The following is a 128,109-nucleotide window of genomic DNA, read 5'->3' on the forward strand; positions in this document are numbered from 1 at the left end:
CTCGAGCACAACACAGTTACAACAAACTGTGAACATGGAGGAGTCTGCTCTGATAACAGTTAAATAGTAGTTGCTGGATCTGCTTGGTTTTTCCCGTAACACTACAGGGGAGAGCACGAGGTGCGATACTGATGACAATCTGTTTTCAACTGATATTCTTATAACTAGCTGACTGTGTTGTGTGACCGCTGGAGGAAAAATATTTATCCCACTCACAATATGTGCAAATATAACAGCTCTTTCTCATTTTAAAGAACAATGCAAAACAATTCAGCATCTTCAGATTGTGATAAATGTTCTTCAATACATAAGAGGAGTCAAGTAACACTAATAGTGGAAGCATTCAGTGTCTGTAAAAGCAGTTAGGTCACTTAAAAGATGAGAAATGTTCAGGAAATTAGAAGATTAGAATTAAACTCTCAGAAACTGCTGTCATTCTGTCAAACAACTAAACAATGAGACGCCCAGATTTGCACAGTGTCAGAGAAGTTTGTCATTTTGATGAATATGACTCTCTCTCTCTACATATATATATATATATATATATATATATATATATATATATATATATATATATATATATATATATATATATATATCCAGCATATGCAGCTGGATAGCGTAGTGGTTAGACTACACTTTGGAGCAGAAGATCGCAAGTTCGATTCCTGCCTGGGCGTCTGTATCCAGTAAGGGTCCTAAGGCTAGACCCCTATGCTAAAGTGAGCCTACCGCAGACATGAGCGAGACAGATAAATATGAAGGCATGCCGGCTCGGACGTCGCCCGGATCAACAAGGTCCGCGTCAGGTGTTGAGGAACCAGGGCACCCTGACGACAAGTGGGCTACTGGAACAAGAAGGCATCGGTGGGCAAGAGATGAAAACAGGCGTTGTTGGAATGCTACTACGCAAGTAACCCTGGCGGAAGGGGTTACATGAATAGGATGAGGGACCTATGGATTCTTGATACCCAACATCCACAATGACGGCGAAACAACTAGTAGCTCAGTGTTCCAACATTCAAAAGAAGGGACTGCTCTCACAGCTAGAGATTGACGAGGTACAACATAAAAAATGCTACGGCAAGGAGGTCAGGACGCCAGGTCAGGGGAGATATCGTCACCCCCACCCGAGATTGGGTACATAGCCCCAAGTGCGATAGGAGAAGGATCGTTGAGTGCGAGAGGAACTGACCTGAAAGATAGGATCATGGCCAAGCTTGAAACCTGGACCCCCCTAGCCGGTTACCAAGATTACGTGAAGTACCCTCAGAAGGTCTGCTAGATGATGTTAATGCAGCACTACGGATGATACCTACAACCACGATTACCGACACTAACAAGCTGATCTACACTACGGCAGCAGTGATCAGTGAGATGCTTGGCTACAAGTTGAACAGCCACAAGGGGCAGTACCCTCCATGGAGAAGGAGGCTAGAGGGCAAGATCAAAGTAGCACGAAGGAGGTTAGCCAACTAATGGAGTTGCAGAAAGGCGCGACAAAGAAGGTGCATAAGAAATACAGCAAGCTGTCCATACCTGAGGCCTTGGAAACTGCCAAGCAAAGACTCACAGCCTTGCACCCGCTTGAGGAGGTACACCAGAGAGATAGAAGGCAGGAGAAAAAACCAGCTGTTCTCCACAGAACCAGCAAAGGTGTACTCTCAGTGGCAAGGGAACAATAACAGAACAGCACCACCTAGGCTGGAGGCGGAGCAATACTGGAAGAGCATATGGGAGAAGGACGCAACCCATAACGGCAATGCTCAGTGGCTAGTGGATCTGAGGGCAGACCATAGCGACCTCCTGAACAGGGTCCAGTAACCATCACAGTGGCAGACATCCAAGAAAGGGTCTCCAGTATGAAGAGTTGGACAGCACCAGGGCCCGACATGGTTCACGCCTACTGGCTGAAGAAGCTGACTGCACTCCACGAGCGTCTGGCAGCACAAATGAACCGCAGCACAAATGAACCAGCTGCTAGTTAACGAGAGACACCCGGAATGGCTAACCATTCCCCAAGAAGGGACCGGTCCCATCCAACTACCGACCAATAACCTGCCTCAGTACTACATGGAAGCTCCTGTCAGGCATCATATCGGCTAAGATGAACAGGCACATGGGTCAATACATGAGCGGGGCACAGAAAGGGATTGGCAAGAATACCAGAGGCGCAAAACACCAGCTACTGGTAGACAGAACAGTCAGCCGAGACTGCAAGACCAGACTGACCAACCTGTGCACAGCCTGGATTGATTACAAGAAGGCCTATGACTCAATGCCCCACAGCTGGATACTGGAATGCCTAGAACTGTACAAGATCAACAGGACCCTAAGAGCCTTCATCAGTAACTCAATGGGAATGTGGCACACAACACTAGAGGCCAACTCCAAGCCCATAGCACAAGTCACCATCAAGTGCGGGATCTACCAAGGAGATGCTCTGTCCCCACTGCTCAGTGAGATCATTAACAAGACTGGCTACGGATACCGACTACGGAACGGAGCGGTTGTCAGCCACCTCCTGTACATGGATGACATCAAGCTGTATGCCAAGAGTGAACGAGACATCGATTCACTGATACACACTACCAGGCTATACAGCAATGACATTGGAATGTCATTCGGGCTGGAGAAGTGTAGTCGGATGGTAACAAAGAGAGGGAAGGTAGTCAGAACTGAGGGGATTGAACTACCAGAAGGCAACATTGCAGACATAGAGGACAGTTACAAGTACCTGGGGATCCCACAGGCGAATGGGAACGATGAAGAGGCCGCTAGGAAAGCTGCAACCACCAAGTACCTGCAGAGGGTCAGGCAAGTCCTGAGGAGTCAGCTGAACAGTAAGAACAAGATCCGGGCCATCAACACCCACGCCCTGCCCGTGATCAGGTACCCTGCTGGGGTAATAGGCTGGCCAAAGGAGGAGATAGAAGCCACTGACATAAAGACAAGAAAGCTCCTTACCATGCATGGCAGCACAAGAACAAGCTCTGAGTACAAGATCCATAGAGGCTGGGGTCTATCACACCAGGCAAGACCCCAGGTGCAGGCTGTGTAAAGATGCCCCAGAGACAATCCAGCACATAACAGCAGGGTGCAAGATGCTAGCAGGCAAGGCATACATGGAACGCCATAACCAAGTGGCCGGCATAGTGTACAGGAACATCTGTGCCGAGTATAACCTGGAAGTCCCGAGGTCAAAATGGGAGATGCCCCAAGGGTGATGGAGAATGACCGAGCTAAGATCCTGTGGGACTTCCAGATGCAGACGGACAAAATGGTGGTGGCTAACCAACCGGACATAGTGGTGGTAGACAAACAGAAGAAGACGGCTGTAGTGATCGATGTAGCGGTTCGAATGACAGCAACATCAGGAAGAAGGAACACGAGAAGCTGGAGAAATACCAAGGGCTCAGAGAAGAGCTCGAGAGGATGTGGAGGGTGAAGGTAACGGTGGTCCCGTGGTAATCGGAGCACTAGGTGCGGTGACTCCCAAGCTAGGCGAGTGGCTCCAGCAGATCCCGGGAACAACATCGGAGATCTCTGTCCAGAAGAGCGCAGTCCTGGGAACAGCTAAGATACTTGAGGACCCTCAAGCTCCCAGGCCTCTGGTAGAGGACCCGAGCTTGAAGGATAAACCGCCTGCAGGGGCGTGCTGGGTGTTTTATATTTTATGTAAAACATCTTTTTTGACAAATAATTTAAAGGTCCTGCCTGTTTTTTTGTTTGTTTTGTTTGCCTAGGTTGTTCTGTATGCTTGAGCTGTTCTAAGAAATGTATCCGCTGATAACTTAAAAAGTGTAATAAAACAAAAAAATGTTCCAGAACAACAGAGAAAATCTGTAAACCACTGTAAAAATATTCATTAATAAAAGGAAAATAAATATTTTCTCAAAGCTCTGAGTGACAGCAGGGCAGAGCACATCGTCTACAAGGGCTCCCAGTTTGGTTGCTCTGACCTCAAATCCATGAATTTCAATTATCCACAAAAACACAAAACAGCACGACTGTAGCCTGTTTGCCATGATAATTATGACTTTGTAATTATAATGAATAATTACAGCACTGAACATGTGTATAGTTACTTCTAGTTTTTTTCATGGAAATTATGTTACTTCATTCAGTGTTACTTTCTTTTATCATTGGCTAACTGGAAGCTGTTTCAGACTCTTTAGATAATTAATCAAGTAGTTTTGTTTTGTTTTTTTGTTTTTTCAAGCTAAACCTTGACTTTTGGACATCTTTTGTAAAAGTGGGGTTTTGCCATTTATGCCACATAATTGTATCTCTGCTCTATATCTGCATAAATAGCATTCATTAGTAGCCAGCTGGCTACGTACCTGATACCAACCAGCTAATCCGAGCTAAACTTATGTGTTTGTCCTAACCCTGTGTATAACTTCTCACCTAGTTATTATTGATACTAAACCACTGGAAACAACTCCATGCCACTGGGTGGGTAGAAGATTTGCCAGACATCCCAGTTACACATACCAAACACAAACACACAACTTGAAACTTAGGACAGTAAAAATAATAATTTAGAAAAAGATTCAGTGATTGGTGTGTGTGTGAGCGCTTCTAAATCCAAGATTAAATGGGCTGGATACAATTCAAACAACAGCAAAGAAATTAAGCAAGCAACATTTCAGTTTGAAATATACATTTTCATATGTATGATTTTAATGCAGTGTGAACAGAGGTTCCAGCGGTGCTGCAGGTGAGTAGATCAAGTATTCTTAAGCTTCATGTTCAACTCGACTGCTAAACCTTTAAAAACATGTGACACGGTATTAAATGCAAAGAAACATAATCAGTCTCACCAGTCTTACTTAGTAAAAAAGTTCATGAACAAGTGCACAAAGCAGTCAAAATCTAACACTGCAGAGGGTTTGAGACACAACCAAAGGGGCCTAACAAGCAACAGTCATTATAGCTGTCAAGATTTTATGCATATAAAACGTACATGCCACACAAAACATAACAAAAGGCAGCACTCAGACCAAAGCTGATAACAGAAATAGCTTTGTTTACACTTTGAAGCGAGTGATGGTGAGCTGCACTGAAGTTTCCCAGGGGTGCGTGGCTCATCCGGGAAAGTACGTGGCAGGTGAAAGGCGGACTGGCAGGCGGTTGGCAGAGCAGGTTCACTGACGAGAGAGTTGTAGCAGGCCAAGAAAGCTGAACTTCTGGCTGAAAGGTGAAGTTGGAGAAGTTCTAGACAAGACTCGCTTACAGGCAATATGGGAGGCACCTTAAAGACAGAGGCTCGAGGTTAGGCAAGGTGAAAACAACACCAAGGACTGACTGGACAAAGCTCTACAGTGAAAGAACTGTATGCATAATTATAGCCTGGATAGTCAATGGATTTGCACAAAAAGGTTATACATGTGAATGTACTGTGTATGATCCAGCTTCAAAGATGAACTAGACCCTGGTCAAAAATCCGTTACCTGCTACATCTATAGTGGTCATCAGCTAAACATGATCCTGGTTAAATAGTATGTTGAATTTACTACTTTAGAAAAAAGAATTAGAAGGTGAGCCTAGTATTAAAATGTAGGCAAAAAGAAGACCTTTCAGGTGCTATAAGTCATTTTGACCAATGATCTTTCCCCAATCCTTAATTCTGTTACTCCAAGTCATAGACATATGTACTGAAACTGTGATACATCTCATTATGATGATGCCCAGTGTCAGTGAGAGAAAAAAAAAAGTGGTTCTGGGAAAAGAAAAACAAAACTACAACAACAAAAAAACAAGATAGTGGCTTTAGTTTGTGACTGATGGAGTGGGTGTAAAATTAATTTGTTTTGCTGTTTTTAACCAAACTCAATGTTTTTTTCCAGCCCTGAAAATATCATGTGGCTAAATCCTGTGGTTAAGAGGTTGTTAGGGAATAAACAAGCCAGAGAATATATTAAGGACTAACCCATGCAGTATTTTCAGCAGTGTGTAGCGCAGCATTTTAAAATGAACAAGTTAAAAGTGTTGAGACACTAATGATGGCTCTCCTCCATTTAATTGTCCCATTTCAGTAAGCGTGCATGCACAGCAACAGGGCTCTGAAACGGGGCCATCTAATTGGGCTACATCCCTCATTTAAATGTAATTATTTACACCAATTCTTCTCAACTGCATTAATTGATTTTTGAAAAGCCCTATTTGCATATTTGTGATCGGATGTTTAAAAGAACCATTTCATCTCTGGGGCATCGTTGGGGCACTATTTTGTCTCCACCTTACACCTTACCTGAGGTGGCATATGGTGCAAGAGCACTTTATTCTTACCTGTTTGTCCACAACAGCAAGAACATTCACAACAACCTTTTGTGTTTTGTCAAATTAATTAACCCCGACATATTCAGTCCACGCAGCCACGAATATAGTGTTAATTTTTATTCTTACTTTTAGTGATCTTGACATTGCTCTAAGCAGCACTACAGACGTGGTCTCTTTCTGGCCTGTGGATTGTTGCCTGACTCAAATGATGCTCCCGTCATTGTTTTAGGAGCTCGTTTTAAGTAAAGAAAGAAACAGACAGATATGCAGAGACAGTGTATTCATTCTTGCACAAAGTGAATGTTCCTGTCACTTCGTCTTCTTTCTGATTGTCACTGTGATGTCTTGGGGCTGTCTATCAAGAGAACATGGGAGACCACACAAGGGACATATTCCTTAGTAATGCCTAAGATGACTGAGGTGCCAAAGGCTTTGGCACAATATTGCCCTTTTATTTTCCTTTGTCTTACATATCGTATCTCCAATAGAATCTTAACATTAGTGTTAAAATCTTATGCAAACAAACACATTTGGGGAAAATGTGCCTGGCTGCAGATGTTCCACTCTTTCCTACATATGTATTTGTCCTTTCACCTCTGGCACATGAGAAAGGGCAAAGGGTCGTCAAATACAAGACCCACTGGGGCATAATAAGGGTCTGTGAATTCTTTATGTGATGCCCTCTCTTCTCTTTCTCCATGCTGATTCCCACGGTATCTGCATGGAGAAAAACAATAAAATATACTTTGGATACAGACTTTTTTAAACATAGGAGCACACAGCAACTTAAGTTTGGCATCCTTTTTAAAAATAGCACTATGTCTGCAAATAATGAATAATTCAATAACATATTTTAAAAAGCACACATGCATGTTTTTAGCAATTGAGGTCTATTGCAAGATCTCATTCTCCATGCTGTGGTTTAGCATGTTACTCGTTGGGAGTACTAGCACTAGTGTTCTGCAGGAGTAATCACAGGCTCTGGACACATGCAGTGAATAATTATGATGTCAAATGATAATGACTCTATAGAATTCATACATGTAAGGAAGTTTATGTTTTTTATGTATTTACAACACATGGAAAACATGCAGATACATGCGTCTACCTTTCCCCAATCCCAACCAACCCCCCCAAATGTAATTGTTTGTCCTTTGTCTGTGCCAAGCACAGAAACCCAATGTAGACATCTGCTGTGAGGCTGACAGAGGTGCTTTGTCCTCCAAACTGCTGCGCGGGTTAGCGGGAGATGTTTGTGCTTTCCTGTCAGGGCCCTGAACCACACTCCGTCTGTCAGGATGTCTCTCCTGCTGTAAAGAGCTGTTTTGCAAGGAGCACTTTTGTAAGGAAGGCTCAGTATGAAGTGTCTGTACCTGTTAAAGTGTCACACTTGTGCTCTTTGACAGGTGTGAAGGTGTCGAGTTGATCTGGGCTTTTAGGTTACACGTCTTCCTTTGTCTTAACATTTGAACTTCGGCAGTCGCCAGCTCTGAATCCATCCCTTTTGTATTCAGCGCAGCTTGGATCACACACACTTTGAGCTAAATGTCGAGTGAAGTGCAAAACACAAAACTTGCACATTTGCTTTGAACCTCTTCTGTAATGATATGCTGCAGGGTATATATGTCGCCAATCACTTCATGAGTTCTTCAAATAATGTGATATCCCATGGTGGGTCATACTGGCTCATACTGTGCCAGGCTGAAAAACATGCAGAAACGTAAGGACAAAGGAGATTACATCTCAGGCTCAGTGACAAATGATTGTTCAGAGAAACAAGCCTGCTGAGCTTGACATTGGTATTTTTAACCCCCAGCTCATCTCATCCAGTGACATATTCTGCATCCTTTTATTCTTTAAGAAGATCGAGATGGCTCCATTGTTCTGCCCCTCCTCTTTCAGATAGAAGTGACCTCAAAGCCAGCACCATTTGGTGTATGACCATCAGAGCAATTTGTAACCATAGAAAGCATTGAAAGCAATACAAGTTCTTCATCTCCTGGTGACAGTTGCCTCAGGTGAGCCCCACAGTCATACAGGAAAAGTCTGTCCTTGGGCCTGGAGCAGATATATACTGAAATACATTTTTCTTGTCCTTGCATCTGCCCCTTGGTGTGTGAAACCCACAAAAGCGTCATAACTTGCTCAAAGGCAAAATGCAGGTCATGCTGATCAAGTATAATATGGTCTAAGGCCGGAGAGATAACAGTGCTCAGGTGGCTTGTCGTTGTTTGCTTTGCTGTGTATGTGCCATTTGAAGCAGTACCCGCTCCTGGACAGCTGTCTGTGCTTCTTACATCTGAATGGTTTCCTGCAGAGAATGCATCTGTTCATATTGGCTGAGCTGATTCACACTGGCCATGAGTGAAATGTGTTAGGATACATGCAGCCATTTATTTGTTTAACTAACAGATTCAGATGTATGCTCTGCAGGAGTCCCCACTAAGCAATCCTCAGGCTTTTAAAGCTTGGCAGTTATGTATCAGCAGGTGATTATGTAACTTTTTCCTTTATGTATTTTAAAAAACATAAAACGTTTTTTTGGGCAGTAATCATAGTCAGATTGATTAGGCTCCCAACAAGCTCTCTGTAAGAAAGTACTGGAGCAATTTAAAATGGCAAGAAGCACAAGAAGCAGTGCAGAAGTGCTCAAGCAGAAGAAGTCAAAATTAAATCAGGTATGTTTTCATGTTTGTTCTTACTTTTAAGGAGCTGAATCATCCCTACATCTCAGTTTTTGTTTACATTTCTGAAACAGCTACTCAGTTGGAATGAACTGCTGTCTTGTTACATGTTAAAGTCTATTGATTTATTAATTTATCATCCTACAACAAAGACTCTGTCACTCTGTGTAACAATGGGCGAGAGGCTCTAATCTCCTAGGGCTACTACTTCTAGCCAATATTCAGGTTCTATGCTTAACGGTGTTTCTTTTCCTCCTCGCTCTGCTCTTCCAGAAGGAAATCAGTCATGGATCACTGCCCTAAAGAACGTTGTCACTGACCCAAATGGAATAAAGACAAGACAAGCAGTTCAGTATCTGAAGCTCTGGTCTGAAGAGAACATGCACACCTATCCACCTTCAAAAGTCCTCTAATAGACCAAAAAACCTGTCACTTTAAACTTTTTAGTGAACCTGGTTTTTTGGTGTTTAACTCAAGGGTGATGACACCTTTTTGGCTATCTAGCTAAAAGTAATGACTTGAATTATGTCAAGAAAGGAGACAAGAAAAGCACACTTTCTCACATGCATGCACACACACAGACATGCAAACAAGCACACATGTATAGCAATGCACGTGGGGTGTGAAGGCTAACTTTTGTGCTCTGATCCAACTGATGAGCTACTGTGATCACATTGCTGTAAAGGGTTATGCTGGTTCTGATAGAAAGGTGTCAGAATACACAATTCATTGCATTTTGTTGCAGTGTTGAACCCTGACTGACAGACCAATCAAGGTGCACATGCGGACCCCTGTCCACTGCCAAAGCACAAACAGTGAGCATCAAAACTGGATCATGCAGTGATGGAAACGGGGACCTGGTCTGATGTTCTTTTATGGCACACAGATGGCCGGCTTCTTCTTACCTGAGGAACACATGGCACCAGGATGCACTGTGGAAAGAAGACAAGCCAGTAGAGGCAGTGTGACACTTTTGGCAATTTTCTGCTGGGAAACCACCATCCATGTGGACTATTTGTTACTTTGACATGTATCACCTACCTGAGTATTGTTGCAGAAATGTTACACTATTTCCTTAAACGGTGTAAAATTTCAGCAGGCTGGCAGCCAGAAAGCAAAAATGGTTCAGGAAGTAATGATTCCAACCCAACTGAGCATCTGTGGGACATGCTGGACAAACGAGTCAGATCTATGGATGCCCCACCTCCGGCTTACTGGACTTAAAGGATCTGTTGCTATTGTAACATCCTGGTGCGAGATACCCAGGCGCACCTTCAGGGGTCTAGTAGAGTTTATGCCTCGACAAGTCAGGGCTGTGTTGGCAGCAAAAAGGAGGCCAACACGATATTAGGCGTAAGGTTATGCCTTGCTGTACAAGGGCCTGATATCCACTTAAGAGGACATTATACGGCCACCATTCTATCGAAATTTAAAGCAAATGTCCTCATTTGTGGATCTCATTTTTCTCAGAAGCAAAAATCACGTTAAAAAAAATCTGCTTTGTTTTTACATTCATCAGGTCCCAATCAGCCCAAATAGCAAAGAGAAATTAAAAATACATGCCATGAAAGAGTTCGGGTCTTAGGAGGATAAAAGAAAATGTCAGGATCCCCTTCTCTTTCTCTCAGACTGACATGGCCCCAGAGAATGTACTGTTGAGAGACATTCAGTGGTATTTGTGGGGAAATGATAGGGAGAAGGGAGCAGCTGAGAGGAGTTACAGGAGAAGGGTAAGCTCTGCAAATCAAAGTCTAAATGATTTTGTATAGAGCAATCCGAAGAGAAGCAATCAACCTTTAGATCAGGCTTCTACAGTGACTGAAGCAGGAATGGGAATTTTCACGCTGGTGATTTTTTTAATGCAAAGTCTGGAAGTTTTGTCACAATTCTGCATCATTCATTAAATATATTAAAAGCTTAGCAAAAAGCACAGAAGCTGCATCGTCGTGCTAATGATGCATTTTATCCTCACATAAATTTTTCACATGTCTGCTGTGTGAAAGACTCGACATTCATTTAATGTGTGTGACAAATGGGATACTTGTAACGAAACACCTCATTAATAAATTAATTTTATTCACTTCAGACAAACCTCACTTGTCCTTATAATAAAAATATTAAATAAAATGACTTGCATATCCCCTGTCAGGAAGATTTTATGGATCATAGGCATTGCCGTTCTGTCCAGTTTATGCACTTTTGTTTTTTTACTTGAGGCACAGTCTGTCTCAGTGGAAACAACAGTCACTGCCTTGGTTATTTTAACCCAAGTCTTATCTTTTGATCAATACACCTGGGTTTGAATCTGGAAAATCTGGCATAAAAAATAAGCCATTCCGTGTGATCCACTACGGTGACCCCTTTTGAATAAGGGAGCAAATGAAAGTAGCTTATATTCCCAAGGAAACACTGTGGAAAAATATGCCTTTTCATGCTTCTTCAGACACTATTGTTTCTTTAGCTGGAAATTTCCCTGCTTTTTTCCATCTTAGCAGACAGATTTTTCTATAGAACTCCTGAAGCTAAAAATGCGTCCTTATATAGATGCGAACACTCGTCTATTAAGAATAATTATAATCCACTGACATATAAATGACAGTAAGAACAAAATTAGCTGATATACATGAATGACAATGTTTTTGCATGTGCAGTAAGTATTCATATTTTAGTCGCACATATTAAAGGCTATTCATGTTTTTCATGTGATGTCACGTGATCTTTGCCCATTAATTATTCATGGAAGCTGGAATGAACAGCTGTCTGGCCCTTTCAGTTAAGGAGTTATGAAATGCGATGAGCAGGTTAATACAAAATAATGTCAAGCCAGTTTATTGTTCAGTCTGGTGGTGCTTTCAGCTAATGCCATGGAAACCATTAAGTCACCTCATCCTTTTTTCAATCTCGTCCCTGTCATGCATTCATAGTTGAAATATCAATAAAGCTGTGTTCAATTCACTTAAGCATCTAGCTAGTGCTAAACAAGTGATGCAAGCCAGAGTAACTTTTTCTTTTCAAACATTTCAAGCATTTCAACAAATATGACAAACTGTTTCTGTGCATTCTGGATCACAATCTGTCAGCTACTAAAGGTCCAGTGGCTGTCACAGGGAAGAAAAAAATGTTAATATGTGATAATTTTACTCTCAGACAAAGAGAAAGATGTAAATGAGAAAATAGACGTCCCTCACATTGAGTCCAGTGACGGTGTGCTTTACACCACAGCCTCTGATTTATGTGGCCTACCACTTAGTGGCTGAGTTGCTTTGATCCCCAATCACTTTCACTTTGTTATAATACCACTAACAATTGACTGTAGAATATTTAGTATATTTTAGTAGACATTTCACACCTAGACTTGCTGCACAGGTGGCATCCTATCACGGTACCACGCTTGGAATTCACTGAGCTCCTGAGAGCGACCCATTCTTTCACAAAGCAGTCTGCTTGATTTCATACACCTTTGGCCATGGAAGTGATTGGAACACCTGAATTTGATGATTTGGATGATTGAGTGAATACTTTTGGCAATATAGTGGACTGGTAGCAGGCAGACTGACTTTATTTATGTGATTTTATTGGATATTTTATACATGCAGTTTTATGTCTCATCAACCAATGAAATTAAAGTTAATTAGGGTAATGCTTCAACATGATTGCACATGTAAGAGCTCAGATGCTTTTCAATATGGCCACTGAGCAAGATGACTTGCTTCTAGAAAAAGTAATTTATTTAAATTTTAGCTGGTGATGTTTCTTCACTAATGCATGCCAAATTTCACCTTTATAAGGTGTTGGCATCTGGCTAAGGGCTGGATAGCAGCCATAATGACTTATGTAACATCTGAGTATACAATGTAGAATACATTGTAGAATGTACAGTTAGGGTCATATATATTTGGACACTAACACAAGTTTTGTTTTTTACCTGCTAACTGAAACATATTCCAGTTATTTAATTTGCATATGCATGAGCACAATGTGTAGACCCTCAGCTTTCATTTGAGGGTATCCACGTTCAAATTGGCCCTTGAAGAGTTTAGGAGTTTCAGCTCCTTGACATGTGCCACCCTCTTTGTAAAGGGACAGAAAGTAATTGGACAACTGCCTTGAAGGCTATTTCATGGGCAGGTGTGGCCAATTCCTTCGTTATGTCGGTATCAATTAAACAAATAAAAGGTCTGGATGTCATGGTTCTGGGCCACGTTGGCCCAGTATTCTTAGTTTTCATGTGTTTTGTACTTTGTTCTTTCAATATGCCACGGTTCCTAGGTTCTGCCAAGATGTTCCTTATTTGATTACCCCCCTGTGTGCCCCTCTGTGTATCTCTGAGCCCTCGTTTCCCCTCCTTGTGTTTCATTCAATGTTTTCCCCAGCCCGTTATGTCTGTCCTCTCTCTCTCTCCGCCTGTTTGAACCTCTGTGCACTTCCTGTTTTACTTTGACAGTCCCTCGTCAGTATGCGTCATGTTGTGTTCACTCCTGCCCTGTCTCGTTATGATGATCAGTGTCACCTGTGTTCCCCATGTGCTCCCACTCCCCTCGTTAACCCTCTGTGTATTTAGGTCCGCGTCTCCCTCAGTCCGGTGTCGCGTTCTCCCTCATTCATGGCCGTGTGTTTCTCCGTGTACCAGTGTATTGTTTCCCAGTTTAGTTTCATGTCAGTTTGCTTCGCCGTTTTCCTGTCCAGCAATAAAGCTGTGTTTTGAGTTTATTCCTGCCTCCGCGAGCTTGCGTTTGGGTCCACTTCCTGCCTGCCACACAGCCGAATCATGACACTGGAGTTGATTTGAGGTGTAGTGCTTGCATTTGGAATTTTGCTGGGAACAGACAACATGAGGTCAAAGGAGCTCTTTATGCAGGTGAAACAAGCCATCCTTAAACTGTGAAAACAGGAAAAAAAGAATGGCTACAATATTAGGAGTGACAGAATCTACACTTTAGCACATCCTGAGAAACAAAGAAAGAGCTGGTGAACTCAGAAATGCAAAAAGGCCTGGATATCCACGGTAGATAATCACAGAATCATTTCCATGGTGAAGAGAAAGCCCTTCACAACAGCCAACCAAGTGAACAACACTCTCCAGGAGGCAGGCGTATCGATATCTAAGTCTACATAAAGAGAAGCCTGCATGAAGCTAAATACAGAGGATTCACCGCAGTCGTCGTTGGATGGCTGTGCAACTTCAGTCAGAGTGGCCCTGACTCTTTCAAGTTTATCGTGCTTTCCTTTGTCGTGTTCTGTGGATCTCTAACCTGTGTTATCTCCCTGTGTACAGACCTTCCTGGACCTTTCCCTGGATTCCCCGGAACCCCATTTCCCCACACTATTATATATCTCTCCTGGTACCTCTGTAAATAAACTCTCTTGAATCGAAACTTTTTCCGAGTCCTGCGCTTGAGTCTGCTTGTTCACCTTGACACACAGACGGATGGATGAAACCAAGATCAGCCGCTACCAGAATGATGGCAAGAAAAAAGCATGGAGAAGGCGCGAACAGCTCATGATCCCAGTGCCAATCGCTGCTATTGGCACTGGGACACTAGTGTTTCATGATGGTGTAACACAGGACCAAAGCAGCTGAATGAATTCTGAGGTGTTCAGAGACAAACTGTCTGCTCAAATCCAGCTAAATGCAGTCAAATTCGGTGGTGTTTCATACAATGACCCAAAACATACAGCCAAAGCAACCCAGGAGTTTATTTAAGCAAAAAAGTGGAATATTGTTGAATGGCCAAGTCAGTCACTTGATCTTAACCCAGCTGAGCATTTCACTTGTTGAAGACTAAACTTCAGACAGAAAGGCCCACAAACAAACAGCAACTGAATGCCGCTGCAGTAAAGGCCTGGCAGAGCATTAAATAGCAGGATGTCCATGAGTTCATGACTTTAGGCTGCCATTGCCAGCAAAGTGTTTTCAACCAAGTATTAAAAATGAACATTTTATTTTCAGTTATTTAATTTGTCCAATTACCTATAAGTCCCTGAAATGAAGGGACTGTGTGGAAAAAATTACTTTAGTTCCTTTACTTTAGTTTTTATGCAATCTTTTTGTTCAATCCACCAAATTAAACCTCAAAGTCTGCACTTTAACTGCATCTGATTTGTTCATTTAAAATTCATTGTTATAATGTTCAGAACCAACATTAGAAAAAAAGTTGTCTCTGTCCAAATATTTACGGACTTAACTGTAATTGGCTTAATCCAAAAAGCGCAGGAAACAATCTCAGAACCAATAGGAGTACGAGACAGCTGATCACAGCCTGTCTGCAAAGAAAATCAAGAAGCCCGGAACATAACAGAAAATATTGTGTGATTTATTTCTAAGAGATTTCTCCCTTCTACCCTGCTATACGGTGACTTACTGTAACAGCTGTCTGTGGTCAACCATTTTTCAAGACTATTACTTTATCAGACTCATACTATTCTAGTTAGATGGCCATCTACAGTAAGGCTTGTTCTTCTTTGATCATATCATTGTCTCTAACTTGATTTCTACATATTTTATATGAATGTGAGAAAATTCAGAACATTTAACCTTTAGTTAATCAGGCAGGAGGAAATCAGCATCTCCTGCGTCCTTCACAACAATAACTGTTGGGTGGTGGGGGGTTGCAAATAAGTGAATGTGAAGTATCAAGGTGCACTTCGTGTTGGATCATCCATGAAAAAAGCAGATGATTAGTCAGTTTGCATTAATGCATGCAAATTATCAATGTACCAACAATTTTTTGAATTGCTAATCAGTATGGACTTTAAAAGAATCACTCAAGATATTTATTATGATCTATGGTAAAATATTAAGCATCAAGATAGAAAACAGAAGAGACATTTGCAGTATGCACATATTACCAAATGGAAATGGCTGTTCTTTTGCATTGCATTATTCATAATGCTTTCCCAGTTGCAACTGCAGTGTCATCCCAATTGATGCGTGTGTCACCTTGTGTCCACAATTTGTGCCTCATGCTGAGTTAGGTCTTTGTCTCCCGCTGTGGCCGCCCATGTAGGTAACGGCATGGAGCCAGAGATGTGCGGGCACTCAGGGCAAGAACAGACACTCTGGAAATGAGTGAAAAAAATGCAGATCCTTTGTTTTATCGCCCTTCAAATTACCCATTGACAGAAACGTTGTGTTTCCAGCTGATGAATGAGCTTTAGTAGACATCTGTAATCAGTGCAAGATTTGTGCCAGCACTATGTGTGTCTGTCCTTAGTGGCCTACATTAGTGAGTGAGCAGGGGAATAAAAATTAGTGGATTTAAGGTTCTTTTTTTGGGATCAGATTAGGAGCTAAACCCCACTGTGGCTGACAGCAAAGAAAAGCCCCAAAGATTCAAAAACTGTAATCACAATACAGTAGTTTTCCCCTCCCTTTAGCACAAACAGATTTCTTGGCTGTTCTGTTAAATTTATACAGAATGCAATGATTTGCAAGTCTTATAAACCCGTATTTTATTTACAGTAGCACATATAAAATATATCCCAGGTTTAAACTGAGACATTTCAGCATTTCATGAATAATTTTAGCTCAACACATATCAAAAAAATTAGGAGAGGGTAACAAAAGGGTGAAAAAATAACTGGTACTAAAAAGAAACAGCTGGAGGAACGTTTTGCAACTGAGTAGGTTAACTGGCAACAGATCAGTGACATGGTGAGGCAGAGTTTCTCAGAAGTAAAGATTGGCAGAGGTTCACTAATCTGAAAAAAAAGACAAAAAACAAAAATGGCCTCAACAAGTTGTGCAACAACCTTGAGTAGCTCGTCATCTACAGTAGATGCTATTATGAAAATATTCAGAGAATCTGTAGAAATCTCTGTGCAGAAAGGACAACAATGAAAATCATTATTGCACGCCTATTTCAAAAGAGACCATTTACAATATTAACATAAATTGTTATACATTGTAACAGAGTTAGCTTAAAGTTAATTTGATCTCCAGTCTTTTGGCAAGTTACATGCAGAAGAAATGTCACATAAAAAGTAAATCACAAAACATCCACATGCCAACAAGTACCAAACAGGAAAAAAATAGATGTCAGTGTTTACAAGTCTGTGAGTTGTTCAGTAAATAGTTCTGTTTTTAATAAATGTCTGTGAATACAGTTCACTGAGCCTTGCACAGATGCAAGTTAAGGCTTTGTCGTGCAAAGAAGAAGCAGCCACGTGTGAACGTGATACAAAAAGGCCGCCATCTTATAGGGAAAACTTTTCTGTGATAAGATGAATTGAAAATTGAAGTTTGGAAATCAGACACCACATCGGGATGAAGAGAAGAGAAGACCAACTGGCTTCTTATCAGCACTCATTTCAAAAGCTTAAATTTCTGATGGCATGGGGGTGAATTAGTGCCTGGAATTGGCTTGCCCATCTGGGAAGGCACTATCAATGCTGAAAGGTATGCACAGGTTTTAGAGCAACATATGCTCCCATTCAGATAATTTCTTTTTCAGGGAAGTGCTTGCATATGTCATCAAGACAACGGTAAACCTCATACAACAAAGATGACCCAAGACTGTTGAGCAGCTAGAATGCTATATTGGACAAGAATGGGACAATATTCCTTCCCAAATCTCCAAGAACTGTTTCCAGACATTTAGAGGATGTTTTTAAATGAAGAAGAGATGAACGGTGGTAAACACAGACCTGTCCCAGCTATTTTGAGACATCGATGCCATCAAAATCAAAGCAATCTAAGCAAAGTTCACTTGTCATTCCAGGGATACGATTATGTTTCCGCAGTCTTAGTAAGTGCAAAATTGTGAAATGGAAAGCCAGTTTCATATTACATACATTGCATAGATTCAGAAGTAGCTTTATTTATATATGATTTCATATTCTCTATTCAGCCACACCATCCCCCAACCATAGACCACCACCACCCCAACACACCCTCCTGTTTTTATCCCCTGTCAGTCTTATCACTGTGCCCTTGGCTTTCATTTCTCCGGGGTATTGATGGGTGCTGCGATGGCACGATGATTGACAGGTCAAGCTGATTTCCACACACTAATCATGACATCACCGCTCAGTCAATTTGATTTCATTTCACATCACATCATATCATATCAGAGCAGTCTGACTAGAAGGCGAAAAATGGCCAAAAGACATTTCACTCCTTATCTTATAGGAAAATAATGTATATTGTCAGTGTCATTTAAAGCACAAACGATCTGCTTACACTTGGGTGTATTATCAGCTGTTTGAGCAAAAAAGAAGTCCCTAAACAACAACAGCGCATTCTTTTTATGTATTTATCCACTGATTTATTTAAAATTTCACTGCCATGTGAAACATGAAGTACACTGGAATTATTGCAATAAGTAAGTAAAGTCTTCCTTCTCTATAGCTGCCACTCTGTGATTTCCATGACACTTGGTGACAAGATGGATACATTCAGTTTCTCAGTTTTTTTATACGGATGAGTCAGGGGGGCTGGAGACTATCCTGGGGGCATTGTACACACTGAGCAGGTCCCTGGTCTCTCGCAGAGTTAACACAAATGATCATTCACACTCAAAACAAATTTAGAATTGCCAATTAAATTATTTCATGCATGTCTTTGGATCTAGTGAGAAGCATGAGGAGAACAAGCAAACTCCACAGAGGAAGGCTCCAGCCAGGTGCTGTGAAGCAGCAGTGTTAACCACTACACCACCATGCTGTGCCTTTATAGTCACTACCCCAATAAGCACAAAGTTTGATGCAATTTGATGTTCTACTGGGTAAAGTAACATGCAAGGTATAGCAGAAAAAACTGGCAAACAATACAAAAAAAAAAGCTTGAAAGACATCAAAAAGGACAGAATGGCATAATGGGCAGAAACAAACTACGGGGACATACTGTGCTTCACTGCTACTGTATACAGAGAAACTATTAAGGTGAGTCAGCTCAGGTGAGTGATGAGGTGGGAGTGGCTGAATATGAATATAAATAGAAAGTTAGTAAATGGTGAAAGACAAGCAACAGATGTGTAAAAAACAGCTAGTGCTGGATTTTGACTTCAGGGCAATTTTTGTGACTTTCAACGTCAACAATTTTCAGTCAAAACTAGATAAATTACAAATATTGAATTACTAAATTCATTTTAGCACTAGTAAGACTCAGGTCATAAAACATCCAAAACAACATATTTCAATATTCAGAGCCTAATAATGTCTATAAATGGATTTAATTTCTCTCTGAATCATTGAACAGGGATGTACGAAAATGTGGCAAAATCCAATGTCACTTAATTTTATTGTCCCATGTTTAAAATAGAGTATTTTTTAGAAATATCACGAGTATGGTTCACTAGAGGAATATGATGTTTATGTGTCTAAAAATGGATTTACCATCATGTATTCTAGTTTTAGCTCAACAGGGGACATGATTAAATATTGTTACACCATTTTTAGGTCACAAATTTCACTAATTTATAGAAATCCAACATTGACGACACCTATTTGAACATTTAGAATAACAACTGAACTATATAACGCATGAGATTCACCAACTTACCACTGTTAATTGTGATGGTCACAAGCGTGGGAGTAGGTAGGTAGGGGTGAATAACCCAATTTCCTGAATCCTGGAAACAGTGAATTTTGAAAATCCAGACATTTACTGACTGATCAGTTGCAACAATGTTACAATATCTTTCGCTAACCTGATCTTTGCTGATTGGCTAGGAGAAATCTATGTTGTTGTTTAACCTCACAATGTGTCAGAGGGAGGGCAATTTTGGTGTTGATTTAAGTTATCAAATATGGTTCCTCGCCCAATAAAGAGTTATAGCAAGTACCCCCGTCAGAACTCAGGGAAACCTGATATACAGGTAAGTAAAATGCAATTTGAACCTCTATTGGGTAAAGCTGCTTATAAGGTAGAGCACCAAAAATACCAAACAATGCAATAAAAGGCTTGAAAGAGATTTTTTTTTAAAAGAAAATGAAACGACCAGCAGACAAAATCCAAGGCCTGAAAACTACCAGGAACACACACTGTGCTCCATTGGTACATACTGTACACCGAGAAGCTAATGAGGTGAGTCAGATCAGGCGAGTGAGGAGGTGGGAGTGGCTGCGCAGGAAATGAAAGGAAAGTTAGTGAATAGCAAAACACAAGCAACATGAATGAATAGAGAAAAGAAAGTTGAACTTTGTCTTCACTGAGACATTATGAGAGAGACACACGTGGGATTCACAGCGTGCCAAAATAATGTGAGAATTCAGCAACACCAAAGATAGATGTAAAGTAAGACTTCTGGGGGCGAATCGAGCTTTTTAAACCCTTATTTTGACGAGCCAACGTTAGCAACTCTTTTTACGATGGTGTTTTTGAACTTGCAGATTAACATCTCTGAAACCGTTTCAAGTTTAGTATATTTATGTAAATGGTTAAAAGTAACTGCCCAAATAAACGCCTACAGACATTTCAAGATGGCTGCCAAGATAGGAGACTTCCTTTTATATGAACTTTGATCTCCCATTTGGTGATAGCTAATGGGTTTATCAAAGCATGCTTGATTTAAACCAAACTGCTAAACACTGCTGTGGGTTTTCAGGGCTGCTAAGTAAGGGACGAGTGATTTTTTTTCTTTGTAATCTTTTTTGCAAACTTCCTTTCCATATCTTAAGGAGGTCATCTTTTTTATAAGAAGGCTCTGGAGGGAGTAGAACATGGCTGGGTTGAAACTGAGCCCTACTCCTCCACAATTAACTTAGCTACAACTATCATAGTTTCACATCTATTTAAGGCATTCCTATACCCCCCCCCCCTCCTTATTTTCTTAATGATTCACTCTGTCTTTCTCACTGCTTCTGTCTCTCTCCTTTTATCTCTTCCTTTATTCCACACGTGCCTATACTGTACTATAAATAACAGCAGCATTCCCCCAAAACATCTTCCCACTGAGTGAAAAGAAGCATTAAACCTAAATAAGCATGCCTTTGCCTGACAGGCAAAAGGCCAATGTTTCACCTCTAAGCCTGACGCTAATCATGGTGACAATATTTAGAAAAAATGCGCACAGATACTCACAGCAGCTCTGTCATCTCTGACATTTCCCATTTTCCATCTTGTTATCTGCAGCCTTTTGTTGACATTCCCAAAGCCTCACGTGCGGAGCCAGAAACAGTCGAAGGAGGGTCTAAAAATAGCAGCAGCGCATGGCTCAGTGTGCCCAATATGAGTGAGCACGTTTTTAATATCTCCTCATAAATATGCATGAGATTAAGTACTCCAGACTCCACTGTTTATTGAGTGACAAGCATTGTTTTGAAATTCATCCACTCCCTGTGCCCGTGCTGCAAATTAGTTGTTTTTCATCCAGTTTGTTGCGAACAATGCCTCACTGAATGACATGTGAATGGAACCAGAACAGATATAATAGAGGATACTGTTCCTATTACTGTAATCATTACACAAAAGGGAAGTCATTAACATTCCCAGTGAGGAGTTACTCTGTTTTTAAGTAAATATGTACCTTCTAATTTACCTTTGTTTTGTTGTTGAAACGCCTGTTTAGGCAGTCACATGACCAAACTGAGAGAATATCACTTGATCTCCTAAATATACAAGAGAAGAGCCAACCTCTGTTCAGTGTTTTAAGTCCTTTAAATGTCAGAGTTTACATAGTTACCCTGCAGGGTAACAACACATTATGTTCTTTATGCAAATCTGTGTGTTACAGAGCTTTGTTTGTGGGTCTCGCGGGGGAAAATGCTGATGTCTACCTTTTCCCAATGCGCTATGCTTCTAATGATCTATGCAGGTGCCAATAATTAAACCAAGGGTCATCCCTCATGACCTCACAGCCAGGACAGCATATGCCACAGTAGACGCTGACAGATCTGGCCGCAACTTCATACGTGTATTTCACAAAGACCACCTGTCTGCAGCAGATTTTCTTCGTCAATTTTCATGCCACATCTGTGGTAAAGTAGGCGCAACTGTTACCCCGGTTAAAATCCCCTCTGCTGAATTGGCTCCTGTGACAGCCTCCATAATCTGAGGGGACAGGTGTTGCTATGACAACAGCTTGCCCTGAGCTGAGTTGGCAGAGCTTACAAACAAATGATTACAAGAGTTTAAAAAAAAAAAAAAACTCTGTCTGTGCCAAATATACCTGTAAAGAGTGCACAAGGCGTTCTGCTTCCTCTGCTGTTCTCTATGAAGAAAGTGTAAAATGCATCTAAGGCGTCGAAGGCAAGCACATTCAGAAGGGATTTTGAGACACAAAGTAGATACCACACAGTCGGCATGAACTGACCTTGAATCGAGCAGCAGATAACTTAGTAGAGGAATTGAAAACTGACAGCGCATGGTAGTCTCATCGCTCTGCTGGCTGAAGATAAAGCTAATAATAGAGATACTGAATCTTAGAAGTTAAAAGCAGCAACAAAGCAGCAGAAAAGCTCTGCTTACAAAGTTCTCCCGCTGAATCCACGAGGAACAGCCGTGTGACCGATGACCAGCAGTTCTAGTAACTTCTGGCCTTTTAAAATTTCCATCATTAAGGTTCCTGATGAGTTATATGTTCAGGCTGAAGGCCTGGATCCATATCAGTTAAGTCCAGCTGACAGCTACAGTGAGCTATGCTTTTATAGATAGAGCAAAGTTACACAACCTTTATTTGCTTTTTTGTTATCAACTACCAGTGTGGGTGCTAATCTTTAAAAAAATGATGAAAAGAAGTGCAGAACTGTCAGTGTTTATTTCTGCTGGAAAATTCTCAGGAAAGACACATTTAGCTTAAAGTCATTCAATGTTCTGGGAAGCAATCATTAAATCAGAATGCAAAAATATGATTATAAGCAGCTGATTAGACTTTAACTGGAATCAAATTTGGTTTTTGCCGTAAATGAACAAAAAGAACCATTTTAAAATGTTCCATTATGGCATTGCAAGCATTGTCTTGAGTGGGTGTGATCAGCTCTAGTGGGACAAAAATGCAACATAGCCCTAACCCGGTGGATGTTCAGGCACAGAAGTAGTTTACTGTTTACTGTTGAGACTTTAAAACTCTGAACATGCTAGGAAGTGACAGAACCTTCATGTTACACTGAGGTGAACTTGTATTTGGTCAGAAACAGGGTTTTTCTCACAGAGAAATTTCTTACTGGAGATACTCTGTATTTCCCCAGACCGCTCCCCTTTTTTTTATAAAAATATAGTAAAGTCAACAGTTGTTATCAGAATCAGAATACTTTGATTCCACAGGAAATATGTAGTTATAAATATAAATATAAAGGTATATCAGCTATGTCATGTGTCAGTTTGTCTAATTTTTTCGACATCTGATAAAAAAAAATAGTGGAATTTATTCAGGTTATTCAAAAAACAAGAAAAGATACTACAATTTATGTATTATACACTTGACTAAACAGTGCAGGTGTGAAAAAAACTGATTGGTATTACCTAGTCAATATTTTGGTGCGCAAAAAAACAAAAAAAATCCTAATCTGTAAAAAAATAATAAACCTCATGTGTAATTTAGTTATTTAATGTTGTAAAATATGACAATTTAAATTCACCTTTAAAACAATTAGAACAATAACAACAACAAAAGAACACAGAGGAACAGCAAGAAACACAAGAAAACATGTTAATGAAATAAACAAGAACTAAAACAGTCTGTTTTGGGCTGCTTGCAGAAAACATTACATTACCATAGTTACAGGATTTTTTTATTGCTGCCAAGGAGATTATCTTTTCAGTAGTATTTGCGTATGAGTCATTCTGTCTGTAATGACAGCTTAAAAGGTTTTTATTATTTCATTATTAATAATCCAATAAAATTTGACTTACATCCACCGAGGTCTTCAAGGTCAACTTAATGATTTATTTGTTGAAAACTTTCAAGAACGACTTAAAAACTATGATTCTTAGTGTGGTGTGTATTGTCAACATATAGAAAGTGCCATATAAAGATTTTAAATATCTCGTCACATTTGACCTCTAATCAATAGATTGATCTTGAAGGTCAAAGTCATACTAATGCTATATAGCTATTTAAATTAACAACAGATTTTCAGACTAGACCATATTGGCATGGGGTACCCGACTAATCGTTCCCACAGACGATGCCATATCACACCTGCTTCACACATCACAGACGAGTTCCTAGGAGGGAATCATGTTAGTATGCTCTATGGGACTACAGTTCAGCATCCAACACAGTAATTGGGGTGGGAAAACATGTCTCCTCCTCCATCTCACTCAGCACTGGAGTGCCTCAGGGCTGTGTTTTAAGTCCCCTGCTCTACTCACTGTATACTTACAACTGTGTAGCCACATCAGATACCACCTCAAACCTGGAGAACTGGTGCCAGGAGAACAACCTCCTCCTAAATGTCTGCAAGACAAAGGAGCTGATCGTGGACTTCACTACAAAGCAGGCGAGGAATTACAAGCCTCTGATCATCAGTGGTGCCTGAGTGGCGAGCACGGCCAGATTCCGGTACCTGGGTGTCCACATCACTCAGGACCTGTCATGGTCATGTCACATCAACACCCTGGTCAAGAAAGCCCATCAGCGTCTCTTCTTCCTCAGAAGACTTAGAGACTTCCACCTGCTGCTGAGGGTGCTTAAGAACTTCTATTCCTGCAACATCGAAAGCATCCTGATGTGAAACATCTGCTCCTGGTATGGGAACAGCACCACTTTCAGCTGAACGCATCATTCACTCTGAACTTCCTGACCTGCTGTCTGTCTACACTAAGCGGTGCAAGACCAAAGCCATCCCAACAATGGACTCTTCTCACTGTCGAGCTCTTGGAAGTGCTTCCACTCCCTTAAGGCCAAAACAGAGAGAATAAGAAGGAGCTTTTTCCCTCAGGCTATTCGGGCCCTGAATCAGGGGTCGTCTGGACTGCTAGACCTTTTTTATTTTACTGTAAACTTTTAAAATTTAAAATTTGCAAATTTTGTAAATTTCTTTACTGTAGTTTAATGGTCCTGCATTGCACAGCAATAAGCATTTCACTATATGTCGTACTGTGTAAGATTGTGTGTGTGTGTGTGTGACGAAAAAAAAATGAAATGAATGCTGCACATGCAGTAGATCTACATAAATAAAATAAGATTATAAATAATATTATAGTATAAATAACAATAATTATTTCCAATAATAACGATACTATAAATTAGGTTTCAACAAATATTAGAAGCTTGTTTCCTTATTTCCACCACACTATAAACTTATCAAAGTATGTATAAAAAGAACAAAGAAGACAGAATGAGTAATTGCAAAAAGCAATACTATTTGACTTTAAAGCCGACACTACACACACAACAAGATTTTTGTTAATTAAAAAAATCTACGTAAAGTATGGTTATAATGGTGAAATGTGTAAGGGCTAACATGACCATGACTGTTGCATTGTGGGTCAGAACCAGCAGGGACGCATGGAGTCGCAAAATAATCTTATTCTGCACATGATCCAAGAGCTGGTAATGGTTTTCTGCCTTTCCATGGACAATGAGAGACATTATCAGTTACTTTGTTTGATTTTGACTTGTTTCTGTTTTAGGATTTTTTGACGGTAGCATGAGGGACACTGAAAAAGTGCTGTAAACCTTAATGTCTTCTCTGACAAAGAGTACGGGAAGGATAAAAATAAATATTCAAAGACATCTGATTGATGCACAGCCAATATTCAATTTGGAACAGTATAAATACACATAATTCTGTCAGAATTTTAACATCAAGCTACCATTTTGGTTTCTTTATTCTTGCAAACAAAACATTAAACTGACATCAATTCAGACTGAGACATTTCATCAGTGAGAAACATGGGACAGAGAAGAGTAGGTGTAATACAGGCTTTAAACTGTAAATAATTTAAACTGTACTTTGGGAAAATTGCATGTATACACAAATAACAGAAGATAAGTCTTGGGGTTAGTTGACGCTTGGTGAGAAAAAAACTGCACTGCCTGCAAATACACTGTTATTACTCGTGTTTTGGGGAGTGAACAGACCTCCCACCATAGTGACATTTTTAAAAGCTCTCATCCTTTTTATTACTTTGACATTTTGAAGATCCTGTGGACTGCCTGTGCTGTGTTACCAGCACCTTCAGTGTTTTTGAGAAAGGCCTGTTACAAGAGAGTCTGAAGTCCAAGTGCAGTTGCTTTAAGTGGTATCTCTGTCCTACACACATAATATTAGTCTATTACATAATCTGAATTGGGGTTTTTTTTGTTTGTTTTTTTTAAACAGTGCCTATAACATGACGGCTGTTTAAATATGTATTTAGTGTCTTCACTCGTGACATTACTGATGACATTTACACAAGCATAAAAGCAGGAACTGTTTTGTTTCCAGACCCTTTAACACCCAGTAAAGCGCAAATTAACATCTCATTCATCTATTTCCTAATCACTTATTTAATTCCAGCCTGATATCACAACAAAGCATGTAACAGACATGCCGGCCCACTGTGTCCGTTTCACGCTTTGCCTCTCCAAAACGTGAAATGTACACACTGCAGAATTTGCAGTAACAGCAGAGGAAGATATTTTATTCCAAGCCAACATGAAAATAATCACAGGAAAGCCATTAAGTACACATTATTAACACATTTACATGTATATAAATATTAGCCGCCTAGCTTAAACATTTCTGATGATTAAGGATGCTGTAATGTACTCAATATGATTTTTGCTCACTATAGACTTTGTGGCTTTACATACATTTTCTCCTCCTGCTGCTAATGCAATTTCTGCGTGCGTGTCCATTTCACGTTTTGGAGAGGCAAAGCGTGAAATGGACACAGTGGACCAGCTTTTGTCACAGATATACATATTTAATTTTATTGTATTTTAAAGAACCTGATTAATTTCAAACTGTTTTACATTAAAAGAGTATGGCAGATTGACAAGAACATCCTGTTTTAGAACAGCATGACTCCAAATATCTTTCCACAATCTCTTGTGAAATAATGAAGGGAGGGGAAAATCAATCATACCATCCACTGAAACACCCACGGAAGCCTCTGTTCCACTTGAGACAAGGAAAAACAAGGCAGATAAAAACATCAGGGGCCTGAAGTATAAAGAGTGTGTACACCTTTCCACAGACATAAACTGCTACTTATGAAAGGAACAGTGTGTAGTGGACTGTAAAGACTTCTCCTAACCCCATGCCTGAGTGACTCAAGCCTAATATGGTGAAGTGAAGATGAAGAATAAGTTGGAAGATAGAATTTGAAATGAAGCAAAACAGCTTTAACATTTTTTTTTTCACGGAACAAAGCAAATAATTATGTCTGTAATGAATCTTTTCAGCCTAGTTTTGCTTCTGAAGTTTTATCTTCTGTTTCTTTTGCCAAAAGTGAGATCATCAAATAAAACACAACACTGTTCTTTGTCTCCTTTGAGGATCTTGTTTTCACATTAGGTACACACAGTGAGTGGCTGTGGTGTTCATGGTCAGAATTAGGTTACATGACGATGCTTAGATTCACCTACCTACCAACTTTATACTGTCTAATATAAAGAATTATAAAAAGTATCCTGTCAATGCAGGAAATGGAAATAAGCCAAGACAGCCTGTGAAACATTGCTAACATTTTACTCTATGAAACAAATTGTATTCCACAACAGAAAAGCCAGCTGTTTCCAACAAAACTGTAAAGTGTATTTTAGTATAAAGAGAGAGAGAAAGTACTTCTACACCCGAGTCCTACTGCCTTTTTTTTCAGTAAATGGTTGAAGAGCTTTCACAGCAGCCACACTAGTTGCCATTCTCCATGTGTGTTTTCTAACGTGCGTTTGAATGTCCTCCTTCTTTTGGTGAATTCCATTTGAAGTCATGAAATCAGAATTTCTGAGTTCCCAATCTGAATTTTCAATTGGAAGGCCCACTCAAGGTAGACGTCCAGCAGGGAAAGTTGGAGCAGCCCCAATAACCCAGACTTAACAAGCCAAGATAGCCACAACATTAGCAGAACTCTAAATCTTGTCATCTGTATCGCAACAGTTGTGTATTTGTAACTGGCTAAATAAGCCCTGTATTGCTACTGATACACAGATGGTTCTACCTTCCTAAGGAGCAAAAGAAAAAAAGAAAAGTCCTGCCATCTCTTCATCTTGGGAGTGACATCACTCCCAAGTTTGTCATCTGGTGCAATGCTACGTTTTTCTTCTTCTTCAGCATCTAAAGACGGTCAAGAGCTCTTTTTGGTTTTTCAGAATCTGAAATATTGAATTTAACTAAACACAGTTATGTCTTTGTGCATAAACACAGTGTTAGCTTGCGTTAGTAGGAGGACGCATAAGGACATTGTACAACTGGCAAATTAACACACCGGACAAAGATGAATGTTGTATTTGCTCGACTGCCTCTTTTGTGGTCATTGCTGTAATGTCTCTTCTGCACTGGCACCCAACTGGAAAATAAGCTCCACCTGCTGTTTTCCTCAGTCCAAGTAAATCAGATTTTAGGGAACAAGGGGAAAAAAAGGAAAAAAATAACCCTCTGAGTTTGGCAACTACTGGGTACCTATAGGGTACAGTGCTAGAGAGAACCTAAAATCAGCATGAACTGGCGCTAACAAGTTTTAAAGAATAAAAATAACTACTTCATATTTGGCTGTAGAACACTTTTGTTCTACACTGGAACAAACCGGAATCACACAAGCATCAGTGACTCAATGAAAAAAGAAAATGATCACCTAAAGCTGCGACTTTGTGAACCACGTGGTGATCTGGATTTCTGTCTTTAACATCTTATTGCATTATTTACAGTGAAGTGCAGTCACATTTAATTAAATGTAAGCATCTATTTTTAGACCTTATGAAAGATGTGTAGGCATGCAAGGTTATCTGGGACACGTAATTTTGTGCACGTGAATTTGTGTGTTTTACAATGATTTTCTGAAGCAGCAAAAAGCAAACAGTGTATCTGCATACAGTTTTTACACGTTAATATAGGGCAATACAGAGAACATATACAGGGAGTGCAGAATTATTAGGCAAATGAGTATTTTGTCCACATCATCCTCTTCATGCATGTTGTCTTACTCCAAGCTGTATAGGCTCGAAAGCCTACTACCAATTAAGCATATTAGGTGATGTGCATCTCTGTAATGAGAAGGGGTGTGGTCTAATGACATCAACACCCTATATCAGGTGTGCATAATTATTAGGCAACTTCTTTTCCTTTGGCAAAATGGGTCAAAAGAAGGACTTGACAGGCTCAGAAAAGTCAAAAATAGTGAGATATCTTGCAGAGGGATGCAGCAGTCTTAAAATTGCAAAGCTTCTGAAGCGTGATCATCGAACAATCAAGCGTTTCATTCAAAATAGTCAACAGGGTCGCAAGAAGCGTGTGGAAAAACCAAGGCGCAAAATAACTGCCCATGAACTGAGAAAAGTCAAGCGTGCAGCTGCCAAGATGCCACTTGCCACCAGTTTGGCCATATTTCAGAGCTGCAACATCACTGGAGTGCCCAAAAGCACAAGGTGTGCAATACTCAGAGACATGGCCAAGGTAAGAAAGGCTGAAAGAGGCGACCACCACTGAACAAGACACACAAGCTGAAACGTCAAGACTGGGCCAAGAAATATCTCAAGACTGATTTTTCTAAGGTTTTATGGACTGATGAAATGAGAGTGAGTCTTGATGGGCCAGATGGATGGGCCCGTGGCTGGATTGGTAAAGGGCAGAGAGCTCCAGTCCGACTCAGACGCCAGCAAGGTGGAGGTGGAGTACTGGTTTGGGCTGGTATCATCAAAGATGAGCTTGTGGGGCCTTTTCGGGTTGAGGATGGAGTCAAGCTCAACTCCCAGTCCTACTGCCAGTTTCTGGAAGACACCTTCTTCAAGCAGTGGTACAGGAAGAAGTCTGCATCCTTCAAGAAAAACATGATTTTCATGCACGACAATGCTCCATCACGCAGCGTCCAAGTACTCCACAGCGTGGCTGGCAAGAAAGGGTATAAAAGAAGAAAAACTAATGACATGGCCTCCTTGTTCACCTGATCTGAACCCCATTGAGAACCTGTGGTCCATCATCAAATGTGAGATATACAAGGAGGGAAAACAGTACACCTCTCTGAACAGTGTCTGGGAGGCTGTGGTTGCTGCTGCACGCAATGTTGATGGTGAACAGATCAAAACACTGACAGAATCCATGGATGGCAGGCTTTTGAGTGTCCTTGCAAAGAAAGGTGGCTATATTGGTCGCTGATTTGTTTTGTTTTGTTTTTGAATGTCAGAAATGTATATTTGTGAATGTGGAGATGTTATATTGGTTTCACTGGTAAAAATAAATAATTGAAATGGGTATATATTTGTTTTTGCTAAGTTGCCTAATAATTATGCACAGTAATAGTCACCTGCACACACAGATATCCCCTAAAATAGCTCAAACTAAAACAAACTAAAACTACTTCCAAAAACATTCAGCTTTGATATTAATGAGTTTTTTGGGTTCATTGAGAACATGGTTGTTGTTCAATAATAAAATTATTCCCCAAAAATACAACTTGCCTAATAATTCTGCACTCCCTGTATATATAATGTAAAAACTTAACTTTTGGTGAATGTTGTAGCCTTCTTATTTAGATGGATAAGATACTAACTGAGGCTTGAACTAGCAGGTTTCTTTAGTGTCATATAATTTACAGTGCACATATCCATTTTCTTTAAGTGGAAGGTGACAGGAATGGGTTTTTTTTGTAACACCATCATTTTGACATATTTTATCCAATTCATGTGGACATCAGTTGCTGGTAAATGTGAACCAGACACCGCAGACACTAAGGATGGTTGTATAGATACAGTAAATTATTATAGCAGATTTGATTAGTTGTGCAATATTTGTTAAAGTGAAATGCATTTGAGTTCAGGTGGCATCTCTCTGTATCAGCTGTTCTTACTGAATGTGTCTAAACTTGCAGTTCACTAGCGTGCACTTCAGGCATGATGCTTGTACATTTTATCGGCTGCATCCGGGAGTGTATTTTTGTAATGGTTGGTTGGAGCTGACAGTATCTTACCACAGCCAAATCAATGAATGAGATACTACAGTTGCTCTGATTAAACAGGTCAGTGATCATCGGCTGAGGGACTCACAGACTAAAATGAAAACTAACAAACATATTGGAATACCAAACCTACAAATAGTAGAAATTAGCAAAACCAGTGATTAATTGGGTGGTTGATTTTTGAGGGACTTCAGAATCAGGAAAAAACTCATAAAGCCTAAATGTTTATGCAGGATTTAGCAGTGCAGCTAATATACTCAAAGATGGCTTTTGTGTTTGAAAAAAAGACAAAATCTGGAAAATCCCGTCAATAGACAAAATAACATATTAAGCACATATAAATATTGATGTTCTCTTCACTATCAACACCAAAATTCTTATTACATGGATATAAAGCAACTTTACATAAGATAATTTAACTTCATCAGAAAATTGAACATTTGAACATAATACTACTACCATCTACATTCAACCTGGTTACTGCATCACAAGCTGGCATTGCATGTTTTCATAATTCACTGATGCAAACTCTATAGGATAAACCAGTATGGATTATGGATGAACGCATGAACTGTCCTTGACATGCTAATTTACTTCACCATCCATCCCAGTGCACACGAACTAGATATATAAAGTACAGGAAATGTGGGTCCATATTACAGTAAATTAAATTATAGCCATGCAACATGTATAGGAACTGTAGGGTGATCGAAACATGTTTTTTAAATTGATCCAAATGCTTGAAGTGTGTGGCCTGAAATCAATTTTCTAATTTATGTTATTTCATAATAAACAGTTTTATTTCCTCAAAATGACAAAGTGCTACAGCTGCTTATATAAATACAGTTTCTACATTTTGCCATGTACATCACTGTAGCTAAGCTCTGTAAACTACTGTTTGGCTCTTCTTCTTCTTCTTCTTCTTCTTCTTCTTCTTCTCACACCACCCACTTTATTAGGTACACCTTTTTAATTTGGACTCCTTTTCGCCTTCAGAGCTGCCAAAGCTCACATTCAACATGGTGGTGGAAACGGTGGGATGCTGGTCCATACTGACATGATAGCATCACACAGTTGCTGTAGGTTTGTCGGCTGCACATCCATGATGTGAATCTCACACATCCCAAAGGTGCTCTGTCTGATTGAGATCTGGTGACTGTGGAGGCAATGTGAGTACGGTGAATACACCATCCTGTTTGAGAAACCATTTAGGATGATTGGTGCGCTGTGTGACATGGGGTGTTATCCTGCTTAAACAGTTACCATCAAAAAATGGCTCCATTAAGGGGCCCAAAATGTGCCAAAAAAATCCCCCACACTGTTACACCACCAGCAGCAGCCTCAACAACTGATACAAGACGGGATGGATTAGTGCTTTTGTGTTGTTTATGCCAAATTCTAACCCTAACATCTGAAATTAAGACTCATCAGATCAGACAGTCTTTCTTATATTCTGTTGCCCAATTTACGTGAGCCCATGTGAACTGTTGCCACAGTTTCCTGTTCTTAGCTGACAAGAGTGGCGCTTGGTGTGGCTGCTACGTTTGTAGGGTATCTCCCGGTTTGATGTGTTGTGTGTTCATGTAGGAAGTGCTTTTTGCTGTTGCCTTCCTATCAGCTTGAAGCAGTCTCCATATTCCTCTGACAGTTCTCAGAGAACTGCCACTCCCTGGATTTTTCTTTTTCAGATCATTATCTAAACCCTAGAGATGGATGTATGTGAAAATGCCAGTGGATCAGCAGGTTCTAAAACAATCAGACCAGCATTCAAGTTCAGTTTGAGCTTCAGCAGGTTCATCTGGCGCCAACAATTACGTCATGTTCAAAGTCACCTAAATTACCTTTCTTCTATATCCTGATGCTCTATTTGAACTTTAGCAGGTCATCTTCACCACGTCTACATGCCTACACACATTAAGTTGCCAACATGCAAATAGCTGATTAGATTTTTGCATGAATGAGCTGTTGAAAAGATTTATTTAACTGCTGTCTTTGTGAGAGCCTAATTTTTTTTATGAATGCTCTATTTACCTCTTTATTAACTGAAACAGGATCTTTATTTTTCAGAGCTTTGAATCAGTGATGTTGCAAGAAAACTATAGCCATAGCACACAATTCATGCTTCTATACAATTATGACACAAACAAATTTACCATCTATACAGATAGGTCAAAGCAATAAAGATATAAACCAGTCATAACTCATACCTTTGAGTGCGCTTGGAACTTTTCTGTCCTTTCTGGTTTGCAGGTGTACAAAAACAGGTTGTTTGGTATCTAAAATAATATTGTAACGCTTGATAAGATGTTGGTGAGTTATTGAGTTGTAACACAGCAACAGATTGGACACAGGCAAACTATATATATATATATATGTATATGTGTTTTGTTTTTGCTTTCTATTAATTACATCAGTAATAATGACAGCACTGTCTCTCTCCATGTGTCGACAGTCCACACTTTAAACAGACAGAAACTGCACAAATGCATTGGCGTCTCAGAGTAATTAAGGAAGTCTTGATGGTTTTTCAAAAGGATAAATCACTGTAATAAAAATGTGTGGACAGCTATTTTTAGCTCCTCATTACAACATGGCATATTCAGACCATCCAATCTATCCCTTTGACAGACAGATGATGCCTTCTGAATGTGGAATTAGTGAGTGCCTCCACTACGTCTTTGTGAGATTTTTTTTCTCTTTTACTTTTAATGACAGTTCCAATTAGGAAGTCCTCTTCGGGTCGTGGATAAAACAGAAAAAAGTAATGATGGATGGGTTTAGAGACAAAGAAAGAGAGGGAGCCCAGAAAGAGACACGCAAAGGCAGCCCCAGTAGGAGATGGCTGTCTGCTCTCTGTTTCACTTCACCGTAGGGGTCCCTTTTAGCAATGGACCGGGCACTGACACTTTCTCCTAATGAGGGAGCAAGACGTCTTTTGGACAAGCTAGGAAGCCATTAATAGTGTTAACTGGGCTTGCTGGAGGAGAATATATCCTCCATGACTTGGCGTGTCTCTCTTTGTGGCGAACGTACGCATACAAGCATGCACTTATACCTGTTGTACTTTAAGGAGCACATTTTTTACTTCTCTTTCAGAGCTGCGTTATTTTTGCACCTGCAAAGATAAAATGAACAGATGTGCAGTTATCTTCTCGCTTTGACTTAATGTCAAAAAGGCCCGACACTTGAAAATGACTGAACAGAAGCTGGCATGAATGTGGAATAACAATTTGCAGCAGCTGAATTCAATATAACCAATTAAAAGTCATTATGTCTTCATTGTCAGCCATCATGGTATCCGTGGGAAGGATGTAGCTGTTCACTTCAGAAAGAATACAATTGTAAGTGTATTTTATTTACATTTAAATATTCCTTATACACATAAATGTATTATTATTATTACTGCTGTTGTTTTTTTCTTGTATGCTGGAGGACTTTAACGCTCTCTGTGTAACTTTTATCATTCATGGCATGACGTCTATTGAGTGGTGTGACTTCAGGATATTATAATAATATAATAATTTTAACATTGACATTATTGTTTTATAATTAGCAATAGCTGCTAGCCACTACTTTAATAAAACTTTTTCTTACTTTTTGGATATTTGCCACTTTATTCCAAATAACATTAAATGTTGTTGTTGGTGCCCTCATAAAGACCAGGCTGTCTGTCTTTAAAAGGCTTCACCAAGTTTGTTGTGCTGCTAGTCAGGAGAGGGGCAGTGTGCCTGCTGGAACTGGTGCTGTGTGAGGTTGTGTCATCTGGATGAGGCAAAGAAAGCAGTGTTGTTTCAAATGAGGATCTAATCCCACAGTAATATTTAGTATTGATTAGTATCTGGGTATCACTTTTTGACAACCCTGCTCAGTACATGTGCTGCCTATGGTATCTACGGCAGCGGTCCCCAACCCCCGGGCCATGGACTGGTACCGGTCCGTGAGTCGTTTGGTACCGGGCCGCGAGTGTTGAGGTTCGGGTTTTTATTTATTTTTTGGTAGCGGTACTGGTTTTATTTTGTTGTATTTATCCACGACACCTTAAAGGCCGGTCCGTGGCGCAAAAAAGTTTGGGGACCGCGGATCTACGGTACTGAACAACAACGACAATTAATCATGTTTCTATTATTTTGATACCAAAAGTTGATAAATATCAGTTTTGGTGACATCCCCATCTGGGTTTTAATCCATGAGCCAGCTGTAGCCTTTCTGTGTGTCCTCTTTTCTTCCTGTGGGTTCTCTCCAGCTGCTCTGACAGTTGTTCTATGATGTAAACTCTCTTTCAGTAATATCAGATCACAGGCTAAATTCATAACAAATGAAATTAAAAAGTGTACGACATCAACCCATGTTCACACGGGGCATGATGATCTTCTATGATCAATTACAGGACAACTCAGGGAAGTGACACAAACCATGTTAGGCAAAGACAAATGACTGAAAACGTCAAGGAAATGTATTAGAGGGTTGTAGCCCTGCCAGGCTCACATACTGCACACTCTTGCACAAGAGTCATTTCCCATGAGAGCAAAGCTGCCAAACACCAAGTCACCTTGTCTCAACTTGGCTAAGGGTTAGGTGATAGACTGCTGTGTGATGGGCCTTCTATAGCTTGAGCACCACATTGTTTCTGTCATGTCTGCTACTAGCCAGTTATCTGCCATGCTCAAGAATAAAATGACTTCACTGTATGCTGTCTCTTCCAGTCGCACCATTACCTGATAGAGATCTGAGTATAAAGAATATGCCTTAAACAGTTCATCTTCAAGTTCGTTCCAAAGCTGAGCAAGCACATCAGTCACTTGAATTTCTTCTCAGGTCTCTCTGTTCACCCCTCACACATCACTAAGCCATTTCATCTCACTTAACTTGTCAGGATTTTAACAACTTTATCTTTTAAGCAATGTTAATCTTATTTCCCCAAATCCCATTTTGCTGAACAGGCAGTTTAAGATCCCTGAATATAATAATGGAACAGACGCTTGTCACTTTAGTAAAAAAGTCACAAGTGCAAATAAATAATAAATAAACTTGATTCCAATAAAGACTTATTTGGTTTATTTTACAGATACAAATAAAGAAAGGTCCCATTTAATGTGGGAGCAGAGTAAGATGCTTTCCCACCAAGTTTATTCATTATATGTTAAAAAAAAGAGAGAGTGTGTGATTTTAGAGAGTTCGGACTTTTTTATGTGTATTTAAAACAAATTATTAGTGATTACCCTGCTGAAGAAAGCAGATGTATGGCTGTTGATAAAATTATTAGACACTATTTGTGACAGTGGATTTAATATAAGGGCACCGCTGCTATAATTGCAGGGACAGTTCGTACGATCTGTATAGGTGTTCTTCTGTTTCCTTCCTTTTATCTACCTTCAAGACCTCTGATTATGAAGATTATTATTTACTGCTTGAGCAGCTGTAAGATGTTAAACTTGTTAAAGACTGTTCTTTTAATCACCACAGTGACCATTTTAAACCATTTTAAATCACTACTTTATTATCTAAGGGATATTGTAAAATGACATATTTAAATGGGAATCAGTATACAGTGATCTTAATAAGTAATTGTCATTTTTCACATGATTATCTCAAAATATCTGTTTGGACTGAGCCGTCTTCCGCCACCACATTTCTAACACCTTATAAAAGTGAGTCACATAAAAGCAGCATGTTTATTTGGCACGGACATGAATTTACTATTCTCCTGCACTGCACATTGCTAGTATGCGATGTAGTGTGCCAAGGGTAACATATGGGGTTAATGAACTGTGCTGTACAGGACATATGTCTACTTCCTGGTAGAGAAAAGATCTTCCTTTTTGCAGTTGGCTATGTCTACAACGATACCCCGCTGTTAACGGTGACGCTCTCAAGGTCATTGTGTTGTGCTTTCATTCGTGCCTCTTTCCCTTTGTGGAAATGTGATGGTGATTAGTACTGTACTGTTTTTTAGCCTTCAGTGGCCTTCAGGACAAAAACAGTTCCCTTGTTTTCCCTCGGTAGCCACATGAGTTCAATACACAGCAACATAAGAAAACACAAATACAAGCAAGCTATGAAAACTACTTCAGCAATTTCAAGAAAATGAATTCTGCATCGTGACAACACACAAACACTGAACTAGTAAATGCTGCTTTTCATTCTCTTTATTTATTCATTTATTATTATTATTATTATGTAATATTGTTTTGGTATAAATCATGCACTTTACATAAATATGAATGATATCTTTCCACTCTCTCCTGTGAACTCTGCATCAGATTGCAAGATGACTTCACCGGCTAAAGGCTAGCGATGCTCATATCAGGTATATTCTGACATTCATTTTGTTAAGCTTTCATAACATCAGTCTTTTATGTATTCAATGATTAAAACATTCTTATAGAATAATTCAGATTGTGGATTTTTTTTCCTCAGGTGGAGTTACAGAGGTCACTTACATGTGGAGCAGAGAACTTCAGAGCCTCGCTTGTTAAATGTTATACTAATGCAATTCAGCGATTGCCTGAAGACACCATGGACCTAAGCTCAACTTTTCAAAGCATAGGAGTAGGTTAGTATGCGGTCTACTTTTGTGCAAATACTTTCAGGGTGGTTTGGGGCTTTAAATGTGATAATCTGTATTGCTAAATTGTCTGTGACTCTCCTTAAGGTTCTTCCTCTGTGATGTATCTGTATTCACATAATCTAATGCTTATGGCTTCCTCCTTATTTAACATTTAGGTTTCTATACAGTGAACAAGTACACTTTCTAAATAGAAGATGTACCAGTAGACGTCCAGTGGCTTTCATGCATGCTTGCATGTGATAGTGTGAGACACACAGCAAATTAACCTGATATTATAGCTTACTATTTAGCCCTGGGGTGAGCTAATTAATGCTTGAGATTGCACTTTAATTGTGCAGTGGGGGTAAAAAATACTTGGGATGACCGTAAAAACAAGATAAGTTTACAATAATAGGATGCTTGCTAATAATGCATGCTAATTATTCTCCAAGATAACTGTTCCGCTATTTTTGGGAGCGTGTCAGCAATTCCACCTAACTGCTGATTAAGTTATTATGGGAGACGGTACAATCAGAGGTGTAGGCTTTTCCAGAAAAATTCTCATTGTCTCTCAGACAATTTTGACATGTGTACACGTTTTTGTGCTGAGAGGTGATGTCCTACAGAAACCTGTCAATGAGTGTCTGCAGAAAGACAAAACTGAGTATGCTTATATAATGTAATGTAAAGATTTTAAATAATCTTCATCTTCAATTATTTCTGCTAATGCTGGTGTACATAAAATGCTGCTCTTTGAACACTTAAAGCTTTCAGTGACAGAGAAATCATCTGTCTTTCTTTTGCCCTTTGTGTTTATTTGTTGTTCAAAATCATAATTATTCTTATGGTCTGCAGGAGCTGCATGTGCACTGTGAAGTTTTTAGCGTACAAGAAAAACACAGAACTGCTTATAAAAACGCTGGTCTGCTGTGTTGCGACTCTTCATGTACACGCACTGGCTACTTTATTAGGTACAGCTGTTAACTGCTTATTAATGCACATATTTATTCAGCTAATCACATTTCAGTAACTTAGTGCATTTAGGCGTGTATAAATAGTCAAGGCCACCTGCTAAAGTTCAAACTGAACTTGAATGCTGGTCTGAGGCTTTCAGAAGCTCCTGATCTGCTGGTGTTTTCCCACACAACCAGGATTTACAAAGAATGGTCCAAAAAAGAGAAGAGTGAGCAGACTGCTTCAAGCAGTCAGGAAGACAATGGTTAAAGCCAAGGTATGCAGAAGAGAATCTCTGAATGAACAACACGACAGTCAGTGAAGCAGTTTGGTTAAAGCAGCAGAAGACCACAGTGGGTGTCACTCCTGTCAGCTAAGAAGAGTTAACTGAGGCTACACTCCATGTGGGTTAACCATAATTGGACAATGGAAGTCTTATGTTGCCTAGTCAGATGAGGCTCGGTTTCTGCTGCAGCATTCAGTTGGTAGAATCAGTGTAAGTTTGCCGGAGGTGGTGTTCTTGGCACACTTCAGGCCACTTTGTACCAATTAAGCATTGTTTAAATGTCACAGCTTACTTGAGTATTGTTGGTAACAATGCTCGTCCCATTATTACCACAGTGTACCCATCTTTTGAAGGCAGCTTTGAGTAGGAAGCTGTGTAACAAAGCTTAAACCAGGGGTGTCCAACTCCAGGCCTCAAGGGCCGGTGTCCTGCAGGTTTTAGACGTGTCCTTGATCCAACACAGCTGATTTAAATGGCTTATTGACCTCCTCAACATGTCTTGAAGTTCTCCAGAGGCCTGGTAATGAAGTAATCAGTTGATTCAGGTGTGTTGACCCAGGGTGATATCTAAAACCTGCAGGACAGCTTATTCAAGCATGATGTGATCCCAAACCATCTCAATTGGATTTAAGTCCAGATGTTGACCACTCCAGAACATTTATTTATTTTGAGCCATTGCTGTGTGTGTTCTGGAATATTGTCCTGCTGCATAACCGAAGTGCTCTTGAACTTCAGGGCATGAGCTGGTGGCTGAACATGAAGCAGCAAAGCAGGCCCAGACCACAACACTACCACATCCATCTTTGTTGGTATGATGCTGTTTTTATGACATGCTGTGTTAGTTTTATGCAGATGTAGCAGGACTCAACACTTCCAAAGAGTTCAGCTTTTGTCTCATTAGCAGATTTTTGTCCCCCCCAAAAAGTGTTGGAGGTCATCAAATTGTTTTTTGGCAAATGCGACACAAACCTTTGTGTTTTTGGTCACCAATGAGCTTTAAAGCCCATTTAAGTGTATTATGTAATGTTTTCTATTTCAGTTAATACAGTAAACCTTTGCTCAGTGGGGGAAAAGGATGAAATGATTAGTTACTCATTCTCTACAATGACATCGTATGTGGTGAAAATAACAGAAAAGCAGTTTTACAGTTTACAGTACAATTTTAACCATATATGTTTCATTTGTCTTACATACTGGGATATTTATAATTGAGCTATTTGTATATATTAGACCTATTTGTTACATATTGTAACTTTGTAATATATTATGTATTATTTAATTTAGTTTGGTCAGTTACTGTTCTTACTGTCTTGGAGCAACGGTAACCACATAATTTCCTCAGGAATTATTAAACTATTCTGAGAATTCAATCTCACACAACCATTCTTAGTTTTTTTATTTTTATTCAACACACGCCATTTCTTCTTTGTTAAAACATGGTGCCTACACCAGTCATAATGAAATTCGAATGATGAAAGTTTGACTCGAGACCAAAGTGTGTTTCTGCTAGAATATAAGTGACTAACCATAAATTACTTCTTGCCACTTTTTCCAACTCAACATATCTGTGCTTTTTTTGTAAACTTACAATTTTCAATGTGCTCATGTGCAGTAGGACCCTCTCTTCAGCCATAAAACTTTAAGTCCCTTTTGCACAAATTAGTACACTTTGATGACTAAAAGTGACACGTGTTGTGGAAATCATATTGATACCAGGTTATTCTCATGCAGAAATAGTACAGATGTGCAAATCAAATACTTAACACACATACAAACAGAATGATCATAACTAGTCTCATCTAGTTTTGCATGCCCCCATTTACCTTTACTATTCAGATAGGTGAACGTAGAGCATCTGCACTGTTAACAAAGAGCTAGATTCTCCATCGGGCCTTAATAGTGATGAAAAAAGAGAAAAGAATCAGAAAAAGCAGAACGCAAGTCATTAGGGTCCTCCAGGAGCTCCACTTTTCCTAGTCCAAACGAGCAAGACCTCACCATATAAAGTGGTTATCCTATATTGTTTACATAATATAATTTGAAAAACAATATTATGTAAAATTGTTTTGTAACCAGAAAAGTCAGCCCCCTGCTGATCATTGCAGGAAAGAATGCAGGTTTAAGGCACATCTGCAGTTGCATCACATTTTAGACCTAGAAGCTACATCAATCTTTCAGAGTATAAGGTTGCAATATATGTGATATAAAATAATATGTATGATATGATAATAATGACCGACTTTTGCATTGCCTTGCTAAAATAAACAGACTATACTGTAAAATTGCGGAAAAATGTAAGGTAGTATATTTTGTGTATTTTGGTCCAAATCAAGCATGATTGCTGCATTGCAAGTTATCTCTGCCAAGTACACTTTCTGTCCTTTGCCTGCATGAAAACTAGTGAGACACTTGGCCCCTCTCTTGTTCTTCTCCAAGGATACATAACTTTAAAAAAATCAAGCTTTGATTTGCCCTTCAACAGGATGGTTTTCCATTCTGCTTCAGTCCATCTTCAATTAGGTTTGTCCAAGAGGTGAAAGAATTGCTGGACCTTTTTTAATAAATATGTTTTTCTTTGCATAGTGGAGTTTTAAATTGCATTTGTGGACGCTGAAATTAACTGTGTTCACTGACAATGGTTTTCAGAGCCCATGGACTGCTTTCAATTACAGAGCTGTCTGTTTTTAATGAAGCACCACCAGATGATCCGAGCATTTCAGTATTGTTCTTTGACCTTGTTGCATCAATATAGAAATCTGTACCGATTTCTATAAATGATGTCTAAATAGATCATCAAAATCTCACATTTTCTTGCATTTTTAATTTTAGAAAAATCAAATTAGAGTACCATTTACCCATGCAGTCTTGCACACAGCGGCAAACGTCTCACCATCACAAATCCTGAAAAACTTGGCTTCTCTGAGATTCTTTCTCTCCCTCTCTCTTGCTCGCTCTCTTTTTTAATAAACAGAGGTGGGAAGTAATAAAGTACAAATACTTAGTTATTGTACTTAAGTAGAATTTTCAGGTACATTTTCACACAAATATATGTACTCTCTATTCCTTACATTTCTACATAACTGATTCAGCTTAAATGAGTTATGTAGAACATGAGCATAGCATCAAGGGAACACTTCACCTGGTGCCATGCTCCTGCCCTGGAGCCTGACCTGGGGAGGATGCCCAAGGGTGAGCGTCTGGTGGCTAGGCCTTTGCCCATGGGACCACGCTCCTCCTGGGTCAGGTGCATTGTGTACCTGACAGCAGCACCCTGGCAGGCAGATACCTGGCTACCAAGGCTAGCGATGGGGACATGGGACGCCACCTGGGTGGGTAAGGAGCTTGAGCTAGTGTGTGAGGTTGAAAGGCACTGGTTAGATAAAGTTCACCTCCATGCAAGCTGGGAATGCCTAGCAGAGGACCCGGTCCACGAGAACTTCAACTCTTGGGGAGACTGGAGACACTGAGTCTGAATGGACCATGTGCAGCACCTCTATTGCTAAGGCTGCTGCAATGAGATGTGGCTGCTGGTCAGTGTCTGCCGTGGTGGTAACCCCCAAACTATCTGGTGGACACCAGAGGTGAAAGGAGCCATCAGACTGAAGAAGGAGTCCTATAAGGTTTGGTTAACCTGTGGGACTTCAGAGGCAGTCAATGGGTGCCGGTAGGCCAAGCGGAATGCATCTTGGGCAGTGGGTGAAGCAAAAGCCTCTCCCGTAGATAGGGTGAGGAGCTCGGCCATTTGGGAGGGGCTTAGAGTAAAGCCGCTACTCCTTCACATAGAAAGCAGTCAGTTGAGGTCGTTCGGGCATATGACAAGGATGCCTCCTGGTTGAGGTGTTCCAGACATGTCCCACCAGGGAGGAGGCTGCTGCCCTTACGATCTGGCCTCGGGTAAGTGGAAGAAAAACGATGGATTGAAGAAGTATCTGTACTTCTACTTATGGTCTCCCCAAGTGATTTGGCTTTCTCCCACATCCAAAGACTTGCATGGGGTTAGGTTAATTATGTACTTCTACTTCAGAATGTATGAACTTTTGCCACCTGCATTTATAACTAATCATTAGTTAAGATCTTCCACTTGGTGTTTCTTTCTACACAACAGTCTGCTGTTACCCCAGCCCAAATTTGTAAATGTGTCGTGCACTTTACACCACAAATGACATGAATAAATGTCATTGTGAACAGATGGTGAACAGTTTTCCTAGTCCAAATCTGTAAATGTGTCATGCGTGTTAAATTACAAACAAAATGAATAAATGTCATATAATAATAACAATGCCAGTTCTTCTCAGTTTCAACACTTCATATTCTTTTTGATACACTTGATACTCACTTCATAGTCCTTGTACTATTTCCAGTGCAACAGGATATAAGGGTTTAAGTAATATGAAAAATCTTTTATTTTATTTACACAATACCTGGTGTTCTTGAAATAGGGTTATACCCAAAAATCTCTCTGTAAGTTAGAGATGGAAATTATTACTAAATCTAAGCCATGAAAAAACTGCAGAAAAAGAAATGAAGACCTAGAAAAGCAGTGGATTTTGTCACATGAACTTGTAAGAGTAATCAAGTGGAAGCCCTTGTTTATTTACAAATGAAGTCAAGTGAGAGTGATCTTACAGTTTATTAAAAAAAGAAAGATCATCTCACATGAGAGATAAGGGCAGACTGATAAAAAGTGTGTGACTGTGCCTGCGTGCGTGTGTGCGTGCAGTTGGCTTGCTTGCTGCTTGGTTGGCATATTCTCAGTTGGATGAGAGGACATTTATGTGATGTCAGCAAGCATTAACCTCGCTGAAAATACATCGGAAACAAACAGGGACACATGTGCCCAGATCCCACCAGCTCTAAGTAACAAGCCTCTGGAAGGAAAGGCTATGCTGGTCAACACAGAAGTAATCCAAAAATAGAAATAGAAAGATGAAAGTGGCTTCTTGGTTAAAGAGGAAACACAGGCTCTCTCTTGCATTGATAAATAAATGTAGTGAACTTAGAGCTAAGGCTAATTGAAGGAATTGTTGTGCAAAAGCAATTAGCAACTATACATGCCAACTATACTAGATGCAATGGCAAGTTACTTGGCCATTGGCTAAAAGAAGAATTTGTTGGCTCTAAGTACATAAATGATCAGTCATGTGTTAAACTAAGCATGCAACTCAAAGCAAAGAAGGAAATACAGTATTAACAGCAACAGGTCTACTTGTTTACACATATACATATATATACTAAATCTTGATCCACCAAGAAGAACTGGAAAATGTCCTTGGATAAGCAGAGGACAACTTACACTGGTCAAAAAAGCATAAAAACAAGTCACTTCTGGGATACTGATCTGGTCAGAGTGTTTTTTAATCAGTTTCAGCTGTTTGGGTGTTAATTAAATTAAAAACAGGTGCACTAGAGGGGCAACAATGAGACAACAGTCCAAACAGGAATGACTTTGCAGGTAGAGGACACTGACATTTTCCCCTCCCCATATTTTCTGACTAGCTCTGCATTTGATTATGGCCAGTGGTAATACTGGTAGTATGAGATGATACCTGGACCCTACAGAGGCTGCACAGGTGATCCAGCTCCTCCAGGATGACACATCAAAACTATGCTGGGAGACACTGCAAACCTTCGAACAATGACATGTATTAAGAGCATGGAGGCGATTCCAGGAGACAGGCAGTTACTCCTGGAGAGTTGGACAGGGCTGTAGAAGGTCCAGTTTGATTCCAGTTTGGGGCCTTTCTGTGTGGAGCTTGCATATTTTCACCATGTCTGTGTGGGTTCTCTCCAGGTCTCCCACATCCAAAGACTTGCATGCGGTTAGGTTAATTATGCACTTCCATTTAAGTACCAAAGAGAAGTCGTTCAGCTTTACTTCCAGTGTTTAATAAAAGAATTGCATTAATTTTTAGTATATAAATTAATAAAGACATTCTCATACAACAAAGGAAAAATCACAGTACTATCACAGCTGCAATGAAAGTGGTAAATGATATTACTGTTGCACTTGATAAGAAACAACACTGTGCATCCCTTTTTATTGATTTGTCAAAAGCATTTGACACTGTTGATCATTGTTTTTTAAAACTCCAGTCAGGACTCTTTGAGAGCACAGTGGCATGGTTCTCAAATTACCTCAGTAATAGGTCTCAGTGCATTAAATCTGATGGTCTATATTCTGAATTTGTTTCAGTGCACAACGGAGTGCCACAGGACTCTGTATTAGGTCCCCTTCTATTTTTCATTTACATAAACAATCTTGGTCTAAATGTGCCAAATGCAAACTTGCACTTCTATGCTGATGACACAGTTATTTACAGCTGTGGTTCAACTCTTGTCCAAGCCACTGACTCCTTGCAGAAAGCCTTTTTTTGCTCTCCAGCACTCATTACTTCAGCTAAACCCACACATGTGCAATAAGACTGCTATACGTGCAATTCTTCTTCTGACGAAGTTGTGTTTTTGTATTTTCCTACTCAGTTGTATATAGTATTTGTATTTCTATTTTATTCTATTGTATATATTATTCTATTCTATTTTATTCTATTGTATATAGTATTTTATTTTATTTTATTGTATTTTATTGCATTCCAGTGTTTTCTAATTTCTGCTACATAACTTTGCGCTTTTGCTGTAACAAAACAAATTTCCCACCTGTGGGACTAATAAAGGCCATCTTATCTTATCTTATCTTATCTTAAACTTGTCCTCAATGCAGACAAAACAAAGCTCATGTTGTTTTCTAAATCAAGGAAATGGGCCCAAACAATCCTATCAGTAACCACTCTTGAAGGTAATAAAATAGAGTTGGTTCACACGTATAAATATCTGGCTATCTTGACTGATGACTCGCTCACCTTCAAACCACATGTAGAGAATCTTGTGAAAAATCTGAAGTTAAAACTGAGATTTTATTTTCAAAATAAGTTGTGCTTTTCTTTTAATACAAACAAGCGGCTTGTTGCTGCAACATTTTTACCTGGGCTGGATTATGGAGATATTCTATATATGAATGCTTCTGTCTTCGAATGGTTGATACTGTGTATCATACTTCTCTGAGGTTCATCACAAACTGTAAATCTCAGACTCACCACTGTGAGTTATACTCTCAGGTAGGATGGCCCGCTTTGGCAAGTCGGAGGAACTCTTATATATAAAACTGTATAGATGAGAGTGTGCTTGCACTGAAACATGCTGGTTGGTATTCTCTTCGTCCGCATGTTCACGTCTTGCTTTCAGTTCCATTTGCCCGAACTGAATTTGGCAAAAGAGCTTTTGTCCATTTAGCATCCATGTTGGCAAAAAACTGGAAAATGACTGAATTCATTTCATTAAGTGCTTTTAAATCTAAACTAAGAATCCTTGAGGCCAAGTCCATAACATGCAACTGTTTCAATTAGATTGGTTGTCATTTTAATAGAATTTTTATTTGAATTTTATCTTTATTTTATTTTTATTTTTTCATTTATTTTTGCATGTGTGTTGTTGCTGCCTGTGTTTAATTGAGTAATTCTTTGTAACTGTGAGACACTTGCTGCTGCCTATCTTGGCCAAGCCTCCCTTGAAAAAGAGGTTTTTAATCTCAACGGGATCTTCCTGGTTAAATAAAGGTTAAATTAAAAAAAAATGTCTACAAGTGGCCAGCCATCTTTTAAAGTGACTCATGCACAGTGAATCACTCCCTGTGTGGACACAGCAAAATCATTAATAAATATTAAATATTAAATTCCTCTTCTCGATCAGTTTTTAACTACATGCCTTGTAGCAAATGTGTTAGTTTGAATGTTATGTGTGCTTTTTCTCACATTAAGTAATCTACTAAACTTTACTCTTCTTTAATTGTTGCCACCACATTCCAGAACTTTTTAGAACACCCTGGTTTGATTCTTTCTTCAAAGTGATTAAACTATCCACCTACTCTATCTCTCCTACTCATGCTCTAAAATCTTGAACCAAAGGCAGTAAGGGCCTCTCTGTCCCTCTGGGCTTTGTCAGCCAGCTCCTGGCTCCCACGTTACAGACAGTCCAGTGTTTTCCGAGAACTGCCCCGTGGGCAGAGATGCTAATTTGAAGTGTTCCTGGATGAGACAGCTCTGCAAGAATATGAGCCGGAGTCCACAGAGAAGCACCTCCATGCTTTAAATGCTTTACTATCCCAAGCACAAGTGTGAGAGCTGATGTTAGATACTAAAAATACCCTGGTACCTACAAAAAGGTAGCTTTCTGAAAACACCTTCCCAAGGAATTGGGTTGATACATTTTTAATTCCTGTGTGTTCTACGATGAGAAAGCTGAATAAACAAGTTTGTAAATCTAACATTAGTCAAATTGTCATGTAACAAACTGTTATTTGAGAAATTCACAGAAGACCTTTAAGTCTGTTGACAACATCCAGGCGAATTTAGAGGTGAGCTAACTATATCTAAATATAATCTATTTTTATAGCATAAATAAATAGAACTGGAATTTGGTTTCTTGGGCTGAGCTTTTTAACCAGCTGCTTAAAGCCCATGTAACCACAGCAGTAATTTCCATCCACATTTGATCTTCATGTCATATGGAGTGCTGCATCGAGGCTTGGTGGAGTCATACCTTTACATTTGGGTCACACGTCACCGCTTGTATCTCCTTCTTCGTACTCTGGTTGTTTGTCACGGTGTATTTAACTCATTTGTTTTTTCCACCTAACTGGGAACAGTTTTCCTACATATTTTGCAAAGTGCTGTGTTGGAGGTTGATGAAGTAGCTCCTCATTGGAGGAGCCGACATGCCTTGTGGCTCTCTCAGACATGCCTGGATTTATTTCGTTTATGCACTAGGGAATGTAAACACATGGTATTGTAGTAGTATCATGATATGTATTATAGCTGATACATGATATAAGGCAGTCCAAAACTCAACATGTAGAACATGACTTTTGTCAATGAGTTCTTTTCCAAATTGCTTCAAGATTTATTTTAAATTGTCTTTCTGCAGCACAAAGATAAATCAAAAGTTAAGTAGTTAATTTATTCTATTCATAAAAAATACATACTTAAAAATTCTAAATATTTACAAAACTTCCTGTGGCTGGTTCGGGTATTTTGTTTTCAAACAGTCCTTAAACACATCTTATGAAGAGTCTCTCATAAATTTATGACCTTAGAATTTTAATATTAGAACAGTTTATCATTTTAACTTGTGAGTTTCTTCTTCCAGGAGTTGAAGCTGTATCGTGACATGCCTATTTCAGGGCGTCAGTTGGGCAGTTTGAACTGTTGTTGGCAGAGTTGGGACCACATCTGAGGAGGCAGAAAAATCATTTCAGAGAGCCGATTGACCCGGAAAGGCGTCAAGCTGTGTTTCTGAGGTACCATTTCTATATCGTTGTATATTCAGTTCTGGTGCACGTTTTGCGCTATGAGTGCACCTGTTCCAAATGCAGTGGGGTGATTGGTCAGATCTGTTTATTTACATGTGACAACTTTTAAAAATTGAGCCTGATCCAAAAGGTAAATGTCAAAAAATCATCTTCTGAAAGAATTGCTGAGTTCAAGAAATATTTCTAACGCACAAAATATTTGTAAGAGCTTTATGTATCCAGTTTGTAAAGGCAGAAAGAAAAAGATTAGATGTTTGACTATTTGAAATCAGTTTTTGTCTTCAAATATCTTTGGTGCATCAAAACAGCGATAAAACATCAAGTTTGCTATACACTTGGTTCATTGGCAATTATTGGCAAATATTCACCAGTCTGTCTGAGAATCATTGTAGTCAATCTGAGTCAGACTACAATTATTTGGTGACAGGTTGTCTCCCATCAAGCAACCTGTGTAATCACTGTGTGATTGAATGAGCGACCAGTTGGTCAATGCAACTTCTTGCAGTTAGAAAAAAAATGCAATTGATGGGAAACCATAAATTTTTCCAAGTCACAAGGAGGTTTCTTCTATTGTACTCTTGTGACTGAGGCGTAAGAGGAAAAATAATACAAAGCACCGTTTCATTTCACTTTCTCGTACGAAACTGAGATAAAGGCAATGATTTTACAATTTATTTAGAAAAGTCCAACTTTACTTAATTACTTTAAACAGGTCAAGCTGCAATCTAAGCATAAACATTTTTTGTATACGAGAACTATATTCAAGCAACACTCTCTCCATCTCAAATTGCATGTCTGAGCAACTGAAAATGTTCAGCTAAATGCTAATAACAGAAACACATACCTCTGTTCTTGAACATAAAAATAAATTCCTAAAAATCTAAAACGTAATTGTATTTTTCAACCATACCAACAGAAACACAGAAAGTTGTGGTTTTAATAAAGGCAAATGGGTGGATTGCTTCTTGGCTGGTGCAGCAGCTTACCATAGTGTTATCTATACTGGTCTTCACAAGTCAACTAGCATAGTGTCCTTGGAGAGTGACGCTGACCTGCCATTAATGGACATGGTAAATGGACAGATATGAGAGTGGTATTGATTTTCTCATGTAACTCCTAGCAAAAATGTGTAGCTGCATGAAACTGGGATACAGATACGTACAGATATGTCCTAGCGTGTTCTCCTGGTTACCAGCATTTCCTCTTAACATTGCTGAAGAGCACTGTAGTGTGCACGGACACCACTGTATTCACTACACTTTCTCTCCTATCTGGAAAAAATGCTGCACTTTAAACACAACAGGGAAAAAGGGACCCAACTTTACTCATAATAAAAGGGGATCAGGAAGTAGTAAATGGCATGTCAATAATAATATATATGAAAGGGTTGCATGTGTTTTAACGATTACATTATGTGCAGGAAAACAAGGCACACAGCAGCAGATATGACACATTCTGTAACACATCAATGTAGTCACATCCTCAGGCTTTTCCCCCACGTGATGATTTGATGTAGCATGACTGGGAAAGGATGTGAACATTCTATAGTAATACATCTTGAATGTACTGGTGGCGTTGTCCTCATTACTCCAGAGTACTCTACAGGGGACGGTGACGACAGTATGTGACTTCACTATTTTGTTGAAAATCTAATTACTTCACATCGTGTCCCTCTAAGGAAAACACTTTTGACTAATAATAGAAAAGGGAATGAGATAATCCAGGCTATCAATAAAGATAAATATCATTGCAGGGAAAAACAAGAAGCGTTGTGAGAGCACAAACCACCAAGGCAGCTCTCTCTTACTTTAAAACTGCAGCCAGGATTGGAGAAAACAGCAACTGAAATAAAGTGTCTAAAGTGCGAGTATGTGGTTGGGTCCATCAATCCCGTGACAAATTTAAAAGTAATTTTTTATTTAATTTTTCAAACTTTTATTTAATGCAAATGAATCATTTTTAAAGACTATGTGAACTCACACATGAATTTGTGATGGAAATGTGTAATTTCACTTTTTGATTACCTCTCAGGCACATTTTTGATGATAAGGACAATTATCTACCATGTAATTCACCCTAATTGGATACACCCAGACACATAGGTATTTGAACAATGGCATTTTTTAAAACTATTTTACACACTACCACAGTGGATAATAAATCAGCTACATCTGAGCCTATGAAAATGAAGCACTACACATAAAAATGGCTGTAATTCCTAAACGTTGGATTCACAGCTGAAAGCCTGCCCCTTAATAATATATTGATTTTTTTGATTTAAAATCCACAGCAGTGGTGAACAGAGGCAAAAATATGTTCAAACATATACAGACCTAGTACCAATAATGCTGATAAATGCATGGTTGCATCCACAGTCATCAAAAATCAAAAGTTAGGAGTTCATATTGGTTTGAGATAAACAGTGTCTCTTTGTTTTTCCAGCATGCCACTGCAAACCACTGCAGAACAAGGTCATGTAATAAAAAGACCTTCAGCAAACCCTCAAACAAGAAAAGAGAATGCAAACATGTAATTCACCCTTTGTTTCATGTATTCATTTCTGTAACTTCACAGTCACCTTATCTTCCTGCACAGATGGATGCTTTTGTCTGCTGCTGTTTTTCCTCTCACTTATGGAGCAGAAGCTTCAGCAGACATTTGGGTCACATGCTTCTTATATATCATTGATTTGCCAAGTCTCTTTTTATTGCCCTTCATTGGATTTTTAAGGAGGCGCTGAGAGCTCGACACAGAGAAAATGCATGCAAATAGACAAACACCTTCACATGTGACAACACAGTTTCCACATTTTTTAAAAAATTGGGGGTTTTTTGCTTTCTTGAAGTGCATGAACATTCACTTTGAAGTAAATGTTCATATTTTCCAACACCGTTGACTGAACTGACTTTCGTGAGTCATGAACTCTTGCAGGAGCAAGCGCGTTCCAGCTGTGTCCGTGTGTCACTTGTGCAGCAAGAGCAGAAAAGTGGGCCAGTGTCTCACAGGCAGGTTGGCAAGTAATCAGGTAACAGAAGATCGAAACAATTAAGAACTGGAACAGCAATGTGGAAACAAGATCGCTCGTGAATGTTTGAGTGACATTCTGCCAAGAAACAACAGATAGACAGCAGGTATGATACACTGGGCCTGATCGAAATGGGGAACGGGAAAGGTGGGTGTGGCTGTCAGATGACTTGGAACAGAGAGAAAGTTTTCCAGTGGGTGGGTGGATCTCTTTCACTCACGTGACAAGAGACGCAAGTGAAAGAGAGACAAAGGCGAGCTACAATAGATGACAGCATGTATTATGTTCTATTTCACTTAACTTCAGCATTTGTTTGTGCTGTATATTTGCAGCTTTTTCAAGCTCACTAAAGGTAAAATCTTCTGAATAAAATGAGGACTTTTATCAAATGTAAGAGTCCTGCAGCTCTTAAATTGACCAGGTACATAATCCAGCTTAGTGAAGCAGACCTCAGGTATAGCTTTTTCTCAGGTTTTTAAGCCTTCTCTTCCTCTCAGCAGTTGATGTCCTGGAGTCATAACCATTGAATCTCAACACATCAATCATTGCCCAAAGTTGCCACCAATAAAAAGTGTTATAAAATGCATAAATAAACTATTAAAAGGCGTCCACTGTTGGATGGCATCTACTATTGAACAGCACCAAAATCATCCATCCCTCAATCCATCTATTTTTTTCTGCAATTATCCAATTCAGCCTATCCCAGCAGTCATATGGCAAGAGGCAAGGCACACCCTGGACAGGCCGCCAGCCCGTCCCAGGGCCATGACAGAGCGGCAGACCACCATTCTCACTCACACTCAGCACCAGTTAAGCTATCGTTCAATTTGCTGGACTGTGGGAGGAAGCCGGAGTGCAGCCAGAGTGAGAGAACCCACGCAGCCACAATGGTGGGGTGGTTAGCACCATCACCTCAGAGCAAGAAGGGCCTGAGCGTGAATCCACTGGCCATCTGGAGGGCTTCTGTGTGGAGTTTGTATGTTCTCCCTGTGTTCTCCCTGCCTCCTCCCACAGCCCAAAAACATGCACATCAGGTTAGTTGGTGTAAAAATGTTGTGCATAAAAAACCCCAGCTATATCTATGATGCAAATTTATGCAAAAGAAGTACTTCACTATGCCAAGAATGTCTGATTAATCCTTGCATTGTTTGTTGAAAAGCTCTTTCGCTTCATCTGTACAGTCACAAAACAATCCATCTGTCCATTTTCTTAACCACTTCTCCAACCAAGATAAGTGGCCCAAATAATCAGCTAGCACTGAGAATAACACAAACAGCAACCAGCTGAGGATGCTGCTGAAGAGCTGTTTAGAAATGACAAGATATCCAGAATGTTTTGTTTTTGTGGTAACCCTGAGAAAACAAATGAAGTCAAACAAAGCAGAAGCGAATCAGGAAAGCATCTTTATTAATTTGGCAACACATTTACTAAAGAAATAAAAAATACTGCAAAACACAGGCCACTACCAAAACAAGCTGCATACACATAATCACATATTTAAGTGGCAAATAACACAGAATAAAGTATGTTTTCTTAATTTTGCCTGCACTCTTTCGTCTGTTTGCATGTGTTTTCTGAAACTGGTCTCAGTGCTTTCATAATCATAAAGAGTACAGTAGGTAGGGAAGGACTGCATCTTGTGTTTAATGTCCGTCGCAACAATATGCAACAACTTCACAATTTAATTTTATGGAAGAAAAAACTTCATGTGAAAGAGGCTGGCTCAAACTGCTGAAAGCCTGTGCTGGAAAGTGTTCCACTACATTAGTACTACAAAGTGATGAAGAACAGAAGGAACATATGCATCACCATTATGGCCAAGATGCATAATGCTTGTCTTTCGTGTTTTTTTTTCCCCTAGGATTTCAGGAAAAAAAAGAGAAGCTGATGTCCACATTATGTTACAGGTTCTGACATCTTCTCCAGCATGCATCCCAACTTTCTGTTATTATTCTCGGTTCATCCCCCCCCTCTCTCTCTCTTCGCTCTGATGAGGTCCATATCATTCTTGTGCTCGAGCAGAAACCAGAGCTGACATGCCCTTCTGGGAAATGGGGTAAAAGGTATGTGAAAATGACTTCCATTAGTGGATGAAAGCCGGGAGATCTGAGAAAAAAACTGAGAGAAAATGAGTGAATGAAGCAAGAAACAGAGTGGAATATGAAGCGAAAGGGCTTCCTTATAGTTTTTCAAAGAAGACAAACGCCTTTTAAGTGGGTCATTGTAATGCTGCTCGACATATTTAACTCTTTGCCAATGTTGGAGGACTGATGCATGGTCATGGTCATGTTTTGTAGAACTTTTGTGACACTTTTGCATGAAGTTTTTGCATCATCCAAGGCCCTCTAACAGCCTTTTCTTACAACATGGCATTGTCATGGCAGTTTATGCAAGTCAGAATCAGGTGTGATCTACATAACCATCATCATCATTATCATCATCTTCATATGGCAATGATGATCACAGCGAATATATGTCTGTAGGTTTGTTCCCAGACTCCTCCTGGAAAATTGGTTTAAATCTTGCTGAACCTTAGCCTAGAAACTACCTAAGGTACCAAGATTTGTAACATTTATATTGTGACTGATTAAAATATTTATTTCAAATAAAAAGTATAAAAAGTTTCTATTTATTTATATATAGTAATCATGTGACTGAGGCCAGTTTGTGAGCGGGTGTGGAGACCCATTCCTTTGAGGAAAAGTATTGCCTTAAATTGCTGATGATGACATGAGCCATACCACATACAGGATGGGGCTGTTGCCAAGTTACCCATTCCTATTGCATTTCTATATTCCATATTGTTAGTAATTCAATGTTTTCTTTAAAATTCTCAACTGTGCCGTACCAAGTTTAATGGAGGTTTTTGCTAGTAATGATAATAATAATGATCCTTGGTTCAAATCCTGGCTGACTGGAGCCTTTCTGTGTTTGGAGACTGCATGTTTTTTGTGCTTGCATGGATTTCTCCCACAGTCCAAAGATGTGCTTGTTTGATTAACTGGTGTTGTGTTGTGAGTGTGGATGTCTGTCTGGCACATGGCGAGAGACGGGGTACAATCTGGGCAGGCCGCCTGTGTGTCGCAGGTTAACGCAGGGCTATTCCCACTAACATTGACACCTACAGGCAATGTAGAATCACCAAATAACCTAATCCTACTGACTGCATGTCTTTGGACCTTCTTGCTGTAAGGCAACAGTGCTAACCACCGTGCCAACAGATTGCTTGTGAAAATTATTATTATTTATTTTTAAGCTGTAATTTTGTAAAGTAATGCAATATAATTGAGTATAAGGCCAAAAAGGTGTATATGACGTAGAAGCAACGATGTACCATACAGTGTTATTATCTCATAAGCTGTGGAATTACCAGAATGCAGAGTGGATTGTTTTTATATACCAGGCTTCAGCAGCAGCTCCACAGAATATTCAGGCCACAGAGAAAAAGAAGCAAAAGCAGAAGAACTAAATGTACACGTGCAATCCAAACATTCTGCTACTCCTCTGATGAACAGAAATAACAATACCTGATTAAAAATAAGTTTGATGCTCCGTTGAAGGTCATCTCCTCGTGGACCTCTGGAGCTCTACCAATGCTGCTGCTATTTTTAGCTGTGTTGAAGTCCTGTTCTGACCACTTGCATGTGTGCATCTACAGTTTCACTGAGCAAACATCCACTTCTGTGTTATTGGGTTCTCTTCATTGGCTCCCTGCTTAATCCTGGATTGGATTTAAAGTCAGATACAATGTCCTTAATTATCAGGCCCCAACATATCTTAACCACCTTATAGCACCATTTTATCCTAGTAGAGAACAATACTCGCAGAGTGCAGGGTTAAAGTTTGACTCCAATTCTATTTTTGGAGAGTCTGCAGCTATCAGCTCCCACTCTTGCTGAACCAGCAACCAGTCTGGGTTCAAGGAACAGTCACCCTCTGGTTCTGCTGGAGGGCTCCTGTGAAAAGAGAGTCCTCAATCTTCAATCTGACTGCCAATAGGTTGATCATAGCGCAGGGATGTCAAACTCATTTTACATCATAGGCCAGACACAACCCACTTTGATCTTAGGCCAAACTTTCTAAAAGAAAAAAAGTTGAACTACAAAAGTATATATTGTAGGTAGTGGGGAAAAACCCAACTTTCTGTCATCTAATTGTTGATTTACCGCTGAATTACTTTGGTGTAGGATGAATAGACATGGGGGAGGTCTTTATCAAAAGGAAAGGTTATAAACCTTATAAAGTCAAAGTTATAAACGAAAATACAGTAAAGTCAAAAGTTTATGCCTTCCTTCACATTTTCCAATGCGATCCAGTGGGCTGTATTGAAATCTCGCCTGGCCCCTGGGCCTTGTGTTTGACACCCCTGGCATCGATCAGGGAATCGTCTAATATTTGAGGCTTTTTTTCATTGAATTTCTCAGTATTTTTTGTATTATTGGTTTTTAACTCAAAATAAGCACCTCAAAGCAACTTTGATTTGGTGATATAAAACTGTAATTCAATTTAAGTTAAATTGACCAAACTTTCATGTCAAAGACCATGATTGTTGATGACTTCTGGTTCTGGGTGTCCATCTGCAATCCAGCGACCAAATAGCGCCTGCAGGCTCTACTACAGACAGCACCTAAGCCTGAGGATGCTGCATCGGGTCATGAGTGTGACCAGCGCCACGCTTCCTTTTTATATACATGAATGCTTTTTTTATTAGCTGTTTTTAACCTTCACAGAGTTGTGCACCTTAAATACGGGGGCAGACTGTCAGTGCAGAGTTCTAATATAACATCTTGAGGTAAAGGTAAAAGTTCAGTGCAAAGAAATCCTCAGCTGTGACACACGACATTGTGCCATCATGAACATGCTCACAGTAGATTAAAACTGCCCAAGTTTTTGGCCACACTAACAACCTTTACTTACCCATATACACAACTCCACAAAGCCACATTTAGCTTATTGCAACTTTGCCCTACAGACAAAAATGAAATCCAATCTTTGCAGTTTTGACTGAGTGAAGGAGACTGAGTGTGCACATTTCTCCAAATGTTTCCTAAAAACATAAATCCTTTGGACACTTTTAGAAGTGCCAAGCAGTAGATGATAAAGAGTCAAATATTCTGCTGTTTGAAAAAAAGACATTTTAAACAATAAATCCACTGAAGTAACAAAACAATGAAAAGAAAGGAAAAACATTCATTTCCCTTACCTGCTTTCCTGGAGCCTCCAACTAATATAGCATCCACTCTTCATCAAATATCTCATGTGCTGGTTTCCCTGCATAGCTTACAAACCTTTGAAATGTTTAGACAAGCCTTTTTTATACAGAGCCTACTGGTGCCGCGCTTGGACGTGACTCGTCCGTAAACTTTAAATGCTCCTTTTGGTGGATTTGCTAGTCTGCCAGGGATCATTGTTTTATGAATGTCTTACTTCATCTGAGGCTGCCCCTGAGACCGTGAAGCAACAGCATACCATAACATTTCCACCACCGTGCCTCACAGTGTGAAGTTCTTTTCTAGTCTTTGGTCTGAATCAAACTGTTTCTGTGGCCGAACGGGTCTGTCCAGAGCACGTTCTTCTAAAAGTCCAAGTCTTTGCTTATATGTTCGTTTGTAAACTGTCATTTTGCTCTCTGGACTGTGACAGCTTTTGACAGGAATGCCACTTTGGCACACACAGCTGCAAGAGCTACCTGCTGGTGATATAACAAATCTGTGATTGTTGTCGATTTCTGCTCTTGGTGTGAATAATACTAGAATACACAGCTGTTTGAAATTTAAGCCACTTGTATATGATTAAATTTACAAAGGAGGGATTTATTTCTGCAGAATTTGGAGAGCTCTTCAACATAATAACCAAACCTTTCAATAACAAGGAAAATACAGGACTTCGGGTTTTAGAGGCTTTAGGTTGCACCCTTCAGTCTGTATGGAGGGTCTAATTATTGGGATTGAGACTTACTGACCAGTAGCAGTGGGTTGGGCCCCTCTTTTTCCTTCAAAACTGCTTAAATTCTTTGTGGCACAGATTCAGTAAAGTGTAGTAAACATTCCTCACAGATTTTGATCCATGTCAACAGGATAGCAATGCACAGTTGCTGGAAATTTGTCAGTTGTAAATCCACAATGCAAACCTCTTGTTCCACCGCATCCTAAAGGTGCTCTGTTGGATCAAGATCTGGTGACTGTGGAGGCCATTTGAGTACAGTGAACTCATTGTCATGTTCAAGAAACCAGTTCGAGATGATTTGAGCTTTTTTGACATGGTTTGTTATTCTGCTTGAAGCAGTCACCATCAGAAAATGGATACACTTTGGTCCTAAAAAGATGAACATGGTCAGCAACAATACTCATGCAAGATGTGGCGTTTAAATGATTCAGTCGGTACAAAGAGGCCCAAAGTGCGCCAAGAAAATATCCCCCACACCATTACACCACCAGCAGCCCGAACCACTGATACAAGGAAGGTTAGAGTCATGCTTTTGTGTTGTCTATGCCAAATTCTAACCCAACCATCCAAAATTCCCAGCAGAAATCAAAACTCATCAGTCCAGGCAGCATTTTTCTAATCTTTTGTTATCCAGTTTACATTAGCCTGTATGCCAATTTCCTATTCTTAGCTGTCCAAAGTGGCAACTGGTGCAGCCTTCTACCGTTGTAGGGTATCTCCAGGTTTGATGTTCAGAGATGCTCTTCTGCATACCTTGGTTGCAGGAAGTTGCCGTCCCATCAGCTTGAAGCAGCTGCCATTGCCTTCTGACAGTTCTCAGAGAACTGCCACTCACAAGATATTTTTTCTTCCTCAGATCATTTTCTAAACCCCAGAGATGGTTGTGGTATTTAAATGATACTCAGCTGGTACTAAGGGGCCCGAAATGTGCCAATAACATCCCCCCCACACCTTTTCCCCAAATGCCAGCGTGAACCATTGACACAAATTCCGTCTCTACCATCCAAATGTGAGAAATTGAGACTCATCAAGACTTTGTATTTCATTTTTGTCCATTTTTCCCTCAGTTTCCTGCTCTTAGCTGACAGGAATGGCACCTATTGTGCTCTTCAGCTGCTGTTGCTCATTTACTTTAAGGTTCAACATCTTATGGGTTCAGAAATCCTCTTCTGCATACCTAAATCAATTTTCTTCTCCATTCTGAAGCTTTGAACTTCAGCAGGTTGTCTTGACATGTCTAAATGCACTGAGTTGCTACCATGTGAATAGCTAATTAGGTAAATATGTTAATGAGCAGTTAAACAACTGTACCTAAGAACTGGTGCCAGCAAGTGTCACACCACATTGCTTATATTATCTTGAAGCTCAATAAATGTAGGTTTATTTGCTTTTTTTCCCATCAAATGTCCCTTTGCATTTTGTTTTGTTGAATTTTATTTGTTGAGTATCTTACATACTTTTAGGCTGTTTTAAATGTTTGCTCATCCAAGTATATCAAACAAGTCAACAGTTTACCTGGGATGTTGGGATATTTCTTTACAAGGCTTAACTATTATTTTGTTTTAATCACACTTACAACAGTAAACATTTTTGGAAAACCGGTTTGACTTTCAACGTTTTTTCAAGGTGGGCTTGAATCCAGATGTGCAGAGACTGACATTTAGAACATATGTTGGTTTTTTGGGGTTTTTTGGTGTATTTTTGGATGAACTGTTTTCTCTCTAATTTGATTTATTCTCTTTTGTTCCTGTCTTTTTTAAGATACATGTTCAGTGTATTCATATTTTTTCCCCAAACAACATCAATTTGCAGTGATTTACATTTTTTTTTTCCATCTAAAGTTTGGACAGACCGCGAACTTTGTGTGCTTTGTTTGAGCTTTCCATGGCCTCGCCATAGTAAACACCACATTTTATGGCCTTTTTTTGGACATTGAATCAGTAAATAAAGACAAGCCTAAATCAGTGACATGAAACACCTGACTTTCCTCTTCCATTTTATTGCATCCTTTGCTATAAAAATCACTGGCCTCAGATTACTGTATGACTCTGTTTGGGGGCAGTGTAAATCCCTGGGATTTTTACATTTGCTCATCCCCAACCCATTCATTCCTTCCTACCGCACACAGCTCTTGGGATTAAACGGATTGAGAAGGGGGCAGGGAGTCCTGTGGGTGCTGGCTCTTTTAGCTCTTGCTTTGAGGATGATGGTCAGCTGCTGTTATGTAAGCCAAGTGGATTTCAAATGCATGGTTGGGCCACTCTCCTCTGCGGTGCATTATTTCTTTGTGCTCCACTAACCGGGTAGCCCACGCACACTATGCAACACGCATGCAAGTGCTGATGCATAGTAGCCTAAACTGTCCCTGCCTCTTACGCATTGCAGAATTCTTCACATTGTGAAGGGCACAAGTGCCTACCAACAATTTTCATATGTTCACCTTGAAATTTGTTTGCAGACAGAACCTTATGTACTTATGCGTTTAACCGCCACTCATATCAGTCAGACAATGCAGAAGAAACTAGGCACTTGTTATATAACCTTGCCATATCATATCCATTGGATGCTTTTACAGGTAATGATGACTGTGTTCCACTGTGTGTGAAATCCCATTACCCAGGCAGATTTGTAGCAGAGCTGTCACACTGGCAAAAAAAAAAAAATATGAATAGAGGACAAACCAAACAACATCATTTACAGGCCAATGCAGTGTCCTGAAACAAACTGGTCTGGGCAAAATTCATTTGAGAGTTTATTAGGCCCACCAGGCTAAGACTGCAGCAAATGAAGTTACTGTTTATAGCCATTTATAACTGTAAAGGAAAGAAGAAAACACCCCCAATAAACCAGAATTGTAGTAAAACCAGCATCTATAAGTACACTGAACACAGGGCTAATGCAAAAACTCCGTCAATATCAGATTTTATTTTGCATATGAATAATTTCCGATATCCATGCATACAGTATAATGAGCGCACAATGTGGTAGAGACAGAGAGAGAGAGCGAGAGATATTGTCTTTACTAAAGAATATATTCCACCTAATGTAATGGACGGTACTGTAGGTTACACTAACACAGCAGCAAGCCACACTGCTTGCACTCAGTTAGTGTTACAGTGTCACGAATGAGGTTATTGAAATTGGTTAACTCCATTTACAAACTTGCGAGTATCTTTTCAACCAAGCTTTGTAGAAATCTTATTTTAGTGGCCTCATAAAATGTTCTTTTTATTCTTTTGAAACCGGAACCTGATATATTGTATATTTACATGGCATTTCATACAAAATAAATACTTATATATTTAATGATACATTTATATCATCATTGTAAACATGAAAACAAAACAGACATCATATATTGTTTTGTACTACAGGGACTGCGGAGTCAAACAAATGTGTTCGATAAGAGACAAAGATATTACGCACCCCTGTTCTTGCTGTGATTGTTCAGAGATCAGATAGCACCGTATGAGTCCCGACAGAAGCTGTTTGTGGTTTATATTTGGTATTTTTCTTACTCAGCTTTTTTTCCTTTTCTTTCTCATACTCTCAGTAACCGCCTACTGGTTTTATGTCTCTGAGTTCTGTTTCAGACAGAGTCCACTTTGACCTGGTTGTTGTTGGTCATGAGTGGTGACGGTTTACTCTTGAGCCGCTCCCCTGCGTCATTCGAGCTGTCCTGGAAGAAGATGCGAGCCGTGCACACTGACACTACAATACGCTTGTACTCGCGCCGGAAGTTCTGGTTCAGCACGCCATACACAATGGCATTAAGGCAGCTGTTGAAGTAGGCCATGAAGTAGCTGGCCACGAACAACCACTCAGGGATGAGGGGAATCACAACCTCCGGTTTGATCGCTACAGCCAGTCCGATGAAGTTTAGCGGTGCCCAGCACACGGCAAAGAGCACAAACACCACAAACATGGTAACAAAGTTCCTAACGTCATGTGGCGTCAGCTTGGGTCGATTGTCTGGCTTGACCCGTCTCCTTACCTGTATGACCAATATCCAAATGCGCAGGTAGCAGTAGGTGACAATCATGATGGGTAAAATGAAGTGGAAGAAGACCACGGCGATGGTGTACGCGGAGCTGGCCGACTGAACAAATGTGCAGGAATAAACCCGCGGGTCGTACTGAAGCGAGCCCACAAACAGGTTGGGCACGATGGCAACAACAGTCAGCGCCCAGATTAACAACACATAGCAGACGGAGTTTTTGTCGCTGTACAGTTTATCGTATTTGAGGCTGTGGCAGATGTAACAGTATCGGTTGATGGCGATACCGGTGATGTTGAAGATGGAGCCAATGACGCTGACACCCATGAGGAAGCCGCTGATTTGGCAGTGGACGTAACCCAAGTTCCAGCCATTGTGGAAGATGGACGTGAGGACCAGAGGGTATGGGTAGATGGCCACCACAAGGTCTGCCACTGCCAGGCTCACCACAAAGATGTTCCCTATTGAAAACACAAACAGCAGAGACATGGATGACCAACTGAGAACAGACTGAACATTCAATTAATTCAACATTCAATTGCTTTAACATATTTACTTTTCCCCACCTTTCTGGGAGCCTCTTTACTTATTATGAAGAAAGATAATGAGTACAGAACAAATATGACGGCATGAAAACCGCATCATTAATAAAGTATTTGTGATGTCACCCCTGTGGTCTTTGGATTAGATCATTTAAGACATGGATAAAGCTCTGCTGCTAATTCCCATCTTTCCCCTGAGTCAGAATCTTTTAAATTGAGCAAGAACACAGAATTACAATTTGATTATTTCACATTACGAGTATAAATATCACTGAGAAGATCTTCTATGTGATCATCTGACTCAAGATGCAAGGCTCCTCATTTCTTACAGCATTAAAGGCAAAGTGGAAATGACAATCCTTTTGAAAATCTGAGCCCATACCGTGCTCGCTAAGATAGCTGGCCATAATTAAAATAGATGTAATCAAATGTGCTAAAACAAAGAAGAAAACCCCCCACTAACACAATACTTTAATTTGTTTCTCTTGCAATTTTGTAACTTAAGCCGGAGGAAAAGTGCCTCAAGGCTGGATGTTGAGAGGGAATGCAGCTGCACTTTGGTATTGTATGCGTGCGTATGCACATGTGCGCTTGTGTGAATGCATAAACACATTTGGTAGTTTCCCTCGACGATTTGGCATGTGTGAACATCAGCGTACATTCAGCTGTTCTTTTGATGTTGGTGAATAATGAAGGACGGGGAGGTCCCTCTTGCTAAATAATGCATATTTCTAATTGTCAGGAAGGACTCCACAGTGCGCATGGAAGGTAAGCATGATCTAAAGTGGGGATTATAAAGATACAGTCTGCAGGAAACACCAAGCCACCAAAGGATCAAGTCTGTCCCACTGGATGGCTTTGAGAGTGTCAAAATTGCAAATAATAAGGGCATAATTTTGCATCAGGAAGAATTGTGGAAGTTGGTATGATGATGTTGCCATGAGAGTGGTTATCTAAAATGTCTCATTCTGTGGAGGCCTGAACAGTCAATTGCGCTGTAACTTAAGAAAACACCAGTAAAACACCAATGGTATGAATTTAAAAATCCCAGGTGACCTCCTTCTCAAGTACTGCATTCACAAACTTAGATGCCCACGCCGCCCGCCTGGTGAGGTGACAACAATATCAGTCTTTGACAGCTAAGGGGTGAAAAAACAGCAAAGTGAATAAAACACAGCGGAAGGAGAAAAAAATAATATCTCCCAAAACACAACGGAAGTGTATTTTGGGAGACGTTAACGTGACAGAACAGCTGTGAGAGGACTGCACAGGAAGACACTCTTAAAACAAGGAGGAGTCATCGCTTTTGTGAGGGAGAGAAAGATACTAGGTAATTATATGAATCACATGATTCATATAACACTGTAGATACATGTTTGCTATTAGCTATGCAGCTGTTAAGTTGTGACTTCTGCAGCTGTTCCATCACGTTATTGTCTCCCTAAAAATCCTCTTTTGTGAGATCTTTCTCCTCATTCTGTTGAGCTGTATATCATTTCTATTGTGTTTTGTGTGCTTTTGAAGCATTTTTCTATTTGCTAGTGGTTCTTTTGTAAGGTGCAGTGTATTTGACATATCAGGGCCACATACAGTATATATCTTAGTTTCGGAGCATCTGTGGTTCCAGTGGTAGAGAGGGTCATCTATGAATCGAAATGTGGGTGGATCGAGCCCCACTTCATACACAGAATTGTATTACCAGAGTTCTGAAGGATGCTGGGCACAATACTGAACCCCAAGATGCCCCTGATACATTCATCAGAGAGTGTGTGTGTGAGATAAAACAAAAAAGATACAGATAAAATCACTGTATGTGTGATTGGGTGAATGAGAATTAATACAAAGTGCTTTGAGTGCTCAAAATTAACTATAAAGTGGTGCCAGCCCATTTCCTATTACCATAGGAAAGTTGTATGGCAAGTCAGTACCGATGGCCTGTCATACCACACCAAGGTAAAGTGTTAGAACCCAGCAGTAATAAAAGGAAGGGAAATATTTGGAGGTGTATATGGCCCATGGACTAAAGTAAGTTTGACACCCCTGATCAGCAGACTGGGTAGTAATCAACGGGATGCAAATGTTTTCTTTGCCCCAGAACTGACGGGAAAATTATATACCCTGTTAAAGAGGGACACACTTTCGCACAATGACAGCTGACAGAAAATTACTGTAATTCTCAGCCTCTTTCCAATGATGAGCAAAAGAGACAAAAGCATAAATATCTGATCACACCTTGCAGGAACACACTCACTTGTGTGTGCAGACACACACCTCTGGATTTTGGCTTGAACCCTGTGTGATGACGATGTTGGAGGACCCTAAGATCAAGCCACGCGTCATTCTCCCTAGCTTTCACTCGTCTCAGTGGAATGCGTTCCGCATATGAACGTAGGACGAGCCCAGATTTGCAGATGTATTGACAGCTTGTCACAGCTAAGGTGCATCATATATATCACTGCAATCACTGCAGTGCACAAAACAATTAAATGTTTGCACGGACATTTGTGCAGCCAGTTTCAGACACACTCCCTAAACCTGTAGACAGACCTGTCAGTCTCACCTAAGCATTAGAAGCACATTGGTGCTCAGTGGCACTGTTATCTCCGATAAACCACGCTATTCTACTGCCAGGAATCACATGTGGCTATTAATTAAGTTTTGTCCTTTTGTATTTCTCATTGGGCTGCCCTCTATACAGAATTAAATGCACCTGCTGTTGTCACAGGATCCCATGGCTGAAAGAGAGCTTTACTATATATGTATGCGTGTGTGGTGTGCTTTTTGTTCATCTATCTTTGTGAGGACCTTGAGAAAAAAGTTTTTTTCTTTTTTCCCCCCGAGGCACCTGTAGACTTTCGTGTAGTATTTTTCTGTACATGTGTAACAACATGGGTGAGTGTGGTGAGCAATATACAAATAATTCATGATTAAAACCCTCCATATTGTACATTTAAGTAATCAAACAGTCCACCAGAGAAAATGTGTTTACCATTATTGGAAGGTCTGGTTAGACTGTTTTACAGAGTGACAAATATAGATTATCACAGTGATGAAATTAAATCCATCTGACTGGGTTTTTTTTTTGTTTTTTAACAGTGACAACTAATTTGCTTCGTACACAGTTGTGAACAAACGGCCCCACAACATCTTCCCTGTGTACACAGACTTGTATTACCAGAGTTTTGACCTGTTCAACGAGTTAAAGAAGTATTTTGAACCAATTTCATGGTAACACACGCAACTTTTTTTGTTGAGAAGTTGCCACAAAAAAGTACAAATAAACAGCTATCACAAATACGAGCAGTGGTCAGGGTTTTGGCACAAGTAGCTAAAATTGTTGAAGTCTAATTCAGCTAAAAATTGACTTACAGAAATGTAGAATCAATCACGTAATGTTTTATAGAGTCCAGATTTGTATTATTATTAAACTTTATTGTGTTATATTGTCTAGTGTATCTATTGTTTTGTCTCTTTCATATGGTTCAACAGCATTTCACATTTTACTTCATCCGCTAAACCAATAAAAAAGGTCATGCAAAACAAACAGCACTTTAATTGCATTTTTTATATGTTTGTCACACTTAATGGTTTCAGATCATCAAACAAATTTAAATATGAGACAAAGATAACAGAAGTAAACACAAAATCCAGTTTCTAAATGAAAGTGTTTATTACTAAACCTTCATGGCCCTATCTGAAAAAAATGGTTTCCTCTTTACACTTAACACATCCAGCACTCACTATTATTATCAGCAGTCATGTTTATGTGATAAATATATGTCCAATATTCACCCTCCCCTTAGCCATGTTTCAGCCTCCACCCACTCCTCAGGGAAATATGTGCCTTTTTAGCAGCTTAATGCTTCATAGTGCTCACCAGCTGGCAGCTAACTTTGTCTGTCTACCTCTTAGTGCCGGACAGGATAGCATCCAAATAACACCGAGTGTTAAACTGAACAGAATCAGAACAGAAAGATGAAAAAAAACAGAGTGAGATTGTAATTTTGTGGGTTGACTAAAAAGTGACCCCTTTCACTTTATTAAAAAAACCAGAACAACAAACAAAACACTTGATCAGTTCATATTTATTCTACTGCCTTGAAGTACAAACACATGAATGTGTGTCACAGCTAGCACTGGGTGTGTGTGTGTGTGTGTGTGTGTGTGTGTGTGTGTGTGTGTGTGTGTGTGTGTGTGTGTGTGTGTGTGTGTGTGTGTGTGTGTGTGTGTGTGTAGGAAAGGGTGCAGTTAGTAAAACTGTATGTACTACCAAATGAAAACATGTTTCCACGTTCAGAGAAAGTGTCAAGACAACGTGCTAACCGTCAACTTTAGTGGCCTCCTCTCTCTTCTACGGCTATTCTTTACTGTAACAACCCTGTTACAGGGTTTTAAAGTCAAGTCACTCAGTATTAACAGCCTTGACCTTGACAAGGTGAAATGCTTACAGGCAGGTGGCTCTTTTGGCTGTTGGACTCTCTCACTCACTGACTCTGTCACTGTGACTAGTCCTGTGATTGACGCATCACTCTGAGTTTTCATTTGGCTCGAGGAGAGATATGGCCTGGTGCTGTGTCCCTTTTCCATTTCTGCAATCCCACACTTTAAACCAGTTTCTATTAGGACTTAGGCACAAGTGAAGCCCATCTGAGCATTTTTTTTTTTTTTGCCAATGTAGCTTGCAATGAATTTTGGCACAGTCTGCTAAGCTGAGAAGATACACAGTTCATTTAATGTCAGCTTGACTTTTCCCACCTTTTACGGTGTTGCAGCATAATCTCAGAAACGAATATGTTGATTTTTGAACTGTTCCCCAGACATGGCATACCATCTAAATTACTTTTTCAATAATCTAAGTCAATGCTAATTTTCGTAGTAATGACTCCCTTACCCTGAAACATCTGAATTTGGATTTTATCCAATTTTTCTGAGCAGTTAGTTTAGTTCAGTCAGGCTGAATGCGAAGTGTTTATTTTCCAAAGGGATTGAAGAGCTGGATTCTAATGGGTCATACAAGGGCGGTCACTTTTTTCTCCTGAAGCCATTGCAGTGATATGAAAGATTTACCCTCCTATCAGCTCAAATTATCCATCCTAGTTGACGTTATTAATTCAAACAGGCCTCAAACCTTAGACTCATTATAACTATGTACTAATCAGTATGTGGATTGTTTACCCTAATCAGCTACTAGGGCATTACAGTGGGTCCTACCACACAATGATGAACTCTCTGGCAGACACCAACATAAACTCTGGCCAAGTCAGAGGGAAGACCAATTACACGGTTATTGCCCATAATTGGGCATTAGCACTGAATTAAGTCTAAGCCAAGAACTCATCAACTTTTAATCAACTGGACTTTTTCACAAGCATCACTTCTCTTGAGTGAGCTGACTCTGTGTCCCGTCTGCTAGCGAACAGCACAACATAAGGCTTCATATTTGGGTGCTTGTAGACGCTGTGTAAAATTCTAATTAAAAGTTTTATATAATAGAACATTGAAAACATACCAGTTGTTTAAACTGGGCTAAATGTTTTCAGTTTGTGAAAGTTCTGGACTGCAGGCAGGCCAGTTCAGCACCTGGACTCGTCTGCTATGAAGCCATGTTATTGTAATTTCATGACATGTAATTTCATACTTTGATTCTACTGACCTTAGTTTTTGCCTCAGTCTTTCTTAAATGAGCTTCGCCCCAGAAGAAATGGTTGGGTTTCTGGATCATGTTCATAAAAGAGCTTTAACTAGCATTTGAGGAAGGCTCAGCGATCTGTGTTCACAGACATCGATTTCTGGAAGTGTTCCTGAGCACACGCAGTGATTTTCATTACAGAGTTATGTCTGTTTGTAATGCACTGCTGCCTGAGGGCCTGAACATCACAGTCGTTCACTATTGATTTCTGGCCTGGTAGGTTGCACACAGAGATTTCTCCTGACTATTCAGAGAATTTGCCCATCTTTGATGATATGTAATGTAGATGATGAGATATTCACAGTCTTCACAACTGTACACTGAAGAAAATTATTCTGAAACTGTTTCACAATTTGTAGTTTTTCCCCCCAAAACTTTACTCCTGAGAAACTTCGCCTCTCCAAGATGCTGTTTTTATATCCAGTCATGTGACTGACCTGTTGCCAGTGAACCAAATAAGCTGCGAAATGTTCCTCCAGCTGTTTATTTGTAGTAGCAGTTACTTTACCGGCCTGTTGCAATGTTTTTGAGATTTGTTGCTGCCAACAAATTCAAAATGCAAATAGTCTTAATGAAACAGTAAAAATCCCATTTTAAACACTAGACATGTTTTCTACATTTTATTTTCAATTAAATATCTGTTTAAGAAAATTGTGTTTTTATTTACATTTTATACATTTTTTTTTTTTTTTATTGGGGTTTTATTCAGAGAGCAGGGGCCTGTTTTCAGCATTAAAACTGCTTTGTTCCAATAGAACACTGTGTTACCTAAGGCATGTTTGTTATATAAAAAGGCTTACTGATCAGTAGAATACCCTTTTACCATTATGCTAGAAAGCTAAAAACTGTTATGCAAATGAAAGAAGCAATAAATTTGGCTGTCTTAATAATGATAACAAATAAAACAGCAGCTTGTTTTCCCTCTGTTTGGAGCTTGTTTGCCCATCTTTATCTTCAACTAAAAGAAAAACATTTTAGTATTCAACAAAGAGAGCAATGAATAACAGACCAAAAGAAGAATTAACTTTAGCCCTATAATAACATGATGGAAGAAGACTGAATTTTTGTTAATTAAAGTGACATTTCTCTCCAGATTTTTTTCCTCTGGCCTGAAGTTTTATTTATCCATCTAAATTGTTTAGGAAGGAGCTGCTCAGCATTGAAGACATCAGTCACAGAGATGTCTGCCTTTTTCCTGATCCAGAAGTTTCTCGAGAAAACCACGAGCAGTGTCATTCATATATTCAGAAATCATGATCAAGTTACTATAAACATAAAAAAAATCCACAAACCTTGTTTTGAGTAACTTCATCTAGTATTTCATTTCTAAGCATTAAAGGACCTTCAGCTGAGCTGTAATGTTAGCTACATAGCTGTCATAAAAAACTCACTAAAACAATCTAGATGGAGAAATAGCTTTAGACCTAGAAAATCAGGGCTCCACATAAGAAGAAAAATGTGTAAATTTAGTTTGGAGGTGAGTTTCCACTTTAAACATGTCATGCACTATTGCCATAGATAGTTATGTGCTTCTTTGTCATACATACTACAGCCATGGTCACTACAAGCCATGTCCCAGTTACAGGTTTTGCTATAGAGTGCAGCGACTTTACTCCCATAAGAGCCTCCTTATAAAATAATGTGTATGTGCTGAAGGTCAGCAGCAGGGGGAGTCGGTCTGAATATGCAAGCTGTATATTATGTGTCACTCTGTCCAAACTGCACAACCAAACCAGGCATTTCAATGACTGATGTTGTAACTGAGGTCAGAATAAATGAGCTGAGAATCATAACTTATTTGTTAATGTATCATGTTAGTATAGAAATATGCATATATTTTATGTAAACCACATATAAATATAAACACATCTTGTACTATGAATTTCAATTATAAATGACTGTATTTTCACGACAGTGCAACGTGTGAAAGATTTTTTATTTGTATAACAAAGTAGTTTTTCCTGACCAACAAAATACACAAAAGATTTCAATCTCACAAAAAGTGCGAAAACAGGAATGGCAGTTCCTGAGAACACGGGGCAGCACAGTGTATGATGTATTTTTATTTGGCTGAAAACTGAGTCCGGTTTAGTGCAGCCTCACTTAGTTCTTAATAATGTGCATCTCCCAGCAGACAAACTTAATACTTCTGTAGTAGAAATAAAAAGCAATTATGAAACAGTGGCAAAAGGGGTAATAAACTCTTCATTTCACACTCGGTGACCACAGAATCTCCACAGCGATACAAAAGCTTATTTGTAGTGTTACGTAAATACATCTCGCCACATTGAGATTTTTAAGAGTGAAAAAGGCTCCAGTTACACTTATCCATTTGTGCAACAATGTAACTAACACAGCAGGCAAAATGGTATGAGATAAGGACTGTGATTATCTCAAAGTATAACAGCACAAATACCCATTCGACTTGCAGAGTCAGATTAGTATGTGCACTGCAGCACTGTGTAGATTACACGCAGTATTGCGCAGTAATAGAATACCTGCAACAGGCTGTTACAGCTGGTTAGCTCAGAGTTATTCAGTTAATCAACTCTTTGATGCAAATTTGTTTAAATGATTTTCACAGCTCCAAGAAAAAAAAGGCTTGTATAGATATCTACAAATTAGACATTGCATTAAAAACACACACAGGCAGGGACAGTATCTAAAGGAATCCAACTCATATTGAGACTCATTTGATACATGCATCCCAACTTGTAACAATAAAGCAAATCAATTATCTCATATTTACAAATTGTTAATGACAGACACATCAAGTAAACACCTTACGTGTTACAGGTCAGTGGGAAATGAGAGCATGTTACTAATATACAACTATACACTTGGACATCCAAACACTAGGATGTTACAGGGGGGTTGGGAGCCAGCCATGAAAAGAATTGACTGGAAAGTAAAAATGAGGTTCTTCAGGGCTCCTCCAAAGACAAGCATTGTTAAAAATATGGGTAATAACAATTGCTGATCATAGCCACATGCCCTGGAAATGCAAACATTATAAAACTGCAAACTTTACCATATATATGTGCTATATTTTACATGTTTTATTTATGATTGCAAGAAAAACTGATTACCATTAACTGGGTGAAGCCTAACTCTCCTACAATAGCTCAGTGGTTACAAAAGTTAAACATGTTGAAACGATGGACAACATGACTGCTGTCTTACATCTTAAACTGCCTCTGTTTATAATAGGATGGACACCTGCTATGATCTACCTGGATAAAGATGTAGTTTGATGTATTTTGCAAACATCTGTAATAACAGGTTTGTTAGTTCATCTGTATGTAGCAAACCTATATGTTGAATAAAACCATAAATTTGACTTGGTTTTTAGTTTCTGTCCTCTCTTTGTTTGCTCTTTTCTCCTTTTTTGCCCCTTTTTGTTTTGTATTGTTAAAAATGCCTACTGTTGTTACTAGCAATTAAGTTCAGTAAAAAAGAAGAACAATGCATTTGAGCACTTCTCTGATCTCTTGATGATTAAAAAACCTGAAGTGAAGTGCCGGCTGACGTCAGATCAGCTGGTTGCTAGTTTTTTAAAGAAATGCAGCTCACAAAAACAATCGACATTTATAAGAATCTAAATGAGAGGTCAACGAAAAAAATTGTGCCATCATCCTTTAGTCTACTTTAGGTAATACTGTGTGAAAAACGTATTCGTACAATAAATACGTGTGAGGGTGTTGAAGTGGCACAGAGGTGGGGTGGTGGCACTGTTGGCTCACAGCAAGAATGTGGGGGACTTGTGTGCGGAGTCTGCATGTTCTTCAATTCAAAGTATGCCAAACACTTACTTTTAGCACAATTATGGAATATGGTACAATGCAAATTAACGAGAATGCATTCTGTAACCTGTAGTGAAATAGCCAATCCCAATGCTGGATTGCTAGCTCTTATATAAAGATGATACCTAGATGAAAGAAAGGACCCCATGTGTTTTGTTGTGTGCGCGTGTACATGTGTGTTAGCTTAAAACTTCTTGCATCTATCACTACGGCAGGGTAAAAAAAGAAATGGATTATCATGGTACTCTGTCCTGGCAGATTTAGAGTGGCAGCTCCTGGGTTTGCTGGCAGAAATGTGACGAAATGCACACAAAAACAACAACTTTGATGTTGGAAAATTACTTGAATTGCATTACAAATAACGCAAGAGGAAAAAGATGTTGAAAAAAAAAACTGTAGAAACAGAGAAGAGATGGAGGCCCTCCTCTAAAGAAGCAGAGTAATTATGTCTCAGGGTCACTATTGGATTTGTGAATATTGTATTTATGAATGAAGCCGCTGACAGCCGTGGATGATGAGACTCGCAGCCGTTTTAATCCCCTCGCATCTCTTACAATGCTATTTCAAGACTCTAGGATTGGTTCAGAAACACACAAAAAAGCAAAGCGCATTAATAATGAAATAGATAAGACAAAACAGTCAGTAGTCCATCAGTTGTCTTCTCCTTTGCTGTGATAAAGTATTTGCTTTCAGCTGCTGTGAGAAAAGTAGAAAAAAAGAAGCCCTTTTGACATGGTTTTTAGGTAGAAGAGGTTTATTCCTACCCTGGTGTGGCAAAGGAAAGAAGGGATTTGCAAAGTGACCTCAAGTGCCCTCGCTGCTAAAGGAGTACCAAACAGAAAGTGCAGAGTGGAAAGCAGCGTGATGCACTGCCAACCTGATTTCTGTTTTGCATCCAGCACCAGGGCTGTTTTTATAAAGCAGTAGCCTGAGGATTATTTTTAAATGTCAGAATAAAAGTGTTAATCACTGCAGTTAACACTGACACACAGGCAGTGCAAGTTCAAAAATTTCCTCAATGACCATGGCAACACATTTTTCCTTGGTTTTATCAGACTGTTTTTAATTCAAGGTTATTTCCTGACTCACGGCATTCGAGAATGTTTATCTTAGCTTTCCCACAGGGTAGGAAATTCCTTAGCGATATTCTCGAGTAAGTAGACAATGTCCTTTGTCCAGGAAAAATTTAAAACAGCAGACCTTTCTTCCTCTCTCGACAGCAACACATAATACATGTCAATGTTTTTTTGTCTTTTGCTGTTTTTAAGGAATGATTGATGAGTTCCCTTTCTCCCGTGGCACAATTAGGATGTCCGCTCGGTCTCAGTGGTGCGATGCGGCTTAAGTGACACTTTAGCAACATCGCAGATCTAGTGAGAACTGCCCAATCAACTCAAAACCTCAAACATCTAACTAAGCAGTCTCAATCTCAAATTGCTGGGCCTCTTTCCCACAGCGACCACTACAATTTTGAGGCTCATGTGTTGTGAAAATACCTGTCTGCCACACTTACTTTCCCTGTTCAGGGAGCAGAGATGACAAAACACCACGGGTGGTGTCACACTGGATGTCAGCCAGGGCCCCACAGCTGGTGGCCTGACACAGCCTGACAGGTCCAGTCACGTCTTCCAGATAAAGCCTCCAAGACAAGTTGTCCAATGTCATGTTGTCAATCTGATTACATAGTCTTCATGTGTCATGAACTAGTGGCAAATCCAGAATATAAAAAAAAATTAACCTGTTTGCCAGACTGGGCATGAAAATGAACTAAATTTGCAACACTTGTATCTGTGTGAACCAACATGCTGTCATCCTTAGTCACAGATGTGCTAGTATTTATTATTCCACAACTATGATCTTGATGAATATCAGGTCACTGTGAACAAGATACTGTACTTGGAAAACCCCCCAAGGAGCTGTAGGTTGGGTGGACCATGTGGCCACAGCTCTTGTAGCTTCTGGTGCTGCTAAGATTTACAGTAGTCCAGCTGCTCCCTAGTGAGCAAGACTTTTAGATACAACATCATATCTGTATTTGGTTGACTTTTCATCCCACAATTCCAAAAAGAAAACAAAGTAGGGCAATGTTAGAGTAGCTTACAGAAGATCATTTTTCAGACACTTCCAGTGTGACTGAAATCCCTTTTAACCTAATTAATACAAATTTAAACTTGGTGACATCTCGATTGCTACATTTCTTATAAATTCAGGTTCTTTACAAAGGCAAAACAAAGATAGTGTCATGTAGTGAGGGGCGAGTGGCAGGCAGGAAGTGGACCTGGAATGCAGGACTCAATAGACAGAAATTAAACTCAAAACTACAGTGACAGAAGTCACACACACATAAAGTAAAAAATGCAACACTGAACAGAAGGAGACGCAGACAATATGTACACAAGAGGTTGATTAAGTGGAGACACATGGGCACACAGCTGAACTAAATCATAACTAATGTGAATGGGCAAGCAGAAACGAACATTACACACACAAAACACAGGACTATCAAAATAAAACAGGAAATAACACACGCACACACACACTGAGGCTCAGACACGTGAACGTGGCATTGGGACTGGGGCTAAACAGACATGGAGACTTGAGAGACTGGGGAGACAAAGGGATGAAAGTCAAGGAGATGAACATGGAAACAGGAAGGGAGAAAACAACAGGACAGGACAACAAACATACTCACGGAGACAGAACACAGACAGACCAGACAGACACGGGGACATGATGGGGAGAAAGGAGGTAAACAAACACGGCAAAACTAATGACAGGATACCGATACAAGACAGAGACAGACTGGACACGACGGGAAACAAAGATGAAACTAGAAAGCGAAAATTTCAGAAGAAATTTTATGTGTGCCTATGCCGCTGCTAATCACTGTAGTTTGCCATTCATACGGCTACAGAGAGCAAAACTCAGAAGAGCAGCCATTCTCCACCATGAACTATGGTAAAAACAAACACCGCTCACGCTTCACAGATGACAGCTTACAGTTTTGTGTAAAGATGAAGTTACTTTATACAGCGCCGATTTGCAGGCGCTGTGCACACAGGTTCATGAGCAGAAGTCCCATTGTACCACGGCAGACCCGACAATGTTTGCATGAACACACTTTGAAGCATTACATTATAGACCACTTTTCACACATGCATTCACTTTTTGTTTTTTGTTATTTTTACACAGTGTTCTGAATTATGAACAATGGTCTACAGCCAATCCTGTGTATTATTATACAAACTTTGGTTGTGAGATTCAGATAACTATTTAATAAAAGCTAAATATTTTATATGAGAGTAAGAAAGAAAAGTATATCTTTGTGTCCACCTTTCTCTGTTAATGCCCTAGCTCCCCCAAAAGCTTTGCTAGATCCGCCCCTGCACAGTTACCAGCTGTCAGCTACACAAAAAGGAGCTTGGTCTTTGTCTCTCAGAAACAACTCATAACTTCCCTTCAACTCATTCATGTCACCTAAAGTGTAAACCTGTTTCTCCATCACCAGTTCAGCTCTGATGATTCAGTAAGGACATCTCCTGATTTCATCTTCATGCTCCAGCAAACATCAGCTGATACTAGAAATTAAAATCAAAAGAATTCTAACAACAGCTGATCAAGCTTAAACGTGCTGCTGTTGTTTAGCGCGATAAATAAGAGCGAACAGCCGATCATTGATCAGTTTCATGATTGACGTTTCAAACGCGAGAGAATGACAGGGGAGGCTTCAGAACGACAGAATAAATCATAATGTTTTCTCTGAATGTGGGGCGATTCCGTTTATGCGGCACGGCAACTCTATGAACTAACCCTAATGAATAAAATAAAGTCCAACGTCAGTAACTTAGTGCGCACACAGCTGTATATAAACACCCGTGGCATTACGATTGTAAAGGTCAACGAAAATAAATTACACCTAAACTCGGTTTATATCTGACCCAAATAGAGAGCGACCGGTGCTGACACGAGTTTCACCCGCCTCAATATAAGCCAAGCCTGGGTGCTTTTTTCACGAAGGGTTGCTAGCGGCTTGAGCTAACTATGCTAGCGGCGCTAGCTAGCTAGCCGGCTATCAGCAACACATAAGAGAACTGCTGCTAAATAAACTACACCTAAACTCGGTTTATATCTGACCCAAATAGAGAGCGACCGGTGCTGACACGAGTTTCACCCGCTTCAATATAAGCCAAGACTGGGTGCTTTTTCACGAAGGGTTGCTAGCGGCGCGAGCTAACTATGCTAGCGCGCGCTAGCTAGCTAGCCGGCTATCAGCAACACATAAGAGAACTGCTGCTAAATAAACTACACCTAAACTCGGTTTATATCTGACCCAAATAGAGTGCAGTTCATAACTTCTTACCTGAAATTCAGTTCACCTCACGCTCCTGCCTTCGCTTTCCCTGATCCATGATTGACCACCGCGTTAGCAATCGCCTGCCCGGCCTCATATGTCTCGTTGGCGGCATGTCCTTTCTGTCACACACCGGTGGGTAGCTGCCCTCTGTTGTAGCTCCACCACCAAACAACTCAGTTATTTTTTCCACATCCAGCTGTAACTCCGATTCTATGCGAGCATTTGCGAGAGACCGGGAGGTGAAAGGAGAGAGAGAGAGTCCCCTCGCTATCCATTTGCAGCCAAGTGCGGCAGCTAGCTAGGTAGCCGGCTAGCTGTCAGGCAGGACCGACGTAGTCAGAGCACTGTCGCTAAATATGGGATGTCTTGATAAAACAAGCAGATATTTGAAGTTTACACACCTACATTCTCGCCTGAAAATATCTTAAAAGCTTATTTTGTGACCTAGAAACACAAATAAAAGACATATAAAACGAAGTGGTGGCCGCCATTGTTCACTCTGTAGAGGCGTGCTATGAATTGTGGGATATTGAGTTTTCCACCAAGCATTACCGTAACTTTTGAATGATTTGCGCAACCTTAAAAATTCCAATGGCTCCTGAAAGCAGCGACGCTGTGCGCACCGTTGAAATTGTCATCATTACGGTAATCCAAATAAGGGTAGACAGGCTGTACCACTCCCGGCATACCACTAGAGAGAGCCAACACACCACAAATGAAGTCTGTTTATTTGGCGCCAAAAGATGAATTGGCCTAAATTTGCACTAAAATATTAATATTTAAAAACTATAAAAGTCATGAACACCAAAAGTCATGACATAATAGTCCAGCTCCAGCCGCACAAAATGATCTAACATATGTAACCCTAATGTCAAAACTGTTTGGCAGAGGAGCTGGGAAAATTTTCACTAAAATATTAATATTTAAAAACTATAAAATTCATAAAGACCAAAAGTCATAGCACACCATTCCAGATCCGGCCGCACAAAATGAGGTAACATATATGAAGCTTGTCTCAAAACTGCGGGCGAGATTCGCTGCAAAATTTCAGGCGGAAACTGGAGAATAATAATAATAATAATAAGAAAGCGAAAATTTCAGAAGAAATTTTATGTGTGCCTATGCCGCTGCTATTCAGTGTAGTTTGCCATTCATATAGCTACAGAGAGCAAAACTCAGAAGAGCACCCATTCTCCACCATGAACTATGGTAAAACAAACACCGCTCACGCTTCACAGATAACAGCTTACAGTTTTGTGTAAAGATGAAGTTACTTCAGTACAGCGCCGATTTGCAGGCGCTGTGCACACAGGTTCATGAGCAGAAGTCCCATTGTACCACGGCAGATCCGACAATGTTTGCATGAACACGCTTTGAAGCATTACGTTATGGACCACTTTTCACACATGGTTGGTGTACCCAAACAGCCGGCTGTAGCTTTTCAACTCACAGCCCGACACACACCCAAAAACAGCCGAGAGAGCACAGACTACGCCCGAGAGGCGTGATTGCAGGTGCCGCTCAGGTGGGTCCACCTCCCTGCAGCGGCACTGCAGACCACGCCCGCCACACACATCAAACACGTAAAATAAATATTTATGCACTTTTGCATTCACTTTTGTTTTTGTTATTTTTACACAGTGTTCTGAATGATGAACAATGGTCTACAGCCAATCTTGTGTATTATTATACAAACTTTGGTTGTAAGATTCAGATAACTATTTAATAAAAGCTAAATATTTTATATGAGAGTAAGAAAGAAAAGTATATCTTTGTGTCCACCTTTCTCTGTTAATGCCCTACCTGGCCCCTGGCAAAAGCTTTGCTAGATCCGCCCCTGCACAGTTACCAGCTGTCAGCTACACAAAAAAGGAGCTTGGTGTATATTTGTCTGTCAGAAACAGTTCATAACTTCCTTCAACTCATTCATGTCACCTAAGGGTAAACCTGTTTCTCCATCACCAGTTCAGCTCTGATGATTCAGTAAGGACATCTCCTGATTTCATCTTCATGCTCCAGCAAACATCAGCTGATACTAGAAATTAAAATCAAAAGAATTCTAACAACAGCTGATCAAGCTTAAACGTGCTGCTGTTGTTTAGCGTGATAAACAAACAAGAGAGAAAAGCCGATCATTGATCAGTTTCATGACTGAAGTTTCAACAGGCGAGAGAATGACAGGGAGGCTGTCATAAACTCCATCGTGCTAGCTACCACGCAGTACGAGTTATTATAACTGATTGTAAAAAGTCAGCACAACGAAAATAAACTACACCTAAACTCGGTTTATATCTGACCCAAATAGAGTGCAGGTCATAACTTCTTACCTGAAATTCAGTTCACCTCACGCTCCGACCGGCAGCCGCCTGCTTCTCCTGCCTTCGGTTTCCTGATCCACGATCTACCACCGGTCGATCGGCGGTCATCTCGCCGCCTCGTTCCCCGCATGTTCTTTCTGACACACACCGTGGATAGCTGCCCTCGGTTGTAGCTCGCGTCAGCGACTCACCAAACAACTCAGTTATTTTTTCCACATCGACCAGCATCTGGACAATCCACCGCCTTTCACTGTTTGTACCGTTACTAAAAAAAAAACCCTCATCGGCTCATAAAAACGAAAAATAAGTCCAGCTATGACCCTGAGTCAAAAGACAGCCAGCTCGGGTTAGCTAGCTACCTGTCTAGCTCTTTGCAGGCACCGAAAACATCAGAGCTAATATGGGATGTCTTGGTAACACGAGCAGATATTTGAAGTTTACATCTGGCCAATCCACCACCTTTCACTGTTTATACCGTTACTAAAATGAATAAATAAATAAATCATCGGTCCATATGAAGGAAAAATAAGTCCAGCTGTGACCACGAGACATTGCGAAGGACCGGGGTGAAACCATAGTAAGCCGCCCTCACTGTCATCCAGGCCGGCTGTAGCTTGTTAGCAAAAGGCGCTAGCTAGCTAGCCAGCTAGCCTCAGGCAGAAACGACATCGTCAGAACAGTGTCGCTAATATGGGATGTTTTGACAAAACGAGCAGATATTTGAAGTTTACACAACTACATTCTCGCCTGAAAATATCTTAAAAGTTTATTTTGTGACCTAGAAACAGTATTAAGAGGAAAATAAAAACTAAGTGATGGCCGCCATTGTTTGACTCGGCAGAGGCCTGCTATGAATTGTGGGATATTGAGTTTTCCACCAAGCATTACCGTAACTTTTGAATGATTTGCGCAACCTTAAAAATTCCAATGGCTCCTGAAAGCAGCGACGCTGTGCGCACCGTTGAAATTGTCATCATTACGGTAATCCAAATAAGGGTAGACAGGCTGTACCACTCCCGGCATACCACTAGAGAGAGCCAACACACCACAAATGAAGTTTGAAATTTGTTTCAATGGGACCAAAAGATGGAGCCAACACACCACAAATGAAGTCTGTTTATTTGGCGCCAAAAGATGAATTGGCCTAAATTTGCACTAAAATATTAATATTTAAAAACTATAAAAGTCATGAACACCAAAAGTCATGACATAATAGTCCAGCTCCAGCCGCACAAAATGATCTAACATATGTAACCCTAAAGTCAAAACTGTTTGGCAGAGGAGCGCGGGAAAATTTTCACTAAAATATTAATATTTAAAAACTATAAAATTCATAAAGACCAAAAGTCATAGCACACCATTCCAGATCCAGCCGCACAAAATGAGGTAACATATATGAAGCTTGTCTCAAAACTGCGGGCGAGATTCGCTGCAAAATTTCAGGCGGAAACTGGAGAATAATAATAACTAGAAAGCGAAAATTTCAGAAGAAATTTTATGTGTGCCTATGTCGCTGCTAATCTGTGTAGTTTTCCATTCATACGGCTACAGACAGCAAAACTCAGAAGAGCAGCCATTTTCCACCATGAATTATGGTAAAACAAACACCGCTCGCGCCTCACAGATGACAGCTTACAGTTTTGGGTAAAGATGAGGTCACTTTGTACAGCCCCGATTTGCAGACGCTGTGCACACAGGTTCATAAGCAGAAGTCCCTCTGTACCACGGCAGACCCGACAATGTTTGCACGAACACACTTTGAACCAGTACGTTATGGACCACTTTTCACACATGGTTGGTGTACCCTCCCAGCCAGCTGTAGCTTTTCAACTCACAGCCCGACACACACCCAAAAACAGCCGAGAGCACAGACTACGCCCGAGAGGTGTGATTGCAGATGCCCCTCAGGTGGGTCCACCTCCCTGCAGCGGCACTGCAGACCACGCCCGCCACACATATCAAACACGTAAAATAAATATTTATGCACTTTTGCATTCACTTTTTGTTTTTGTTATTTTTACACAGTGTTCTGAATGATGAACAATGGTCTACAGCCAATCTTGTGTATTATTATACAAACTTTGGTTGTAAGATTCAGATAACTATTTAATAAAAGCTAAATATTTTATACAGGGAGTGCAGAATTATTAGGCAAATGAGTATTTTGTCCACATCATCCCCTTCATGCATGTTGTCTTACTCCAAGCTGTATAGGCTCGAAAGCCTACTACCAATTAAGCATATTAGGTGATGTGCATCTCTGTAATGAGAAGGGGTATGGTCTAATGACATCAACACCCTATATCAGGTGTGCATAATTATTAGGCAACTTCCTTTGGCAAAATGGGTCAAAAGAAGGACTTGACAGGCTCAGAAAAGTCAAAAATAGTGAGATATCTTGCAGAGGCATGCAGCAGTCTTAAAATTGCAAAGCTTCTGAAGCGTGATCATCGAACAATCAAGCGTTTCATTCAAAATAGTCAACAGGGTCGCAAGAAGCGTGTGGAAAAACCAAGGCGCAAAATAACTGCCCATGAACTGAGAAAAGTCAAGCGTGCAGCTGCCAAGATGCCACTTGCCACCAGTTTGGCCATATTTCAGAGCTGCAACATCACTGAGTGCCCAAAAGCACAAGGTGTGCAATACTCAGAGACATGGCCAAGGTAAGAAAGGCTGAAAGACGACCACCACTGAACAAGACACACAAGCTGAAACGTCAAGACTGGGCCAAGAAATATCTCAAGACTGATTTTTCTAAGGTTTTATGGACTGATGAAATGAGAGTGAGTCTTGATGGGCCAGATGGATGGGCCCGTGGCTGGATTGGTAAAGGGCAGAGAGCTCCAGTCCCACTCAGACGCCAGCAAGGTGGAGGTGGAGTACTGGTTTGGGCTGGTATCATCAAAGATGAGCTTGTGGGGCCTTTTCGGGTTGAGGATGGAGTCAAGCTCAACTCCCAGTCCTACTGCCAGTTTCTGGAAGACACCTTCTTCAAGCAGTGGTACAGGAAGAAGTCTGCATCCTTCAAGAAAAACATGATTTTCATGCAGGACAATGCTCCATCACACGCGCGTCCAAGTACTCCACAGCGTGGCTGGCAAGAAAGGGTTTAAAAGAAGAAAAACTAATGAAATGGCCTCCTTGTTCACCTGATCTGAACCCCATTGAGAACCTGTGGTCCATCATCAAATGTGAGATTTACAAGGAGGGAAAACAGTACACCTCTCTGAACAGTGTCTGGGAGGCTGTGGTTGCTGCTGCACGCAATGTTGATGGTGAACAGATCAAAACACTGACAGAATCCATGGATGGCAGGCTTTTGAGTGTCCTTGCAAAGAAAGGTGGCTATATTGGTCGCTGATTTGTTTTTGTTTTGTTTTTGAATGTCAGAAATGTATATTTGTGAATGTGGAGATGTTATATTGGTTTCACTGGTAAAAATAAATAATTGAAATGGGTATATATTTGTTTTTGTTAAGTTGCCTAATAATTATGCACAGTAATAGTCACCTGCACACACAGATATCCCCTAAAATAGCTAAAACTAAACACAAACTAAAAAAAACTACTTCCAAAAACATTCAGCTTTGATATTAATGTGTTTTTGGGTTCATTGAGAACATGGTTGTTGTTCAATAATAAAATTATTCCTCAAAAATACAACTTGCCTAATAATTCTGCACTCCCTGTATGAGAGTAAGAAAGAAAAGTATATCTTTGTGTCCACCTTTCTCTGTTAATGCCCTACCTGGCCCCCTGGCAAAAGCTTTGCTAGATCCGCCCCTGCACAGTTACCAGCTGTCAGCTAAATAAAAAAAAGGAGCTTGGTGTTTATTTCTCTCAGAAACAGTTCATAACTTCCTTCAACTCATTCATGTCACTAAAAAAAAAAGGTAAACCTGTTTCTCCATCACCAGTTCAGCTCTGATGATTCAGTAAGGTCATCTCCTGGTTTCGACCAGCCGCTTCTACAGCTGTGGCTCCAGCAAACATCAGCTGATACTAGAAATTAAAATCAAATGAATTCTAACAACAGCTGATCAAGCTTAAACGCGTGCTGCTGTTGTTTAGCGCGATAAACAAACAAGAGAGAGAAAAGCCGATCATTGATCAGTTTCATGACTGAAGTTTGAACAGGCGAGAGAATGACAGGGAGGCTGTCATAAACTCCATCGTGCTAGCTACCACGCAGTACGAGTTATTATAACTGATTGTAAAAAGTCAGCACAACAAAAATAAACTACACCTAAACTCGGTTTATATCTGACCCAAATAGAGTGCAGGTCATAACTTCTTACCTGAAATTCAGTTCACCTCACGCTCCGACCGGCAGCCGCCTGCTTCTCCTGCCTTCGGTTTCCTGATCCACGATCTACCACCGGTCGATCGGCGGTCGCTCGCCGCCTGCTCCCCGCATGTTCTTTCTGACACACACCGTGGATAGCTGCCCTCGGTTGTAGCTCCGTCAGCGACTCACCAAACAACTCAGTTATTTTTTCCACATCGACCAGCATCTGGACAATCCACAGCCTTTCACTGTTTGTACCGTTACTAAAAAAAACCCTCATCGGCTCATAAAAACGAAAAATAAGTCCAGCTATGACCCTGAGTCAAAAAGACAGCCAGCTCGGGTTAGCTAGCTACCTGTCTAGCTCTTTGCAGGCACCGAAAACATCAGAGCTAATATGGGATGTCTTGGTAACACGAGCAGATATTTGAAGTTTACATCTGGCCAATCCACCACCTTTCACTGTTTATACCGTTACTAAAATGAATAAATAAATAAATCATCGGTCCATATAAACGAAAAATAAGTCCAGCTAAAACACATACTGTCGGCGAGCGACCGGGTGCTGACACGAGTTTCACCCGCCTCAATATAAGCCAAGCCTGGGTGCTTTTTCACGAAGGGTCGCTAGCGGTGCTAGCTAACTATGCTAGCGGCACTAGCTAGCTAGCCGGCTATCAGCAACACATAAGAGAACTGCTGCTAAATAAACTACACCTAAACTCGGTTTATATCTGACCCAAATAGAGTGCAGTTCATAACTTCTTACCTGAAATTCAGTTCACCTCACGCTCCTGCCTTCGCTTTCCCTGATCCACGATTGACCTCCGCGTTAGCAATCGCCTGCCCGGCCTCATATGTCTCGTTGGCGGCATGTCCTTTCTGTCACACACCGGTGGGTAGCTGCCCTCTGTTGTAGCTCCACCACCAAACAACTCAGTTATTTTTTCCACATCCAGCTGTAACTCCGATTCTATGCGAGCATTTGCGAGAGACCAGGGAGGTGAAACGACAGAGAGAGTCCCCTCGCTATCCATTTGCAGCCAAGTGCGGCAGCTAGCTAGGTAGCCAGCTAGGTAGCCGGCTAGCTGTCAGGCAGGACCGACGTAGTCAGAGCACTGTCGCTAAATATGGGATGTCTTGATAAAACAAGCAGATATTTGAAGTTTACACACCTACATTCTCGCCTGAAAATATCTTAAAAGCTTATTTTGTGACCTAGAAACACGAATAAAAGACATATAAAACGAAGTGGTGGCCGCCATTGTTCACTCTGTAGAGGCGTGCTATGAATTGTGGGATATTGAGTTTTCCACCAAGCATTACCGTAACTTTTGAATGATTTGCGCAACCTTAAAAATTCCAATGGCTCCTGAAAGCAGCGACGCTGTGCGCACCGTTGAAATTGTCATCATTACGGTAATCCAAATAAGGGTACACAGGCTGTACCACTCCCGGCATACCACTAGAGAGAGCCAACACACCACAAATGAAGTCTGTTTATTTGGCGCCAAAAGATGAATTGGCCTAAATTTGCACTAAAATATTAATATTAAAAACTATAAAAGTCATGAACACCAAAAGTCATGACATAATAGTCCAGCTCCAGCCGCACAAAATGATCTAACATATGTAACCCTAATGTCAAAACTGTTCGGCAGAGGAGCGCGGGAAAATTTTCACTAAAATATTAATATTTAAAAACTATAACATTCACAAAGACCAAAAGTCATAGCACACCATTCCAGATCCGGCCGCACAAAATGAGGTAACATATATGAAGCTTGTCTCAAAACTGCGGGGCGAGATTCGCTGCAAAATTTCAGGCGGAAACTGGAGAATAATAATAATAATAACTAGAAAGCGAAAATTTCAGAAGAAATTTTATGTGTGCCTATGCCGCTGCTAATCACTGTAGTTTGCCATTCATACGGCTACAGAGAGCAAAACTCAGAAGAGCAGCCATTCTCCACCATGAACTATGGTAAAACAAACACCGCTCACGCTTCACAGATGACAGCTTACAGTTTTGTGTAAAGATGAAGTTACTTTGTACAGCGCCGATTTGCAGGCGCTGTGCACACAGGTTCATGAGCAGAAGTCCCATTGTACCACGGCAGACCCGACAATGTTTGCATGAACACACTTTGAAGCATTACATTATAGACCACTTTTCACACATGCATTCACTTTTTTGTTTTTGTTATTTTTACACAGTGTTCTGAATTATGAACAATGGTCTACAGCCAATCTTGTGTATTATTATACAAACTTTGGTTGTGAGATTCAGATAACTATTTAATAAAAGCTAAATATTTTATATGAGAGTAAGAAAGAAAAGTATATCTTTGTGTCCACCTTTCTCTGTTAATGCCCTAGCTCCCCCCCCAAAAGCTTTGCTAGATCCGCCCCTGCACAGTTACCAGCTGTCAGCTACACAAAAAAGGAGCTTGGTCTTTGTCTCTCAGAAACAACTCATAACTTCCCTTCAACTCATTCATGTCACCTAAAGTGTAAACCTGTTTCTCCATCACCAGTTCAGCTCTGATGATTCAGTAAGGACATCTCCTGATTTCATCTTCATGCTCCAGCAAACATCAGCTGATACTAGAAATTAAAATCAAAAGAATTCTAACAACAGCTGATCAAGCTTAAACGTGCTGCTGTTGTTTAGCGCGATAAATAAGAGCGAACAGCCGATCATTGATCAGTTTCATGATTGACGTTTCAACACGCGAGAGAATGACAGGGAGGCTTCGTGAACGACAGAATAAATCATAATGTTTTCTCTGAATGTGGGACGATTCCGTTTGTACGGCACGGCAACTCTATGAACTAACCCTAATGAATAAAATAAAGTCCAACGTCAGTAACTTAGTGCGCACACAGCTGTATATAAACACCCGTGGCATTACGATTGTAAAAGGTCAACGAAAATAAATTACACCTAAACTCGGTTTATATCTGACCCAAATAGAGAGCGACCGGGTGCTGACACGAGTTTCACCCGCCTCAATATAAGCCAAGCCTGGGTGCTTTTTCACGAAGGGTTGCTAGCGGCGCGAGCTAACTATGCTAGCGGCGCTAGCTAGCTAGCCGGCTATCAGCAACACATAAGAGAACTGCTGATAGCGGCGCTAGCTAGCTAGCCGGCTATCAGCAACACATAAGAGAACTGCTGCTAAATAAACTACACCTAAACTCGGTTTATATCTGACCCAAATAGAGAGCGACCGGGTGCTGACACGAGTTTCACCCGCTCAATATAAGCCAAGACTGGGTGCTTTTTCACGAAGGGTTGCTAGCGGCGAGCTAACTATGCTAGCGGCGCTAGCTAGCTAGCCGGCTATCAGCAACACATAAGAGAACTGCTGCTAAATAAACTACACCTAAACTCTGTTTATATCTGACCCAAATAGAGTGCAGTTCATAACTTCTTACCTGAAATTCAGTTCACCTCACGCTCCTGCCTTCGCTTTCCCTGATCCATGATTGACCACCGCGTTAGCAATCGCCTGCCCGGCCTCATATGTCTCGTTGGCGGCATGTCCTTTCTGTCACACACCGGTGGGTAGCTGCCCTCTGTTGTAGCTCCACCACCAAACAACTCAGTTATTTTTTCCACATCCAGCTGTAACTCCGATTCTATGCGAGCATTTGCGAGAGACCGGGAGGTGAAAGGAGAGAGAGAGAGTCCCTCGCTATCCATTTGCAGCCAAGCGCGGCAGCTAGCTAGGTAGCCGGCTAGCTGTCAGGCAGGACCGACATAGTCAGAGCACTGTCGCTAAATATGGGATGTCTTGATAAAACAAGCAGATATTTGAAGTTTACACACCTACATTCTCGCCTGAAAATATCTTAAAAGCTTATTTTGTGACCTAGAAACACGAATAAAAGACATATAAAACGAAGTGGTGGCCGCCATTGTTCACTCTGTAGAGGCGTGCTATGAATTGTGGGATATTGAGTTTTCCACCAAGCATTACCGTAACTTTTGAATGATTTGCGCAACCTTAAAAATTCCAATGGCTCCTGAAAGCAGCGACGCTGCCAGCGCACCGCTGAAATTGTCATCATTACGGTAATCCAAATAAGGGTACACAGGCTGTACCACTCCCGGCATACCACTAGAGAGAGCCAACACACCACAAATGAAGTCTGTTTATTTGGCGCCAAAAGATGAATTGGCCTAAATTTGCACTAAAATATTAATATTTAAAAACTATAAAAGTTATAAACACCAAAAGTCATAACATAATAGTCCAGCTCCAGCCGCACAAAATGATCTAACATATGTAACCCTAATGTCAAAACTGTTCGGCAGAGGAGCGCGGGAAAATTTTCACTAAAATATTAATATTTAAAAACTATAAAATTCACAAAGACCAAAAGTCATAGCACACCATTCCAGATCCGCCGCACAAAATGAGGTAACATATATGAAGCTTGTCTCAAAACTGCGGGGCGAGATTCGCTGCAAAATTTCAGGCGGAAACTGGAGAATAATAATAATAACTAGAAAGCGAAAATTTCAGAAGAAATTTTATGTGTGCCTATGCCGCTGCTAATAAGTGTAGTTTGCCGTTCATACGGCTACAGAGAGCAAAACTCAGCAGAGCAGCCATTCTCCACCATGAATTATGATAAAAACAAACACCGCTCGCGCCTCACAGATGACAGCTACAGTTTTGGGTAAAGATGAGGTGACTTCATTACAGCCCCGATTTGCAGACGCTGTGCACACAGGTTCATGAGCAGAAGTCCCATTGTATCAGGGCAGACCCGACAATGTTTGCATGAACATGCTTTGAAGCATTACGTTATGGACCACTTTTCACACATGGTTGGTGTACCCACACAGGCAGCCGTAGCTTTTCAACTCATAGCCCAACACACACCCAAAAAGCACAGACTTTACACCCGTGGGTCCACCTCCCCTGCAGCGGAACTGCAGACCACGCCCCGACACACATCAAACACATAAAATAAATATGTATGCACTTTCGCATTCACTTTTTGTTTTTGTTATTTTTACACAGTGTTCTGAATGATGAACAATGGTCTACAGCCAATCTTGTGTATTATTATACAAACTTTGGTTGTAAGATTCAGATAACTATTTAATAAAAGCTAAATATTTTATACAGGAGTGCAGAATTATTAGGCAAATGAGTATTTTGTCCACATCATCCTCTTCATGCATGTTGTCTTACTCCAAGCTGTATAGGCTCGAAAGTCTACTACCAATTAAGCATATTAGGTGATGTGCATCTCTGTAATGAGAAGGGGTATGGTCTAATGACATCAACACCCTATATCAGGTGTGCATAATTATTAGGCAACTTCCTTTCCTTTGGCAAAATGGGTCAAAAGAAGGACTTGACAGGCTCAGAAAAGTCAAAAATAGTGAGATATCTTGCAGAGGCATGCAGCAGTCTTAAAATCGCAAAGCTTCTGAAGCGTGATCATCGAACAATCAAGCGTTTCATTCAAAATAGTCAACAGGGTCGCAAGAAGCGTGTGGAAAAACCAAGGCGCAAAATAACTGCCCATGAACTGAGAAAAGTCAAGCGTGCAGCTGCCAAGATGCCACTTGCCACCAGTTTGGCCATATTTCAGAGCTGCAACATCACTGGAGTGCCCAAAAGCACAAGGTGTGCAATACTCAGAGACATGGCCAAGGTGGTAAGAAAGGCTGAAAGACGACCACCACTGAACAAGACACACAAGCTGAAACGTCAAGACTGGGCCAAGAAATATCTCAAGACTGATTTTTCTAAGGTTTTATGGACTGATGAAATGAGAGTGAGTCTTGATGGGCCAGATGGATGGGCCCGTGGCTGGATTGGTAAAGGGCAGAGAGCTCCAGTCCCACTCAGACGCCAGCAAGGTGGAGGTGGAGTACTGGTTTGGGCTGGTATCATCAAAGGTGAGCTTGTGGGGCCTTTTCGGGTTGAGGATGGCGTCAAGCTCAACTCCCAGTCCTACTGCAAGTTTCTGGAAGACACCTTCTTCAAGCAGTGGTACAGGAAAAAGTCTGCATCCTTCAAGAAAAACATGATTTTCATGCAGGACAATGCTCCATCACACGCGTCCAAGTACTCCACAGCGTGGCTGGCAAGAAAGGGTTTAAAAGAAGAAAAACTAATGACATGGCCTCCTTGTTCACCTGATCTGAACCCCATTGAGAACCTGTGGTCCATCATCAAATGTGAGATTTACAAGGAGGGAAAACAGTACACCTCTCTGAACAGTGTCTGGGAGGCTGTGGTTGCTGCTGCACGCAATGTTGATGGTGAACAGATCAAAACACTGACAGAATCCATGGATGGCAGGCTTTTGAGTGTCCTTGCAAAGAAAGGTGGCTATATTGGTCGCTGATTTGTTTTTGTTTTGTTTTTGAATGTCAGAAATGTATATTTGTGAATGTGGAGATGTTATATTGGTTTCACTGGTAAAAATAAATAATTGAAATGGGTATATATTTGTTTTTGTTAAGTTGCCTAATAATTATGCACAGTAATAGTCACCTGCACACACAGATATCCCCCTAAAATAGCTAAAACTAAACACAAACTAAAAACTACTTCCGAAAACATTCAGCTTTGATATTAATGTGTTTTTGGGTTCATTGAGAACATGGTTGTTGTTCAATAATAAAATTATTCCTCAAAAATACAACTTGCCTAATAATTCTGCACTCCTGTATGAGAGTAAGAAAGAAAAGTATATCTTTGTGTCCACCTTTCTCTGTTAATGCCCTACCTGGCCCCTGGCAAAAGCTTTGCTAGATCCACCCCTGCACAGTTACCAGCTGTCAGCTAAATAAAAAGGAGCTTGGTGTTTATTTCTCTCAGAAACAGTTCATAACTTCCCTTCAACTCATTCATGTCACCTAAAAAAAGGTAAACCTGTTTCTCCATCACCAGTTCAGCTCTGATGATTCAGTAAGGTCATCTCCTGGTTTCGACCAGTCGCTTCTACAGCTGTGGCTCCAGCAAACATCAGCTGATACTAGAAATTAAAATCAAATGAATTCTAACAACAGCTGATCAAGCTTAAACGTGCTGCTGTTGTTTAGCGCGATAAACAAACAAGAGAGAAAAGCCGATCATTGATCAGTTTCATGACTGAAGTTTGAACAGGCGAGAGAATGACAGGGGAGGCTGTCATAAACTCCATCGTGCTAGCTACCACGCAGTACGAGTTATTATAACTGATTGTAAAAGTCAGCACAAGAAAAATAAACTACACCTAAACTCGGTTTATATCTGACCCAAATAGAGTGCAGGTCATAACTTAACTGAAATTCAGTTCACCTCACGCTCCGACCGGCAGCCGCCTGCTTCTCCTGCCTTCGGTTTCCCTGATCCACGATCTACCACCGGTCGATCGGCGGTCGCTCGCCGCCTCGTTCCCGCATGTTCTTTCTGACACACACCGGTGGATAGCTGCCCTCGGTTGTAGCTCCGCGTCAGCGACTACCAAACAACTCAGTTATTTTTTCCACATCGACCAGCATCTGGACAATCCACCGCCTTTCACTGTTTGTACCGTTACTAAAAAAAACCCTCATCGGCTCATAAAACGAAAAATAAGTCCAGCTATGACCCTGAGTCAAAAGACAGCCAGCTCGGGTTAGCTAGCTACCTGTCTAGCTCTTTGCAGGCACCGAAAACATCAGAGCTAATATGGGATGTCTTGGTAACACGAGCAGATATTTGAAGTTTACATCTGGCCAATCCACCACCTTTCACTGTTTATACCGTTACTAAAATGAATAAATAAATAAATCATCGGTCAATATAAACGAAAAATAAGTCCAGCTAAAACACATACTGTCGGCGAGCGACCGGGTGCTGACACGAGTTTCACCCGCCTCAATATAAGCCAAGCCTGGGTGCTTTTTCACGAAGGGTCGCTAGCGGTGCTAGCTAACTATGCTAGCGGCACTAGCTAGCTAGCCGGCTATCAGCAACACGTAAGAGAACTGCTGCTAAATAAACTACACCTAAACTCGGTTTATATCTGACCCAAATAGAGTGCAGGTCATAACTTCTTACCTGAAATTCAGTTCACCTCACGCTCCTGCCTTCGCTTTCCCTGATCCACGATTGACCTCCGCGTTAGCAATCGCCTGCCCGGCCTCATATGTCTCGTTCGCGGCATGTCCTTTCTGTCACACACCGGTGGGTAGCTGCCCTCTGTTGTAGCTCCACCACCAAACAACTCAGTTATTTTTCCACATCGACCAGCATCATCAGCCCATATAAGCGAAAAATAAGTCCAGCTAAGACACAGACCCTTGCCGGCGATCGGGCGATTAAACAAATTTTAGCCACCTCACTATCAGCCAAGCCTGGGTGGTTTTTCACGAAGGGTCGCTAGCCGCGCTAGCTAGCTAAGCTAGCGGCGCTAGCTAGCTAGCTAACCGGACTATCAGCAACACGTAAGAGAACTGTTGCTAAATAAACTACACCTAAACTCGGTTTATATCTGACCCAAATAGAGTGCAGGTCATAACTTCTTACCTGAAATTCAGTTCACCTCACGCTCCTGCCTTCGCTTTCCCTGATCCACGATTGACCTCCGCGTTAGCAAACTTGCGGACGATCGGCGGTAGCCTCACCGCCTTTGTATGTCTCGTTCGCGGCATGTCCTTTCTGTCACACACGGTGGATAGCTGCCCTCTGTTGTAGCTCCACCACCAAACAACTCAGTTATTTTTTCCACATCGACCAGCATCATCGGCCCATATAAGCGAAAAATAAGTCCAGCTAAGACACAGACCCTTGCCGAGCGATCGGGCGATTAAACAAATTTTAGCCACCTCACTATCAGCCAAGCCTGGGTGGTTTTTCACGAAAGGCGCTAGCTAGCTAAGCTAGCGGCTTAGCTAACTAACCGGCTATCAGCAACACTTAAGAGAATTGTCGCTAATATGGGATGTCTTGATAAAACGAGCAGATATTTGAAGTTTACACACCTACATTCTCGCCTGAAAATATCTTAAAAGTGTATTTTGTGACCTAGAAACACGAATAAAAGACATAAAACGAAGTGGTGTCCGCCATTGTTTAACTTCGGCAGAGGGTGCTATGAATTATGGGATATGGAGTTTTGTAACAAGCATACAGATTTTCAGCCGTACTACTCCCGGTATACCACTAGAGAGAGCCAACCCACCACAAATAAAGTCTGTTTCTATGGAAATTGGCCTAAATTTGCACTAAAATCTAAATATTTCAAAAACTATAAAAGTCATAAACACCAAAAGTGTATACCATACTAGTCCAGCTCCAGCCGCACAAAATGATCTAACATATGTAACCCTATTTTCAAAACTGTTTGGCAGAGAAAGCGGGAAAATTTTCACTAAAATATTAATATTTAAAAACTATAATAGTTATAAACACCAAAAGTCATAGCACACCATTCCTGATCCAGCCGCACAAAATGAGGTAACATATATGAAGCTTGTCTCAAAACTGCGAGGCGAGTTTCGCTGCAAAATTTCAGGCGGAAACTGAAGAATAATAATAATAATAATAAATCCGACGAATAGTAATATGTGTGCCTCTTGTCATAGGCACACATAATAATAATAATAAATCCGACGAATAGTAATATGTGTGCCTCTTTCCATAGGCACACATAATAATAATAATAATAACTAGAAAAATTTGCATTTCCTGCGAAAATGCAGTGTGGATGCTGTAATGCTGAAGCTGTCTGCTGAAACTAGCAGAAAAAGCTGAAAAGTTGCAGAAATTGTAAAAACTTTGCAGAAGCAAAGGAACTTTGCTAAAATGTAGTAACTTAGCAGAAATGCAATATCTTCGAGGAAACATAATACTTGGCAGAAATACAATAGCATAGCAGAACTTAGCAGAAATATTGTAACTTACCAGAAACACGATAACTTCTCAAAAATACAAGAATTTAGGAGAAATAGTATAAGATAACAGAAAGAATATATTTAGCCAAACATTCTTAAACATTACAGAAATACTATGATTTAGAAAAACAGTACAACATAGCAGAAATGCTGCGATTTACCAGAGACACTGTAATTTACTATTAATATTGAAATTTTAAAAAAAAATACTATGTTTTAGCACAAATACTGTAATTTGACAGAAATACTATCATTCGGCAGAATACTATGTTTCAGCAGAAATACTCTGGTTTAGCACAAATATTATAACATAGCAGTAATACAATTATATAGCAGAAATGCTATATTTAGAAAGAAAAATATAATATAGTAGAAATACTATGATTTAGCAGAAATACTGTAATCAGCACATATACTGTAACATGACAGAAATTCCTCCACTTAGTAGTAATACTGTAACATAAAACAAATGTTATGATTTGGCACAAAAACCATAATTTGGCAAAATACTATGATTGAGCAGAAGTACTAAGATGTAGTAAAAGTACTTTGATTTAACAGAAATACAATTATGGAGGAGTAATACTTTAAAATGGGAGAAATATTGATACACACACACATACACAGAGCCTAAAGGGAAGAGTATTTGTGCCATGGAGTGTTAACAAGAATCTGAGGTCCATATTAGAAAAGCTGCTAAAATCATAAAAGTTTGCAGAATTGTAATAAATGATGAATATGAATTAGTGGTCTGTGATAGTGTATTAATTTGTAGGGAAAAAAACATGTTGCCCAAGGTGTAATTGAACCCACGACCTTTGGGTTGCAGACCTGTGTCATTACCAACTGCGCCACTGGGAAAGAGAGCGGCGTCTGGAAAACAGGGTGTTGAGCAGTCAGAATTAGATTGCGGTGAGTGGCGACTACTAGTGTACTTTGACTGTGATTTGCATTGCTCTTTGTACATCTGTCGCTGAGATATGACGAGAGAAGAAAGGGCAGACCTCAGATATGATTGGCTGGCTGGGAAGCCGTGCAGGCCCTGATATGTATTTGTATGTATCAGTCCTCACAGAGGATTAGCTGCCTGGGGACCTGGCAGAAATATATACAAATAGTATGATTAAGCATAAATACTACATTTAGTAGAAATACTATGTTTTAGCACAAATACTATAAAATGGCAGAAATACTATAATTAAGCAGAAATACTATATTTGGCAGAAACACTATATTTAGCACAAATCTTATGAAATAGCAGAAAGAGTATGATTTAGCAGAAATGCTGTATTTAGCACAAATACTGAAAAGCAGCAGAAATGCTATGACTCAACAGAATAGTAATAACTTAAATAGAAAAATTGGAAAAGCAAAATGGACAGCTGAAAAAATCCTGAACATGCTAAGGGTCCCTCAAATGTAATTGTTAAATGAAAAAAAAAATCAGCAAAAAAAAAGTATAACAGTGACACAATCACAAATATGGACACATATGGAAACACACATGCACAGAGAGAGACACACACAGGATCAAATTCAGTCAACCAGTCTAAATATATTGAATTTAAATCATATAATAAGATGCTCCCATAAAAAACTCTCTCTCGCCCTCTCTTTCTGTCTCTCTCTGTCACACACACACACACACACACACACACGGAGAGAAAATCAAGTTTCTAGGTCAGTCAAGCAGCCTGGGAGCTGCTAAATTTGAATCCACCAATCAGAGAGGCTGTATACTTTTTCCCGCCAAAACAGGTGCACCAGCTTACACACACACCACAGAGAGAGACAGGATTTGTGCAGTCTATTTTCCATAGTGAGGACTCCCCTCAAACAAATGACCATAATTTCCTAACCGTAGGGGCTAGAACGGTCATTCTTACACCGTTTTGTTCAGAAGAGATAGGGGAATCTTAAAGTGTTGACAATTTATCATTAAAATATGAGTTATTGAATATATTTGACTTCTAATGCACCATAACTGAGTAGAGGCGAAGCGAAAACTGCCTTGACTTGCCCTCAAACAACGCTTTCTAACTCTAAATCTATTTGGAGTATCGATATCATTCTTTCACCGTAAGAGACAGCAGGCTTTGGTGAACAGTCATGGAAATTTTCAGGTCTCTGTGGAAATCCAAAAAAAGATATGACGAGAGAAAAAGTGGTTCATTTCCAGAGTTTGAAATCTGAAGAAATCTAAGCGAAGGACTAATTTCCTACCCTCAAACAAGTCTAACTCATTTCAGAACGGTAATAGGTGAGAAAAAAATTCTTGAATTGTGAGCGTCAGGAGTGTCTGAAGATATACGGGACAAGCCTCATGTTTTAACCGCTTCGTTAAGGAGATATGGACGATTCGAATATGCCTGTCATTACAGAAATCAAGCGATGATTTTGAACAAACTCTCCATTGACTTTCTATGGAGAGTTTTCCGACTTTTGTGTTGGTCTGAGGAGATTTGCCAAAATTCTATGAATCTCACAACAATGATGGTGACATTTTCTGAAAGCCAGCAAAAATACCTACGTTTTGATGTATAATTTGTGGAAGTTGAGTGAAAATTGAGCAAGTAGCAAGAAGTTGTTCGGACATGAAGAGAAGACTGCGAAACCTACAGTGGCACACTGGAAGCCAAGTGCATAGCAACCATAACAACGCATGTATTTTCTGAAAAATCACAAAATGAAACTCAAAACTTAAAGAGGATAAGATGAAAACGGTAACAGATATGAAAAAGCTGAATCATTAATGAATAGCCCAATAATTTGTGAACATTTTAAAGTTTGAATGGTTGTTCTAGGCGAAAGTATGAGAATGTAGTTAAGTTTCAAAAACAAGCAAGTTTTAGCAGAATTGTGGAAGTTTCCCATTCATTTCAATGGGACAAATTAAAGGAAAAAAAGCTTAATATTTTAAAAAGTATAATAGCATAAAATACCAAAAGTCATAGCCATCATTAGCAGAAATAGCAGAATAGTTTAAAATTTGAACGGTGAAAATCGGCTGAAAATTGTTAAAGTAGTTAAGTGCCAAAAAACGTACAAAAAGTGGCAACTAGAATAATAAAGTATAAAGAATAAAGAGAAACAGGAACTCAATAGTGTGGATGCATAAAGCATCCACACAATAATAATAATAAATCCGAGGAATAGTAATATGTGTGCCTCTTGTCATAGGCACACATAATAAATCCGACGAATAGTAATATGTGTGCCTCTTGGCATAGGCACACATAATAATAAATCCGACGAATAGTAATATGTGTGCCTCTTGGCATAGGCACACATAATAAATCCGAGGAATAGTAATATGTGTGCCTCTTGGCATAGGCACACATAATAATAATAAATCCGAGGAATAGTAATATGTGTGCCTCTTGTCATAGGCACACATAATAACAACTAAGAACACTAATGCAATAGAGAACTCAAGACTAACCGATACTGTACGAAAATTGAATATAAAAATTTAATAATTAAAGAGTCAAGAGTCCAGAACAAACTCTAAAACTGTGTCCAAGAGCAGGAATTGAGCTTTGCCAGATTATACTGTCCACAACAGGAATTGGCAGTTGGACTGGGCAATATTAACAGCTGAGGTTTAACAGCTGGTTCTATAATAGCACATTTCGTTTTGATGGGTTAAGATGCTCTAGGAAGCCATCATGGTGGCCTGGTGGTTGCCTCACTGTAACAAGGTCCTGGAAGTCCAACATCCGAATGGTGGATTTCCACCCTTTCTGTGTGGAGGTTGTATGGTTTCCTCGTATCTGCATGGGTTCTCTCCAGCTCTCTTCCTCCCACAGTCCAAAGACATGCAATTTGTGAGGTTAGGTTAATTGGTGAATCTAAATTGCCCATAGGTGTGAAAGTGAGAGCGAATGGTCATCTGTGCTAGCTCTGTGTGAGGCTGGTGATCTGTCCAGGGTGTACCTCACCTCTCACCCTGTGACAGCTGGAATAGACTCCAGCCACTCTGCAAAGAAAATGGATGGATGCAAGATGCTGTAGAAGCAACAAGCGTCTACTTACTAGCAAAGTGAGTTTCTGAGGGCTTCTAAAGCCAATAATTCCTTCTTTGTCTTCCACTTTATGAATCCAAAACATCCATCCATCCACTCTCTTATTCCAGCCATCCAAAATATAGCCAGTAATTTCAAGCTTCCATTTCAGCAAACGCCCTCCCTCTTTTGCACTCTGCAGGTAAAGTTGACTGCATGCAGCCAGTTTAAGTCACTCTGTATTGCTGAATATAACAATAAGGTGGTGCTTTGTTCTATTTTGATGGGTTAAGATACTGTTTGAACCCTGACAAAAAATGACTGGTTAATAAAGCTTAGATTACAAATGGACTACAAACAGAAACAAGAATGCTACCAAAACTCTTGTCCAGTGCATAGAGTTTCTGCAGGCTACAAAAATGCAGACAAGAGCTGTGCCACATTATACTGTCCACAACAACACCAATAAAACTTTTTGCATGATAAAAAGTGTCTTTCAATATCAGTGATACAGCAACATCATGTATTTATGTTTCCTAGCACACACAATGGTGCTAAATCACCTCTGATTATGACTTAAAACCCATAAAAGGAGCTACATAAATAATGTGGAAGCAGTTAGGCTACAAGAGATCACGCCTCCACCAAAGTGCAACACTTTGCAAATTATTCAAGAAAACTGTTATTTTCACTACTTGAGAAAAACACTCCAAAAGTGAAAAAATGACTCCCCCAAACATCGCTAGAGCATTTGCTAGTTGGTTCCACATGACAGGAAGAGCAAACAGTGGATGGAAGTCACTGATGCAGTCAGTGGAAAAGCAGAACTGTGAGTAACTGGTTAAAAAAACTCAACCCAGGTACAAGATACTTCATTTTGTGACACTATTGTGAATGTCCCAAAGAGTTACGAGGTTTAATTACTAATAAGGTTAAAGTGTAAAGCAAACATGTTATACTTTTACTTAAAATTTCCAGGGAAAATAGTGCTTTTGAGCTTACATTTGACTTATGCTGTGTCACTATATTACTGGCACCTTGTGGCAATAGCTCGCACTTTGAACTCGGTAGTTGGTCATCAATGAAATTAGATGACTGCAAAAGAAGAACGTGACGTACCCTTCATTTTGTTTAAATGATGCCACCTTTGAGCTGTAATTTTGCAACAACAAAATGTTCAGTGTTGCTTTTTCCATAACATACTAAATATGATTATCACAGATTTCGATTACATGATATAGTCTTGCAGAAGACAGTGATATTGATGCACATTCACATATGCACACACCTCTGCAAACTGCCAGTTCAGCGATTTAAGGCGCTCAGTTGGAAAATTCTAAGAACTCGTTAAACTTGTTGGACAATTTCTAAATGAAATCTACCATTCAAACAGTCCGGTAGGTGACTGTTATCATTACAAATCCAAAAAGAAGATTGTTCACTAAAAGGAAAATCATCATCATCAATCCATCTGAAAGGTAATGCAGGGAGTCCTTTTGGATTCAGAGCTACGGTTGAAAATAACCCTGATGAAGATAAAGCTGTTTGCTGACTTTGTAAAAATGCATGCAGCCACCAAGCACCATTTCTAAAAATGAAAAATAAAATATTACAGTCAAGGTTTAAAAAAAAAAAACCCTTTTTGCACAACAGACCCAACCAACATGCAACACAGCATTACAACCATCAAAATAAAGACTAGCTGTTATTCAGATGAACAAAGAACACTGCCACATATGTGAACACACAATGAAGACAAATTATCTGGCGGAAAGTGATTTTTCAAACTGTTCTCACTTATCCCATCCACATAAAACCTTTTAACCCCCCCTCAGTCATTCCTCAGTATTTCACAGGTGATTTCAGTCTAATAGAGTAGCTGTCTGAAAGGCAGACCGGTGTAGAGCACGGTGGGGGGCTGATGGGTTGACCCAGATAGAGGGAAACAGACATAAAGTTCAACCAGGACACACGGGAAAGATTTGAATACAGTGCAACAGTGGCTGCTGCTTAACTGACCCTGAATCTTTCTCAGACACTCACTCACTCACAGCGAAATCCAAAAACCAGTTAAGTGCCCACCTCTCCTAAAAAAAAAAAAATCTGCAGTCTTTCATATGCTCATCACCTGCAACGCAACTGGGAGCAGAAACAGAATGTAATCCATCTATCACTTTCCAGATAAAGCTCTACTTCCTCAAAATCAACATTTGTTTTAAAAAAAAAGGAGAACAGAAGTCCTGTCACTTATGTAAGGAGTGTACACATCCAGCTCTGCAGACAGAAGGCTACTGTATAGATGAACAGAAGTACTGTCTGCAGATGGTCACATGGAGGGTGCTGAAACATTCGACTCTCCTCCTAAACTCTTCCGAGTCAAGAGGTGATGAAAAGAGCCTCAGAGCTTTAGACTATCAGATGGCAGATAGCTAAAATGAAGAACTGAAGCCTAACGTTCTTATTGTATGTTACATTTGATTCAGTCGTTATCCTCATGGGACCTGACATCTAATTTCAAGGGCGCTGTGAATGGAGAATGTTGAAGCAGAGAATAGCTATAAAGCAATGTATGCATTGATGTTAAAATGCATATACGCAGGTGCGTGTGCTCTTCGAACATGTTGCTATAAATGTGACCACGTGTCACCATCCACGCAGCCAGCACAGGTACAAATGCTGGCAATAGCATTGGCCACTTGTCCCAAGCTTAATAGATAGACATAATTCAGCCATTAACGAAAACGAGTAATGCATTATGTTTCTCTGTACAACGTATACTATCGCATACAATACCAGCTGACAATGTCAACACAAGGATACAGTGCCACAAACTAACACAAATTCTTAATAGACATATACACAAGGTTTATTTTAGCTCTGTGTTAAGTACAAACACAAAGCTGGGAAGTTGAAAGTTGAAAACCACCCCATAGAGAAGCAGAAACAGGTGGGGGTAGAAATTTCGGCTACAAGCTCGACTGCTCATCACTGCTTTTGTTGCCTTTTGAAGATTAGACTGAGGGCTCAACCAGGGTCAGCATATAATTAGCTTTAAGATCACTCTGGGTCCTTTGCTGCTAACTTTGTGTTAGAATGTTGTCTTTGCTAATGTTTGCATCGTGTCGATGATCTGTTACCTGTGCACCTGGGTGCAGTTTGCAGTTTAGCTGAGCTTTTCTTGTCATTTTGTGCAATAAAAATTTAAATAATGTTCATACCCTAACTGCTCAAAAGTTAAAGACTGCTCCACTATTGATTGTAGTGCAAGTGCACATTTTTCTGTCCGCCCATGAAGATCATTGAAGAGCTTTTGTAAGTGACAACAAAGTTGGCACTTTAGTGTGATTACTTTATTTAGTATGATGTGTTATATTACTGTGGGATGCTAAAGTTAATGCAGTTACACTAATATCTTAGTCTATAACATCCTAGGGTCTATTCTAGGTGTAAGAGGTGAGAAGTGGGGAAGAACCTGGACAGATAGGCAGTCTATCACAGGGCCAACACCTAGAGACAATCGTTCATACTCATATTCACACCAATCTTTGGATTTTGGCATGAAGCCGGAGTCTTACCAGAAAATGTAAAGGAAATTTTAAGCAAATTTTGCTTCACAATCAATCTGTCTATGAGGTAGACCTTGCTTTGGTCTTGACGTGACTTCAGGCCTTTGCAAAACTCCTACCAATAGCAAGCTAATTGCTTTTTGTAGGAGAGAATTCTTAAATAGAGGTTTTCCAGACACGTGACAGCTTACCATGTGATATTAATGCAGATGAGATAAACTACTATGAGTAAACAAACAAGTGTATATTCTCCCTCTGAGGAAGTAAAACACTTTCATGGCAAGCATCTTTCTTCTTATGTGGGGAAACTGGGCTGAAGATGGATGTTAACTGTGTTTACTGGTTCTGTGAAGTGCAACCCTGGCACTCCTCTAATGTAGCAATGACAGTGTCCTGTCACAATCAATTGGGAAGCTTTAATTAACCAATTTGTATTTTGTAGATTACCACAAGCCTAGAAAAAATCATCTTACTTGTAAGAAAAAGTTAGGATGTTATTGTTTTTAGTTTGGAATATGGCACACATAATCAGTATTAGAGTTGTTATAAGGTGGGCTTTCTTGTCTAGAGGCAGGTGTAACATCCTTTTAAGAGTTTAGTACTTTTCAGTCCCTTTTATAGAGGGCTACTTGACATAATTTTATATTCAGTTTTGGAGAAATGACGTTATGACTGAACAGGCTCTGATATACATAGTGGAGTTCATTTAACCCTACAAGGAGGAAAAAAAGCTTTAAGAAATGGCTAACATCAATTAAGACGACTTCACCCTCTGCCTATGCCTTTCGACTTCTGCCTCAAAAGTATCTGCAAACACGCCACTTTGTGAAGCAGCTTATACTCCAAAAACTATATGGTGCAACCATAAGAACTGAAAAACTTAAGTGTCAGAAGTCTGCACAAAATCTCTTACCTAGTTACACACACACACACATACACATGCACACAAGCAATTACAGGGTGCCTTGGATTCCCATTTGCAATTTTCGAGCAGCTTGATCCTGTCAGAAGATTGGATTGATCCCATTTATGTCATTTAGGTCCCTAGAAAGCAAGTATTTAATGAGGAGTTACTGCCACCCATTATGAAATGAGCACACTCATCAGGCTTCAAGGTTATTGGGGTCATGCACAACTTCAGGTAAATCTGCATAGTTACTGTTTTAAAGTTTCACAGGGATATAAAGATTCAAAATAAGCTGTAAACAAAATCACAAATACTGAAAAGATTTACAACTGAGTAGGTGCACTGCCAAGTGTCATACATAAACCAGGGGTTTTAAACAAAGGGAATATTTTTCAGTTGTAGTTTATACTTCAAGGAAACAATTAAGGAAAGTAGAAAAACCTATACTTACATCCAAGGACACACATTTGTATGAACGCTGTAAAATTCGGGAAAGCTGCGTACAAAGTAGGAAGCATGACCTGCAGTTGCAGTGAATCACTTTATGTTTCTTATATTATAACTGTAGTAATTCTAACCACTATAATCTTTTTTTCCCTGTGTGATTAAATAAAGTACAGTACGAGTCTGTGGTAAATATTTATGCCTGGGGATGAAGTTATTTTTAGCTCCCTATTAAATACATTTTACAGTTGTTGTGAAGGCAGTTTCATACATGGTGGAAGTTCAGAGCTTATCATCCTGAACAGCTGATGCTGGGCTGCGTTTGTGCTTGTGTGTGTTTGTCTCTGCGTGTATGTGCTGTTTGCTCCACTTTCTCACAGCTGCTGCTGAACGATTTCAGGATCTCGTCTCTTGGTAGCCTATTAGAAACCATGAATCTAGTGGGGGTTTTTTTTTTAAACCAGTACTTCAAAGGCTGTTTCCACAACCTTGATGCAACCATACAGCACTGACTTGTCTGATGACTTTCATGTTCAGCTTCCCTGATCAATATCAGTAAAGCAAGTCATTTGCAGTTGTGAGCGCACAGAAAACGATCACTCGTGTTAAAAACTTCAGCTCTTACATTTGGTATTTTGACTGTATGAAAGCGCTCACACTGGCTTGTTTGGTGTTTGTGGGAGTTATAAAAAGATGTTTGTTCAGATGCTCAACAAGCTGTAAATGTCAAGGTCAAACTTCAGATAAGTATACAGCTTACTGTACAGCTTTAAACTGAGGCAGTGATACCCTGTTAAAATTAAGGCTTTATGCTCGTCGGTATATGGCAAACATGATGTACTACATGGCAGTGCACTAATGGCACCAGAGTCCAAACTGAGAAACACTACAAGTCTGCAGTTAGTTTAGCTTCTTAGCTCATTATTTTGGTTTTGTCAGGATGCACTGCCGTTTTATCTGTCCACTTTTCTAGCAGCTCTTTTCAGCAAAAAGCTCTAATAAGCCCTGTTTGCAGCACCAAAAACATAGCATTTAAAGCCTCAGAGATTCAAAGAAGATTACACTGACTGCTTTCTGTTAACCCATTGCTGAAAGTACTTTATAAAAACAGCACTGGATAAAAGGCAAGAAGTTAAAACCGTGAAAAGTGAAAATCCAAAGCACGCACTCCTTGTCTTATGTTATGCCTCCCATCAGAAAAATATGCAGGAAACAAGACTGTATGACAGCTTTAGGTGATGAAATGGTAGCGTAATGAGTTATGTAACTGTCCTACAGCAAAAAAAATCGTTTGTATATTTTGATATATCATGCCTGTTCCCATGGAAAATCGAGGTCAGACCAGAGCTTCAGCATCTGTTGAGCTTTATTATATATGATTAGTTTGTGCAGCAGTTATTTCCATCATTCCATCTCACCCCAATTGACCTGAAACTGCGTAACGTAATCTCCTTATGCCATTCTTCCTGCATTTTATGAACCCCATCTTTTGACCTTGTTTGCAGACTTGCATACCACGAAGTTTAAAGGCTTTGAAAAGATTAACTATGTTATTGCTACGGTTAATAACTTTTAATAGCCTTAGTAATACTTACTTAATGTAAAAGTTAAGACATATAAAGAGCAGCCAAAAGGTCATCTTCTCAATAATCCCAGTATCAAAAGCCACTGTCTTTTTTAAAGTCACTATTATTTTTCATATTCAAGTGTCCCACAACCTTTTGTCCTGTTCAGCCTTTCCCATCATACTTAGCAATGTCTGTGTGTGGGTCTATGTGTGTATACAATCGCAGGAGCATATGCACACAGAAACTGTATCTGTGTGTGGAAGGATGCTGTGCGAACCAACAGTAAATACATAAGAAAAATAAGCATTGTGTTTAAACACACAGAGCAGCTGGGAGACAAACATCAATCACTCACCCATGCTTGTCATCTAAACCCTCTCTCATCCAGTCTGTGTGTTTCACACACACACAATTATTCAGCCACAATGACATCAACAAGCTGGTGATAGAAAGACACAAACACAATTAGTACCATCAGAACACATCATTCCTTTAAAATAGTTGAAAAAAAATGGCCCTAGTGCTTTTGACAATAAATAAGCAAATGAATAATATAATCTCTCAATTATTTTTTCAAGAAAGGAAATAATTATTTAGTCTATAAGGTTAAAATGGTTTTAAAAAGTTATTTGGTTTTTACAGTGTTTACAGCTGCACCATTCACTGTCTTTTCTGGTAACAACTGCTAAGATAATGTGTAATGTAAAAGCATTTGAGTGGAAAGAGAAATCCACAAAGAGTCATCACATGATTCTGCAGTTCCCTTGAGCCTCCTTGTTGTAGCATCATTCAGCTTACAGTTATAGAGAGCTGAAAAAGAGCAAACATCGTACTTACATCAGCTTGAAACACTGCATAACATCTAGTTTTGCAGTCCCTAAGTGGGTAAAATATTTATTTTAAAAAATGCATGCATGTAAATATATGTATGCAGTCGTAACATATGTATGTTGACTACACAACATTACAGGCCCTCAATAATGAACATGTGCAGATCAGACCTCAGTGAGTGAGAAATCTATGCATAGACACAGATGTTTAATTCCTAATGTTCACCTCAACTTTCAGGACTACAGTTTGAACCACATCAGCAAAATTATACGTGGAATTAATCAACAAAGATAATAAATGAATGATCAGTTACTCATTTAGGATCTGATGCTACTGCGTTCGACGCTAAGCACAGGACAACTAACTCCTGCACGTGAAAGCTGATTAGAAAAGACGAGGAAAACTGAGTCTAATATTCTGCTTTTACAACAATTTGATGGACAACTCTCTAAATATCTTTTCATCCTCAGCGGGAAAGCAGCTCATCATCATCTCTGGCAACATTATCACCCTGCCTTTATTGATGTATTACCAACTATGCATCTCAAGTTTGTGTAACTTTCCCATCAGAGAAGAAAAGTATGTGCCAAAATCCATATGGCAAAAATCTCTTTTCCATCAAATGTAGTTTTTTAAACATTTCCTAAATGACCCTAAAACCAGGAATAATGTCATGGTCCATTGTTAAGTCGTCCACACGTTCAAATTCAAACATGAATTCAACACGAGAGAGCTGAGCTGAGACAAAACTCTAATTAGATTAGATGTTGTGTTTGTTTTATATCGTTTAGTCTAAATATACATTTCACTTCTTATAAAACAAAAAGAATCATCACTTACTTTTATGTTCCACATTTCAAACAATGAATCTGTTATTAAGACAAGAATCTACCTCTGCTTCCCTTCAGTGTGGTATCACTGTATGAATTATTTGTCGGTCTCCAGTAACTGGCACAAAGTGCATGCTCAGAGCGAAGTCCTTTGAGGAATGGCTTTCACAGAGTGCCATGAGATGACTCATATTGTGATTTACTGCCATATAAAAGCAACAAAATAAAGTTGCTTAACAAATACAAAGGATTGCAAATTTTGTTGTTTACTATAAGTTTGTGAACTCTTAATTTCAGCTCAGTGTGAGAGTATCTCCTCCTCTGCTCTCTGTCTCAGTGCTGAATAGTTAATACTGCATGTGTGGCGCATAAGACTAATCTACAATCAATTAAAAAGAATGAATCTGTTATGCCAGCTACAGTGATACAAGACTATAGTTCCACAGTGTTTCTTTAGTCCAGTCTCAAGAGATGGCTGCCACTCCCTGAGCCTGGAGCTTTCTTCCTGTTAAAAGAGAGTTTTTCCTTCCCACTGTCAACAAGTGATTGCTCATAGGGTGTCGTCTTAATTATTAGGGTTTTCTCTGTGTTGTTGCAAGCTCTCTACCTTCCAATATATACCTTATATTTCTCACAATAATCAAGAGACAAACTACTCCTGAATAATGTGAAAAAAAAGATGTTAGTTCTTGCAAGTCCACTATGACTTAACAAAGTCATAGTCAGATAAATAGTAAGATAAATTTTCATCTTTGGCTTTTTGGGTCTGGTCTGTTGCTAGGCTGCCTTCCAGTGACACATGGCAAAAAACCAAACAAACAAACAAACAAAAAAACCCTCAAATCAACTGGCTGCTATATAAAGCAGCGGTCCCCAACCTTTTTTGCGCCACGGACTGGTTTAATGTCAGGCAATACTTTCACAAACCTGCATTTAAGGTGTCGCGGATAAATACAACAAAATAAAATGATACGACCGAGACAAAAACTGTGGTATTTTGTAAATATAATAATAAACGTGTAGCTTTATTAGCAGCGTCCTCCTGAAATGCACCAACAACGTTGAGAGTAACATCCTCCTCTCTGCCTCTTAATGCTCTCTGGTTGCTATGGTAACGTGTAAATGTTTCTTTCAAAAAAAGACACAACTACAACACGGGAAAAGACAGAGTTAACCATAAAAACCCTGAAAACCATAAATTTCACACCTCAACTCTCGCGGCCCGGTACCAAACGACTCACGGACCGGTCCGTGCCCCGGGGGTTGGGGACCGCTGGTATAAAGTCAAGAAACTAACAACCTAACAGACAAGTGATCTTTGAATCTCAATTCACTGGGTGTCCGGAAATAGGATTTTGGACTGGATATTGCTTTTTGCCTGCCGCATGCTTAAGTGAGACATTGTTTTCCAACACAATTATCTCTGGGACCGTGTTTCTGCTTCTCCTGTTTTGAAGTCTCGCCCACAAGTGAACCAAAATCCCTCATTTCGCACAGGCCTTGACAGAGGAGCCGATAACACTCAGAGCTAAACGATTCTCAGGAACAAGACAACTTGGCGCTAGCTCTAAATGGAACCAAATTCTCAAATCACAACCTTAATGACCTCATCATTACCATGCTCTCGTTGTGCACAGCTATAGTAGCAGCAAAAACACCATCCTCTCATTAGCGCTTAGTCCAGATAAACAGGGTGATCCTGGCTGCACAGTATAATGGGAGGACCACAGGTTAATCTCTATAACTGTCCGAATGTCATTCGTTATTAACACCTAAACACAAACAGAGAAAATCAAATCTGTAATACACTTTCTACGTGCCATATTTGCGTGGCCACTGAGCCTCCTCTCTACCTTCCTCGTCTCCTTCAGCTGTAATTGGTGAACAGCTTCCACAGCAAAAGTAAACTTTCTAATCTGGCACTGAATTGCTTCTACGTGAAATTACAACTCATAAGATATTATGTTGACTGCAAAGCCAGCAAATACCCCCTTAATAAACATAACCCGCTATTATATCGCACACATCTATTTGCATTCTCAATTTCATTGCTGCGCAACGTTTTCCATAAAATGTATTAGATTATTTCTTCATACCTCAACATGCCATATGAGTTCATTCTCATATTCCCAGAGAAAGTGAGGTTTAGATTGGGTCACCGAGCACTAGCAGTGTGAACATCCAACTTCCTACTGCGTAATTCCCTATTGCTTTTGGACAACACCCAAAGTACGCTGGAATGAACCCAAGCAATGTGTGAACATGTCTGAAAGTGTGACAAAATACACTAATTTAGATAATAATCACAGAGAGCATGTTTATGGGTCATTAAAGGAAAGCATACTGTGACCAAGAAATCTCACACACTAAGCTCCTGCTCATTAGAGGGAAGCGGACGACTCAACTAATTACTCTGTGAACGTGACGGGCCACAAAGAATGTGTCATAATCTGTCTCTTGAGAATTAGCGTCCACCTCTGCTATAATTATCAGAACAGGGCCATTTCAAAATCACTCGTAATTCTGTAGGCAAAACAAGGTATAGGTGTCACTGAGCTGGATTCAAGTCCTCCGTGTCAGTTATATAAAGAGAATAGAGAAACTAAGTTCAACTCTGGTTTCATTACAAAGGTCCATTATAGTGCTAGAGATCTAAAAACAGTAATATTCATTGGTGAATATAATTAATTAAATCCCTTGAGTGGGTACTTACTCAGACAATGACAGCAATGGTATTTGGATAGCAAAATATGATTACGCAACCTCAAGTATTAAATAAGTGGATCATTGAGCTAACAGAGCATGTGTTTCTGGTAACCTTAACGGATATATGAACAGACAGTCTCAGCTTATGCTCATATATAGTTAGGTCCATAAGACTTTGGAAGAGGACATATATTTAAAACCCGTGAACACTGCCGAATATTGTTTCCTGCCTTGAGATATTTTGCAAGGCCGTTACTTGCAGCCAATTTCAGTCGCTGCTTGTTTTTGAGTCTTTCTCCCTTCAGTTTATTGTTCAGTAACTGAAAAGCATGATCTGTTGACCTAAAATCAGGTGACTGACTTCCTCATTGCAGAATATCTCTTTTCCTTGCCTTGAGAAACTCTTGGGTTGCTTTTGCAGTTTGCTTTGGGTCATTATCCTTTTGCACCGTCTGATCGGTTTTGCAGCGTTTGGCTGAATCTGAGCAGAGAGTATCACCCTGCACACTGCACAATTCGCCCTGGTGTTTCTATCAGCAGTCACATCACACCTGTGACCTGGGACAGCCATGCATTCCCCGTGCCATAACATTGCCTCCACCATGTTTGACAGATAATGTGACATGCTTTGTATGATGAGCTGTTCCTTACTTTCACCAAAGTTTTCTGGAAAAATCTAACTTTCTTGTTTTTAAGTATAACCAATGGTTTGCACCTTGTTGTAAGCAGTCTGTATTTACTTGACTGTAGACTCTGACAGCAGTAATCCTACCTCCGAGTGTTCTTGGAGGTAAGACGTTGCAAAGTTATTTTCCTTGACGATGGAAGTCAGTCATCGTGCACTTCAGTTGTCACTTCTGACCCTAACCACTTCTATGGTCTTTCATGCATTTTGGTGTTACTGAGCTGGTCAGTATATTTATTTTTTTAAGACTGTACTAGATTGTTGTTTGGCAACTCCTAATTTTTTTTGCTGTCTCTCTGGTAGGTTAACGTTGGTTTTTCAGCCAAATTATGGCCTCCTTCAGTTTTTCCTTCCTTCGTGTTTTCCGGACCTTATATTGAGAGTTCCAGTGACAAGCTTCAACACTCAGAATCAACTCCCAGTCTTTTATGAGCTTCATTTGTCATGAAATAACAAGGGAACAGGACTCACTCTGCAATTAAACTGCTTGTCATTCAGTTGCCTAATTCCTCCTGAGCCTCTGAAACTGGGCAACGATGTATAAAATGGCTGTAATTGCTGAAGAGTTGATGCACGACTTTTGTTAAACCACTTCATTTAAAACTGAAAGTCAGAAACTCAATCACATCTTGACTGTTTGATTTAAACTCCACTGTGGTGGTGTACAGAAGCAAAAGTACAAAGATTATGTCACTGTGCAAAAACCTATGGAGCTAACAGTACGTTTGACCATGCGCTACATGATGGCTGACAGGTCATGACAAACTGCAGCAAAGAAATCCAAATGCCAAAGAACTTGCATTACATTTTCAAAGTCTTCTATCTCTATGTACGTTAATGTGTAAAAAAAAACAAGAGTGAACTAAACCAAACAAACTGGTTTAAAACAGAACAAAGTGGTTTCATATGTTCAATACAGCTGGGGCGATCTGCTGAGTTGGGTTATGAATCTCTGTGGCTATTTTTCCACTTTTTACACACAGTCATTTGACCCATTATTAAGATAATGATCAGCAGGGAGTCAAAAATGATGGTTTCTCAGTCTAAATACCAATACTGATGTTGAAAAATGGAGTGATTAAAATCATTAAGCTCTTTATGCTGGTATCTCTAAGTATTTATGTTGTCGATAACTAATATTACACATGAGCAGGGCCATCGATACACTGGTGCATTACTACAGCTTTAATAACTTCATTTATGAGATTCCTGTAAGTTTATAGCATCCAGTATCCGATGGGCTGTGAGCTTCGAGGGACTTTACTGTGACCTACATCTATATAAGTCACATCTCATTCTTTGTTTTGTTTTTTTAGGATTGAGAAAGAGTCCCTTTCTTGGAAACATTAATACTGCTACTATGTTTGTGTCTGTCAGGCAAATGTTCTCAGAGTGCTTCTGAGAACATTCGGGATGAATCTCCTCTTCTTCAGAATAAAAAAGAACAAACGGCCGTCTTCATGAATGTCTTAGAAAACACAGATTCCAGCAGTCATAAAAGCGACTCTGTTCCTGTGTGGCTTACAAGAAAATCTTCTTGAACTGTCTTCCAAGTAGCACACACTTTCCACCAGTTTCTACGTGCTCTGTAAACAGTGGCACTTCTACTTTAAAATTAAGTGAAAATATCAAACCGAAGACCCGTTTTTTTGTTTTTTTTTTCTATTTTAGACGAGGCTTTGTTTGAACGGTGTTACTAATTTAATCTGACAGCATGCACCCGCTAACCTCAGGATTGTTTTTAGAAACTAACTCTGTCACTTCTTTGTTTTGTTGTTACTAAAATTATATATATGTGTGTGTGTGTGTGTGTGTGTGTGTGTGTGTGTGTGTGTGTGTGTGTGTGTGTGTGTGTGTGTGTGTGTGTTCACTGCTGAACTCTTTATCTGCACTGTGCGTGCAAGAAGATGCTATCATCTGAGTGATAAACCAGGCTGCTGAACCAGGACACTGTGGTCTGATACATCTGAATGGGACAGTGTTCACAGGGCTGCATCAAATGGCATTCATGTGTCTGCCATAATAATCCTCATAACATGTCATTCAAGTGAATCACTCAGTCTCTGTTGGCTCAGAGAGACTGATGAGGCTTTTTGATTGAGCTGTTTTGCTTGTTACTCCAGTGGGTAAACTGCGCCCTTAATGATAAAAGGGAGAGAGACGAGAGAGTGGCAATACGGATGATAATGGGGTCAGTTTCTGCATTTGTCCTTTTTTTTAAAACATTTTATGCGAGGAAAGCTGAGCTTGCAGATTTCTTCTTTTTTTTTCTGTTTCAATGGTCATACAGTCTGACGCATTCACAGCTGGAAGCTGCTGAGTTCAACCACAGTCCTCCACTGTCGTCCACTGACTAGTAACGTTCGACCAAGTGCTTCATTCAAGGGCACCTTGAGCACAGATAAGAGTGCCTCTCGAGTCCCTGTTCCGCCTCTTCTGATTCTCTCAGCTGGGATTCAAACTGGCACCCTTCCTGATACCAGCTTGCATCTCTAACCTGCTGGACCTCAAATGTGTGTGTGTAATCAAACAGTTAACGCTCTACTGTAGGCACTCTACAGTATGGCATGTGTTATGCAGAGTTCCCGTTGGATGAGCATTAGATTTTACTTCTTTCTCACTGCCCCGAGCTTCCCATGTGTGTCATGATGGGCTTCTATCAAGCAGAGAGACGTTTTTCACTGTATAATATTGTAAATGATTAAAAATAGCACAGGGAAGCATGGAAAGAGGGAGAGAGGGAAAGCTGGAGCAGTGAATGGTGGGTAGAGTGGATGACTGAAAATAAGCTCTCTTCTATATGTATTTATAGACTCATTATTTGTTCCTTTTGAAGCTAAAACGTGCTTTCCCCTGTGAGTATATGCATACAGAACGCGACAGAGGAGATCACACACCGGACGCCCATTTTTTGTTAAATTCAACCGCGTCAATAACAACATTGGCCATTACATAATCTGGTATCTGCAGGGTTTGTGTGATAACCGTCTTGTTGCCTGACTGGCTTGATGCAAAGTGCTATTGGCAGAATTCCTCTACAGGTATGGGGTCTGACAACATAGCGTCCTTAGAGAACGGTGGGGGTGTTGGATCAAAGTGATGCAAACAGACAGGGTGTCATGGAATATGAAGCCTGGAAGGTGAAATTTAAGTGAAAAGAAAAAAATGAGTGTACTGTGCGTGTTTGAGGGTGAGTACGCTCAGGAGGAGGAGGAGGAGGAGGTGGTGGCGGTGGAGTACAAAGACAGTGATGGGAGACTCAGATGAGACTCAGGCACAAAAACCTGGTGAGGAGAATGTGAAATGCTGTGCAGAATGTAAACCAGTAAAGAGAGAAAAAAACCCACAGCTTTCTTAAAGAAAAAAATAAGGGGGTGGGGGAATGCAAATGCATTTCTTGTATATTCAGAATGGATTTCTCCTGGCAGGGCTCGTGCAGTCAGGCAATCCAGGACATATTAGTAAATCATGAAATCGTGCAGATGCTGGCCCCCGTAAAGAGCAGACTAAGTCATATGAGTGCTTGCTGGGTCAAGTTTTCTTTCTCAGAGCCTGGAAGGAGGCTTAAGCCCAGCAGGACAATGTGGCACCTACTAAGACTGAAATAATCCAGTGACACTGAAACAAAAAAAAAGAGAGTCACAGAGCAATTTTCCCATGATTGTTGCTAATAATGTTAGGAGAGCATTAACCAACCCACACCAGCAGCAAACTAACATAAACCTCCTTCTCTTTCACTGTGCGTCCGGTTTGTGCAAAAGCGTCCTCGTCATTAACTCTACCATCATGCACTGTTGAACCCCTCTCTCTCTCACTCACTCACCCTCGTCTGACAACGAAAAGCTGCGGCAAACAAGCCAGACAAGGTTGGCAACACAAACAATGATAGCATCATCCCCACAATCCCAGCACCGGAACCAGAGCCCATGCACATATCTGCTGCCTAATTAGATCTGCGTGTGATCTAATGTTTGAGTTTAAATCCTTATGAGAGGCGCAAAAGCTCTCTGGTGGGAAATCTGTACAAAGTAGATCTGCTTAATTAGTGAAAAACATATAAAGTATTTTACATGTTTCAGGACACGTGGGAGGATTAAAAGGAGCAGTCAGCGCTGAAGTTATCAAGTGCAAAGCAGCCCCAGGGCACGCTGGCAGGCGCTCCTTTATTTCCGTGTCTTGGCCGACAGGAGGGACATTAACTAATCTATACCTGTGAGTTAAGTGCCTCGTGAGTAAAAGGAGCAGATCTTTATCTTCTCCCACTCGATGTTCACTTGTTCAGCTTGGGAAAACTATAAATTAACTGCAAACTCGCGGCCTGCCCTCCGTTACGTGTCTCCGTTTTATCTGTGTTTTTTACCTGCTGAAACTTTCCGCCGTAGCGTGCCGTGCCGATGCTTATCACAGCCATCACCACAGAAACTAACAAACCCAGCAAGCAGCTCTGGCTTCTACACCATCGGCCAATTATCAGCCAAATATGGGCCTGAGCTAAACAGGCAGTATTAGCATTAGTTCATGGTTTTCTTCAAATGATAACGATCTGTGGGATGAATACTCGGGACGGTATTAAATTCAGGACAAGTGTTTAATTTAATATGAGCAGCATGGAGGATGTGAATGACTAACATGTTTATTTTCATAGGATATAATCTGATTACATCTTGGCAAAAGACATAAAATACCTCTTATGTCAAGGACTTGGGAGCACACGTAGTCTCTGATCTTTCAAGTTATTATGGCTCTTTTAATAACTAAAACTATGAAGCCCACTTGACCTCTGCTTTGCTCTTCAAAGAGCATGAAATCCCTGACAGATTAAAGTGAAACTTCAGAGATTCCCTCCATGCATGTTTGGGATTTAAAGTACATTTTCATGAAAATCACACACTTTTAATGGTAAGCATACTGAATGTTCAGCAATTGTGTTTAGTGGTTACCCACTTTACTGTTCAGGTAAGTAATAGGTAAGTAGTCACTAAACAAGGAGCGATGTGGTAGTTTACTGCTTGTGTGGTTTAGTTTGTTTTTCCATCTATCCAGCAGCAATGCTTTTTAATTTTATCTTGATGATCAGCGACCCTGTTTAGTGTTCTTACAGAGCAGTAATAAGTTACACTAATGCTATTACAAGCACAATATCCTAAGGCAACTACTTCACATTAAAAGCTTTCATCTGACACCACATAAACCAGCAGTACAACTTTCTGGTGAGATAATCTTTAGTCTTTTCATTAGAAGGAATGTGAACTAAAAACTTTTACTACTGAAACAAGGAGTTCACAGTACTTTGCTTTGTACTTTGTACTCAAAATGAAAATATTTCCTATTTGAACCTACAGTTTCTATGATAAAACATTAGATGATGAGTTAGCAGGAAGCACAACAATGTGTGGACCCAGCAGCATATGAATGGCTTAACTTCCAAGCCACAGTTGAATGTTTTCATAGATCCTGTTCCTCAGTGACTGTGGGTGAAACTGAAACTGTGTAAGCCAAAAGGGGCTGAGCAGGGTTTGCAAAGAGGCAGCCTTGTCATCAGAGGTGGGAACACATGATACAGGCACCCGATATCGATAGTCTACTGCTGCTGGGAGTGGATGCATTATGCAGTGTGGCTGTACAATGCCTGGACTCTTTTCAGGCACATCTTTTCAGTTTTTTTAAACTCAACATCTAGATTTTACACATCAGGGTTTTTTTTTTTTTTTTTAGCCTGGCTGTGTTTGGTCATGCAGAGAATGTGTAGTTACAGAGAGTACAATAAATAGTAACCACAGCCATTCAAGCAGGAGGTGGTGCAGATGGTTCTAAAGCACAGCATGAAATGAGAAGATGATATTCTTTGGAGTCATGCTGAGGATGTCTGAATTTTATGGAAAGAAAATCTTAAGATAAGAAATTAAAACTTTACAAAGAATTAAAATATAGGTTAACACACACACATACACATACATAATCAGCTGTTGAGCTGTTGAACAGAAACCTTTTGAGCCTGTTTATAAATGTATGCACGGATGTAACTGACCTTAGGTCAGCAGGCAGTTTGTTCCAAGGAACAGGACCATAGTGAGTGAAAGCCCCCCTCAGCACACTTAGATTTAATTCTGGGAACTGTTAAAAGAGCTGCACCTGATGACCTGAGAAGTCTAGTTGGATTATAGACACAGAGCAAGTCAGAGATGTGCTGGGGGGGACTACTGAGAGCTTTATGAACTAATAGAAAGATTTTAAAGGTAATTTTGTGTTAAACTGGGAGCCAGTGTGAGCCAAACTGACTTCAGTACTAAGAAAGTATGTTCAAATGGAATATCTTCAAAGCCGAAGTTGTCCCACTGATGAGTTGGACAATCCAACAAACAGAGTGTTGCAGTAGTCTAATCACCCTTGAAGGCATAGACCAATTTTTCAGTTTGAGATAAGAATTTTCAAACTTTTTATAGATTGTTTACGTGGTTTTTACGAGAGATCACTGTCGAAAATGATGCCAGGTTATCTGAGATCCTTACTGTGTATCAGAAAAAGAGATAATAAATATGAAACAACCTTTTAGACTTTTTGGACCAACAATAAATGTGTCTGTCTTGCTTCTGTTCAGTTCTGAAAATAAATTCTAGACATCCAATGTTTAATGTCATCAATGCAACTCATTAGTTAGTGACCAAAGATTAAAACATTTTTCGTTTTTAATATGTGACAATAATGTAAAGACTTCTGAAAAGTTAGGGGGTTAGGTTGCTTTCATTTAACATTATTGCTAAATTAAATTGTTAAACAGTTATGTTTACTATTGCTTAAATTTTCCAGGTGAAATAGGGGATATACTGTATATACTGCTGTGCCACTACTGTTGCACTATAATGCTGCTGCTGGTACCTTGCTTTAGTAGATTCACTCTGAATTAGGAAGTGTGTTATCACTGACAGGAGCTTACTGAAAAAGAAGGATTGAAATTACCCTTCATTTAGTTACATTTATAAATATAACTAAATGAAGGGTGATAATTATTTTTCTTTCCGAAATGCAAAATATGAACAGATAACTGTGTGTACTTATTTGCTTCCTTGTTTACACTCTGTATGGATCAGCTGGTTGTTTTACTTGTGGCATTCTGAACACGTGTGTTGCAGAATGCCCCCTGGTGGAAAAATTATGCAATGTCGTCACTCATTGTTGAAGGGTGTTTCTTGCGTCTCTTTGTTACTTTGTTACCAACCCTAGAGATAAATCGGTTTCAATCTGATTGTGATAGAAAAGTTAACATGCTTTGGGCCAGCCCCTGTTTGTGAGACTTTAAAAAATTAATCCACAGATCAAGACTTTAAAAATCAGGGGGTAACTTCACATCAGCTAGATCCATCTTTTAGATTCACAGAGCAATCTCTTATTTCATGTCAGTAAAAAAAATCCTTACACAAACCTTTACAATTAACAAAGAAAGGTTGTTTTTTTCCAATAATACAAAAAGAATGTGCAAATGATTTCATTAACTTTCTTCTTAAATATCAAGTTAAACAGAAGACAGTTGTTATTCCTCAGTGTAATCGTACAGAGATGTGTGCAGCCCCACTGAAGCTCGGTATAAAAGACTTCAGCTTCTCATAAAACAAGTGTTTCAAATGGCTTTAGCTCTGATGAAAGCAAAACAGGAAGCTGCGAAATCAACATCTACTGTATACCATCTACAGAAGGAGATGATCTCTTTATTAAGCTCCACAGTGATGAGCCAATTTAGAATCTCCCAACAAAGCCAATGGATATTTAGAAACCTAAAACATTCATTTTCATTCGAGACACTTGCAAATACCCCTAATTCTGCATAATTCCTGGAAATATTCATTACACTGAGACCAATAATACTGTAAGAGATACTCGAGGGGTAATAAACGATCAGAAATAACATTCTGCGGGCACGCGGCCAAGTCACGCAACGCTGAAAAAGGATAAACACTACGTCACGCTCCAACGCAGACAGCCCTGCTCCAATGTGGAGCTCTTCGGTTTATTATGCAGCAGCACAAACCAGCACACCGAGCTATCAGTACACTTGTCACTTCAGACTGTGTACAGTACTAAATCACTGCCTTAACTTGCCTGTTTTGCTGAACTTGTTGTTATGTCTTGAGATCAGTATGAAGGAAGCAAAACACTGGGACATAAATGACACCTTTGAGAACATTTCCAGGCGCTACACTTATCTTTTATTTCCATTCACAAACTCAAGAAGCTGCTTACTAAAAACACATGATGCCACTCTGAGGCAACGAGGTATGCCCCATTTCCACTGTTCCATTATGCTTAAAACTTTGGATATGAACCTGTTTTCACAGAATGCCAAACCATCTCATTGTCTTTTGTAAAATAAAAAATATACATGGCTCATCTTCAAAAACTGAGAAGCCCTGAGTCTTGTGCCACATTATTTAGGAAGGAAAGGAACTGCATGGCACAGCGTCAAGTTTTCATTTTTGTTCTTATTAAGAAAAAGCAACATAAAAACCATCACAGATTATATTCCATGAGCTATTGCTCCACGTTTTTGTGAGAATCTGCCAAAAATGTCATTTGAGACACTTCCTTGTTGCCATTATTTATTTTCCTGTTCAGAATTTCCTTCATCTACCGGAAAACAGGTACAGTTAAGATGATTTATTGGCATTGAGTAGAGCTCACAGCATTGATTCTGCATCCAGCCACGCAGCTCAAAGCGCTCACCATGTGTTGCTGGCTTCACATTCGCTCACTCTCTGGCCATTTCATGCGCTGACGGAGGGTTTGGCCATGCAGAGGCAGCAGTCCTGCTGCTGCCTGCAATATGTGACAGCATTGCCTGCCAGGTTCTCCACTGAGTATATTTCATTACTTGTTATTTGATTTATCCCCCTGATGCCGAACTGCTGTGCAGTTTCTAACAGCATTTAGTTTGTGCCATAGAAAAATTAATTCCCACTTATATCTATATCTATATCTATCTATCTATCTATCTATCTATCTATCTATCTATCTATCTATCTATCTATCTATATACATATATATTAAAGCACTTTAAAGCCATTAAAGCACTTCCCTAAGAGATGGTCAGTAGAATATGTGGTCAAACAGTCATTTCTGATTCAAATTCCCACGGATAAGGTCCAATAATAAAAATGCTGATTAAAGTATGACTGCAAAAGCTTTTGTCTGAATCAATATGTCTGCCAATTTGCACACAATTTGCCAGTGGGCTTTGAACATAAAATTGAAAGCAGCTTAAGTTAGTCATGCACGTCTTTGAAAGTTGAATGGAAAAGTAGCAAAGGGGCTTCGGAGGCATGAACTTTGGGGAACCACGTCACTAGCTTCCAGAGGCCTTGTTTGCATTCATGGGAAGGATTTGCAAAGCGCAATTAAGCTGATGATCCTCTAACTTCCTCTGGAGATTCACGTGTCAGACTTTTCTTAGAGGAGGGATGACGGATGGAAAACGGAAAACATAGCTGAAAAATATGTGTCATTCAAGCTGGTGTGCAACATTAAAGCTTTGAAGCGACATAAATCAGCTGCATGCTTGGTCGAATTCCTGCAAGTTCATATGACCTCCTTACATGCAATTAGCTGTAATTAATGGAGCAACTTCAAAAGATGCTGTTTCCTAAATTTATCTCCTCTCTTGTCTCGCACTTTGTCCCACATATCATGCAGCGGAGAGGCTTACAAAATCGCACAGATGTATTTTCAGCCTGAGAGACTAAATCCACCTCAGAATGACTGTGTTGTGAGCAGCTCTAATCCAGCTGTAGCAGAGGTTTCTGCGCGCTTTCTCAAAGTAAGGAGAGCCTGTATATCCTTGTACATCCCATAGGGTCTTCCCGAGGGTCTCGATCCACATGATGGAAATCTATTCTGACCCTAACATTTCTGCAGTACGCGGAATTGTAATGTCAGGAGTGTGTTTAGCAAATCACCCAACTACAGCCTCCAAATGATGACAACCTTGGTACGCGTAGCTGCCAGCTAATGCGCGCAGACCTGAGCATGACAGGAGCCTCTTGGGTTTTCTCAGCAGCGCTCTGTCCTCCGACTATTAAATTATGAGCGTTTTACCACCTCCGCTGAGCAAGGCAAACACCGCTGTGTCAATCTCCTTCAAACTCGGGGGCGCACAACTTAATCCTCAGCCGAAATCATAATTGCATTCTCGGTCGATCGTGTATATAAAAAGCCCACACAGATATGACTAAAGTTCCATCATCGGACTGGTAATATCATAACATTTTGGCTGATATTATCGTTTATTAAACTGAGTTAAATATGGCTGGAATAACGGCGATAAAGGAGAAGCCTGGAAAACATTAGTGCGAGCAGTGCTGGGACGAGTGATGGGCTTTCCCCATTATAGCGATTATTGACAGTGTGACGCTTCACACTGTCAATAATCGCTATAATGTTTCTCTCCGCTTCGCTCTCCTCAGAGGCTGCTTAGCTGACGCGTACTTGACAGTAAAATCATATCAGCTCCAAAAGTAGGCTATGGCGAGTTGATGTGTGTGACTATTTGCTACAACTGGCCTCTGTAAGGCAAAGGAATAACACTGGAATAAATATCAAAGCAAAAATACTGATGTCAGTAATACAAGAGGGGGGAAAGAAGAAAAACATGGATTGTGCCTTAGCCTACTGTGCGACAAGCTTGTCGCGAGCGCAAGCATCTTTACGCTGGCTCGGATTTCTAATTATCAGCTCGCTGGTAAAACAAACAAAACCAAAAGAAGAAAATGACAACCGTTAAAATGGCAAAACAAAATATGACACGTTTCTGTCATTTAAAATAATTTAGTGGCTATAAACAAAACAATAACACACTTGGAAACGAGCTGTAATTAATAAGCACGTATTTTCAGCTAAAACTGTTATCGTTGTCACTTTGCAAATGGCTAACAAGAGTTTTTGTTTCGCTTTTTTTTCTTTTTTCCCCAAACCTAGCTGAGTAATCATGCGCGCGCCGCTCTGGCGCCTCGCGCGCATACTTTCCCCGGGCTCACCTGCGTTTCTGAGCTTTTTGTTCCGATAAACGGAGAAGATGACCAGGAGGTTGCCCAGGATGTCAACGACCGTAGTGAAGATGAGGAAGCACCCCAAAGTTGTGGCAACCCACGGCGGGCGGTTCAGGACGGTGTCAGCGGGGTCTGGTGAGGAGCTGTTCAGGTGAGACCCATTGATAACCATTGTACAGCTACAGTCGCCGAACTTTCTCAACTGTACCAAATTCACCCTGCACTCCTAGAGCCCGGGTCTCGGAGTCGTTGCTGCTGCTGCTGGTGGTGGTGGTGGGATCCTATAACCTCCCGCGGGGTTCATCTTCATCCCCTCCACGCGCCGCTGCTGCTCCTTCTTCCTCCTCTTCTTCTTTCCCCTCTGCCCAAAGTGAGCTCTGCCCAACTACCGCGGATCAGCTCTGGCAGCCTCCCCCTCTCTCTGGTCGCCTCGGTGTCACTTCTGCGCCCGTGTGCCATTCACTTTGTCGGTACGCATGTGTGACATGAAGCCGCCACTTCAAACCATGGCAGCATGTGACCAAACAGTTCGCAGAGGAGCGCTTTTATTTCGAGGGAGAAATGCTGTCGCTCCGTGGTCGAGCAGTGGAAGAGCAACTTCACGGCTAAGGAAGCGTCCTAGTTATCGAGCGCGTTCATTCATGCCTTTGCGGTCGCTCGCTGGTTTTATCTCGGGAAGCCATTCATGATTATTTTTGAAGAATCATTCATATTACCTGGATCTCTTTCAGAAAAATCACTAGTTTTTCCATGAATGCTCAAGTGCACTGGATTTAAAGTGTTTAATGTATCCAAAATGTAGATTTCCCATAATGCTTCTTATTTTTGTAAAATCTGTTAATACTTACACACGATTGTAACTCAGTGAATTAATATAACAGACACTGCAGGCAGTAATCCCTCTCTCTGTTTGTATTCTGTTAGATCATACATACTGATTGCCCCTGGCGTCCACGCTCATCTATAGTTTGAGAGAGCGCCGGCTTTCTATACAAAGAGTAGCAATTATGCTATTGTTTGTTAATGATGTTGAAAATAAGTGGGTCAACCCAGTTCCAAACACACAAGCACGCCCTGGTACCTATTCATGAGTTATCTCATTAAAAAAGGGTTGTCAGAGTAGTAATAATAATAGTAAACATAAATACAAATATTTCTTTTTGGTTTTGAGGATATTTAAGGGATGTGTTAAAAAAACATACATTCATAGTCTTGTTCCTCACTGATGTTTTTTCAGTATGAAGTACAGCAGAGAGAAAGGGTGAATCAGGAGCCACAGAACAAATCTGCAACTTTTCGGATAATCTATTAATCTTTTGGGGGATGTTTCAAGTAGAAAGACACAGCTTTATAAAACTTATTAAAATATAAAATTGTAATTTAAGTTGAATATATCAGGTTTTAGAGTCACAAGTCATGCAAAGTAAGACATCTGAGATTTTGTTTCTGACATTTTCTCCATTGATTTGACTGCCTAATTAAGAAAATAACAGCAGATTAACCGATAGCACCACGAGACCCCCCTGCTAAATTTTACTCTTCATACTCCTCATCCTCACAGTTTTTTTTCTCCTGCTCTCATATTTCACCTGCGCACTTTAAATGCAGGCTGTCGTGTGTCTTTCAAAGGCCTGATTAATGGAACTCTGCCGAGATGGTCGCCTGGTTTGACCAGATGGCCAACTCTATGAAGAGTCCTGGGCCGTGTTCCAGAAAGAAAGTCAAGCAAACTCAGAGTTTAACACTAAACTCTGAGTTTGAGTTAACTCTGGGGTGGAAAACTTTAAGTTTTTAGTCCCAGAAAAGCTGATCACAGTAGGTTCAGTCAACTCTGAGCATGCTCATCCTGAGTTAAGTGCGTGAGTAGAGAAACCAAGCCATCATGCCATACCCTGATTCCCCGAGGCAGCTGATAAATGAAGAGCACAGCCTCCATTGCAGGGGGACCGATTAATATGAAAGCATGTCAGTTTGGACCATTCAGTCATCATTTACCCACCCTGAAGTTTCTGTAACAGATAATGCTGGAATCCTTCCAGATTCTGCCTTTGAATATTAACTGTAATTAATCAGTTGTAACCTGACAGAGACTAAAATGAAGACATGGAACGTTGTTAACGTCTCGTATTTCAACACGTGAACATATTTTAGCACAAAAATGCGGTTCAGATGCATTCGTGACATCTGCAGCCTGGATTCCAAACTTTACATCAAACTAAATTTAATATGGCTTTACCAACCGTGACAGGGATTTTTCTATCAGCGTGACTGATTGCAGCATGGAGATGTAGTCATACAATAGTTCAGTAATGCATGATGAATGTTTGAGTGAAGAGGAACTGCCTGACAACCTGACAGCTACCCCAATGTCCACAGAATCACAGTTAGAACAATGTAGCATTTAGGCTTTTATCTAAACTGATAATAAGCCCATAATGCTCACTTCTCTATTTATATTTGCACCTGACTGATTATAAAAGGAGCTGATAAGAACATGCTAATAACCAGGATTTCCTGTTTTTTAAGACCTATTTGTGCAAACTAGTGGTCCTGTTTGTGCTTTGATATCAACTGTGAATGAGCAGCTAACTGATGGGAGGAGTCAGAGAGAAACTCAGGTTTTGGTGAAGAAAACCTGACAATGAAATAGGTTAGGTTACCCGGGTAACTGTCTCAGACTTTAAGTTAACTCTCTTTCTGAAAACCCAGAGTTCCCCCTCTTGTCAAAGTTAACAAAATAAAAGTTTTCACTTAAGCCGCTTTCTAGAACAGGACCCCGGTGCCTTCCATTTCACAATAAATCGATTCACTGTGCTGCTGGTACAACTCAGTTTTTTTCCCTGCTTTTGTCTAGACTGTATCTCTCTCCCTTGAGTTTGTCACGGGTAGATTTCGATCAGTTTTAGACGTCTGCAGAATAAATGAAGCAAACAGCCTGAACTTGTACTCAATCTGGACTACCACAGCAAAGTGTCTGAATTCATTTGTCGTATGGTACGGTCATAGTGATCAACAAAAGGCAACTTTATTAACAAAAACAAGATTTTTTTTTTAAAAAAAGAAGGAAAAAAAAACAGGAATCCCAACAAAGCAATAATAAAGACACACAGCAGCTGTGTGGTCCCACCACAGTGAGGTTGAAGGACAGGCTGACAAACATGATGGGAAAAGGGAGGACTAGAAATACACACAAAAGTAACTGAAAACAAGGTGGGGCAGCTGATCATGGAGGTAAAAAGGACACAAAGCAAAAAGAGAAGCACAGATGACGTTATTACCAAAATAAAACAGGAAGCTACCATAGAGAAACTCACACAAGGGCAAACAGGGTGACACGGAGAAGCACAGGAGACACAAAGAAAACTTGACCATAGCTTTTATAGTTGAGGGATTATAGTTTTTGGATTTTCAAAAGGAAAAAAAAATCCCACTTTAAAGTATTTGCAAAGTGGGCCTGTTGAGATTCTACAAAGCTCTGACCTATTTGGCTTTACAAAAGCATGTGTGCATCCTGCTGTCATCACAAACAGTCAGCTCAATGCACGTTTTTTTTTTATCCCCATCTTTGCATCATTTTAAGTCAGTCGGTTCATTGTGGCCTCAGGTTTGCTTTTATGTTGACAAGGCCAAAGTTATTCTTCACTATCATCATAAATATACTACGACTCGACAAAATGATTCCCCATCATAATACTGCACTGGCTTTTGCACTCTCCCTTTATCCTCCATCCTCATTTATCATTCTAAAATACAAACAACTCATTATTATCAATTATTTGTGATTCGTGTTCATTCAGAACCCAATCATTATCTCTCCCCATTTGTCTCAATATTACATTTTAGGTCAGCTTATTCTTCATGCCGAGCAACATTACAGAAATCCCTGTTGTACATCAGAACGGAGCGAAGGGAGGAAGAAAAAGAAGCAGCAAAGAGTGATTTTGAATAATTAGAGCAGTTAGGGAGACAAAGCAGCATACAGTAAGAAACAGTAAAGAGGAAAAGGGGAACGGGGAGGTGGGGGGAGCGGTTGAAGATGGGCAGAAATGAAGGACTGGCTCTTTGTGTGTCACTTTGCTGATGATAAAAGAAGCTTCAACTGCATCAGTAGAACAAGTGAAAACAGCAGGAAAGCTCTTACTTTGAATTGACTGCTTCATAGCTGGAGAAAGTATTGCTCTGTTTTGCTGAAAGTTACCAAAGATTTTTATTTTTTGATTTGCTAAATTAAGTCTGATCTGTTAGTCTCTAAAGTTGAACTCATTTCCATTCAATGCAAGTCAGGAGTTTTGGGAGTCCTTACCCACCCCCTTATTTTATGTGATGATCTTATTGAGCAGGCGTACAGCAATCTCGGCTTTACACAATTATTTTTTTATCTTCTCCTAACTTTTTTCTATAAGGACAAATCCACAAGGACACTGCTGTGATTGTGCATACATTAATCCCTTTTCAAAAGAAGATAAAGCCTTGTTTTTTGGACTTTTTTGTTGAAACAGCACAAGTTTCTGGCTTTTGGGTGGGTCTTTCAGGCACACTGCCACCTACCTCATCCACTGACTGCAGAATATTATAGTAATGTGTTTTTTTCTCTTGAAGAAACAGGAGACATATTTTTGGTTATGTAGGACATCACACAACCAAAGTCTGCTATAACCCACCCTTAGCAGGAACCATTGTTCTTTCAATTTAGAATTTAAATAAAGAAACTGGCTAACCTAGCTTCGCACACTAAAAGTCATTTCACACTTTGACTTGCTAAATTTCTAGATTTTTTTATTATAATCTCACAAAGTATGTTTTTTTTTCCACTAACATAACAGAATGACCTCTTTGGACAGGCTGGCAATGCAACTTACAGTTTTATATTTTTTATAATTAATCGACCAAGTGGATGCATTTCAGTAAAATTGTGTGTTGGTGTTGTGGCTCCATGGTGTAGTGGGTTACACATTTGCCTTGCATATGAAAGATCCCCACACAGAAAAACCCAACCTTAAGTGGGAACAACCTTGTTCCACTCACCAAGGCCAGTGAAAATGGGAGGTTTGCTTCAGGAATGGCAGCTGGCATAAAATCTATGGCAAACATGCTGAGCCATCCACTGCAGCGATTTATTTACCTTAGGAAATAAGGGAGCAGCTGAAAATACAGTGCATCCACAAAGTATTCTCACTGTTTAACTTGTTCCCTGTTTATCATGTTACAGCATTTAATCAAAATAGATTCATGTTTTTATCCCAAAATTCTACACACAGTGGCCCATAGTAGCAATTTGAAAAGATGTGCTTGGAACTCTTCCAAATTTATTAGACATAAAAACCAAAAATATAACATGATTTCACAGCCTTTACTGAGACACTCGAGACTGCATCCTGTGATCATCTGTCAGATGTTTCTAGAACTTGATTGGAGTCCACCTGTGGTAAATTCAGTGATTTGATTGGACATTATTTGGAAATGCACACACCTGTTTTTGTATGAGGTCCTATAGTGCACGGTGCATGTCAGAGCACAAACCAAGCCATGAAGTCCAAGGAATTGTCTGTAGACCTCAGAGACAGGATTGTATTGAGGCACAGATCTGGGGAAGGGGAAGGAAAACATTTCTACTGCATTGAAAGTTTGAGTGAACATAACGGCCTCCATCATCCAAGTTTGGAACCACCAGGACTCTTCTTAGAGTCTGAGCAGTCGGAGTAGAAGGGCCATAGTCAAAGATGTGACCAAGAACCTGATGGTCACTCTCATAGAGCTTCACTGTTTCTCTGTGGAGAGAGAATAACCATCTAGAAGGACAACCATTTTTGAAGCACACCGATCAGGCCTGTATGGCAGAGTGGCCAGACTTATACCATTCCTCAGTAAAAGGTACATGACAGCCCAAATGGACTTTGCCAAAAGGCACCTGAAAGAGTTTCAGACCATGGAAAACAAAAAAAGATTAAAGTCTTTGGCTTGAATGGCCAGCGTCATGTCTGGAGAAAACCAGGCAACACCCATCACCTGACCAATACCATCCATACAGTGAAGCATGGTGGTGGCAGCATCATGCTGTGGGGGTGTTTTTTAGCAACAGGATCTGGGAAACTAGTCAAGGTCAAAGAAAAGATGAATCTACAATCCTTGACGATAACCTGCTCCAGAGCACTGTGGACATCGGACTGGGGCGAAGGCTCATCTTCCAACAGGATAACAACCCTAAGCACAGAGCTGAGACAACAATGGAGTGGCTTCAGGTCCACTCTGTGTATGCAAGTCAAGACTTGAACCCAAATAACCATGTCTGTAGAGATATGAAAACCTTCATATGCACATTGGTGTCATAACCTGAGTATAGGGTGAAACTCAGCAACCTGCACATTTAGAGACTGGAGCTTTGTGACATGTGATGGTTAGTACTAACCAGGGTCTTTTCCCATCCCAGGAGTGTTTGTGCTAACTTGCTATAATCCTAACCAAACTGTAAGTCAAAATCAAAGTAACTTACAATAAAAACAAAATTTTACATTGATCCCACATGCAGCTTCAGTCCTCTGATCTAAACTCAGGTGTATTTCTGTCACATCCACTGCTCCTGCTTCCTTTCTCTGACACCACAAAAGGCGTCTGCTTTTTTGGTCATACTGCTGCAACAGTGAAGACTCACATAAAGCACACCCAAACTTTCAAAGAATGAAACCATGTGGTTATTTCAGGCAGACACATCTGGCGCAGAAGCCCCGTCCATCTGCTTTTCAAACTTTCTTTTCAGAAGCAACAGCCAATCAGAAGAACAAACAGGATACACCCTGGACAGGTTGCCAGTCTGTCACAGGGCCAATGCCGAGAGACAGGCAACTGTTCATGCTCACACTCACACCAATAGCCAATTTATAATCTGGTGATTCAGTTCAGTTCAATTCAGTTTTACTTAAATACTTTCCAAATCCCAACAACAGTTGCCTCAAGCAGAGGCCACAGATAAAAATACAGATTTCAAACTGAACATGGCCCTTTAATACATTTATTAGCTTTTTATCAGTCTCTGGTCTGGTTATAGTGATGAATAGAATTTACACACTGAAGTTCAGAGCAACTGGCACCTGTCTTTCTTTATTGTGTGACAGGGTTGCCTGTCCAGGGTGCAGAGTTGGTATAATGAGACAGTCGTTCAGGCAGTGGCAGCATCACAGCATGTTGTGTGTGGGGTGACATACTGGAGCATGTGCACACTGATCTAGTGTTTTGGTAGGATAAAGGTATTTAGGTAGCTTCTGTATAAAATAGGTCCAAAGATTCAACCCACAGCGTTACTACACAAGCAGCCTAGTTCAGCCTTGCTACTGGAGTAAAGCAACATGTCGATTATACTACAGGTACTCAAATTAGTATTAACAGGAATGAGTCAGCAGTAAAAATAAAGATATATGGTTTTCAGAAGAAAAGAAAAGAAATGTAGGGATCACAACAGGTGATGCCAAACATAATCATTTCTACTTATATACAGATTCTAAATAAATAATTCATGCCTATAAATCAGCTTCTTCCTATAAATTAGCTGCTACGCGCTTTTGTGTTTATCTCCTTTTATTTAGTTCGAGCCCCTGAATCACTGTCTCCCGCTGCGACCCAGTAATTATCCAGAGCAAGGAGACTTTTATCTAATGTATAATTGAAGTGGTGTACAAATAAGTAATATTGGTGGCTGAGGAGCAAGCCCACCCAAGGCAAATAATGAGCAGGCATTTAGAAGAGAGGAGGACATATCTGCAGGGGAACTGTGTTTTGTTTTGACAGGGTTTTTTTTAGGAAACACATTTACTTTTATTAAAATGGCCTTTAAGACGAGTCAGCGGGATCATTCTTTCGTGTGTGTCTACTGTTTGAACATTTGATTAGTCTTCAGAGATCATCAGGGGTATGAAGATGACTCAGAGGCTCTGGTTGTATTCGGTGCCAAAGGAGCACCTTTGAGTTTTAAACAATCAAATGAACTGAAGCAAGAAAAAAAAGGAATTATTGCTATGTTCTGAAAATGCAATGTCTAGGGAGCTTTTTAACTTTAACAGCACAATTAAAGAAGTTTGTAAAAAGGAGAAAAAAACAGCGAGGGAATGGGAAGGTGATCAGTGGCGTGGTCTCATCGTGCCAAAACAGAGAAACAGGTTCAAGAGAGCTGGCGTGAGATGGTTGGGAGAGATGGGGAAGGGTGAAAGGGGAAAGATGAGAGTGGGAGAGAAGTACCATGTGTGGGGGAGGGAAAGGGCAGATGCACCCGTGATGAGGACAGGAGGGTGCCAAGAGGACCCCCCTCTATACAGACAGGCGTGCACAGACACACACACACACTGCTGCCCGACTCACTCATTTGAGAGAGCTGTCAGCAAAATGAAGGAGAGGAGACATAAGTAATGTAATGAGTGCGGTCTCGACACAGGCCCGGCATGTCTCTGCCGCTTCACTGGTCATCACTACATCCCACAGAGAAACAAGAGTGTTTGCTTTTATCTGCTGTCGTTCCCTCCTCCTCCTCCTCTCAGCCGGTTGCCATGACAACTGCGGAGCTCCACCCAGGAAAGAGATGTGTATGCTGGGAGAAAGAGGATTATTGGGGTCAGTGGTCTCTGCGAGTGTGTGTGTGTTTGTCTCTCTCTCTCACGCACATTCATACACAAGCTTTCTCACAGAGTATGATTGTGCACTCACACATAACAATACAGTGACTGAGTATTTAACAGGAATGAAGCCAGACAATTAGTGTTTTTGTTGTCTGTTGTTTATTTAATTAATCAGCCCCCCGGAGCGAAATTTTATGGGTTAGTCGTTGTGTTGTTTTTGTGATTAGTATTGTTATTGAAAAATTTATGGGGGCTGTTTTTGTGCAACATTTTAATGTTGTTTAATAAACTCGAGGTCAGGGTGATTAAGTGTTGCACTTCTATAAAGTAAAGAAAAAAATAATGAACAGAATGGAAGCTGATGAGAGAGGCTCCCATCATTATTATGTTTTTTACGTTTCTGTATGGGTCAGGTTTTGGCATAGCTAAATCCTACATTTCCTGTAATCCAACAAATGGCACTGATGCATTCGATCCGTCATGCATTACCATTTGGAGAGTGTCTGATTAGCAATCATCATCTTGACAGAGAATAAAGGAAAAGGCAGCCAACATCCAAAGAAGAGCTTCTCCTTCCTGGAGAAAACCTGGAGAACTATCCCTGAAGACTACTTAAAGAAATCAGAAGAAAGCTTGACTAGGAGATTTCAGGCTGTGTTGAAGAATAAGAGTGGTTTGTCATAGTTGTGCAGACTCTGTTTTTGCCTCATATACTGTATTTCCTGCACCTACTTCTTATTTTCCTGGCAAAAAACAGAAGTGAGTCAAGACTTTTTACTTGTGAACTGGTTGTGATAAGACCGCCATACAACATGCTTTTAAAGTGTTTACATAGCTGAGTGGTAGTGGTATTTCTCAGCACCATAACAAAGCTCTAAATTCAAGTTTCCTGGTTGCTCTCCAGTGACTGCACGATGGTTTTAACTGGATTTTAACTCAGAAATGTCCTCTTAAATAAAGCAGCAGTCATACAAAGTAA

At 40.1% G+C, this 128,109-nt stretch overlaps 1 protein-coding gene and 1 long non-coding RNA gene across 3 annotated transcripts; one reads left to right on the top strand and one right to left on the bottom strand.

Moving 5' to 3' along the window:
• The first annotated feature begins 34,246 nt into the window (after positions 1-34,246).
• Positions 34,247-37,444, top strand: LOC120440628. Its single transcript, XR_005613411.1, has 3 exons — positions 34,247-34,289; positions 37,209-37,255; positions 37,366-37,444. It is a non-coding gene; the product is annotated as an uncharacterized LOC120440628 (long non-coding RNA).
• A 22,362-nt stretch (positions 37,445-59,806) lies between these two features.
• On the bottom strand, positions 59,807-118,762 carry mtnr1aa (melatonin receptor 1A a). 2 transcript variants are annotated; one of them, XM_039613074.1, is made up of 3 exons: positions 118,519-118,647; positions 102,801-102,884; positions 59,807-61,525 (listed from the first exon to the last, which is right to left on the bottom strand). In XM_039613074.1, the coding sequence occupies exons 2-3, from the start codon at positions 102,811-102,813 to the stop codon at positions 60,657-60,659; spliced, it is 882 nt and encodes a 293-aa protein (XP_039469008.1). In that variant the 5' UTR covers positions 102,814-102,884; positions 118,519-118,647; the 3' UTR covers positions 59,807-60,656. The 2 variants fall into 2 exon arrangements, with proteins under 2 accessions (XP_039469008.1, XP_031591323.1); XM_031735463.2 differs by lacking the exon at positions 102,801-102,884 and having other exon boundaries at positions 118,519-118,762.
• Positions 118,763-128,109: the final 9,347 nt, after the last annotated feature.

The sequence above is a fragment of the Oreochromis aureus genome, linkage group 6 (genome assembly GCF_013358895.1).
Source record: "Oreochromis aureus strain Israel breed Guangdong linkage group 6, ZZ_aureus, whole genome shotgun sequence".
Lineage (NCBI taxonomy): Eukaryota > Metazoa > Chordata > Actinopteri > Cichliformes > Cichlidae > Oreochromis > Oreochromis aureus.

Coding starts and splice junctions, on each gene's coding strand:
- mtnr1aa (XM_031735463.2), bottom strand. CDS start 118,702: ATGGTTATCAATGGGTCTCACCTGAACAGCTCCTCACCAGACCCCGCT. Junction 61,526..118,518: donor CAAAAAGCTCAGAAACGCAG/GTGAGCCCGGGG, acceptor TGTTTTCAATAG/GGAACATCTTTGTGGTGAGC.